Source organism: Spinacia oleracea, chromosome 5 (assembly GCF_020520425.1).
Source record: "Spinacia oleracea cultivar Varoflay chromosome 5, BTI_SOV_V1, whole genome shotgun sequence".
Taxonomy (NCBI): Eukaryota; Viridiplantae; Streptophyta; class Magnoliopsida; order Caryophyllales; family Amaranthaceae; genus Spinacia; species Spinacia oleracea.
Window position 1 is genome coordinate 7,113,922 of NC_079491.1, and position 115,217 is coordinate 7,229,138.

Sequence of the window (115,217 nt, forward strand, 5' to 3'; positions counted from 1 at the left end):
GTCCAAAGGCAATAGGGTAAAAGACATAAAGGTAAAGGGAAGTCTCAATCGAAAAAACAAATGGGGGTAGGGGACTAGGAAGGGGCCATTGGCTTTGATAAAATGATTCACTTTCGGACAGCCTAAAAAGCAATTGATACGTTAAGCATATATATCAGATTACATGGGAATGAAAGTGAAATAAAGAAACAAAGTGATGTGAAACTCATAAAAAACCCAATCTACAAATATATTTCGTTATTGCCCTCTAATTTTCTCCATTACTAGTCATATATACACGCGATATAAGCTTATATGTATACTATCCACATGCATAAACGTGGTAAATTATTTATTTTTTAAAAATATCTTGGAGTAAAATATTAAACGAACATGGATAATATAGACATTTTACATGAACATAAAAATTATCATCAAGGTATTATAGAGGTTTTGGGCGCCACTTTACCTTAAAAAAGCTCTTACCTAAGATTGAGAATTTGTGATAAAAGTGTAAACTCTACCCTAAGTGGATTTCATAGTGGGAAACTACATTTAGTGCATACACTTTTTTTCAATTGAAACGTCAATGTAGCCTATAATAATCTAGATGGCTAGACTTGATGTTTCCACGAGGTCAAGTGCCTCACGCTATTATTTTCTCCCCAAACTTTGTAGTTTAACTTCACTTTAAATTTCATCCAACCAGATATTTATTAACGTTGGAGGAGAATCCAACCACATACAAGTTTATTAGAATAATTCCAATAGTTAGCTATAAGGCGGTGTGACAAAAATTGCCGCATTAAATTTATATCTAAATTATTTTTGAAGCTACAAAGTTTTCCATTAGCTGACTACAACATTTACCCTTTTTATTTTTTCTCTTCAGCTAACCTGCTCATATGAGCTGGAGTATAATATTTTGATAGTTGCTTACGTAATTTATGTACTAACAATTTACTTACTCATATATTTTTATTTTCTGTCCTTTTTATGATAATTGAAGTTGCTCTTTAAATTCTATCATAAAATCAATTGATAATTAGAGTAGTACTGCGAAATAAACTAATAACCCACCAATCTTTATCTTATGACCTGATATTTTTTGCTCTACTTTTTTCGTTGTGGACAGTCAATTGAGTTGTACATCTGTACATGTACACTTTCAATTTACCAAAAACTAACTCCAGCTTGGTTAATTAAATGCATGTCCATTAATTCGTTTCCTGTTTGCTTCATTTGTTGGACAAATAAACCATAGAAAGTTAGCTGTCCAAAATAAGTGGAGACAGTAGACCAGTACACAATTCGAACTGAACTTGTGACCTACTCCCTCCGAACCTAAATGTTATTCCCGTTTGTCATTTTATCTGGTTATTAAGGAAAAAGAAACATTATAAGATTAACTATTATTAATATAGTTTTATGGGGAATTGTTGCTTTTTGATTCCATTTTCACAAGAAAACAAAATAATTGAACCAATAGAATTTTAGGAATAAAAATGCCAACTCGTTAATCCATCCAAACTTAAACCAACCAATGAGACTACAAGGTTTTTTATTGATAAACCAATAGAATTACAAAGTTAAAATTACAAGGAAGAGATTAAAAAGGAAATAAAAGAAATGGGAAGATTATTTTGAGACACTAAAAAAGAAAACGGGAATAACATTTAGATTCGGAGGGAGTATAATATATACACTAATACAAATACCTTTGTTTTTTATAATTAGGCCAATATGTTATTGGTATAAAACTATAAACTTAATTGGGATGTTTGTAAATCAAAGAAGGTGGTTGTACAACCCTCTTTACGGATTACGGTTAATTTATATTATAGGAGGATTTCAAGGTCAATGTTAGATTATTTTTTTAATGCATTGCTGGTCAATACGTACGCAGTTGACAATGTAACAAAACAAAACCAAGCAATTTAGGTCCAACACCACAATTCAACTTATTATTTGTAGTTTCCTTCTAGAATCCCAAGAATTCATATTACATTATACGGATATTTCATGAAATACCCCCGAGTTTTGAAGTAATTCACTAAATGCCCATCAAGTTCCAATAATTCACCAAATATTCCTGACAATTGACTTAATACCCAAAATACCCTTATTGATAACGGTCCGTTAGTCCGCCGTTAGCCTAGTTTCATAATTCACCAAATGCCCCTTTTTAAAAATTTATTTCACCAAATACCCCTATTATTAAAATTATTTCACCAAATGCCCCAAACTTAAAAATAGTTATTCTGATGTTCCAACGACTAGTTTTTTCGTTTGAAAAGTAGTCATTGCTTATAGTTATTCTGATGTTCCAAATGCTTCATTAAAAAAAACCACGTAAATCTACCGGGAAAAAAAGTTGGGTCATGGGTTTAATTGAATGGGTAGAGAAACTATACACCAAAGTTGTTCTTCATAATTGATACAACAACTTTAGTTTTGCCTAGATGATAATGGCTGTCACGTTAATTAGGAAGGTTTACATATTAAATTCACAATAATTAAGTTGTGAATTTTGTCTGATTAGGAAAAGGTTTAATGCAATGGTACCCGCCATTTCCCTAATCTTTTGTGTTTGATAGCTTCATCATTATCATCAATCATTGGGCATTCAACTCTACTCGTTATATTCTCTGGCACATGTCTAACTTTTTCATCAAAATCATCTGTCATATTATTCACATTCTTTGGAACCTAGTAGCATAAACATAATTCATCAAATCAAACATATTTTAACTTAATTTTAATTTATTAACATTATTTGACGTTGATAAATCTTCTGAGTCAAGTCGATTCTAGCGTTGGAAGAGAGTCTGATTGAACTCTTATAAGATTGGTAGAATTTTGTCCTAAAATCAATTGATGATAGGCGAAGATTGAAGTGACTCACTAATTTTATATGTTAGTCATCCTCCCTCTCTTTTCTTTAAATGTGACAATCAGTCCAATTTACATTGAGATATTTTTTTTTTATTTTTTTTTTGAGGAAAAGATATTATTTTTTAATTAACCCTTATTAATTTATCTTTGAAATCTCTATTTTCGGTTGATTCAAATCAATTTAATGGGATTTATTCTCTCAAAATCATTGGAAAAATAGTCCAAATAAATTTCTAAAGTTCTTAGCACTTATACATAATACTTCGTATAAGTTCAGTTGAGATAAATTTGAATAACTTCAAGAGATATATTTCTGTATAAAAAAAACAAGAATTCTTCTCTTATCTCTAGATTTTGGAATTTTGTAGATGCAAGTTTAATTTATCTTTTTTTTCTTTTTCATTTTTAGTGTAAATGAGCTACTTGGACAATATAAATTACAAGTGGGGACGGAGGATGGGGATACGAACCTGAAATCTAAAGTACACAGGTCCCAAATCTTATTCACTATTCCAATAGCTCATTGATTTGTCGATGCAAGTTTTATGCATACAAAAAAGTCAATAGTCATAACCATTAACCAATAGACACTATTCAAATAGTGATGGCATAATTTGAAAGAATTGGTACAAGGTGGAGCGTTTTCTTCAACTATGGAGCCATTGGGGGAAATAGTAAGCTAGGTTCAATTCACAATTGCTTAAAAAGACCATAACTTTAGCTTACAAATGAGTGTATTTGTATTACAATGATGAGGCCCCTTAAAGTGGTGGCGGAATTTTGTGACTAAAGTGAGGCAATTAAACCATCTTTACGTACACCATCAACTGCAATTTGGCCATAGGGTGATCATTTGGTCAAGATCCGTGACGATTCTTTTAATTTGGAGATACATGAACAAATATAATCTAGATGGATATCAATTGGTGCTACGCCGCCCACGCCCTACGCCTTGGAGTCGTTCGGATGCTCGAGATATTATAAGATATAGAGTATGTTTTTTCTTATAATATCTTGAATATATCTTTTGATAGCTTGTCACGTACGTAGTACTACGTACTGTATATTAAAATTTATTCTCATGGTAAGTTCCACTTACTTATGAGGAATGGTAAGTGGTAATAGTGGGAGAACCCACAATGATGTTAGAGGGGTCCTTGACCCCACTTGAAAAAAAAACTTAATTTTCTTAAACAAATATACTGCGTATAATTTTAGTTAATAATTCATTTATTTTAAAATAGTGACCCCGCTACTTATAAATTTTGGATTTAATTTGCTACTGACCGGTAAACACCTTTCTCTATCTTGTTAGAAGAAGAACTTTTTAGGAAGTATGGCTGTTCATGTTTGTGTCAGCTAAACAATACCATAAAGAGTCTTCAACCTCCATTGGTTAAAAAGTTGTAGTGTCCATGATTTTTCATGTGAGCGTGCTAAACAACACCTTAGTTAATTTCGCCGAAGAAATTAAGGATGTGAAGTTGCCAAGTTGCCCTAGTAGAAGTGTAGAACCCTACAACGGAGTACAATTATAAAATCATGATTAATTCTAAGAGTAATTATATTTACTTACCACAATAATAATAAATATAAAAAGTGTGTGGAATTGGTACATTTTCAATGGAGTGATCATCTAAAGTGTTGAAAAATTTAACAATTCAACAAAACCCTCCCCTAAAGATAAAATGTACGTAAGCAGCCGGCTATATATATATATATATATATATATATATATATATATATATATATATATATATATATATATATATATATATATATATATATATATATATATATATATATATATTTATAGTATCGAATGATAAATGCTACTTGTATATTAATTCGCATTTAGTTCATGTATTATTTACGAGAAATATATGAAACAGTCTCATAATAACTTACTGTGATGACGTGATTTACACATAAGGATAATTTTCAAATTAGCGTGTCAGCGTGAGATGATATTCCATAGTCTGTACTAGTTAGTTGGAACAACCTGTTTTTGAACTCTTGTAAGTTGTGATTTTTGTCTGGTTACAAATAAAATCAATGTGACAATGTATGAACAAGAAATACCTTTAATTGGGACAATTTCATTTAAAATAAAGCCCAGAGCTGAAAAAAATAGTTGAAAATTACTTCTCTGAGTTGAATTTTGAGTAAAACCACTTGCATATTCTTCCAAAATAAAATGCGCACGTACATTTCAATTAAACGAACTCGTGTTTACGCAAACACTATTAGCTCAACATTATTATTATTGAATTATTATTGATTCTTAATTTCTTATTGTTCATTGACATTCCATATGCTCTGAAAATTCAACGCAAATCTCACAAATTAAATGTTCTTTTTTTCCCCTTTTTTGCGCATTTTGTCTTCCAAGTAAACACATTTTTTTCCTGATGTTAAAAAACAAAACAAAAAAATACTATGAATTCACACATTCATCTATGACCATATGCCCACTTTTTAAACCAAATTTCCCCTACAATAAAGAAGAAATTGATCATAAGTTCATAACTCATTCATGGCCATTTTGTACCAAAGGATTGTTGTTACTTCACCAATTAACAAAATTTGGACAACATATGTATCGTACATAATTACTAAATTTACCCGTATTGTATAAAATATTATGTTACTCCCTCTGTCCCAGAATACTAGCATCGGTTTGAGTCGACACGCTTGCCAATGCACAATTTTGACCACCAATATTTTTAACTACATATTATAAAAACTTATGAAATATTAATATTTTGAAAATATATGTTAAGATGAAGCCAACAATATATTATATGCTAACTTTTGTTTTCATATACTAGAAATAAAATAGGGTCAAAGTGAATTATGTGAATAATGCAAAAAGTCAAACCGGTGCGTGTATTCCGTGAAGGAGGGAGTATTAAATATTAATAGTTTTTTTATTTTTTTATTTTGAACTAGCTTACGTGTCATATTGTACAAGTGTGCAAGTGTATTATTGAGGTAATTTGCAGGCTCAGAGTAATTAGCAAATTTCTTCACTATGGTTAAGACTGAATGTTAGAGACTTAGAGTAGTTGTATGCACTTGCATAATTGATAATTGTATGCACATACCTAGAAGTATAATGTCAAATATTTACCCACTTGTTTGTTGTTTGTCTTAGTACGGAGAGTAGTACTGGTTCATCGTCCATTCCACATCAAAATATTTTTACTATCAATTCAATATATTTACTATGAAAATATGTAAATAAGATAGCCGATACAAAGAAAGAAAAAAATATTTCCTATACAAATCATAAATATTTTTTGAAATAAAAATTTCCATTATTCAATTTGTAAATTAGAATATTAAGATTTTCCAACCTTTTTTGTACGGAGTAACATGTATAATAAGTTATATAAGTTAAATATTTTAAATTCTAATTTAAATCATGACACATAAGCATGACATGTCATAATTGTGATACGGCTTAAAGGCCGCAACTTAAAGGTCGCAAGTTGCGACCTTTATCATTTTCGTTTATTTTTATAGTATCGAGTACTATACTAATTCGTATTTAGTTCTTACATCATTTATGAAACAGTCTCATAATAACTTATTGTGGTGACGTGACTTCTTATTTTTTGGAGGATAATTTTCAAATTAGTGAGAGGATACTAGTTAGTAGTGACAACCTGTTTTTTGAACTCTTATAATTTGAGATTTTTGTCTGGTTTACAAATAAAATCAATGAATGAACAAGAAATACCTTTAATTGGGACAATGTCATTTAAAATACAGCCAAAGCTGAAAAAATAGTTGAAAATTACTTCCCTAAGTTGAATTTTGAGTAAAACCACTTGCATATCTTTCCAAAATAAAATGCACACGTACATTTCAATTAAACTCGTGTTTACGCAAACACTATTAGCTCAACTTTATTTTAATCGATTCTTAATTCAAAAGGTCTTGCGCGCATAAGGTGTACAATAAATTTATTGTACACCAAGATAACTTTTACCTATTTTTTTGTAACTTTAACTTAGTTTTGATTAACTTTTATAGTAGTAAAAAAAAGTTGATAGATAAACATTCAATGATTAATTTTATTACATTATTAGTGATTTTGAAAAAATAAGTTTTATTAAAATGAAAAAATTTATCACTAAAAAATAGATAACTTTTACATATATAAGCTTAACTTTTACACATTTGAGTTAACTTTTACTCCGGTGTACAATATTTATTGTACAACCCCTGTAAATAAGAATTTGTGTTCTCAATTTTCTATTGTTTATTGACATTCCATATGTTATGAAAGTTCAACGCAAATCTCACAAATTAAATATTTATTTATTTCCCTTTTTTGCGCATTTTGTCTTCCAAGTAAACACAATTTTTACTGATGTTAAAAACAAAAAATAACAAAAAAATACTACTCCATATGAATTCACACATTCATCTATGAGACTATGACCATATGCTCACTTTTCAAACAAAATTTCCCCTACATTAATTAATATTTAATAACATAATTTTTTAAAAATACGGGTAAATTTAATAATGATGTACGATACTTATGTTGTCCAAAAGATATGGATTTTGTTAATTGGTGAAGCAGTGGCGAATCTAAAAATTGTACCAAGTGGAGTTACTATTACAAAATTACTGAAAAATTAACTAAATTATGTACTTTTTAATACGAATTAGTAAAAAATTAACTAAAATCATGCAATTTTTTTGGCCAAATGGGGTCAAGTGACCCCACTCCCCATACACTGAATCCGCCACTGTAGGTGAAGTAACAACAATCCTTGTTACAAAATGACCACGAATGAGTTATGAACATATGATTGATCTCTTCTCTATTGCAAAGAGGAGAGGATCCTCGCAATTCCCTAAAGGTAATCCGTAAGAGATTTTAAGCAGTAAGTTTTTTTTTAGCTTACGTGTCATAATTGATAGAGTATAAAACTAATCTTGGGGTTTCAACCATCAGAGCCAACGTGACGCAAAGATCACGGGTTCAAATCTTATCCACCCCTCCTTTCAAAGTGGAAGTGGAATATTTTGCGCTGGGTATGAGGTGGCCTATGATGTATCCACACTTCAAGCCCAAAGGGCCTTTCATGTGAGGGGGAGTAATTAGCAAATTTCTTCACACAGGACACAAGATCGAGTTCAGGACTATCCTTATATTGTAGTACGGACTACGAAGTACTACGTACGTTACTATAGTTAAGACTAGACCTGGTTATCGGGCGGGGCGGGTCAGGGTCGGTGCGGGTCAAAAGAGGGTCGGGTATTGAAAGGGTCATTTTTAGCGGGTCGATAATGGGCGGGTCAAAAGCGGGTCGCGGGTCATTAGTGGGCGGGTCAATAAACGAGCAATGAAAAATGAAAAACAAAAGAGCCATGTGCAAGTACAAGTAAATACGAAGCTATACACGTAATTTTTTGTATCATTACTATTTTAATTTTCAAAATAATTGTAGTATAAGTTTGACCCTATCAAATAAAGGCCCTGTCCAATAAGAGCCCTGTCCAATAAAAGCCCTGTTAACTTGAGTTAAGACTAGGAAGTAATCCTAGTTGTATGCACTTGCACATACCCAGAAGTAATGTCAAATATTTACCCACTTGTTTGTTGTTTGTTGTTTGTCTTAATTAGTTAGTACTTAGTACGTAGTAGTAGTACGGAGTACTTGTTAATCGTCCATTCGTCAGGCCAGCTAAATGTTTGCCAAATTAAAGGATGCTGAGTACGACGGTAGGTAGAGTAATGTGACCTTAATTGCTACAACTACAAGATTCATGACATTGTGATAGAAACAACTTCTTTTAATTAACAACATACTTATGTCTTATTCATTTATAGTTATCGTTATCAGTTTTTATTATTTTCATTCAAGAAGAACATGAAAACCATAGAAACTAGCTTTAAGTTTATACTCCGTTATTATTATTTTCAGTATTACTAATATATAGTTCCGCAAATTTGCGTAAAGAAGAATGGAACTTGTTCTTAGATTGATGGTTTTAGTATTGAAGTTCTTGATCAAAGTGGCCACTCCGAAAATGTCAGGCTTCGATTTCGATAGTTTTGATCTATCACAGACTATAGATTTCAGGAATGAGAATATCGTTTTTTAAAGGTATTACACGGATGAGACTATTAGAATGGGTATTTTTATTTAAAAAATTACTTTAATTTCATTATATAAAGGAAAAATTGATAAGAATAATCCCAACTTTTACTCATCTTCTAAAAATAATCTCAACTTTGTGAAATATTATTTTTAGAATAATCCATACTTTTGGTTTTACCTTCTCAAAATAATTCGAAGTATTTCTTTCTTGTGATTAATAACCATTTTGGGTCTATTGTATATAGGCAAATTGATAGTTTAGATTATTTTAAGAAGATATATCCGAAAGTTTAGGATTATTACAAAATAATTCAAAGTTGAGATTATTTTGAGAAGATGAGTGAAAATTGGGATTATTTATGTCGAATTTTCCTTATATTAAAAGGGTTTATAAATCGAAGGACAAGATTAATCTACTCTTATTCAAGGGCTAAGATTTAATAAATTGTAGTAGCTACCATTTTATTATGGCTATTGTAAAATTGTCCATATAAATAATACCATAAGTTCAAAACTTTTACTAGAAAACTGCTACTCAAAAATACCTAAACACCTCCGACTTTACATACTGGAGTACGAAGTACACGTATATGGTAATTCACAAAATACTGTAAAAACCACCACTAAAATGACCAAAAGTACCCCTGAAAATCATCAGCAATGCTGCAATAATAATAAGGTATTTACTACTTAAACTGCACTTTACAGAATGTATAATCCCAGAGCCACCAGAAATGCTGCATTATTACATTCACCGTTATCCTCGATCCTCCTACTCGGAAATCACCACACTTTTCAGCCTGTTTATACAGAAATTGGCTTTTCTAAGCTAAAATTTACTCTACAAATTTCAGGCAGATCAATGTGTATCTAATCAATACAGAAAACTATGCAAAATTCTTAGATGCAAAGTATTTCATTCATGAAGTTGTTGGTAGTTTTAGACAGGGACTGGACTCAAGCCTATAGAAGGCAGCAAACTGGCAGCATAATCCCGTGCCCAGAGGTCGTAATGCACGATTTCTTCCAATGAAGGCGACACCACCAACTCGTTCCTATGTTTATCGCATGTTAGCTCCACAACTTTAAAGATATCTAAGTAGCTTATCCTGCAAACCCAGAATTATGAACATTAGTTGTTAGTTTCACAAAAGGAATGCTCAGCAACTTGAGATGCTACTATAAAACACTTGAAAAACAGTTTACATTAACGCTCCGTATGGTTTGGTGTAAAACATTCTCGATGCAAAATGATTTTCTATAGAAAATATTTTCCAAGGGAAAACACAATGCCACACTAGTTTTCCTTTGTTTGGTTCCTTGAAAGAAAATGAGAAAAGATGGGGAAGATTGAGGGAAGAAGGGAGGTAAGGAGGAAAAGTGGTTTCCCTCTCTTTCAAATGGAAAAAGTTTTTCCACCTTTGAGGGAGTTATGGAAAATTGTTTTCCATCATTTGCCAAACCAAACAACGTAAAATGAATGAAAAGGGGAAAATCATTTTCCATGAAAACATTTTACACCCTGACAAACGGAGCCTAACACGCCAGTGACGTAACCAGAAATTATACATAAGGGGGGCCAAAACTTAACATACGATTTTTATAACAATGCAAAACAAAAAAAATTGAAAAAAAACAAGTATAAAAGTAAGGGAGACAAGATTTGAACCTTGAACCTCCCAACAACCTCTAACTTTCAAGGTAAAATTACCACTTGAGCTATATTAGACATAAGTTTTATAATGCATATTTAATTTTTGAACATATCATAGGGGGGCCATGGCCCCCGCCTGCCCCCCCTTAGTTCCGCCTATGTAACACGCAACTACACAAGCGTGAAAAAGGGCAATTGAAATCATAAGGTTGGCAGCAAGTATCTCAAAAAACTTGCATTATAAGCCCACACTAAACTGCATTTTAAAGTGTTAAATTATAAGTGAAGGTGAAAAATTATAAGTGAAGGTGAAAATAACATACTTCTCATCTATAAACATCTCAACAGCTTTCTCATTAGCTGCACTAAGAACCCCTGTCATAGTGCCTCCAGCACGTCCTGCAGCATAAGCCAGATTCACAGACGGGTACTTCTCATTGTCAGGAGCTCTAAACGTCAACGACCCAAGCCTGCAATATAGCTTTCAACATTTTAATACAACTTAAAAAACAATCAATTGAGAACAGGTAACCAAGTGCTATATTACCCGGAATCGGATACCCATATCGGACACGGGTACGTGTCCAAGTGTCCTACACGGCTGTTTTTTAAAAAAGTTGCATGATTTTGGTCCAAAATGAAGTGTCATAATGTCCACACCCATGCCCTAGTGTCGAGGATCCGACACGGGTTTTGAGGTAAAATAAAGAGTCCGGGTAACATAGACCAAGTGTTTGTCGATCAACGTCATAGAAAGAATATCCAAATATATTTCTAATTTACTATTTGACCTAAAAGAACACATAAATTTAAAGCTGCAAAACATCCAGAAAGTGGCTTGATTCTCTTTACATGACATTTGAAATGCAGCAGCTCTCCTCAAACATATACCTTGCGAGTAAATTGATTTTTGCGACCAATAACTATGCACTCCCATTATGTTACAAATATATGCTGAATTGCGCTGATTACTCAAGTTTTATCAAAAGAAAGAATATACTTACTTGCAGAGATCAAGGCGAGGCCAAGTTATCTCAGAGCAGTATATTCTATCAGGCCACGATAATGTGTACAATATAGGCAATCGCATATCAGGCCAACCCAACTGTGCGAGGACTGATGAATCCTGTCATGACAGAGGTTAATGGAAGAAAATCAGAGACATTGTAGACAATTGGTATGACATCTTGTGCTTTCCATTTTATTACAAAGAATCAGAATCAAACTTGCAGTGTGCATGAGACTAGGAAACCCTGACCGCCTAAGCCAGAACATAAGTGACATTAACAATTGGGACAAACCTGTGTTTCAATCATCGAATGGATGATTGATTGTGGATGAATCACGATCTCGATGTCATCATATTCAGCACCGAATAAGTAATGGGCTTCAATAACTTCTAGTCCCTGCCAACATTGTAACGTAAGGAATTACTAAAGATACTAGTGCTTAACTTCCTGTTGTTTTCTTTTATACTTTCAAAAAGCTAATTTTCAAAAACCAAAGTATACATTAGTGCTCCATATTCCATACAATGACAACAAGAACAGACCTTATTGAACAAGGTAGCGGAGTCCACTGTAATCTTCTTCCCCATGCTCCAGTTAGGATGTTTTAATGCATCTGCTACCTTTACTTCTTTTAGTTTCTCCACAGGCCAATCCCTACAAAACAGAAAACAAAGAACAGCAAGAATAAGTAAATATGGGAAAGTAACAACCAAAATGCTGGAAATTTTCTTTGTTTATGACAAGCATGTTCTGATTCTTTGTTCCTCTGCTTAAGATATGATGAAACATCAAAGAAAATTCTAAATCAAGCTTTCTCCCAATCCCCCCCCCCCCACCCCAACCAAGACACACGCAAAAAGAGCAAGGTTTCCAATTGCATACTAGAAAGTAGAGATGATGTCCGATTGTTACACATCAAAAACTGTTAGATGCATCGGGAGACGACAAAAAACATCTTACACCGTCGTGGCTTCATTGAATATTGTTGGAATTAGTGCTTCAAATTAGCGTGTTAGTGGTCTTTAATTTTAGGAACATGAATACTATTCATGGGCAGTAATGGGCTAGTGAGTTATTCCACATTCTAGCAACGTAGTATGTTTTATGAGCCTATAAAAGGTCTTTTGATGTACTTAATTAATTGGATTGAATGAAATAGTAGTATAATGTTGCTACATTCTTTCCCTTCTCTCACCTCACTATAATATCAACAAATATAACTAGATGATTAAGATCTACAAACTTAATTTGTTCGCAGACCTGAATGCTCCACCAGACGCGGTCAATATTACACGTCTAAGAGATCCTTCTGTCAATCCTTGGATACACTGAACAAGAAAAGCTTCTTGTCAGTTTGAGTTCTTAACAGATACGCAATCACACATAGAAATCCAGAATCCATGGAAATATCATGAAACATGAAATGGTCCCCAAACAACCCATCAAAAAGCATCATTGATGACCAAAGCATCTCCATTAAATAAAGTTGTATCCACAAGACCACAAGCAACAAATAGAAACTTACCTGAAATATTGCAGAATGTTCAGAATCAGCTGGGAGAATCTTCACATTATGCTTGTGTGCAAGAGGAAGCACAAAAGGACCACCAGCAATGAGGGTCTCTTTATTAGCTAGAGCTATGTCTTTGCCTGCTTCAATAGCCGCCACTGTAGGCTAGAGAAAAGAGAACCAATAAAACCTCAGAGCTGTAAATCTGTGTAATTTGTTCAAAGGAAAATGTAGGAGAAATCTACAACCTTCAGTCCTGCACAGCCAACTATCCCTGTAACTACCGTAGCAGCATCTGGGTGGCGTGCAACCTGTTATTACAGAAGACGGTTACTAATTAATAAACTTTTACATTGGCAATAAAAAGAGTAATTGAATAATTATTACCTCAATTACGCCCTCCTCGCCTGGAATAATTTCTGGCTTGTACTCGACATCAGCTAAAGCTTCTCGGAGTTCACCAATTAAGGCCTCATTTCTAATAGCAACTAATTCGGGTTTAAATCTCTTGACCTGAGCATCATAACCAAAAGTAATGAGTAAACAGAGGTCTTCGGTTAATAAGTCACCCCAAAAAAAATAGGGGGTTGATCACCCTTGCTAATGTTTTTGTTACCAATATGCTCATATTTGATAAAGTGGATTTAGAGTCAATTCGTGTTTCAGATCTCAGAATGTTCATTATTCAACCTGCAGATAAAACTCAGGAAGCCATTTTTCACGCACTACATTTATGGATTTCCCTGACCGTCAAAATACATCGAACAACATCTTTTTTTTTTGGGTACTTGCGCTAGTTTGAACTTCAGTTTAGAAACTACTCCCTCCGTCCCAAAATTATTGTCCTGTTTTCTAAATCGGGCGTCCCAAAATTATAGTCCTGTTTCTAATTTTGTCTACTAAGGTCCTCACTTTCTCATGTACTATATTAATTAAAAATGTATTGAAAACCCCACACATGTACTATATTCTACTTTCCTATGTACTATATTCTCTTTCACATATACTTTATTCCACTTTTCCATACAACTCAATCATCATTTGTACTTTATTCCACTTTTTCATGTACTATATTCCATTTTTCTTAAAATCCGTGTTTTTGGTCAAATGGGACTATAATTATGGGACGGAGGGAGTATTAGACACATTTAAAATCTCCAAAGTTGTGGCACGGGATATTCTTCATGCGTCGAAGTTCAAATTAGCTTGAAGCAGGAGGAATTAGCAGAAAAGAAAAACGGCAACAGGCAACTATGATCCACATTATTGATAGACTGATCACCTGGTCAGCAAGAAGAGTCACATTTGAACCAGCAGCGAGTGCAACAACTCGAAACTTTTCTGGATTTTCTGCAACAATATCTAATGTCTGCAAAGATTCGAGTCTCTATTTAAAATTTAGAAGATCCATCAAAACTTCAAACAATATATAAACATATCTATTTGTCCTGAACAAAGACGATACAACATATTTCCTAAGACAAATAAAGTACATCTTAATATCTTATGGTGAGCATTATGCAAATATACCGCAGTTTATCAGAAAGTTGGCACGTAAATGAAGTTTTAGATATCAAAATGTTACAACCAAGTCCATTTACAATATTATGTTTGTTATGTTTACCTGAGTACCAATAGAACCAGTAGATCCAACAATAGATATAGGCTTCGGACCATCCCAAACCTTGCGATCAGGCTCTGCTACTGCTCGTCCGGGCCAGGCTGGGGGTGGTCCCCGAGCCGGTTGCGCTGAACAGCAGATCTTTTTGCTATGTGTTTGAATGTCCTTCCTTTTGCAAGATAAATTACCTAGAGGAAAATAGACTTCGGCTCAATTTTTCAGTTGGGAAGCAATGTTGAACTAATACATTCTGTAACAGTTCCACTCCCCCAATAACTATGTTGGGGCACTTGAAGGCTGATTAGGATAACAGTTGAAAAATAATCCTAACTTTCCAATGTCTACCAAGAATTTAATGAAACGTCATCTGTAACATTAGTTTGGTATTAACCAAGTCAACTAACTAAGAACTCTACCCAATACTTACTGATGCCTTCTTTGCAAGAATACCAAATATCTGTTTGAAGAGTGTCTTGAAAAACTTGATAGAGCACAAGAAACTAAAAGAAGATGGGTGCAAGGTGCAATCATCCCAGATGGCTGTTAACATCACAAATTGCATGACAAGTTTGAATTATCTTACCTAGATAAATAACCTTAACTTGACTGTATCAAGTGAAAGAAGAACTGAAACCAAAGGGCTATGAGGTTAGAAGGCGAGAGTAAATGTTGAGTTGGTAGAGAGCAGGATAACCAAAAAAAATGGCGGTTGAAATAGAGCAACTGAAAGAAGGTATTCAGTTAAGTTAAGACACGGAAATGGAGATGTAAAGAAGATATTGCTTGCTACATAGAACAGTAAATCAGGATATTCCCTTTGACTTATTGGAAGTGCTTGATGCCGTAAAGATTTTCACACTAAACCAATACTAGTTTGGTATTTAACCAAGTCAGCTAACTAAGAACACTACCCAATACTATGTAAAGAATGCAGTACTACAACTATACGAGGCGTCTCACCTTCTTTCTTCCTCCCAAGTCCTCTTAACATAATTCTAAAAAGGCATATGCAAGTCCGCAGAACAAACTTGATATTCCCTTGTCAAGCAAACACATAACATAAAAAAATTCCATAACAAAGTTCAAAGCACCAGCAACTTCAGAAATACACTCACTAATTCCATCAGATCAAAGTGCCAATTTAACAGCCTTTGCTACTAATTCTAAAGTAATGGCAAATTCTCAATGTCTTAACAGCTACCTAAATTTAGTAGACGGGGATAACACTCGTCACTATCAAACAGTTAAAATCCAACTAAATTCCTACAGTTGGATGCTGTACAATATCCTATTGTCCGTAAAAAACATGCTGATGAAGCTCTATTAGCAATCCCAGATTCTCAGAATGTCCATAACACACCCGGAGAAACCATGCACATTATACACTCATACACCAACACTCAATTTTTGCTTATTTGATCATTATAGACTATAGTTTTCCCAAACAAGCAAAGCAAATGTACAAACGATACTCTTCGGTGTACACCTGTATGGCATACCCTGGTTTATGATGAAATTGCATAGTAATTCACTAATTCCCAAATGGATTTGGAACTACACAAGGTTCCATAAAACATTTAAAAACCAACATAAGTTGACTCTCCAAAAGGGGATTGTTGACCACTATCTCAGAATAATCCAGGCTTAAAGAACACAAGTATAGTCAAATCAAATCATTCAAATCAAAATCTTAGGTTACTGACTAAAAAAAGCGTTGCCATAAAATATTCCCAACAGATTAAGCATAATAAACAACATTTACTTCCAATATTTTACACAAAACCCCAGACAACTAGATAAGCAATCAAGAATTACTGCCAAAAAGTAACTAAAAAAGTCAGAAATTCTTCATACCCAGATCACCAAAACAGTAGCAGAATCAATAAATTCCATTTAAACAGAAATTCAAAGCAAAATTCCACAATTTATTACAATTTTAATTGAAACTGAGAGAGAGAGAAAGTTTATACCTTTAAGTTTAAGATGCTGAGTTGAAGAATTAGAGGAATCTAAAAAGGAAATAGCTCTTATCTCTGCTGTTGACAAGAAATTTAGAGCCATTTTAGCTCTGCTTCAAATTCTATACCCAGAAAATTGAACTAAAAAAAATTGAGTTTCTTTTTACCAATTTTTTGATGGTATAATGCAATTCAGCAAAAGAAAATGTATTTGGGAAATGCCCCTATTTAATTGAATTTATTGGGGGTGATTTATTGACAAAAAAGGGAAGAAATTTGAGAGAGAAATTAATGGGGCGGTGTTTCAAGTAGAAAAATATATTTGGCATAGGATAAGAGAGCAGCTATAGCACAACACTGAGTTCAGTGGCCCATCTTAAAACGCAAGTAAAACACAAACCAAAAAAAAAGTGGGATTAGTGGACGTGATTACTTAAACAAACAATAGATCATTTCTTTTTCTAATTTTTTTTCTGATTTTGTAAGTTTTTAGTACCATTGAGTGATTGAACCTCTTCAGTTGTACGAAAGAACGAAACGAATTAATACTCATATGCGACTATAGTATTTTTTTTTTTTAACAGAAAAGGAAAATGTTATATAGTTGCAAAAACTTAAAAACATTTATAAAAAAAAATGTAAAATCATTAGAGTTATATATTCCGTAATAAAATAGAAAATAATGTGTATTTTGTCATAAATTTTTTCTCTCATGTATTTGGATAATGCTTGTTCATATCCGTTGAAATAAGTATTGTTTTTTAAAAAAAAACTAATTACACTCTCAATTGACATGATAATGATTTGATCCTAAATGAAATTATACTTTTCGTACGTTTATGTTATTTCTTTATTTATGAGTATTAATTTAAATAAGAAATTGTCCTTCAATTACTAAACTATACACCCGAGACTCCGAGAGTACCGTCCAAATGATACTCCCGGGGCAAAACGCAACGAATACAAAACAAAACGACATAAAAACGTTGGTAACATAAAATAACATGTGAAACGACAAAAGTAACACACAAAATTATAGTAACATACGAAATGAAAAAGTAATGTTGTATAACTGCCAAAATTATAAGTATAAATAGCCTTAAAATGAAGAAAAATTACAGTAACGCTTCATTCCCATTTCGAAGCTTCCTCTTTCCTTTCCACTTTCTCACTCCACAACGATCACAAAACGCAATTTTTAAAGATTTGTAAGTTTTCTCTCTCCTCTCCATTTACATTTCTTGAAACTCGATCTCCTCTCCACTTACATTTCTTCTCGCAATTTTTGAAAATTCTAAAGTAAAATGGAAGAATAGCAGTCTGAAAAACATTAAGAAAACAAGGAATTCAAAAGTACAAGGTGAGTAACACTAATGCATTGGATTATCTTCACCACCATGCATTTTTTTTTATTTGGGTAAGAACCACCATGCATTGTGGAGCTTCAATTGTTCATTGTGACCTCAATCCTAGCAATGTTCTTGTGAGAAATATTTGCCGTGCTTTCTCATTAATTTTCTCAGAATATATACATAGCTAAATTAGGGTTAAGCTAAGGCTATTCTAGTAATTATAAAATAATTAATTTACATTAATTACATATTACGTATTCTATTTTCTTAATGATGAAATAGTTGCACTTTTTTTTTGGGTGCAAATGAGCAACAGGGGCTATAAATTACAAATGGGGGCGGGGAATTCGAATTTGAGACTTATGGTACACAGACTTTCAATCTTAACCACTAGGCCAAGACATCATTGGTTGCACATGCTAATGACTTTGGGCTAGCCAAGTTTCTCCTAAAAGACATCACGATTATCAACTCTCATGCTAATCAATTCAATTCTCACAGCATGCATGATAATTGATTAATTGATATTAGAGGCTTTGATTTCCATAGTTGAAATCGCCCTTTCTTGCTCAACTGAGACCCTCGAGAGAGGCTGGACATGAGTGATGTGAATTTACTACTTCATCCTCCATATTTTGATAAATCAAAAGTGCAGGATCGATTTTAAATAGATTTTATTAAAAACAAAATGTTAAAATGTAGTTAAATTAATTTCATTGCATGTTTTCACAATACGGAGTATTAACATAATAAAAAATTTAGAACTGATAATCTAAATCTAAGTATATACAAAAGGTCTTGCATGCATAAGGTGTACAATAAATTTATTGTACACCAACATATCTTTTACCAGTTTTCTCTAACTTTTATCCAGTTTAATTTCTCCAACTTTTATATTATTAAAAAAAAAAGTTATTAGATAAACATTTTAAAAGGTTCAATGATTAATTTATACATTATTAGTAATTTTGAAGAAATATTTTTTATTAAATTGAAAAATTTTATCATTAAAAAATAGATAACTTTTACATATATAAGGGTAACTTTTAAGCTTTTTGCGCTAACTTTAACTTCGGTGTACAATATTTATCGTACACCCCATGTGAATAAGAATTTGTGAAGTCTATATATTAAAGAGGAACTTTTATACAACATAATATATTTTATAGTTTTATTATAATACGATAAATAAAAGATACGGAGTATTAATATAGAATCATAATCCACTACTCTCTCCGTATTTATTTAAGGGATACACTTGGCCGGGCACGAGTATTAAAGAGAAAAAATGAATGACATAAAATAGTAAAGCAAGTGGGGTTAGGTAGATATTTTAATAAGTAAACAGGTGGACCATGTCATTTTGGGAGTGGGAGGTGGGATGAGTTTATGAAATTATTTGTTTAATAGGATGGTGGGTCATAGGGTAAATTAGATGTATTATTCAATTAGATGGTGGGGTTGATAAGTTACTAAAAATGTCAAGTGTATCTCTTAAATAAATACAGCCGGAAAAGGCAAGTGTATCCCTTAAATAAATACAGAGATAGTACAATTCTAATTTGCTATGGTTATCAGAGTAATTGTCTACATATATATAAAAATAATAATTTTTTATCCAAAATAATAATATAAAGTATAAGGAAAAAAAAAAGTACAAGAACATAGAGAGCATAAGAAAAATATGTTATTATGACTAACCGCTACTCTTATACGTACATTCATTTTTTTTTTTTTTTTTTAATTTTTTACTTTGCAATATTAATAACAAATGGGATTGGGGATCGAAGATTTAAAGTCTGACAGTCATCTTATACCTACTGTCAGTCTTAAGTTCTTAACCATTAGGCCAAATTCTCATTAATGGGTATTATCTTCATAGATTATATTAACGAGGAAATTATTTTCCAATTTTACAAGTACTCCGTATTACTAAAGATAAAAGAGAAACCTAACCCAACTGAAATTCATCTATACGACTAATAAGCTACGAAGTACAATATATCTTAAGAAAATTAATTTGATTAATATTGCAACATTTTCCTGAACCTGATTAAAAAAGGATTACATAATTCTATGTCGATTGTAATTCGGAAATAATTCCTTTAAATACAAATTGAAATTAACCTTTCCCTTCAACCCAAACCTTCATTGAACTTTCTTGATTGATAATTCCCTAAAACCAGAGAAAAAAGATGAATAACTTTCCAATCAAAAAGAAAACCAACGAAAAAGAATCTGGTATTAACCCAGAAACCCCTCCAATAAACGATAATAAGTGTTGCAAACCCTCTAAAAACAGGGGAGACTCTGTTAAGGATGATGAACCTCTTGATTTATCGCTTTCACTTTGTTGTGGAAGTTTGAAAGGGAAAGAGAAAGTAATCAAGAAAGTGATGAAGAAAAAAGAAGAAGAATATTATGATGGTAATCTATGTCTTGCTCTTTCTCTTTCACCTTCTCCGTATTTCTATTATGGAACTTCTTCTTCTTCTTCAAACAATCAAATTCCAGAACAATTAGCCGTTGTTAATGTGAATGAACCCAAGTGGACATTCAAAAAACTCCTGACAGCAACTGACTGTAAAACTGATCAAGGCCGACTTTTGATCAACAACAAGAATTGGGTGGAGAGTCACATCATTGAGAATGAAGAACAGAAACTTGAAACCAAGAAAACAGAAGGTATTCCGTTTAATTTCTTCGATTGGGATGAAAATCGTCAATTTAAATCAAATTTGAGAACTTGGGGAACAAATAGTTATGTGGTTTATAAAAATTGGAAGATCGAAGTTCTTGACCAACGAAAGCTACAAGAAGGAGATGAAATTGGACTTAATTGGGATAAAATTAACAAGATTCTGTATTTTAGAGTCTTGAAAAGAAATCCAAGTCCAGTCAGTTCGAAGAGAAAGAGGGTTTCCAAGGAGGAGATGAACAAATAATCGGGCTTTTTTTCCTATGCTTCCCGCTAAAAACTGTAAACCCTAGTAAAAGTTCGTTTTGTTAGTTACACGGTTCAGTTATACGTTAGTCTAAACTTTTTATTCTTTTTATTTTTAAAGATAAGTAGAAGTGCTTCAGGTCGGAACCCCGTTCGGATTAGCCGGATAGACACTTTTGAGAGTGGGTGGTTGTGGTGGTAAGGGAAACCCTAGTGGGGGTTGAACTAACCCAGGTGAAAATCTTTTCCACTAGGTCGAGGCTAGCTGGTTAGTATGACAGGTTTACATTAAGTAATTCTTGTAATTGAGTGAGTTAGATTTCTCTAACACTCAATTACTTTATGTTTATGTTAATGAATGTAGTAGTATTTGTTAAATTCTGATTTCTTATGTAGATGTCGTATAACTTTTTTTTTTTTTTAATGACTTGATTTTATTAATGATTGAATTTGTAATTTTTTAAGTTAGTTGAATTTGAAAATTATGCATTCTCATGATTCCAGATTTTGGCCCCTATCAAATTTTTTTTTTTGTTTTGTACGAATTGGACTTGTGAAAGGTTAGGTTGGACTTAGATTAAAAATAAGACTTGGGAACATGAAATCCAATCTATCCGATTAATTAACACCCCTAGGTGTAACTTTAGGTGTCCTGAACTGCTGATGTTCCAAGATAAAAACAAATCAAGTTTAACTTTATTTTTGTTTATTTATATAAAAATGGTAAGTTGTTCAACACGTTTTAATTTTTTCTCATTTTAATTTTTCAGTATCTAGTAATAAATAATTAAAATAGATTTATCGTTGAAGTTAATATTTGGTCGTGTTAATGACAAATCGGGTTATCAACAGGGCGGGTAAATCGGGTTATCACAGGGCGGGTCAATAACAGGTTTCATCGAGTTACAATCGGTTTCGGGTTGACATCTTGTCGGGTATCGAATCGGGTTTGGGTCATTGTTCGGTCGGGACAGTTCGGTTATCGGTCATTTTCGGGTCGGATGTCGGGTTCGGGTGTTACAACATCGGGTTAAAATCGGTTATCGGTTTTTTCGGGTCGGGTTTCGGGTTAACTGTTTTACCATATTTTCGGGTCATGGTCGGTCACAGGTTCGGACGGTTCAGGTCGGGTTTTCGGGTCGGATCAGTTTTTGACAGCTCTAGTCCTGAACTGCTGATGTTCCAAGATCACAAATTCTTATTTATAATGGGTGTACAATAAATATTATACACGGGAGTAAAAGTTGACTCAAAATGCTTAAAAGTTATATTTATATATGTAAAAGTTATCTATTTTTTAATGATAAATTTTTTCATTTGAATAAAAATTATTTCTTCGAAATCACTAATAATGTATAAATTAATCATTTAACCCTTTAAAATGTTTATCTATCAACTTTTTAATTTTATAATATAAAAGTTACAGAAAAATAGGTTAAAGTTACAAAATAATGCATAAAAGTTATCTTGGTGTATAATAAATTTATTGTACACCTTGTGCGCGCAAGACATTCTGTTAGTCCTCACTTCATGTTGTACTTGTACATAATATCATGAAACATATCATAGACAACACAACTGAATAATGAACCTAGTAAAGAATTAAAATAAATGAATAAATGACATAACATTTCCTCAGAAAATCTAGCCCGACTTGAATTTTCTCAGAATCATCCTATGTACTTGACGATGATTCACCCATTCAGGCTTTTGTATACATAAATAAAACTATCACACTCTTTCATCTTCTGTGAAATCTTGTCCATGCTTTTGTATACATAAATAAAACTAACCATCTCAATCTACTTTTGACATAGAATTCCTCCTCTATTAACCTTATTTAATTTCCACTTATTGTAAGAAAAATAATTCCAGATAAATTTGGTAAGATAAGCTCGAGAAATATAATTAAGGGTTATTAAAGTATAATTTGTAATTAAAATAAGCGCAAATTTTTTGTTGTACCCGTGTACGGCCAGAGCTGGTTGTACCCTCATCCAAAACAACGTCGTTTTGTGTTGTATAAGTTGAACATTAATATACTGGTATGGAAATGAACATTTACTAGTTTGGAAATAAACTTAATTTATTTATTTGGCAATGAACATTTATTTATTTATTTGGCAATGGACATTTACTATTTCGGAAATGCACATTTATTTATTAATTTATTTGGAAATGAATATTTACTATTTTGGAAATGAACATTTATCTACTCTTTCGAAGATGAACGTTTATCTAATTATTTGGGAATCCTCATTTATTCAACCAATTTAGAAATGAACATTTATCTACTGATTGTGAAATGAGTATTTACTATTTTAAAAATGAACAAAGTATTGTATTACTATGTTACTACATTGAACATATATTTACATATATTGTGCAATTAAAACATGTCAGATAACATTTTTTACCAAAAAAATTGAATATTTTAGGCATCGCCTATGTAAAATTGTACTTAAATTACAAGATATTGGTACAAATCATCCACTTATATATTTCTCTATATCTTAAATCTTAAATCTTGCTTGTGATGTAGTCTCGAGTTTTGATACTTTTGAATGTGTGCATGAAGTGTGATTTGAACACAATATTTGACTTTAACGGTTTCAATTTCCTCATTGTTGTAGGCTGAAAATGAAAATAGTAAATAATTTGATAGGATGATCACAACTAATTTAAAAATTAACATTTACTGATTTGAAAATGGTGAGCATGCAAAATGTTTAATGATAATATACAAGAATAATCAATGTGAATTATAAAAAACGAATAATAAATGTGCTTATACTTGAACATTCAACCTTTTATAAATGTACATGCTCAAAATGAATTTTTAACATGTTTTTGAATTGTTATCATATAAATCAAGCACTATTAACATAATAAATCATTTTATAAATGAACACAATACTTATTCAAAATGAATATACACAATTTATGTGTTATTTACTAAATGAATATGAAAATGTTTTTGAAAATAAAAAGAGAACTTATAAAAAGTTGAACTTAAATAGTTAAACTCCGTACATACTACACATTCACATTATGAACATCATACCTCTTATTTTTTCCAGAATTTGAACATAAAAAATTATAAAAATGAACATTTCATTATCAGAAAATGGATATTCTTAATTTCTACAGCTTAATCAAGTTAACCATAATAAGTTTAATCTTTATAATAGTAGACGTGAACATCATTTTCTGATACTACATGCAATAAAAAGAACATTTTATTCTTAGAATATAAACATCAACGTACAAGTTCCAGAACTTAATAAACAAATTACATGTATTTAATTTTAATAATAAATAGATATGAACATCAGAGTCTCAAAAAATGAACATAACCATATACAAATATGAACATTTTGAAAAATCCAAATCTGAACATAAAATACTATCTAGATCCGAAATTTACAAAAATATAAATACAAAAATATTTGCAAGACAAATGACAATATTATACACAACAGAAGTGAACATTTTATTCTCCATAAATGAACATTATTAAGTTCCAGAACCTAATCAACAAGCTTAAATTTAATTTTCATATTGAATAGATATGAACATCAAAGTGTCAAAAAATTAAACAAACATAATCATCATATGAATATGAACCTCGAAAAAACCTAGATCTGAACCATAAACAAAATTCTAGATCTTAAGCTTTTGAAAATAAGGCCCTGTTTATTTCACCTTATTTTAGGACCTTATTACTTATTTCAGATTTAATCAGATCATACCATATTATTATTATTATTATTATTATTATTATTATTATTATTATTATTATTATTATTATTATTATATATTTATATCATTGTTATTATATTTAATATTTTATTACTATTATTGCTTTAATAAAAAAAGAATGGTGTTGTCGGTGCAATTAAAATCTATTACTTAATGCATAAAAAACATTAATAAAACATTCAAATTCATCATGTCCAAATTAAAACCATTAAGTCCAAACATAAACGATATGGTCAGGTCATTTCCATATCAAAACTGATTTTTATAGACCAGAACCATTATATATCTAGACCATAACTGATAGGATCAGATAATACCCAGATCATAACTGATTTGTACAGATCATGTCCAGATCATGTTCAAATCTGCAAAGATCTTGTCTACATCAGAACCGATCCTTATAACCAATGTGTTCAAATCAAAACAATTTGTACAGATCATGTCCAGATCAGAATCGATATGTCCAGATTATAACTGGTCTAGATATCGACTCTGCACAGATTATGTCGATCAGGAATGATCTGTATAGATCATGTACAGAGCATAACTGATCTGTCAATCAGAACTGATCTCTACCGATCATGTCCAGATCAGAACTGATCTACACATATCATGTCTAGATCAGAACTGAACTGTACAGATCATGTCAAGAGAAGAACTGGTCATATGTAATACCTCGTATTTTTTTCGTAATTTATAAATATATTTTATTGTATTTATAAAGATTTTTATGAATTTAATTGCATTTAATGTGATTTAAATGTATTTTATTTTTAAATAAGTTAATTATTAATTATTTATGAAAACCGGATTTTTATTAAATAAAGTAAACAAATTTATTTATTTGGGAATTATTGGGTCGTATTTCAAAAACTATTTTAATTCTAATCCAAGCCCAATCCAATTCCGTTGGCAAACCCAACAAGGCTTGCAAGAAACTAATTTTAATTAAACCCCTTAACAAGCACAACTCAAAACCTTAAAACCTATCCCATTAGGGAAGAAAAAACTATAAATACAACCCTTCCTCACATTAATCCCCACATTAAAATTCTGAAATCTCCTCTCTTCTCTGTCTCTTTTCTTTCGACTCTCTCTCTCTCTCTCCTCTTGCCGTTTCCTTCGGCCGCAAGCAAGCACAGTCGTGCCCTGCTCGTTGCTCGCCCAGCCCGCACATACCTCGTGCACCTTCGTTCCCTTGCCCCACGTAGCCCCGCACACTCTGTGCGCTGTTGTCCTGCCTCTTGCGCCTCACGCGCACCACTCACCCCTCACCTCTCGCTCCCGCTCGCTCCCGCTCACCCTCGCACACTCACGGCACATTGCTGTGCTCTGCTGTTGTTGTTGTGCCGAGCGGAGCCCAGCGCCCGCGCCCTCGCCCCTGCTCGCCCATCGCTGCCCGCGTGTGCCTTGCGCACTACTGCTGCTGCGTGGTCGAGTGCCCCGTGCCTTGTCTGCTGCTCGCGCTCGCTGCCCACACGCAACACGAGGTTGTGTTGTGGTTGTTGCTTTTCCAAAACTCCGTATACTTTTGACTCTTGTCTAAATTCCGTTTTAAATTATTAAATTATTATTATTGTTTTGGATTATTTAAACTGCTGGGAACGGTTATGAACACCGTATTTTAATATTTTCGTATTTGAATTGATGAGATTGGTTTTAATTATATGAACTATTATTTTCAGATTTAATAATTAATTAAAGTGTCAATTTTTATTGTCAAAACATGGTTTTTATGATAACCTATTGTTAGGATTTTAATTCCAACTATTTAGGCAATTGATTTACATTAATGATGATTTAAATTACGGAAATCAAACTTAATTTTCAGATTTAATATAAAACCGCAAATTGTTGTTTTTTAATGATTTTAAAGGCCAAAAGTCAATGTTTTTGTACTAGGACTTTAATTGACCAATTGAGACTATTAAATTGTTAAAGAACGATTAATTCTAACTAAAATGAAGGTTTTAGAATCTTAAATAGTTGCTGGAAATTTAGTAAACATGGATAATAATTACGTTTCTCCATTGTGTTTATAGGATGTGATTTCTAGCTTTGAGTCGTGATTCGCACAGTGGCCCCAGTACTTAGGTATTCCAGGTACGTATATGACTAGGGTGACCACCTATTCCATGAGGATTATATAATGTGTATTGATTGTGAATCATGTGAACTTAAAGTGTTGAGAATTCATGTTTGATGTGTGAACAAGCATGTTGTGAATTAATATAGAATCTATGAATTCTATGGGAACAATCATGTTATGGACTTTTATAATCGTTTAATTATGTCAAACATGTTGTTTGAATTGATATGCATGTATGAGCGTTTCGCATGCAATTTATTATGATTATTCTATTGTACGGGATGTCTAGCATACTTTGAGCCTAGTGGATTTGCCTCAGTGCATCGTTTATTCTACTGCCGAGTAGAATACATTTAAGAAGTTTATGTGAATTGAACTAAGGACTATTCGTGCTATGAGCACACCCCGCTTGTTAATTGAAAATGTCGGGTTATCTCAACAGTGTTTTGAGAAGGAACAACGGGAGTAATTTCAATTGAGTCCTTTGTTTGATCACAAGTCCTAAAGGGATTAAAATAAAGTGTCCTATGTTTGATCACAAGCCCTAAAGGGATTAAAATAAAGTGTCATTGTTTAATTTTTCGCATGTTATGCTTTGTGTTGAGTCTTGAGTCGTCTTGAACATAACATACTAATTAACGTAAAGTTTAACCCGAATGAGCTTCAAAACTCTTGGAACATATATACCTTGAGTATGAACAATGGGGGGAGTCGTGAAGGAGAAACTCGAACTCCTTGAATGATACAAGACATTGTTTCATTCTTTTGGTTATCGCTTGTATGCGCAGGAATTCCGTCGGTATGGTCCGACTGTCGGTAGAAAGCCCGACCTTATTTATTTGGTGCTTGGTTGGCTCCCAACACCCTTATATTTCCCTCAGTGGTTTTGTTATTATATTTTACCCGTTCGAATCTAATTCTTATAAATCTGTGAGTTAAGAGTCGTGTCAAGTATCGAGTCTGTCTCCATGACTACTTGTTTATTAAATGGCTTTTGCATGTGGACTATTGTTATTAATTCAAGTGAAGCATGTTAGGATAGATTGTTATTCTAGCTTGTTCGTACTCAGCTTTTGCTGACTTCGTGCTTCATGTCTTTCGGTTATGGCCTTCGCCTTAATGACCCTATGATGATCCATCATAGTTTGTTCCTGTTTGTCTATTCGGGACGGGGCAGGCAGCCCACATTGCACTTGCGTTGTTGGGGAGTAGTTTTCAATAAGCAGGTTCGTATAGATAACTTGCGGGAGAAGTTATCATGGGAATTGTATTGAGAGACTATTTAATCTTCCGTATTTATAAACTCTACTTTCATTTTAGTCACGACTACTATAAATATTTAAACTATCGTTAATGGGTTTTAAACTACTTAATGCTTTGGTTTTGGGCCTTAATGGTTCCAGTTTGTTAAGAGACCATTAACTATTTAATGTGTTTCGAAAGTTAGTTATTTTCGCTGCATAATTCTGGTAAAAGCCTTAGCCGTTATCACTGTGGCGGTAATACCTTGATAATTCTTTTATTTAGTCGGAAAAAGAGAATTATAAATTATAAGGAATTATCAGGGTGTTACATCATGTCCAGAACAGAACAGATATGAACAAATCATGTCCAGATCATAATTGATCTTTAGAGATAATATCCAGATCAGAACTTATATGTTTAGGTCTATCTAATATAAAGAATAGTTAAATCATGAGCAATTGTCAAATAAATATTAACAATATTATAAATTTGTGTAACATTTATTTTACACGTAAGTCATTTAATATAGATTTTTGTTTAAACTTAATTATGAAGAATCAGATCAGATTAGATCAAAAAAATAAGTTAAGGTCAGATCAGATCAGAAAAACTAAGTTCAGGTCAGATCAGATCAGATTAGACCAGACCAGATCAGATCATGAGAAATAAGGTGAACTAAATAGGGCCTAAGCAAGAGAATGGAGATATGAACCAATTCAATCTTTTTAAAATCATCACTTACACAAAAGAATGACAATATTACATGCACTAAAAAGAACATTTATTATTAGATATGACATCAATGTACAAGTTCCAAAACTTAATAAACAAATTACATGTATTTTATTTTCATAATAAGTAGATATGAACATTAGTGTCTCACAAAATGAACATTACCATATACAAATATGAGCATTTTGAAATATCCAGATTTGGATATTAAATATCTAGATTCGATTTTTTTTTGAAGAAATTTGGCAAAATTATGGAAAGACAAAATGGAGATTCAACCAGGAAATTTCTAAATTAGTTAAATATTAAAAAAATGGACAAAATATGAATACATAGTATTCCACTCACCTTTTCCTTTTGTGTTTTTCATTCAAAATATGATTTTTCTTTTGAATGTCAATTGTTTCTTTCTCAAATTTGCTTGAAATCTGAAAAATAAAATCATCGTGCTTGTTCTTTTTTCAAATCTGTTGCATTATTCGTCGAATTTTAATGTTTTGTGAGTGATTATTACAACAAAATGGAGAAAGAAAATGACATATTTCTATTTTTATTCAATTTATATTCATAATTTATATTTATATTTTATTTCCGGAAAAAAATATATGCAATTTTTAAATTCACTTCATTAGAGGGGGGTACACCCATAAATAACTATACTCTGGTACAACCATTAGGAATATTAAAATAAGTTATAATTAGCTCATTTGAGTTTAGATAAGATAAAACACAGAAAAGAAAATAAGTGAAAAGTAAATAATACGCACCATAAATTAAAAATCCAAGCACTAAACGAAGCTCGTAGCCGTAGACTCGTAGTTCTAAATTGATTGTTAAGCGTTATGTACACAACTGAAATTCATCTACACGATTATAAACTTTAAGAAAATTAAACTCTCATATTACAAGACTTTGATTTGATTAATAATACAACATTTTCCTGAATCTAATTTAAAAAAGGATTACATAATTCTATTTCGATTGTAATTCGGAAATAATTCCTTTAAATACAACTTGAAATTAACCTTTCCCTTCAACCCAAACCTCCACTGAAATTTAATTTCTGAATTGATATTCCCAAAACCAGAGAAAAATGATGAATAACTTTCCAATCAAAAAGAAAACCAACGAAAAAGAATCTGAAAACCCACCTAAAAAAAGTTCGAGTGATGTCGTTCGAATCCCCCATGAGTCAAACAAGAAGCTAAAGGTTAATACATGGATGAAGGATGATAATAAGTGTTACAAACCCTCTGAAAACAGGGGAGACTCTGTTAATGTTAAGGTTGATAAACCTCTTGATTTATCGCTTTCGCTTTGTTGTGGAAGTTTGAAAGGGAAAGAGAAAGTAATCCAGAAAGTAATTATCAAGAAACAAGAAGAAGAAGAATATTATGATGATGGTGATTTATGTCTTGCTCTTTCTCTTTCACCTTCTCCGTATTTCTATTATGGAACTACTTCTTCGTCTTCTCCAAACAATCAAATTCCAGAGCAATTAGCCGTTGTGAATGTGAATGAACCCAAGTGGACATTCAAAAAACTCTTGACAGCATCTGACTGTGATAAAGGTCAAGGCCGATTTTTGATTAACAACAGGAATTGGGTGGAGGAAAACATCATTGAGAACGAAGATCAGAAAATTGAAACCAAGAACAAAGAAGGTATTCAGTTTAATTTCTTCGATTGGGATGAAAAACGTCAATTTAAATCAAATTTGAGAACTTGGGAAGCAAATAGTTATGTGGTCTATAAAAATTGGAAGATCCAAGTTCTTGACAGACGAATGCTACAAAAAGGAGATGAAATTGGACTTTATTGGGATAGAATTAACAAGATGCTGTATTTTACAGTCTTGGAAAGAAATCATGGTGATCAAATTAATCCAAGTCCAGCCAGTTCGAAGAGAAGGAGAGTTTCCAAGGAGGAGATGAAGAAATAATCAGGTTTTTTTTCCTATGATTCCCGCCAAAAAGTGTAAACCCTAGTGGAAGTTCGTTTTGTTAGTTACACGGTTCAGTTTTTTTTTTTTCCTTTTTTTGAAAGGTAGTATGACAGATTTAGATTAAGTAATTCTTGTAATTGAGTGAGTTAGATTTCTCTAACACTCAATTACTTTATGTTTATGTTAATGAACGTAGTAATATTTGTTTGATTTTGATTTCTTTTGTAGATGTTTATTTTATTAATGACTTGATTTTATTAATGATTGAATTTGTAATTCTTAAATTTAGTTGGATTTGAGAATTATACATACTCAGAATTGCAGGATTTAGCCCCTATAAAAACAAAATCAAGCTTACCAATTAGACCATAATAGTTTGATGTTTAACCACCTTGTATCCTTAATGGAAAGGTTGAGCTGTTAATTTGGTACAGTCTGACAAGTTTATTAGAATGTTGTCTTCTTTTTCTCTAGCTTTTCAAATATGGAATCATATCCATGTTTTGCAAGATTGAAATTGTGTCTACATATTCCTGCATTAAGCTGATTATAAATTTAATCTTCTGAGTTCTGACCAAAGCTATAACCTGTTAAAAAGTTTAAGTTAAAAAGTTTTCATTCACATTTGATAAGCTGGGTCCTCTATTTTTCACACAAACATAACATCACCCCAATGCTTCTAATAGACAGCACAACAGTCAACAACTGAACTAATGAATTAAAGAATTAAAATAAATGAATTAAATGACAACATTTCCTCAGAAAATCTAGCCCGACTTGAATTTTCTCGAATCATCCTATGTACTAACTATCAGACTCTTTCATCTTCTGGGAAATCTTGTCCATGCCTTTGTTTGGACGTTGGAAGGCTCCGACGCTCTTTTCCACCGGGCTTTGACGAGGCATTTCCGTACCAAATCATCCCTAGAACAGCTATCATCATGCCCACTACCACCTGTATGTTCAGACCTTCTTTCCCAAAAAAGATGAACCCTAGAATTAGAACAAGGATTGTCTTCATATGGCCAAGTACTTGGAAAGACACAGCTGTGAATCGACCGATGCAGATAAATTGGCTCAGGTTTGTCCCAATTGCAATCATGCATGACAGAATAATCAACACCTGCAGGAACCAAAACATAGGTGAAATATTCAAGAAAATGCAGATTGGCTACAGAAAAACTGAAATATGTTACTAGTTATTATAGATCTGTTATAATTGCACTATTTTACTCCAAGAATCGAATCAAGTTCATACTCATATAAAGTGTCAGCAAACAATAATGTGAGATCCTAGTTTTCCAGCAGTGTGCACTTGATGCATTAAAGTATTGCAGTACAGTTATACAGGTGCAGGCGGTGCAGCAGGATAAGTAGAAGAGACGGAAAAATTAGAGGGTATAGAATGTACGAAGTATTAGATTTTAAAATGCAGTGTAATGCTTGCACGTCAGTACCTCATTAACGCCTGTCAGATTCCAGAAAGAAAAAAGAATAGATATACACTACAGAAATGCAAGAAAAAATGCACAAGATCAGCAGAAAAATTTACCCAAGAAAGTTTCCGGATAAATAGAGCCACATAAGACATACTGAACATTGCACAGGGGATTATAATTGTCCAGATTCAAGAAGTACAACGGACTATTCCAACTAAACTATCAATCATAACTTTGCATAGATGGAATCAGATACAAGTAAACTCTTGCCCACTTCCATTTGGGGCATACTGCTTTAGGCAACCCTTAGAGGTGGATAGTCAGACTAGTGCAATCAATATCCCCCACCAGGCCACCGACAATGGAAAAAAAGCCACCTCCTCCACAAAAGATAAAATGTTTTGACAACAGATTGAAAGTCTACTTACAACAGATGGTGTAGTATAGTTGAATGCATCAATCCGCATATTTGTCAGCCAGTAATCCAGGAACGGACCCAGTAAAAGCAGGGTTCCAGCTTGTGCTGGTGCAGTGTGGCCCAAGAGGTTGAATGAACTGAGTGAATACTTCTTTTGGAGAAAATGCACATACTGCATTTGCAACACAAAAAAAAGTTTACTCATATACAAAAGAAATAAGGTATGACAGGGTAGCAAGCATATATATATAAAGTGTAACATATATAAAGTACAAATAAGTAATTGACAAGAAGGCTTATCAATTGTCAATTTGGTGCACACAAATGAGTCTGCTTAACAGTGGAAAACTTCCTATAAGATCCAAAATTTACTTGCTTCTGCAGAAGGAATCCCATAATTTAAAACTAATATCAGAAAACGGGGAAAAATCACACACTACACTTGTACTACATCTCCACAAGCCCTCATAAACCATGCCTTGGAGGAAGCAGAAATTCCTCATAAAGACCATGAAATCTGCAAAGTCATCCATTATAAAATTCTTACTGAAAGCTACAGACTACAGCTGGTCAAAGTATCCAATTAATATTCTAAAAGCACCTGATCAATAAAAACAAGCCCTTTGAAACCTTCTAATCACCAACATACAAGATCATCAATATCAGTACATAACCTAATGTCTCAAGAATGAAAAATCAACACTTCGTCATCATCCACTTTCCGATAAATACAATATTTCAGCACTTTGGTATCCAAATAGAACACAATACTCGGAGAGGGTTGTTCCCTAATCAGCGAGAATACTGCGTTTTCTGATCCTTACAACTTACTTGTAACTTCAATCTGGTAACTACAATCATATACCCCATTCAGAATTTAAAAAAAAAATCACCTACAAGGCTAGGTTGCAGCCAGTGAAAACTCTATAATAATCAAGTACGGAGTACCAATGAACAGTAGTGAGGCAATTATGCCAGGAATTCACAGAGCAAGGTTTTTAGTTACTTGTGTACAAGCACCATTCATAAGAATAAATATCAAGGCATCAAACCAGTGGTATACGGAGTATATTTTTAGCCCTGCAGGCTGCTGCCACATAAGTAGGCTGTAATGAATCTAGTGTAAGGGAAGGGCATAATAGGTAGTTAGTAATATTAGGTAGAAGACAAATTAGGTAGGTGTAGTAGACTAGTTATAAATAAGTGCACATTAGGTTATGAGGGACATGTTGAGAATTTGGTAGCTTAGGCTTTGGAGAGTGGTGACCTCATGTCACTGAACCTAGAGATTGGTGGCCTCAAGTCACTACCTTTTGTAACCCATTTTGTGTTCATCATCTTTCTACCAAATTAATATAATTTCTAACATTAATTTTCTGCTCAAAATAGTCAGTTCATCTCATTGGCATTGTCTTTAATTGTTGACGGAGACACGTCAATAAAAGTAAATTTAAACTTACATATTGTTGCAGAGCAGTACTCCATACTGCAATTGACGCTGCTATAAAACCTTTCATATTTACGCTCACGTCAGTAACAGTACATACACCAACACCTATCAGAACGAGTCCAATGCTGAGCTTGGTGTCTCTAGAATATCGAATGCTATCAAACACGATCTCAAACAGGCACAGTACAGGAATCATGCTCAACTTTGCTATCTGAGAATTAACAGCTTAAATTTATTGCAGGAATAATAAGAGTATGGAGAATGAAAGACAAAACCAAACAGATCTCTCACCTGATAAAACCCCACTGAGTTCCACATTAGACTAACATTCATGCCAACAATTGAAAAATTTGCAAACAAGACAAATTTCAGCAGCTCCAGCAAAGGTAAATGAGAAGGTTGAATAAATCCAAGCCAGCGAAGAACAACCGTCATCAATGTAGTGGCAACAAAGTGTAATCCAGTCAAAGTCGTCGCTGCAAAATGTTACTAATAAAGTCGGTAAAAATGTAAAGGAAATATTGACAGTAATATTGCATATAACATACTTGCAAAATCATAAAGATATAGGCAACCAAATATGTACCATTGAATCTATTTAATTAAGGGGAAAAGGGAAACGATCACCAGAAGCTGCATATTCTATAACCCAACCAAAACATCTAGGGAACATGGAAGATCTTTCACAATGACAATAAACCAATGGACAAATACAGAAAAGGAAAATGGTTTTTCCAAAGAGTGATGTGGGATGTGGAATGAAATGCTTGGGTAATCTACTCCAGAAATAACTCTCTCTGAAAGCTCAAATTATTTATCCCTGGTCATTATTATCATCGTTAAACAATATCTTCACGAAACCACATAAATATTGGCACTGCTCCTTCAAAAAAATTGTTTTAAATACGCTACATTTTTACCAAAAATGGACAGCTGTCATAGCTCAACCCTGACAAGTCCCTAAACGCATCCATATTGATGCCAGTGAACTTCACTTCAATCTCGCAGTCCTACCAAATGTTTTTTATTTCTATCTACGAATTAATGCTCATCTTCTCTCACTAGTGTGCCTGCAAGAGAGAGCTTGTTTATGCTGAATGTATGCATATGAGAAGTACAAAAAAAATTGCCAAACAAGAGACTAAGAACAGCTAATAATCTCAGAAATAAAATCTAATTGATGTCCAGATACATATGTAACATGATACAGAGCACGTATGAATCAAATTTCTCATATCTAAGCAATTAGTTGTTACTCTGTAGATATTGACTAATCATGAAGTAGCATGGCTTTGCTTCATTGCATTTATCACTCACAATTTTCTTTTTTATCTGAATATGTCCAACACTAATATTCAGGCAGATCATATCCGCACAAAGACAAGTCACATTATTGTCAAATCAAACTGCAAAAGAAGAAGCTAATTCACTTTATCTTCATGTGAATATGCTTCTTCATTGCAAGATAGCAACCTCATTTCTCCAGAAGAGGGATATAATTTATAGGTTTTGCGGTAGTGTGGGTGGAGAAGTGACAGCACAGAACATCAAAAAACTTTATTGCAAGAAACTAACCAAAACTAAAGCCATAGGTAGCCATCAAAAACTTGTTAACAATAATAATTCCAACCGAAGTGACAGCATTGAACATCCAAGCAGCCGCATCAACAGCAGCTTTCGTCTCTGCCTTACTCGCTAGAGCCATCTCTCTAAATCCAAATTTCAAGCTACAAAACACCTCAGCCCACAGCTTTGTTAATCACTTGGCAAAATTCCATGTGCAGAAACAAACTTTTTTCCCATACAAAACTATTCTGCAAAAATGGCAAGCAACATTATAAGAATATCATCAATCAAATCTGAAAAAGCTTACATTATTAATCAATTCAATACTAAAATAGCATAATTGATCTTGTAGGATCAAAATTCACTATTCTATGATTCTATCTTCCCTTCTTCGTATCAATTAAACAACACAGCGTAAAATAACCGACAAGTAATAGTGCATTGATATTTAAACGAACTCATCGGAATCTCACCAAAATCATCAATCAAATATAAAAAAACTTACTATATTAATCAATTCAGCACTAAAATAGCATAATTACGCTTGTAGGATCAAAATGCACTATTCTATGATTCTATCTTCCTTTCTTCGTATCAATTAAACAAACACACGGCACAATAACCGACAAGTAATAGTACATTAATGTTTTAAATGGCGCGTAATATAAATCTTAAACATTACTCCGTAGATTTTTTTTAGTTCCCGGTGTTACTCAGAATTCATCGTTGAACTTATAATTTAGGAAACTTTCATTCAAAATTTTACCACCCAAAGTTTCCCCAATTTCACCCTAACACGACATTATACTTCGCCTTCATCGGGAAAACCCTAGAATTTTTATTGCATTTCTACAATGAAGGATCACGGAATCCCATGAATTTCAAGCAATCATGATGTAACAAACTTAAAGCATTAAATTTTGCGAACGAAAAAAACCTAGAAAACATTCAGAAGATTAGGAATTGAAAGGAAAATAGGATATGAGAGAGAAAATTACCTTAAGAGGAATTGATCGCAATGGTGGTAACCAATGATGAAGAACTGATGAAGTTTCTAGAAGGAAGGAGGGGAGGAGGAGAGTGATGGGAGAGGGAATGTTGTCAGTTGTACTGAAACTAGGAGCGAATCTATTTTTTGATGTCAGTAAATTTTTTCACTGCCTCCCTCAAAAGAAGTTAAGGACCAATTCGCTGCATTCTTCAATTTTTATTACGTAATTCCTCCTTCTCTGAAAGACCCGTGAAAAAATTCATGAAATCATAACTTAAATAAGATACGCAGGTAACTAAATACAGTACAAAAAATGCTAAATGTAGAATTATTTAATAACATGAAAACAATTAAAAGACAAAAAAACCTCCCATAAGATAGGAAGTATAAGGCAATCTTTCAGGGACGGAGTACTCCGCACTTCGTTTAAGGCCCTGCGGTTAGCGGTTGAGTAGCGGGTAGCGTTAGAGTAGCGAGTAGCGGTGAATAGTAGCGGGTAACGGTTAGCTGTCAAAGTAGCGGGTAACTAGTATGAGTGTTCGGTAAAAATAGCGGTTGATATTATAAAATAAAAATAAAAGCTAGAATATTATTTAAAACTTTATTTTAAATTTATCAAACGCTACCTGCTACCTTAAACGCTACTAATTGTAACGTTTGACAAAAGCTACCCGACCGCTACCTTAACCACTAACCGCTACCTAAATCGCTAATTTACCAAACACTTACAAATTTTACAAGTAGCGTCTTGACTAGGTCAAAACGCTACCTGCTACCTCAAACGCTACCGCCGAACACGCCCTAAGTCAAAGGGTAGCGTGTATCTAAAATGAGCGCAAGTAGCTCTTATCAGTATTTTACTATTTTTGATATCGGTACTGATACAAATAAGTATCAGTACGAATCATTTACGTTGTTGGTACCGACATGCGATTGCTGAGATGAGTTAATTAAAAACTCTAGAGGATCTTTACCCTTACAACGAGTTTCTTTACCCTTACAACCTTGCATAAGCCTTTGTAATCATTTAACCTAGCATAAGCCTTTGTAATCATTTAAAATTTCAAGTTATTAACGCGATTTTAACATTAAAAATTGGTGAGCTTGTGGTTGATGATGACATGCTTATTGTACAAGTAAAGAAACCCTGGACAGTCTGCAGAAGTCAATGGTAGACTCTAAGAGCCTTTTTGATGAAAAAGCTACTAAAATACAGTATATGATCTCATTTTGACAAAGTAGAGTGACTAAAATGAAGACCCAGTGAAACTCTCTGATTGATGTAACAAAAATTGCATAATCTGTTCATAGATCATAATAATTTCCAGGTACAGGCACCAATCTGTTATTATTCATACTATATAAGATATATCACGCACTTACGGCGTACTATGAATTACTCACACCTCTGTAACTTGCTCTTCTTGAATCTCACCGGAGTATATTTCTGAGCTACCACCACCACCACCACCACCGTTTATTTCTTGTTGACCGCCAGATTCAGATATCTGCGTAACTCTCTGCAACTCATCAAGTCCATCCACAGGCTGTGGTGCTTCTTCAGCCTTCGAGGAGTTGAAGTCCTTTGGCATTGATTTAGCCTGTCGAATGGCTGCAGCTGCTTCTGGCATCGAAACAGGGGGAGGTTGAGGTGGGACCCATCTGCGTTGTGTTGGAACAACATTTACAGTGGTACCGTTGGATCCAAAGCCTGACTTCTGACTATCTCCATTCTCATATTCGGTAACTTTAGCATTCTTTTGCTGCCACCATGGTGTTGAATTCTCGTTATTGAACTGATAGCTGACTCCGTTATCTTGTGCAGTATAAACTTGAGATTGAGGAGCAAAGCTTGAACTGCTAACAGACTGACCAGCTTCCCAAGGCTATGTCATGCAGCAACAAGTAATAAAAAGAGGGGGTAAATAACAGTAAGATTCCAACAAATCCAAATACAGGAACTCATTCAGCCTTAGGCTCCGTTTGGTTTGGTGCAAAATTGGAAAACATTTTCAAGGGAAAACACAATTCCAAACTAGTTTTCCTTTGTTTGGTTCCTTAAAAGAAAATGGGAGAACATGATGAAGATTGAGGGGAAGAAAGGAGAGGGAGGAAAGGAGGAAAAGTGATTTCCCTCCCTTTCAAATGGAAAAGGTTTTTCCACCTCTGAAGGAGTTTTGGAAAATTGTTTCCTTGCCAAACAAACAACGTAAAATAGTTGAAAAGGGAAAAATCGTTTCCATGAAAAAGTTTTACGCCCTACCAAACGGAGCCTTAGTCGCATTCCTCACAAAAGAACACACAGAAGCAATCTACGTTTTGACCATCGAGATAAAAACCATTCTTAAAACTTGAACTTATATTCACTGTAGTCCTTTCACGGTTTTTAAATAGGATGATTTTAAGTGACTTGGAGATTGACAGGAAGCAAAGTGGATGAATATCAAAGTTTATTACCTTAGATCGTGGAACCAAACTTGGGTTTGAAATGGGTTGATTAGGATTTGGAGGGCTATCATCAATATCCTGAAGATTTTACAAAAGACGGAAACACAAGCCAACAAATGAGAGACCAAAATCAAAAATCAATGTTAAAATGTAGTGAAATGGAATTCACTTACTCTGACATTAGGTGGTCTTTCCCCTCTCTGCACCATAGCCATGATCTGCAACAATTATCAAGAATCAGTAACCTGAAGTTGGCAAATAGAGAATGGTTGATAAAACACACTATTCTGAAGCAATTCGAGCAAAGATGAAGAAGTAAAAAAAAGCTAACCTCTGCATAGGATTTTGGATGAGGAGGTTCAGCAGATGCAGGTGGTGAGACAGGCCTCACTGCAAATTAGAAGCTACGCGACATTAGTGGAAAGCACATTGAACAGTTAAGCAAGCAACACGTGAAGCGTGAAAAAATGACATCACCTGATCGCATGTCATATTCAGGCTTGCTGTTCACTGGTTGCTGAATATGTAAAGAAGAAAACAAAGGGTTAACAGATAATTCTTCAAGCACATTAAACCCAGAGATCAAAAAATTCAGGGCAAGTTTCAACTCACCACTGAACGTGCTATAGAACCATCTAGATACTCTTCCCTGACATGGTTTCTACCAGCACTGTATGATTGCCCTGTTATTGACAGGCCAAAGGGAAATGAATATGAACAGAAATATATACTATGGCAGAAGAAGACCACATTGTAATCCTTAAGAATCGATAGGTAGACCTATAAGTTTCTGTGAGATTGAAATAAGACAATACAACCTAATACTATGAGATTAGGATAACATAGTGACAACGATACTTTTATTTATTCACTTTAACATGTAATTAACCTAAAAGTTATTTTGCACCAAGATAAAGCATAGGCTCTTTCTATTATAATGATCAGCAGCTATTCTGAGGATGTCAAACTTAACGAAGAAAACTTAGACGGTCAGAGTAAGTTAAAGAGAATAAGACTAAATAGAAGGAATGATGAAGTGAAAGTAAACATCTCAAGTTGATTGACACAAATTAATGCATGGAGACTTTTTGATCCAACAACAAATTCAAACTGTGATCACTGATCACTACAATCCTTGTTATTTGTTCAGAAGAAAGCAAAACACTAAAATTGCTGGTATTAATATCTTAATAGACTCAGGTCAAAAGCCACCTACAGGAGATCAATGAAGTACAGAAATAAGTAGCGAACGCAAAAGGAGTGTAAATTCTTTATTAAACAAAAATTGCAGTGCACTAAAATTATAAATCTCAGAACACACAAATAGACAGATGAAATGAAATAGTTTCCAACACTTGCACAACAAGTGAAGAGTAATCATCTGACCAAAGAATCTTGAAGCCTGAACAGATAACAGTCATAACACCACACTATAAAATGCAAAAGCTAACCTCAAGTACCTCCCTATCTGAACCCGAGTAGTGAAAGGGAAAGTCATTTAGTGGTTTTAATGACAGAATCCAGAGAGCAGAAAGAGTGCTAAAAATTATAAAGAATATGAAAAAAGCTCCTACATGCCTGTCTACCTAATCATATAATTAAGTGCAATCAGAACCCCATTAATTATTCTCAGTCAACTTCTTTTCAATTTACCTCCTATTCTTCCCAACTCATGTAAAAAAATATGCCTTTTCAGTTCCCATTGAATCCGTGATAAATATGATTAAGACAGAATTCTCATGTTAACAATTGTGAAAAAAAGGTGTTTGCATATACATAAAAGATGCTATTCACAACCAATTATGATCACATAATAAACTCTAGGAAATCCAAAGTTCACCTTCTAATTTTGTTATTGCGCTTCTCATTGTCCTGATCTCCTGAAGTTGCACCTCCAACAAGCTCATGAAATCCGCAAAGCGTTTATTTTCTGGAATAAGTGGAAGAGATATCATTAAAAGAGTTCAAACGCAGGAAATGAAAAATTATACACAAGACAAAGAATTAAGTAAGACACCTTCATTCTTTGAGATCACCATTTCTTGACTGGCCCTTGCAACATCAGCCGCTGCAGCAGCAGCTGCTTTCGCAGCTGCCGCAGCTTCTTCAGCCACACTCGGTCTTCGAGCCGTCTCCTCTTCAAGGGAATCTTCTTCATCTACAACCCTGCGGATCCAAGACTTAAGCCTAGGAACGACTGAATTCTGCAGATGAGACAAATCTCATATCATTAACACAATACTGGGGGGAACAGAAAGCACATTCAAGAAAAAATTGATAACCGTTTAAGCAAAGAAAATTATACTACCAAGTTCAGTAAAGGGAAAAAGGAAATGGGTGAAAAAACAGATAGAAAAGTAAGACACTCAAAAATCTTTTAGAATAGCTACAATAATCATACTTTAAATATTATTGCTGTTCCAGCACCAGATACTGCCAAAAATCCAATAGCAAGCACTGCATGCGACCAGTGAAATTTTCTAGCCATTGTCGACATGATACCAGCTTGAACGGGTGTCACAGGAGGTTTCATGTCCTGCATAGAGACTTGAGCTTGAATATTCTTTGCAGGGGTTGCCTGTGCAACTGTAGCCATATGATAGAGAAAACATGTAAATTCACAAGGCAGGATATTTCCTTACAACCTCTTAGCTTATATATAATGAGGCTGTTTCAGGGTATCTAACCTCAAATGCTTCAATGAATATTACCTTGTTTTGTGCTACTTTGACCGCTGGAAACATCAGGAGACGGGTCCTGCAATTTTTGTTCAGAATGTCAAGCAAGAAAGAGCCAAAAAAAAGAAAAAAAAGACAAACCACACACGTGCGTGCACGTGGGACTATAAGTTTTCTAACGCCTCCATCAAATTTCAGATTTTTCCCTCTCCCAATAAGATTTCAGTACATACTGTAGTCACTTACTGGTACACGGCGGAATGCTTCATCAATTTCTTCTTTTGTGAGACCTTTCTTTTCAAGAAAATTTCTTCTGTGCATGACAGGGGATCCCCTAACTCTTGGATGAGAGAGGAACTTGATAGCATTCTGCACCTGATCCTCTCGAATAGGCTCAGAATTTACAAATACAGAATTTGATGAAATTTCTTGAGGTGGCTCAGGTGTTATTTGGGGCTCGTTCACTACTGCTTGTGCAGGCTCTGAAGCTGTAAATGTGAGCAGAAGAAAAATGAATAAAATGCGACTGTAGTAAATGCACAACATCCACTCATCAAACTTAATAAAATCACTAAAAGTTGGTCAGGAAATGGAAAAGGTCCCTATGGCCCTATGTCTGTTTAATTTAGCAGGTTAATTGATTCAATGCCAAAACCCTGATATTCAGATGAAGCACATATAATTCCAACAGAACAACCTTTGAACTTTTGTAGAGCACAAGATCATAACAGTACAGATTATTAGTTCGGACACATTAGTCTAGTCCGCAAAACAAGTTTACACAAAGATGCCCAAGATTTCAACCACCCAAGGAACTAATGCAATAACTTGCACCATCACCATCTTTTCTGTGGATTCACGCTGAATATAGCACACAGAATTATAGCTAATGCAAGCATTAATATATAATTGAACAAATTAGCAGGAATTAGTTTTATGCTAAAACTAAAATTTCCAAGCACGAATCTTTCCAGGCCCCAATTAAGCTTATTCTTGTTCGTTTACTAGCCCATTATACCTAATAATGATTAATGATTATATGCACCGAGTACCTTATCATAATAGAACTCGCTTCTTCCGAATTTAAACATCTAGCTTTTCAATTATGAAACTGCAGACGCAAAATAACTAAATCAAATACAATAGACACTACAACCAAAAAAATATATACGAAGTATACAAAACACAAACATATAACCTTTTTCTGCTAAGTACTAAATTGCATAAACTTTCCAGACCCAAAAAGTTGATCAATTTCATCTCAATATCAAGCAATTGGGATCCTTCAAATTCAACTAAAAAGTTACCCTAAATCACAGAAATTGGAGCATGCAAATTTGAAATAGGAGTGCTTAAATTGATTGCAAATCAGCAGTGCAAGTGAAGTGTACACAATTCCAATAATTCTCCTACTTAATCAAATTGAAATTGTTCAGCAACCCAGAAACTAAAAACAAAAAGGGGCGGAACTAATCAAATTGACAAATTTATATAAGTCGATAATCAATACTCCGCAATAAGTAGGGAAGAGAGAGAATGACCTGGAATAGGGAGGTCATTATCGGCGGGATCAGGTGGAGGCGCCATCGCTCACTGACCTTAAAGCATCAAATCAGACTGTAATAGCAGAGAGAGAGAGGGGTTACTGGAGAAAGAAAATGATGAAGACGATGAAACAAGTTCAGAAATTTGAGGTGGTCTTCGAGTTCATTGAGGTCACCAATTTCATCATTCAATCAGTACACGCCAAAATTCAATCCCTAGTCTTTTAATTAAGGATTTAAGGTATGATTCGACTTCAATTACGGAGTACTTTACATTTTTGCCCTTAACTAATTAGGGTGAGTTTATACCCAAACTCACCTCCCATCTTCAAACTCTGCCACATCAGCTTTTCACTAATTTTTTTCATTATCCAAACTCACACAAAACTCACCCTATTTTTACACATTATCCACAGACTCACCTCAAACTTACCTAACTCTTAAAATAATATTTTATGTATATATTTTTTTTTTGGTACATTTTCTAAATAATATTGAAACTATTTTTTCTTATATACAAACAAAGTAGACCTGATCAAAGACGGGATGAGCCGAGTTCGGGTCGGGACGAGGACATAAAAAATTGTCCATTATGTCGGGGCGGGCCATGCCAATTTTGTATCCCAAAACCCGCTATTTCGAGCAAAAAATAGCAGGCATTTCGGGCCAAATTCGGGCCGGGCCAAATTTATAACTAAAATTGTTGTTTTGCGTTGTCCAAACCCCGTAATTTTTTTAAAAAATAGGGCCAGGCCGGGCCTTCTGCCCAAAACCCGGTGATTTTCGGACCAGGTCAGGTCGGGCCAGTGGGCTGAGCCCATGTTGACCAGCGCTAAGACAAAGTAATTTATAATTCGAGAAAAAAAAAAGAAAAAAAAAAGAAAATGTTAATTTCGAAATTGACATATATTCGGTACAAATTAGAAACAATAATACAACATATTAAATTCAAAAGATCTAGAACATAAATTTAAAGGCAATTGAAACAAAATAATACATAAACCATCAATAATTTAGTTGGGTGAAATAAGATAAATTAAGTTTGATGATATGGCATGATTTGATTGGAGGAATAAAAAAGTGGAGTATTAAGTGAGTCTTGGATTTTCAAACTCACCCTTATGGTGAGTTTATCCCCAGACTCACCTTCAATCTTTAGACTCTGCCACATCAGCTTTCCACTAACTTTTTTATTATCCAGACTCACACAAAACTCACCCTATTTTTACACATTATCCTCAGACTCACCTAACTCTTAAAATATGTATATATTTTTTTTTTGGTACATTATTGAAACTATGTTTTCTTATATATAAACAAAGTAGACCCGACAAAAGGCGGGTCGGGTCGAGGACATAAATATTTGTCCATTATGTCAGGGTCGGGCCGGGCCAAGCTTCGGGCCAATTTTGTATGCCCAAAACCCGCTATTTCTGGCTAAAAATAGCGGGCTTTCAGGCCAATTTCAAGTCGGACCAAATTTATAACTAAAATTGTTGTTTTGCGTAGTCCAAAGGCCATAAATTTTTAAAAAAATCAGGCTGGGTCGTGCCTTCTGCCCAACGCCCCGTAATTTTCGGATCGAGTCAGGCCGGGGCCAGGCCCATGTTGATCAGCTCTAAAACAAAGTAATTTATAATTCGAGAAAAAAATGGAAAAAATAAACAGAAAATGTTAATTTCGAAATTGACCTATATTCCGTACAAATTATAAATAATAATACAACATATTCAATTCAAAAGATCTAGAAACATAAATTCAAAGGCAAATGAAACAAAATAATACATAAACCATCAATAATTTAGTTGGGTGAAATAAGATAAATTAAGTTTGATGATGTGCCATGATTTGATTGGAAGAATAAAAAAAAGTGGAGTTTTAAGTGAGTCTTGGATTTTCAAACTCACTTCAAGACTTAATGTAGTCTTTTACCACATTATCCTAATATTTAAGTTTGAGACTTACCGTCAAAAAAAAAAAAGTTTGAGACTTACCACAAAACTCCCTTCAAGACTAGGGATAAATTCACCCTTAGGGGGGTCATTTTGACCATCTCGATTTCAAGGTTCAATAATATTCGAAATAGTGTTTTTGGGTCATATTTACTTGCGTTTAACGTGGTACGTGACCAATTTGCATACGAAAAATTCTCGTGTTTTGATACTCCTAACTCTCGAATGAAGTACATCATTTTTAATCGAGCAGAGTTACCTTCACTTTAACGATTTGATTTCAAGGAATTGCCTAATTTATGAATTACATACTATGATTCGAGCACTCATAGTATGTAATTAAAGTCTCACTTGAGGGCTTTGGTACAGTATTGAGTGAAAACAAAGGAACAGTAACATCATCTGTTTGCTTTAGCAATGAATCTTTGCTGAGTTTTGAGTCGTAGTAGTCAACATCTAGAGATTCAATACTTTTATAGAGTTCTCCAAGGCAACCCACCATGCCTAATTTCTCATTATTCAGCAGTTTTGACACAGTCGAAAGGGGTAACTCCATCAGGGTGAAGATGAAATCTACAAAATCCTTACCAGCTTCTGCAAACACCACCTTGTTTGTCTTTACATCTACTTGGAGTTTCAAACTTATCTTCATCTTTGCCATATTGATATTAACTTTAGTAGAAAGGAATTGAATTGAATTGAATTGATGTTTGTGAAAAGGATTGTTACTTAGTTTATTTATAGGGGAATTATAGCGTTCGAATTTCCAAATTTACAAACCAACCGCACAAGTTTTGAAGGAGTAATTAATGGACGATCAAGCTGCCATTCAAGCTCTGAAAAGCACCGCGACCTATGGAGGATTGGAGGGGACTACATTCACATTGTTCACACGAAACAAGATCAGAAATAATACATTGGAGGTCTCTTTCTTCCATGTTTATAGAAAATGAAATAGGGCGGCCAGTGTAGGATCCAATAACCCGGTTTAATCTATCTATCTATATATATTATTAAATCTCCAAAGCAATCCATGACATTTCTCCACGTATCACGAATTTACGATGACATGACAAGTGACATGGCATTGTAGCGACACGTCACACGCACACATGATTGTTTATTGTGTCCTCACATAATAAAAAAAAAATGTTGATACTCATCCTTGAACCCGTGACTTCTTATATGCTAATGCTAAGTTTTATACATCACCCCAACAATACAACCTGTGACTCTAAAACAACTAAAAATGAGAAAAGTCGTATAAAAATTTAATGCCCCAATTTATGTATTTGAGTAACAATTAATGATAATAATTTTTTTTCTTAATTTCTATTCTTTTACCAATAAAAACATATATCTTTTCTAGAAATTTATTTAGATCAAACATAAAACCATGACATTAATAGAGAAAACAATAGGATAAAAATTATGTTGCACTGTCTTTTAGCCAAGCAAATGTGTTTTTTTTCTCTAAAATGTATTTCGACTTTGTAACTTAATATACAATTGTAATTTGATTTTTTTATAAGTTGTAATTAAATTATTACAAAAAATAAAGTTTTATACAAATGAAAAATTACTCAAAAATTTAGTTCAACAATAGTTGGTTAACCAATTTTATTCTTAAACCGCATGAAATTCATATTATTCTCAAATTGCATATATAAAGAAATTTATAAGTAAATTTGAAATAAATAAAAAAAATCAAACTATATGCAATACTCTGGGGCATCGCCCGGGACACTAACTAGTTAAAAGTAGACCTGGCAAATGGGTCGTCTGGATCGGGTTCGGATCGGGTTTGTTCGGATCGGGTAATTTTGGGTCACTTTGACTTCGGATCGGGTTCGGGTATGGTTCGGGTCCATTCGGGTTTCGGGTTTAATTCGGTTTTTTGATGGTCGGATCGGTTCGGATTTGGGTCAAAATTTCGGGTCAATATCGGATCGGGTCATTATCGGTTCGGTTCATTTCAGATCGGATCATATCAGATCGGTTTTTTCCGGTTTAATTCGGATATTTTCGGGTTAGATCGGACTTTTCTTGTTTAATTTCAAGTTTGGCAATTTCGCTTTAGATTTGGTCATTATTCATAAATATTCAATTATTTTTAATATTATTTATAACAATATCTCTTACGAAGTAATTAAGGGATAAGCGTATATAGTTCGAGATTACTGGTTTACTGTATGGGAATTTTAGTAAACAATAAGGGTTACATTTACCTTTTCACATTGTTACAAGTGATAATTTAGGCGACTCTAGTCTTACTTCTACTAATGTATGGTCTAGACGACGAAACATGAAATATTGACGAATATAACAATATATATTGGTAATTAAAAAAACATTATCATGATTTAGTAAAGTAACTAGTATTTGAGACCAAACTCTCGAATTATTTCATAGATAATATGTGGTTAATAATAATAATAATAATAATAATAATAACAACAATAACAATAATATAATAATAACAATAATAATACTAATAATAATAATAATAATAATAATAATAAAAGTTAGAAAACTTGTGTTATTTAGTTTGAACTATTGATAAATTTGAGTTTTTCTTCGGTTCGGATCGGTTTCGGATCTTCGGGTCGGATCGGTTTCGGTTTGATTCAAAATTTCCAGTTATTTTCGGTTCGGGTTACTTCGGTTTCGGATGAAACTCGGTCGGGTTAATTCGGTTCGGGCCGATTCAGTTATCAGATCATTTCGGGTTAAAATCAATTTCGGATCGGTTTCAGTTTCGGTTCGGATAAATTTGGGTTTCGGGTTGATTTTGGGTCGTCATTTCGGGTCAAAATCGGGTAATGGATCGGGTCATTCGGATCGGATCATTCGGATCGGGTCAATTTTGCCAGGTCTAGTTAAAAGGATAAAAGCTTAAATTAGATGGGTGAAAAATGGGTTGGATGTCGGTGATGTTTTTCCATCCATCATCCGTTTATCACTAGATCCGTCACCCATTTATTTTGTATATATTATTTTATTTTTATTTTAAACACAAAACATATTGGTAAATCCATTATTTATGAAAGTTAGTATTTGTTTAACTTTTTTTTTTTTGTTATAGATTATGTGTCATGAGAAGTAATTATATGTTTATAAAGTAAATGTATGTGTATAAGTTTCTTTTTTTTAATTAGTTATTAGGCGGTGATTTTTTGTGCTACTAGCTTAACAAATCAAATCTGCTGGTTATTCAAAATTGGAAGATAATAATACTTCTATTAACGTTAATGGGGAGATAGATTACAGCTCCCAGCTTAACGATCCTTTGCTGCTCCACCTGATCTGTTTCCCTTCTCTTACAAAAATCCTCTTTTTACAGGTCCAGCTAAAATGTAGACTGCGTCATGTAATTCTGGTTCCTATGAAAAGACGTACATAACCTGTCTAACCAAAGTATCTGTTCTAAAAGATCGAAAAAGAAATACTAAAAACCCCCCCTTACCAGAAGCAAAACCTGAAACTAAGCTTTACAGGGTTGAAGCAAGAAGAAATTGTGACGTTTCAACTTAACAGTGGAGATTCAGACCGTTCAGAATTTCGGAAATAAAAGGGAATGGTAATGTGTCAAATACTCTTTATCTTTATCAAAACTGCGGATCATTGTACTCTCTGAAGCAGTTTATCCACTGTAATCTTTTGTTGTGCGGCACTTAGAGACTCTGATTTCATGATAGCGTTACTAACCAGGATCACTGTTGATGGAGATTCGGCATTCACCTGGAGTAGAAAGGATATATGGCACACATAATTAGATCACCCTCTTGAAATTAAAAAGAAATCCAAGAATTTGAGTTAGCAAAAATGATACTAACAAATAAAAAACATAAAGATTGCGAAAGGCAATAGCCAAACTGAGCATGCTCTGTATAAAAGAGAATTTTTTTCAAGAATAATACCCAAACTCGGCCGTTCAAACCAACAGCAATCTCGAAAGACAGCTTCTTTCCAAGACCCTCAAGAATTGGACACGTGGGGGAGCTCAGAAGCCTACACATACCAAGAGAATATCATTAACGAAGCTGAAGAAAAATAACCTTCTCAAACTTTAAAATAGCTTATGATAATCTCTGTCATCTTAGACCATGTTTAGTACAACTTAGGAAAGGAAATGGAAAGGAAATGAATAAGAAGGGGAAAGGGTAGTGTTAGCTATTACCAATATTAGTTGTTTGGTATACCTTAGGAAATGAATCACTTGTAACAAATTGGGGATTGAGGAGGGTAACAATGTTCCTACCACAGAGTTGAGAGAGGTAACAAATGGTGGTAATGGTTACCCTTAGGAAATGGATTGTGTAACCACTCCTCTTACACCAAACTTAGGTAATGGAAATAGTTAATTAATTCCATTTCGATCACTTAAAAAGACTATACAAAACATGCTCTTAGTATTTAAAAAATGTGTGCTGCTTGATAGAAAGAAGTTTTGTCTGTATCACTATATTTGTTTCAACTAGTTCACCAGCAACCAAGCCTTCCCGATCACCTTTAATACTTTCAGCTAGCATCTGTTTATTTCCACTATTAACTTCACTATTTAAGCTAATTTAGCCCAAGTCTTAAAGAGCCAATTTGACTGACCACTAAATCATCCCACCCTTGATCTACACTAATAAGAACGGGAAACTACATTTCTCACATAATTGGAACTTTAGTGAGCTCTATGTTTGGCAACTAATTGCCTTTACTTACTAAGAGAAATATTCCTGCTGCAAGAGAAAGGACATGTTACCAAAATACTCTGTATCAAACACCATAATTGGCTGAGGAGGAAAAGGTTCTTACATTCGTGAAAGCCCAGTTGATGTTTCGAATACGAAACCTTCCTTAAGTAGACCAAATTCTCCTGCTTTACCGTTCGCTGTATAAAGAAAAAATAACAGAAATAGATAAAATTATCACTTTGACTCAACTACGACATGCAAACTTAGAATTGTCCACAACCCACCATCTGTGCACGATAGCTCCGGGTTCATGCCAGCATTTGTCTTAACAACACGAGCATAAAGCAAGGCTCCAATCTGCAATAGAAGCAGAATTATGGTCTAAATCCTAAATCATAAGGCAGGTTCATATGGTCTAACACATTCAGCATCAAAATTACCATTTAAACTTTATTTCTTCATTTCACTTCTCAATGAAGATAAGAAACGAAGAGACACGCCAAAGGGGAAAAACAATATCTTCACAGATTACTAGTTAAATTTGGAGACAAATCATACTTACATCCCTAAAAACAGATTCACCTCCATTTCAGATTACACTATACCCAGAGCACTTCATATCAGAATCCAACTTTTTATTTAAGCATAATTCAAGCAATGCACTAAAGAAGAGTATTCACAGCATCCGATGTTTGACGATCACATATCTGAGTATATTGTACAGTGAGATCCTGAAATTTAAGTTACAAAATATTTGAAGAAACTGGATAGTCCTCAACGAGTCTTCATATACTCCATATAAAGGATGAAATTATGCCATCATCATCGGGAATTTGTCAAGGAACATAGGGCCCCTCCAACAAACTATAACTTCAAATACACAGCTCACTGCAGCAACAGATCCATAACCACTCAACTATAAATCAACTCAAATTCCATTTATGAACTGAACTACAAATACAGAGTAATAAATAAAATTTATAGCTTGACTAAAACAAACTTCAAGTTTCACAAATCAGAAGCAGCTTGCAATAACCAAAAGTATATATAACCACATCCGGTCCAGGTTATTTTCACGTTTAGAGCAGCAGAGTGGAACCCTAGAAAAATCGTGAAATGCTTCGAAGAAGCCAATCAAGCACAGTCCAAAGTTCAAAATTAAAGTGAGAACTCTGATTAATGAGAGAGTGTTTGAGTAGTACTTTCAATTTATGCAATTCCAAAGAGTATTCAGCACTCATACCTCAAACCTTGGAATGTTACGCCTAATTACTCCTTCAAAAGACATCACAGGCAAAACTGCCAACGTCGGTCCCTTGATGTCCACAAGGAAGTTCTGCACATCACAGGAAAAAAAAAAAAGACAACAAAGTTTAAATAGTTTACTAAGGAATAAACTTCCAGGGAAAGATAGGAGCTAAGTTCTCATGAACGTAAAAAACTAGCAACTACCTTTCTCATTCGAGGTATATCGGGGGGAATGCATAAGCTATTATGCTAGAACTACATTTAGATGCATTTGCAAGAACTGGTTTCAAAAAAATGATATCACCACCTGTCCAATAATAGATTGAATATTCAAGCAACTTTTCCATCCATATTTGGTCCTTTCCAATACAGTCACTGAATAAATAGCAAACCCATGCTAAATATGACACCTAAAGTTCAAAACAGTTAAAGCATAATTGACTCCTCCGGCATATTTAAACATTAATACTCCTTCCTTTTATAAGATAGAGCAAAGATGTGAAAAGTATTATGATTCGTTCTCCTGGCTGGAATTAAAATAAAATGCATTTTCAGAAAATGATCTCAACACCCAGATTTTTACTACCTCCATCTACACTTAGTTGTCACATTGCTTGTTCAACTTCCACTATCAATGCAACAACGGAGGGAGTATTCGTAAACAAACAAACAAAAAGAACCTAAATTCAACAATGCCACAACCTATAACAGGACATCATATAAATTCGTAACTTGTAATGAAAAAATGTGATGAAGCTAAAAAATTAGTGATACAGATGTAGATCCTTACATCAGCTCTGCATTCCACCACTATGCCAAGGACATGATCCTCCACACAAGGTACATACTGCACAAAAGAAACAGACGAGAAGTCGAGAACTTAGTATGACAAGTCCTTTATCTAATAAAACCATTTGCAAATATCAAATACATAAGCAGTCAAACTAAGTATAGGCATATAACTGAGTGCTGTGTAATATTTCAAAACAGATCACACAAGTTAAAGATTGCAATCCTTCATTTAATGAAGTAATAAAAGATTCAAAGCTCAATTAGCTACTCGGACCCTTAAATTAAAAAGTTAGAATAAATGCACAACATCACACATCAGAGTATCAGACTACAAGCTTAGATAAATGACAATTAGCTAATCAAACTCCAGTCTTCGTTGCTATTGGGTTAAACTAAAGAAGATTGAGCATTATAACACCTCACAGTCCTTCCCCTTTTTATTTAAGCTTTCAACTGCCGTCCACATTTTTCTTTCTAGGCCCTTAGTTGGGATATTAACCACAGTCCATGTACTGATGTACAGAGAATAAAAGAAAAAGGCCATATCCTTACCCTTTTATGTGAGCCTTCAACCCAGTATTTGTTTGGCTTTGTGAATCTCAATTTACCGGCTTTTGTGACAGATATTACATCACCATCCTGAAAACATTCAAACACAAAATTATCAGAACCAGAACCTCTCTACGAAATAGGCCAAATAGCCAATGCCACTCAATTTCATCCATTTACAGTGTTGAATTTGTGAAATTTAAAACTTTCGCATGATAGTCGACTTGCTCCTTGACAAACTACAAACTATTGCGTGATAAAGTCTTTTAGCCGGTGCATAATCTTACCGGCGCATAGTAGCAAACTTGGTAGCCGGTGCATGATTTCAATGTTTTCTCTATTTTTACGTGACCCTTAACTAGTTAATTGCTATTTGAACTATGAATTTGAAAGTCATATTATCTGCCATCCAAATTGTTATTTAGTTGCTTTGAGGAGTCATTTTGGTTTGCTGTCGTAAGTTGCTATCAGCTAGTCTCAACTTGCTGCCAGCCAGCCTTATACCGTTTGAAAGTGCCACCGGCTAGTTTATTGTCGGTCATTTCGGTTTGCTACCGGCAAGTTTGGTGAAGTTATTCTTATGTTAGTTTCTACCGGCATTTTAAGCTCCCCGTGTTGTTAGGTGATGTTTGGCAACACTCATAAGCCTCTAATAGTCATAATTCCTAATTGCATGTCCGAGTTATGGGTAGTGATTTTCTGTCTACCTAAAATCAAGTTACCAGCACTTCGTGGCTGCCCCAATACCTTGTCAATAGCGATGGAAGCATAATACTAAGGTTGTTTAATAAATAACTAATATTGTTATAGACCTTGTGTCAGTTAAGATCGTTTTTCTAATAGGCTGCATACGACTATTTTATTTGGTATCGGCCTATACCTTTACTATTTTAAGATGTTTTATAAGACTTAAAAACTGAAAAACTGAACTATTTTTAGTTTTTTTACAGTACTCAGAGAAAAACTGAACTATTTTCTTTACTATACTCCGTATTATGCTACCCGTAGTTATTTTCGGTCTGTCAGAAACATGAATTTTTTACCGGCCTAATCCTTGCCGGGCTCGGGTATACGAGTCACATTGCAAACTTTATGACAAGTCATACTCTTTACCACTGAAGTTGCATTTTTGAAAAATGATTGAAAGGCAAGGCATACTCAGACCAACTATGAAGTTAGGCTGGCCAACAACAATTTACTTGTTTATAGAAGATCTGAAGTCTTGTCTCTGCTTGTGTGAAATAAAAGGTTGTCTTAAATCTAGACTAAATAATCACCCATGGGTACATGGTCACCTCTGACCCTCTGTTACTGTCTGCTACAGTCCAAACTGATGTCAGTGTAATTTAATGAATCTTCCTTGCTAACGTCCTGATTTCAAAAATTATACCCTTTGCTACAGGCCTAATTATATGAGTCTTATGTATTACATAAATACTAAGCTTCCTACCAGCATATACCCTCTTGGCCAGCAGCCGATTCCAACCAAAATCATATTTTGCTTACCGGTCAAAATTTTCTACCAGTCTACAATGTCATGACATGCTATCTATTAATGTCTATTTTACGCTTGGTTTTAAGTGCTACCGGCCTGAACTAGAGTCATGCCCCATAAACCCATGCCATATAATTTACCGCCTGCTCACTATCGGCAACTTACTAAAAGTTTATTCGGAAACAAGTTTCTACTCTTTGTCGGTATGCATCATCTGATCACCCGTTACCGGCGCATATTTTTCGCAATTAGCTATTTAATCAATGATTGCACTATGAATTGAAGAGTCATACTTACTACAGTTTTAGTTCGCAAATGGTCTAATCTGCTACCATCTATGGTCTAATTTGTCGCAATCAGCTTTTTAATTCGTGATGAGCATGCTGACTATGATTTTCACTTCCTCATGGACGTTCATATTGAGTCAAAATTGTGATTTTGTGACTCTTTATGAAAATGCTCAAAGAGATCAAGCAACAAGTATATCCTAAGTCCAAAAAAACAGTAATCAAGCACCAAAAGAGATCACCCAATTACCCAAATTGAAATGGGAATTTAGCAAATTACTCAATTTTTACACCTCAAACGTAAACCCCAGAAAAACCACAAATGATTAGGTACACCCGGTTGTATGTAGCTCTACATGCAACCGGATCGTTTTGTATTTTCTAATCCCTCAAAAAAAGCACATTTTTCAGTTTAAAAGCACATTTTCAGTTTAAAAGCACATTTTTCAGTTTAAAATCACATTTTTACAATTTAATTGCACATTTGTTTTTCAAATATTATGATATTGAATATCTTCTTCCAATTGGAAAAAAACCTAAACTTAAAAGGTGAGCAACCAACATCACTTTACATATCCTCTCAAATTCTTCGCGCTCGTATGTTCTTTTGTACTAACAATGTGTTATTTTGAAATGTATCTGCTTTTAAGCTATAAAAAATGTACTTTAACCTGTAAAAATGTGCTTTAAACTATAAAATTGTGCTTTTTGAGGGTTAAGAATCATAACTAACCGGTTGCATGTAGAGCTACATACAACCGGGTGTACCATTTACCAATTTCAGAAAAACCTAGCAAAAGAAAAAAGTACCAAATAAACCCTAAAAAGAGAATAAATAGACCTGACGAAGACCGCCGCCGAGTTTGATGGTTAGTTCCGCCATTTTTGAGAGATCCAAGACGACATCACCAGGAACCTGAAGAGAGAAAATGGAAAAGAGAGATTAAGAAAAAATATTGAATTGAAGGGAGAGAAAAATAATAGAGGAAGAAAAAGTTAAGAGAAAGGGGGGGGGGACTTACAACGGGTTGATTGATGAAGGTTTTAGGTTGTGTAGATGCTTCCTCTTCCATTTTCTCTGTTCTATGGAATATGCAATTGGACCTGCAACTTCGTTTTTTGGCGCGGAAATGTTTGGGGAAGGAAGGTGGCGGAAGTGGAGGGGAGGCTGTGTGAGAGTGTGATTCGAGCTTGAAGGTTTGCGGAGAGGGGGAGGCACAAATTAGAAGTGCATCCGTTGTATGCAGTTCGTTTTTTATGGCTTAAAATTACATTCTAACGATTTAAAAGCACATTAACGATTTAAAAGCAGGTGATCATGGTAATCATGTACCCATGGGTGATTATTTAGTCTAGACTTAAGATTTAAGATTTTATTTAGTCTATCATCCATGTGCAACATTTAAAACGTAAATGCAGTACAAAAAATCCTAAATGCAGAATTATTTAATGATTTTAAAAACAAAAGAAAGACAAAAATATCCTTTAAAATTTTAATAGCCTCCAAAACAAATATAGGAAATCCTTCATCAATACGATGCTAGTCCGCTAGTCGCCTCTTATTACTGCTCAATTCTCATTCATCTCCTTCCTTGGTTTTTCACCTTCTAGACTCCATTGATGCTTCCTTGAAGGTATATCATATCTTCCTAAACTAATGGGCAAGGTTTCCGGCAGCTAAATTTGGGTGCCGCATTTGTTATCTGGCGGTCTAGTTAGGGTGCCGGAAAATACTTCCTGCGCTGTGTTTACGCTGCCAAATATTTTTTCCGGTGGTCTAGTTCGGGTGCCGAAAAATACTTCCGGGGCTGCGTTTATGGTGCGGGTTTTTTTTTTCCGGAGGTCTAGTTAGGGTGCCGGAAAATACTTCCGGTGCTGCGTTTATGGTGCTTGATATTTTTCCGGCGGTCTAGTTAGGGTGCCGGAAAATACTTCCGGCGCTGCGTTTATGGTGCCCGATATTTTTTCCGGCGGTCTAGTTAGGATGCCGGAAAATATTTTCGGCGCTGCGTTTATGGTGCCGGCTATTTTTTCCACCGATCTTGTTCGGGTGTCGCATCTAACATCCGACGGTCTCGTTCGGGTTCGTTTTATATTTAGTCGTTCTACGGTACGATTTTTTGACGAAAATAAATCCGATCACATACCGTAAAATAGTCGTCTTTGCGTAATTCATCATTTCCATGGATTTGTAGCACAAGTTGAGAGTTAAAGATTTTTAGAGTTATTATTTTACAAGTTATTGAATACATATATAGTATTAAAGCGATTATATTGCTTTTAGATGAGAAAAAGTATAGATTAGAACAAGGACAGTATAGGAATAATAATGTTTAAAAAATATTAAGTTATTCTATTTAGCACTCCCCATTTTACTCCGTAATGGAATTTTACTATTTATGTAATTTACGAGCCTTTCTTTATTTTTCTTAGGCGATTTACTAAACTAAATGGTAAATTAAATCAATTTTCGACAAAGCAGTGATACTTTGTAGATACAAACTCGTACATATATTTTCCTCAAAAAAAAAAAGGAACTCGTACATGCATATATTCCGAATTATACATGTATCCGACCTGCATAACCAATTAATTAGCAACTACTCATTAACTTCTTTTTTTTACTAGTTTTATATGCACGTTACGCATGCATTAGTTAGAAATAATAGTGCATAAGCATTGTGTAAATTAAATAGCAAATAAATTATTCACACAGTACTATCTATTACTCCCTCTGTATTTTTTTAAGGGATACAACTGCCTTTTCCGGCCGTATTTATTTAAGAGATACACTTGCTATTTTTAGTAACTTATCAACCCCACCATCTAATTAAATAATACATCTAATATACCTTATTATCCACCATCCTATTAAACAAATATTTTCATAAACCCACCCCACCCTCCACCCACCAAAATGACATGGTCCCCACATATTTAATTATTAAAATATCTATCCAACCCCACTTGCTTTATTATTTTATTTCATTCAATTATTCTTCTTAATACCCGTGCCCGGTCAAGTGTATCTCTTAAAAAAATACGGAGGGAGTACTATATATTAAAAGAGACACCAGGAATGACACGTGTCAATTCCTGGTGCAATTTTTTCCCGCCAAAAACCACTTTCCCAATAAAAGTGTATCTTTTTTATTTTATATTTATTCTCTACCTTTTTTTATAAATTATTAATGTATGGAAACAAAATTTAGTTTATAAATTATGCCAATAATAGATAAGGCGTAATAATAATTATTCTAAATTGGTAATATTTTAGTCAAATCGATATATTAATAATGAAAAATATATCACTCAATATTTTGGTCAAATTACCATATTAGCATTTAAAAAATGTATATTAGATGAATAAATTTAAACGAGTATGTTAAAATGTTATAACTATGCAGTAGTGTTGGAGATATTCAGTTAAATATTTCGTAAAAAAAATGATCAAAATCCGTGCATGCACGGGATCTAATCTAGTATTTGATGTAAATTGAACAATTTAATTGCATGAGAACTACTGCATACTACATACGGAGTATATTTATTCAGAATCTTTTCTGTCAGACCGCCTGACGGCCACGCGCCTGTCAGACGGCCTCTTTACCCACGCGCGCGTGATATCACGCGCATAATAAAAAGCATTTTCATTTCTCTCTCCTGCTCATTTCTCCTCTCTCTCCCCTCTCCTCGTCTCTCCCCTCTCTCCTGCTGGTGCACTCCTCTCTCCTCTACTCGCTCCTTTAGTCCTCTCTCTCACCGGAGACAACCATCACCATGTAGGCAGGTTCCGTTCCTCTGCTAAAATTCCAAAGAAAATAGACGATGGAGGTGCGATGCTGGTATGGCTGCTACATCGATCTCATCGCCGACATCCCTCCCTTATCAAATTCGTCGGCGATCTTTCTTCCTCCTCAAGCTCAAGCTCAGCGACGATCTCCACCATCTAATTATCGGACATTATTATGGTAGAGTTTTTTAATTTTGATTTTGATTTAGGTTTTTTTCATATTCAATTTCACACTCAAATCGCAGATATAGGGTTTCGTTCCTTCGCATATATCTTAGGTCTCTTAATTACGCTGATTTAGTTGATATTATTCATTCGAATATGCATGAAATTATTGATTAAATTTATAGTTTAGTTATCTCTTGTTAATTTTAGTCTGACTTGTGATACTTTAGTATGTGGCATGCTTAGTTATGAATTAAATTAGTTAATGATTTCTTATATTTAGTTATTTATTTGGTGTGTTTAGTTTTCAGATATGAATTAAATTAGTTGATTAATGGTCATATTTAGTTAAGAATCTGCTTTGTTTAGTTAAGATTTGGGGGAGCTGTGGTTAGACTTTAGTCTAGTTATAAGGATAAAATTCTACTGTATTTGGTGGATCGATATGATTGTTTATCAGCGAAAGCTGAAGAAGAAAATTAAGCTAAATCAGTGGCTTAAGGATTTAATTCTTTGGGCTTACTTTCTGAATTATTGGTTTGCTTAAACATAATTACTCTATATTATACTTGAGTATTTATTTTCATTATATGTTATTAGGACGCAGGTCTAATTTACACAATGCTGCTGGTTTGATTCCAGTTGGTGTAATAGGCAAGAGGTACATTTTTATTCATAGGGAGAAATTGTGCCTTCTTCCGTATGGGTTCACCTAAAAACCTTACGGTTCTTACCCTTTGCTTCTTATATCCTATGTTTCTTTAGGATCTTGCAGTGGACATGGTGCTTACTTTAGGATTAGTGACTTGAGAGTTCTGATATCTGTTGGCTTAAGAGTTCTAATATCTGTTGAAAATACCAACCTCTGATAAACATGTTCGATGTCATTAGCTACCAATTCTATCACAAGATTAGTGTTAATAGTTTCTGAAATCCCAAAGGAAAATGAATTAGGCCCTGCACCCTGTATGCATTTTCAGTTAATGAGAGACTGTGGCAATAGTTTTGCAGATAAATATGAAATGCAGAATCTGTCAGCTCAACGTAACTGAAACTGTAACTACATCAGCCATCTTACGGAGATTAGCTTGGAGTCCTTTTGACTATTGCAGCTTATGCTTGATTCTGGTTGCAATTGATTGTGCTTATATTCATTTGTCTTTTAGAGGTATTGTAAAATAAACATGGTAGTTATGATAAAGTTTGTTTTAGTTAGGATTAAGTTTGTACATTGAGTTTCCATTCAGCTCTGGTGGGAAGTTACACACTCTGTGTATAAGAAAGAAGCGTTGGTGAAGCCAATTGCAGACAATTGTCAGAGCTCTTGTACAAAGAGACTGTCAAAAACTACTGGAAGACAATTGCAGAGCTCATTCCTAACGAAGTTCCTGCTTTAGTTCAGAAAAGAGGGAAGAAAGAACAGGAAAAGAAGCCTTATACTGCTGTGATCCAAAAGACCAAAGCCTGGGAGGTCGACTGGTCTTGCAAGGATGAGACAGATACTAATTAAGCTTAAACACACTACTCCCAAGCACCTAGTACTGGTTGACTAATGTACATTTGTTGATCTCATTAAATATATGCCCTTTTAGTTAAGAATTGTACGGAGTATTATTTTAGTCATACTTTTGTTATATTTAGTTAAGAAATAAAATGATATAGTTACATTTAAGTCAATTATTGTATTAGTTATACTTTTGTTATATTTAGTTAAGAAATAAAATGATTTAGTTGAATTTTTCTCCATTTTAGTTTTATTGTCTTATTTATAATTAAATTAGTTTTAGTTAAGATTAATATGTTTTAGTTAAGATTAATATGTTTGCCTTTGGGCTGCTTTTGGTCTTTTGAATTGTAAAAAACTTTGTTGGTTAATGTAATATAATGCTAGGATTAATCAATTTAATCTTAACTAAAACACGATAATTCTTAACTAAATCTAAGAAAATCTTAACTAAAACGTATAAAATCTTAACTAAACTTAGAAACACGTAACTAAAACTTCTGAAATCATAACTAAAACCCCGAAGATCTTAACTAAAACTTCTGAAATCATAACTAAAACTCCAAAATCTTAAATAAAACTTCTAAAATCATAACTGAAACTCAAAAATCTTAACTAATAAGTTACAATGCTTAACTAATCGTACTTATTACTTAACTAATCGTATTTATTACTTAACTAATTGGTTTTAATAAGCAACTAATCGATTTCATTGCTTAACTAATTGTTTCGATTGCTTAACTAATTGGTTTTATTGTTTAACTAATTAATTCCAGTGTTTAACTAATTGGTTCAGTTGCGTAACTAATTGGTTCAATTGTTTAACTAATTGAATTCCAAACTTAACAAATACTCCCTTGCTTCACTAACTAGTTCCACTGTTTAACTGATTGGTTTCAGTGCTTAACTAATTGGTTCAATTGCTTAACTAATAGATTACATTGCTTAACTAATTAGTTACATTGCATAACTAATTGGTTTATTTGCTTAACTAATTAATTTAAGGCTTAACTAATTTATTCATTTGCTTAACTAATTGAATTTTATGCTTAATAAATACTTTTTTTTACTGAACTAATTGGTTCAGTTGCGTAACTAATTGGTTCAATTGTTTAACTAATTGAATTCCAGACTTAACAAATACTCCCTTGCTTCACTAATTAGTTCCACTGTTTAACTGATTGGTTTCAGTGCTTAACTATTTGGTTCAATTGCTTAACTAATTAGTTACATTGTATACCTAATTGGTTAATTGGTTTATTTGCTTAACTAATTAATTTAAGGCTTAACTAATTTATTCATTTGCTTAACTAATTGAATTTTATGCTTAATAAATACTTTCTTTTTTTACTGAACTAATTGGTTCAGTTGCTTAACTAATTGGTTCAATTGTTTAACTAATTAATTCAAATGCTTAACTAATTAGTTCGATTGATTAACTAATTAATTCCAGTGCTTAACTAATTGGTTTCATTGCTTAATTAACTAATTGGTTCAAATGCTTAACTAATTAGTTCGATTGATTAACTAATTGGTTCTATTACTTAACTAATTGGTTACATTGCATAACTAAGGTTTTTTTGCTTAACTAATTAATTTAAGGCTTAACTAACTTATTCATTTGCTTAACTAATTGAATTTTATGCTTAATAAATACTTTTTTTTACTGAACTAATTGGTTCAGTTGCGTAACTAATTGGTTCAAATCCTTAACTAATTAGTTCGATTGATTAACTAATTAATTCTAGTGCTTAACTAATTGGTTTCATTGCTTAACTAATTGGTTCAAATGCTTAACTAATTAGTTCGATTGATTAACTAATTGGTTCTATTACTTAACTAATTGGTTGCAGTGCTTAACAAATTGGTTCTGTTGCTTAACTAATCGGTTTCGTTGCTTAACTAATTGAACTTCAAACTTAACTAATTGGTTCCATTTCTTAACTAATTGGTTCTATTACTTAACTAATTGGTTCTGTTGCTTAACTAATTGGTTCCGTTGCTTAACTAATTGGTTCCGTTGCTCAACTAATTGAATTTCAGGCTTAATTAATTGGTTCTATTGCTTAACTAATTGGTTATATTACTTAACTAATTGGTTCTATTACTTAACTAATTGGTTCCAGTGCTTAACTAATTGGTTTTGTTGCTTAACTAATTGGTTTCATTGCTTAACTAATTGGTTTCATTGCTTAACTAATTGGTTCAAATGCTTAACTAATTGGTTCCATTGCTTAACTAATTGGTTCTATTACTTAACTAATTGGTTCTGTTGCTTAACTAATTGGTTCTGTTGCTTAACTAATTGGTTATGTTGCTTAACTAATTGAATTTCAAGCTTAACTAATTGGTTTCATTGCATAACTAATTGGTTCTATTACTTAACTAATTGGTTGTAGTGCTTAAAAAATTGGTTATGTTGCTTAACTAATAGGTTCCGTTGCTTAGCTAATTGAATTTCAGCCTTAACTAATTGGTTCCATTGCTTAACTAATTGGTGCTATTACTTACCTAATTGGTTCCAGTGCTTAACTAATTGGTTATGTTGCTTAACTAACTGGTTTCATTGCTTAACTAATTGGTTCAAATGCTTAACTAATTGGTTCTATTACTTAACTATTTGGTTCCATTGCTTAACTAATTGGTTCTATTATTTAACTAATTGGTTCCATTGCTTAACTAATTGGTTCTATTACTTAACTAATTTGTTCCAGTGCTTAACTAATTGGTTCCAGTACTTAACTAATTGGTTCCAGTGCTTAACTAATTGGTTTCATTACTTAACTATCTGAATTCAGTGCTTGCCTAATTGATTCCATTGATTAACTAAACGATTTCATTGATTAACTAATTGGTTCTATTGCTTAACTAATTGGTTCTATTGCTTAACTAATCGGTTCTAATGTTTAACTAATTAGTTACAATGCTTAACTAATTGATTCTATTGATTAACTATTTGGTTTCTATGTTTAACTAATTGGCTGCATTGCTTAACTAATTGGTTTCATTGCTTAACTAATTAGTTTTAATGGCTTAACTAATTAGTTTCAATGCTTTACTAATTAATTTCAATGTTTAACCATTTGGATCCAGTGCTTAACTAATATGTTCTAATGTTTAACTAATTATTTCCATTGCTTAACTAATCAGTTACATTGCTTAACTAATTAGTTACATATTTAACTAATTGATTCTATTGCTTAACTAATTGGCAGCATTGCTTAACTAATTAGATTTAATTGCTTAACTAATTGGATTTCATTGATCAACTAATTAGTTTCAATGCTTAACTAATTGGTTTCATTACTTAACTATTTGGATTCAGTGCTTACCTAATTGATTCCATTGATTAACTAAACGGTTTCATTGATTAACTAATTGGTTCTATTGCTTAACTAATTGGTTCTATTGATTAACTAATTAATTAGTTAAATATTAGTACTATTTAGTTGGGCAATGAAACCAATTAGATAATCAACGGAATTAATTAGTTAAGTACTAAAACCAATTAGTTTAGCACCAAAATAAATTAGTTAAGCAATGGAAATAATAAGTTAACCGATATAAGTAGAGTATTTTTTGTTAGTTAAGCCAACTAAAACATCGATATTCTCAACTAAAACAAAATAACCTTAACTAAAACAAAAATAGTCGTAACTAAAACAGAATTTTTTTTAACTAAAACGTCATTATTCTCAACTAAAACAACTTTACCTCTAACAAAAGGAATTTCTTCTTAACTAAAAGTAAATTATTCTTAACTAAAATAGAGTATTTCTTAACTAAAATGAAATTATCAAAACTAAAACAAACATATTCTCAACTGAAACAAAATCAATAACGTAACTAAAACAAAATTGTTCTGACCTAAATCTAATTAAAATAACAACAACAACAATGTTCGTCCGCGGCCACCAGCAGGGACTAGCGCAGCGACCGCGAGACTGTTCATTCGCGATTGAAGTCACCGATTGCTTCTGCATCAATTCGCGACATTGAATCTGGTAACTTTGATGTCCGCCAGCTATTTCTTTCGCTTCTTTTCGAGCAACATCAAACTCGTGGCTCGCCTCTACTACCACCGCAATCGACTTTTGTTATTTGACCCAGTCGCACCACCACAGTCGCCCTATCATTCCGTTGAAACTTCGCCTTCCCTAGCCGCACCTCCATAATCGCCCTATCATTTCACCACTGCGAGATTGAGCCTCATTGACGGTAATTTGACTACCGTGGAAATCACCTAGACCACATCAAAAATCAATCAAATCAAAATCACAAAAAATGAAAAAACAAAAACCTAATCTAATTCATTCTAATCGTATAAAAAACTAAATGAAATCAAAAACAAAAATTAAAATTAAAATCAAATTAAAAAAACTCAAAATAAAAATCCTAAAACTATTCACCATCAAGAATAACAACATCAACCAAAGCAGTAGAGTAGAGGAACAACAATAACGACCAAACAACCAATAAATCTCAAGAAGAATTGAGGAATAGAAGATTTACCTCATTTATTGACACAACACGAGGAAGTGGACAACGGGAAAGAAGAGGAACTGGACAGCGGCGGCGACGAGGAAGTGGACATCGGCGGCGATGAGGTCTGGACGGGCGGCGGCGATTAGAGTAGGGGAGAGACAGAGAGTTTGAGGAGAGAGAGGGGCAGAGGGTTGCGAAGAGAGAGGAAATGAATTACCGATTTGAAAATGGAAAAATGACCTGCAAAAACAGAATTTATACGCGACCCGGTAAAACTACCCACGACCCGCGAACTGACCCGCGACACACCCATGGGTGGGTGGTCTGACCGGTCAGACGGTCGTTTTAAAAAATTTGTAATATTTATTGGATCACATACTTACAAACTAAAGATTGCAAACTATTCCCTCCATATTTTAAAAAGAGATATATCTTTTTTTTTTATGCGAATGAGCCACAAGGGCAATATAAATTACAAATGGGGGCGGGGGATTCAAACCTGAGACCTATTGTACACATGCCCTCCGTCTTAACCACTAGGCCAAGACATCATTGATGTACACTTTTTTAAATGGTCGTATTTTAAAAAGAGATACACTTTTTTTTTGATATGTTTTGGTCCCCACTTCCATTTATATTAATATTTCTCCTTTTCTTGTGGTCTTCATACTTACTTACATTATCTTTTTACTATTATAAATAATTGACCCACTAACCCTTTTCATCTTATATTTTAATAAATTCAACTCATTCTCCTAAAATTACGCGCCGGTCAAAGTGCATCTCTTTTTAAAATACGGAGGGGGTATTCTATTTTATACAACTATCTATACTAATATATTAAAAGGCGTTTATGAAAACGTATATGTGTCACATATGCCTCCTCCTTATTACTCCACGTCATCACTAATATGCATCGTGACATGTTATTGACAACCAAAAAAAATCACGTAGCAAGGATCGAACATCAAACCTCATGGATTAAAGTTTCACTTCCCACCATCTTAACTAACTACAATTTATTTTTTATTTTCCCATATAAATGTAAAATACAATCTTTAAAAATGGGCACACAAAAAGTAAACCCCACTAAAAGTAAAACCCGGAGCAACGCCCGAGCCACACACTAGTATACATGATATGTGTGAGATATGTAGATATATCAAGATTGTACGTAGTATCAAGTCAATATCAAGTTTTGGTTATGGTTTTCCAAGAAAAATATTTTCCATCTTACAAAATAAATTAAGGGGAAGATACAAAGGGTATTTCACAATTTTCCCATCTTTTGGTTACTTTGTATAAGGATAACCAATTAATTAGCAAATGTTCATAAACCCTTTTTGTATTTTGAGTAATGTTCTCGAGTACTACATAAGAAATTAATTAGTTGTTCGTTATTATTTTTTGTTTTCAGCTTTCAAAACAAAGTTATTATTATGAGTATGAGTAGTTTTAAGTTTATAATTCCAGCTAATTATAATACGACAAGGGTTGTAAAAATTATTTATTCGAATCTTAGAATCTTACAATTCTATGATCTTAATATGTGCGACTGACTTGATTCCAAGTAGAATCTTACAATTGTACTATAATCTTGCAATGCTACCAACATTAAAATAAAGTAAAATAAAATAAAAATATAATGTCTAGATTTTCCCTGTACAATGGAAATTTTATAAATTAACTCAGTAGCTTATCAAATGACTAGTGAGAAGTTTAGAACCTACACTGTCACTGTGCCCCAAGAAGGCAAGGAGAATATGCTCCCAATTATGAAAGTCAATAACACATCACACATGGTCAAAGAAGTATGCTACGATTTGGCTCTCTTATCCCTATCCCCATCTCATACCAAACGACCCGTCAAGCGCCAATAAAATCCGAACTTGTAGGGGGAAGAATAACTAGTACTCCGTACTAGTAAAGAATTTGCTGATAAAAAGGGCTGTATATTGTCATAATGGTGGAGAACTACAACAGTCAACAGGTGTATGAACTGCTACTGTAACCTTTGACAGGATACCCCATTCCACAGTAAAAATTTGGCATCATTTCAAAATCAAATCCATAAAACCAATAACAATTGCTTTAGAGTACAACAACAAACCTTGCAGATTTGCAAGAATATGCTGTATGGACAAGTTTGCCAATCACTTAAACACTGGATAAAGAGTTGGCATTAAGTGAAGGCAACTGTCTGATAGCACCACTTTGTCCAACTCTCAATTTAATGGCTAACAGACCACCAGTAGGCCCTAATTAGTAATGACAATGAAACTATTACTACCAATCTCATGTAGTTTATATTATCACGCGTGTTCGACTGTTCACCAGCTTATCGAGTTCTGTTCTGTTCTGTTTTGTTCTGTTCGGCTTGACTTGATCAATTTCAGACCCAACCTCCATGTAGACTAGTTTGTTCAACTGAGCTCGAATAAAAAAAAAATATAAAAAAAATAAAAAGAACTGAGCTCGAATACCTCAGGAGCAAATGAGCTATCAAGAGTTCTTGACCCATGAATCCATGATCACCCAACACATAGCTATCATTCCTATCTTGCATAACAACCACATCATAAATGCAGCTGGATTTCACACTTCAATTCTTCAAACCAAATATCAGCATTGTCCTGTTTCTTTTTGTTCAGATTTATTTTTTCTTTTCTGATAATCTCAACTAGTCAACTTGCTAGATAAGCTCAGGTATCAACAAAAAGCTCGTAAAACAGAAATGTAATTTCAGTTCAAGAGATGTACTAGATAAGCTCAGGTATCAACAAAAAGCTCATAAAACAGAAATATAATTTCAGTTCCAAGAGATGTGCTCATGAAGAAGGAAAGTATTCACATTAATCCGAATCGTTACAATCTGAGATGGAGATTTCAAGATCATACATACAAATTGCTTGTGTAGTACTTCTTTAAGCAAGAAAAGATTCAGTGTTACACAAAAGGACCGACATTTTATACAAAGTATAACAACAGGATCTAATAGAAGATAAAACAACTTTAGACAAATAAGAATGATATTAGAATCAATATCACAACAGGACCCTTCTAAACATTTTATTTTAAACCACCCCCACAATAATAAGAATCTAATCATTTCAAATTTTTAATTTCACCTTTTTCTTTACTCTTTTGCTTTTTTTATAAATAAATCCTATAATTTTCTTCATACCTTAATACCATTATCATTTCTTTGTTGAGGGTTTGAATCAAGAAGAGTTTCCAGAGATCTAGCTTTTCTGTTGCGAACTTTGCCAGCTTCTTTTAGCAGCTCGGCCAACCTTCTTTTTTCGTCATCCACATCAGGATTTGCTGTTCCCAACTTCTCCTCTCTCATTCCAACCACATATTCTAATATTTCTATGGCCTCATCCAACCTGTAACATGGGGCAGAAATTTGGCAATTAATTATCAGATTTTCTATTTGGTGCCATGAGCACACCATAATAATAATCAAAGTTAATTAAATGTCATATCAATGAAGAAACTAATATAAATAAGAAAAGAATCTTTCCATATCTACGGCATCTGAATTAGATCGTATATTTACAGGTTTTTCTTATAATCCTGTGGCGAAGCCGCCAAGAAAAGAAAAAGATTAATTTAAAACTAAAACTATTAATAGTACTCCCTACATGTGTGTTGCATCAATACTAACATGATAGCTGCTGAACAAATACAGTACCTAAAAACTTTCAGAGACTTCAAAAAAAAACATAATTTGGCAACAGCTTAGCAAAATGGGAGTCTAAAATTTTCATGTAATTAAAGCACATTGTATAAGATACACAGGGGGAAAAGATATCATACCTGCCAATTGCATCATAAGTTCCAGCAAGATTACTATATACACCAAGAGTATCAGGGTGATATGGACCACATTCTTGCTCCAGAACACTCCGGGCTTCTTCGAATAATTCTGCTGCCTCGTTGATAGCATAACGTTGAACACAAGTGAGCCCCATTTGATTAAGAGCTATTCCAAAGAAGGCAGACTTCTTCTCTCCACTGGCACGGAGTTTAGTAACAGCGCTCTTGAAAGAATTGTAAGATTCTGAATATTTCCCAAGCATGTAGTACATGACTCCCATCTGTGCTTCAATTCCTGCAACCGTGTTTTGTTGTCCAGGGGCATCACCGTAAATTTTTAGAGCCTTTTGTAGCAGCTTAATTGCCTGATCAAGATCATTCATGGATTCATAAATGGCAGAAACGTCGGTGAACCCACTTGCAATTTCCTCTTGAGGGATTCCGGGTATAGGCTTGCTATAGATACGAAGAGCGTTTTCACAGTATGACTTGGATTCTCTAAGTTTACCGGTCTTATTATACAAATCTGCAAGTCGAACAAATACTGAAGCAATAGCTGGATGATTCTCTCCTTTAGTTGCCTTGAAACTTGTTAAGGCTTTCTCATAGGCAAAAATGGCTTCATCATATCGAGAAAGAGACAAGTATGTATCTCCAATGCTGCAATCAACAGAGGCCACCTCTTTTTCTTGACCATTAGCTACCATTGCCATACTAGCTAACACTAAGTGCTCCAAAGCTTTTTCATGATCACCCTTTGTTTCACAGATCAGACCCATTAGCCTCCTATCTGCTGCTTCTTCAAGGGAAGCTGGTGAACCGCACTCTCTATGAATATCAAGTGCCATTTGACAAAGCTTATCAGCCTCATCAAATTCCATTGCTTGAACATGGGCTTCAGCCAAATACCTACATGTTTCACCAACTCGAGGATCGTTTTGACCTAACACTTGTTTCTGTATTTCTAGACCGTTTGTATAGCATGATATTGAGTTCTCGAGTTGTCCAAGCATTGCATAAGTATCACCAAGTTGCATATTCCCTGCAAATTTAGCAAGTGCATGATTTTCGCCATCCTCAATAGAGGGTAACTCAATGGAACGCTGAAGAACTGGAATTGCCTCATTGTACTGTCCAAGGCTACAGTTTACTGCTGCTACAACATGTAAAGACATGACCAGTTCTAAACTGGGTTTCCCATCAGCACATATTTCAAATGATTTTGAGGCTCGAGTTGCGAAATCAAGAGCCTTATGGAGATTATCCCCTGAGGAAATCAAATCCCTAGCTTGCTTTAGTAAAAAGGGTCCAAGATCTGGGTTATCCAAGGCAGAATCGGATCCTGCAAGTGGGAAATTCCTCTGTTTTTTAGGAGCAATCGACTTTTTCTTCACCGTTTTACCATTCTGTTTCTCAATCTTCTTCTCAGAACTTGATTTTGTGCATTCATCAGGTTCCACCTGCAAACTAGAAGCCTTCTTGGAATTCCTTGATCCTGAAGATGCAGACTTTGTACTCGAAGATCGAGTCTTTTCCACCAAACCCGAAATCTCACCACCAGAATCATCTTCTCCTTTATCCGACTCACCATGAATTTCCTCCTCTGCAACTTCCTCTTCCATGATCTCCACTTCCCTCATTCCTCCACCGACAAGATGCCTCAACTCAGAATCAATTCGAGACTCGTTATCATCCTCAGTCATAAAACTCCGCCTCGAAGGCGACTGATCTGAACTCTGCATATCACATACATTATCATAGAGTTGCTCAATTGAGGTGTCAACAGCCCCATCCAAATCACCTTCTTCCTCTTCAACACTCCTAGGACTTTGTGGACTCAATGTACTCTTTGGAGACCTCATATTCTGAACAGAAGTTTCCTTATTGGGTGTCACATTTACTTCTAACCCATCTTCATTTATTCCCTCCACAACAACTCCAGGCATCTTTACAATCTTAAATGTACAAATATAACTGGAAAATCACTTCAATTATAAATCTGTACAATCTGCAATTCCAATAAATAAATCACAAATCACCCAACATTCAACACATCAACTACTACTACTAACAATCAGTTTCATGTCAAGTATGTATGAGAACAGTTACAAACGGATCCAGGTAAAAAAAAAAAAATTGATTCAGGCATTTACACAAACACCTTATATGCTAAGTTCCTAACAACATTACAACAACCCCACTTGAAAAAAACACAGTTCCCCAGTTCAATTAATCACATGACAGATCTATAATCATATGCAAAACAATCCAAAACGGGAAAAAAAAAAAAGACCCAATCTTGTTCAGACATTAAAATAAACACGTACCTTAGTTAAAATTTGAGCATTGGAGGGAAATGTGAGTGGTAAATGTAGAGTTTCAAAGAAGAATACAGAGTAGTTGGAAGAAAAAGTGGGGAGAGAGAGGAGACAATTATATAGTGGGGTGAGGAGAGAGAAGGAGAAGAAGTTGGGAAAACAGAAGAAAAAAACTGTAAATTTTATAGGATAAAAGCAGAAGAAGACAGAGGGAGAGGATGTAGGAAGAAAGGAGGAGGGGTAAAATGGGGAAAATGGATAGAGAGAAGGTGGAATGTCAGAGGTAAGAGAAGGGGACTTCTCCCCTAACCCCACTCACTCCATTGAGTCATTGTGTTGCCGCTCTTTTATCTTAAACCGCCGTTCTGTTTACTGTTTGTTTCTGCCTCTGTACGTGGGTTTATTGGTAAATCTAATTATGCATTGTCCGTAACCTTATCCGTAATCAATTAATCATACACTTTGTAACGAAGTGATAAATTGAAATGAATAAACTACTCTCTCCGTTTCTTTTTGTTTATTACGTTTAGATTTTTGCACGTCTATTAACGTATAATAAAAATTCTTTTTTTTTATTAAAAAAACAAACTCAAGTAAAACCTCAATCCACTGATCATTACAGTAACCAATAAGATTGTTTTATTTATCAAAATGAACCAATAATGGAAAAGCACAAAGATTGCTAATTTAATCTACTTGAGAAATTGTAAATAAATTTAATGAGTTGAAAAAATTGGACCAATTAAAATTAAAAGATGGCACAAAAAATGATAGCATAATAAATTTATAAAAGAAAAAATTCTCCCACGTAACAAACATTGTGAAACACCCTAAAAGGAATACGTAACAAACAAAAAGAAACGGAGGGAGTAATATGTAAATGGAATTAATGTGAATATGGATTTTAATTCTTTTAGGGAGAGTGAAATAAATATAGAATTAAGTTCCGAGTTTAGATAAGTTTTTATAAGTTCAATTACATTCAGATAAGATAATCTTAGAAAAAAAATTAAGTGAAAATCAGGTGAATAGAACGCAGCCTAGGTGGGAGAAAGGAAAAAAAAAATTACAAGTATTTAGAAATAACCGAAAGAAGCAAGTGTTGTAACTTGTGAGTACTCATAAACGGAAAAGTTAAAAGTAAAAAAAAATATAAAAAACACTATAGGAAATATTTTTTTAAAAATATAAAAAAATAGGAATAGTATCTCGTCTATATTCTGTATTTACTTGACGGAATAAGGAAACATTATATTCTTGTAAAAGTGCAATGTTAAGAGCAACTCCAATGGTTGGAAAATGGACCTGCTCACGAAAAAAAAGAATATATGAGCAGGTAGCTCACCATTGTTGCAATAATGACATCAGCAGCTACTAAAACATTGTAGCTATTTTGGGCAGGTAGCTCAAAAAATAAAAGGGGAAATATATGAATTAAATATTATAGGGAGCTACAAGGTATTGTAGCCCACCAATGTGAAAGTTTGTAGCTTAAAATAATTGTAGCTAGAAATATGATGTGGTAAACTTAGCTACATCACCTTGTAGCCCACCATTGGAGTTGCTCTAATGATGCAAAAATTGTAGAAAAGGGTTCGTTTATTACAAAAGGAAAATATTAGTTAATCTAATTATGAGAAACAAACTAGATTATTTGAAAAGTGTAGTTAAGAGTAAAAATGATTTACCTTTGATGATAACAAAAAGAAGGATGGAAGTACTTTGTATAGTATATAATTTATAATCAGTAAACATCACTTTGTTTCTAATTAATCCACCCTTTGAGAATAATAGTTTACCTAAAGGGGAAATCTAAGTTTATTTCTAATTTTGGAAAATAATTGGATTTTGAGTTGATCTTACTTACTTACTTTAATTGAGTTTAGACTAAGGGTCGCACTCGAAGAAAGCTCACTTTCATCATCCTAATTCTTAATTTCTAAGCCATTGGTGTCAATAGACGCATAATCATAAAGCATAAGTTTTACCATACCACTATGAAAAAAGGGGCCACATTGAATTTTACAAGAGAATAATTATTGTCTATATTTTATTTTATTTTGAGGGGAAACTATTGTCTATATAAATATGCAAAAATATTACGGTAATAATCTTAGTTTTAAAGGTCATGACTTGTGAGTAATAAAGCTGTTAAAAAAAAATGAGTAATAAGTTTGTAGCATTCGGTATAAACTAATTACAAAATATAGGAGTATGTGATGTTACTTTACATTATGAGTATTTCATACATTTGAAAAAGTTAAATTGTTTTAGCACATTAGAGACTCGTCTGTTGAAATACATGTCATAAATTTATATTGTGTGTTTATTTTTCAAATAAAATACAATAATTTTTGGTAGACTATAACGATATAATATATTTTAGAAGACAAAATCATCACATATATAATATACTTAATAATTTTAGTCTTTTACTTTAACTACATTACTGATTTACAGAGACATATTTTATAGTTAAATTACTAACCACGTAATAGCATAGGGCTTGAGTCACAAACTTCTTGCGAACGTAGCTACAAATAATAAATTTGTCATTTGATTTTGAAATGTCATGCATATATATCATGATCACGATATATGCATCGATCAATTCATACAATTTTTATTGTTTGTGCAAGGAATGTAATTGTATTATTAATTTATTATCGATGTGTACGTTATAATGGCAATATATAGGGGATGCATTGATTGTTTTATTGGACCATAATTGCTTGCACATGAAGCAATAATAAGTCGTGTACAAGTTCCACATTGTCTTTAGCTCATATATTTCCCCTCCCCTTTTTTTCGGGTTTGAAATTAATTAATCCTTCTTATATTAAGAGACTGCTAATGTATCCAACATTTAATTTGTAATCGCGTCACGAGACATTTGTTATCGTGATTGCATGACATTGAAATGATCGTCAAAGCTAAGATATTAAATTCAAACGAAAACGAGAATCTTCCAACCTTAAAATTAAGGAAGTTTAATTCTACTAGGAGCACTTCAGATGAGGATCTCTTATATTTTACTACGTAGTAATTTACCCTTGATCCCTCATAATCTTAAAGTGTCAACCCGTTGGTATTAATTAATGGGATCGAGTTGATCCAAGAGAGATTCCAATACAATAAACCCTTCATCGATCTTACCTACCTAATTTTCTTTTTAATAATACTTCATAGTATACTTTAACTCTTTAAGGTATAAGATATTGGCATGGTCGTATAGTACTACATACGTAGAGTAGGTAACTAGTAAACAAAATTAAGCATTAAACTACCATGCATGGATTGCATACACCGTGCATGGCTCCACCTTTTTTTTTTATATAAACAAATTAATTCATTGATAAAAAGTCATTCGACATCTACATAAAGATTTAAATCTAACAAATACATAACAATTGAATCAAATAAAAACTTTCTTTCACCATAGCTATGATCGTAGTATATCAAACATTATGTATACCCTCTTTTATATCCACCTACATTTTCTTTAATTACGGTGTGAAAAATAAAATAAAATAAATAATCTAAGATAATTACTCCGTAATAGAGAAGAATTAGCAAAAAAAAAAATCAAAAAAAATAAATAAATAAATGGTTATTATGTTATGGGTCTCACACTTTCACATTATTAATACGAAAATCAAGTAGGCATGGTCGCATGGGACAATATATGTTGGACCATAAATATGCTTAATGACTTTAATCAGTCTTATTATACTCATATATGGAGTACTGGCAATTATCTGGCAAAAGCTATAGTTGAGTAGCTTAAGTTGTCATTATTCAACAACCTTTGATTAATTTAATTTTTTGGTGTGAATTAATCACAAGGGCACATAGTACACATTATTACAATTTACAAATGGAGAAGGGAGATTTGAGTTGTGGTTTATATTACTTATACCCTCGGTCTTAACTCTTAACTATTAGTTATGCGAATGTATATGCCAATAATATACCTCATTGATTAATGGTAGGATAATATAGGTTAATCAGTTAACGTTGTTGGATTGATCGAATGTGATTCTATAAAGCATGGTAATCCCATTTTAAAAGGCAGGATTCGTACCTTCCAATGCCAATCAACATATGTAAGCCAGCTAGTATTTGTACTCCCTCCGTCCCGGAATACTCGACCCGGTTTGACCGGCACAGAGTTTAAGGGACTTGAATTGACTTATTTAATTTAATAGGTAGTAGTTGATAGTGGGGTATTATTTTAATGTAGTTAGTGGGAAATGTGTGAAGGGGTGGGGTTGGGGGAGAGTAGGGGTTGAATTTTTAATTATTTTTTGTATGGAGTAGGGGGTAGGTGGGTTAATAGGGGTGGAGTGAGAAATAATATAATATTGTTAGAATATTTCCATTTTTAGAAACAGGTCAAGTATTAAGAGACGACCCGATAAGGAAAACAGGTCAAGTATTCCGGGACGGCGGGAGTATTAACTTTACTCATTTAGCATATACTACGTAATACTAAGTACGATAACTTTTGTGTTAAACCGTCTTATCGGAAAAATTACTTTCATTACTTAACTAATTAGTTTTATTGTTTAACTAGTATTTTGTGTAAGATCGACCACCTTATATAAAAAGTGTGTATACTAGTATATGTATATACTCCGTATATTTTTTTTTAAAAGGGTAAGAACAAGAACCCTAATTGAACCAGCACCTAACACAGGTTAGTCAGCTCAGCTACACATGTCTTCGATCGCTTGAGCTACTCCCAAGCATTTCGCAGCTGATGGGACTCGATCCTGTGACCTCCAATTAAGTCGCAAGGTGAGTTCTCCACCAACTCCACTAACTTAATTATGTTGGTTATATACGAAGTATATGTAATACTGTACGATCCTAGCTATGAACTTTAACAAGGTACGGAGTACCGTCGTAAGAACCATATACTTCCTCTATTTCTTGTTACCTGCAATGCTTTACCTTTCACGCTTGTGAAGTGTGTGATTTTAGAATGTCCGGATAAAATTAATGTTTTAATTAGAAGGGATTTGTATGTAATTCAGTAATTCCATAATCCATATACGTACTTAACTACTCCGTACTTGTGCTATCGATCATTAGCCAAATACAGTGGTCAATTTATTGGATCTATAAATCGGTTAGGGTGAATTATAAGTAAAGTAGCATAAAACTAATCGAGTGTCGGCTGACAAGTGACAAATAGAAGTATTGAACCGTTTTATTGTTGTTACAAAATTTGATTTTGGAAAATAATAAAGCAACTCGAATTAATATGAGTATATGTCTATAAGACTATTAAATCTCTATAGAGTACGTGATTGAAGTCTTTGTGTCTTATTCGCATATAAAAAATAAAAAATAAAAAGAAATCTATGAGTTGGATCGAAGCATAGAGCATATTAGATGTATCAGGGTGCACGGTGCACCCTCTCACATATTTTGTTACATGTAAGGAGAAAATATGGTAAGAAAAGATGAGGAACATTATTTATTCGTTTTCAAGAACATGCATGCTTGCATTAACTTTAAGAAAGTCTACAGGGTTCCATTTGTTTTTGTCCCGCCCCTAAACATAATTTTTAGAAATTGTAGAGAATCCTATTTGTCTTTGCCCCGTCCTTAAACATAATTTTAAGAAACTATACAGAATCCTATTTGTCTTTGCCTCGCCCTTAAACATAATTTTAAGAACATATACAAAATCCTATGTGTCTTTACCCGCCCATAATAGTAATCCATATTATAATAGGAGTAATACTATGTTAGAGTCTTGATTGATGAATGAAGCTAAAGATAATTATAGGAACAACTATTACGGATTACAAATCTAGAAATAGACAGTAAATTAGTGTAATGATTTGTAAACTGTCTATGTTTTAGCCGACAAAAATGTAATCAATACCAAACTCTTTATTCGTTGTGCTACTAAACTAGGCAGTCAATTTCATCATTTGCTTGACTACATTGGATGGTTGGGGCTTTCTTAGGTTAATCATTTGGTCAAGTCCAAATGTTCACATAACCCACAAGAACCACACTATCTTGGATCAACTAAAGCCAGGTGAAACAAATTGCTTACACAGTTACACTATCTAATACTTAAATCCTAAGTGGCGTCCGGATCTTAATTAAACACGTTAATTAGTGGTTAAGTATCGTTGTATATCACGGAATAGTATGAACTTTGTAAAATTACGTTAATTAGTGGTTAATTAGTGATTGAGGATCTTTTATATCACGGAATAGTATGAACTTTTTCTAATTTTTGGCGGGAATGGGGGTGGATATTGTGTCGGCGAACATAAAAGTCAAATATCGTAACTAAACATAGAAAGTAAAATGCAGTTCAAAAAATAAGTCCTAGTTGGACCTTTGTCCGTATGGGCTAATGGGGGAATTGAGGTAAGAAATAGGCCCAAGAGAAAGGTGAAATAAAATGCCAAACGACGAGAGAAAAGGGAAAAAATGACAGCTGTGGGATTTGAACCCACGCCCTTTCGGACCAGAGCCTAAATCTGGCGCCTTAGACCACTCGGCCAAACTGTCTTATGTTGTTATGAAATTGATTTTGATATGCTATTTACAGTTTAGTTTTTCTCCTAAAGCCAAATATTCATGTAGTACTGTTTTTTTGTTGTTGTTGCCGGAGTGGTAATTTTTACTCCGTATTATACAATCAGTTGTCCACTATATCAAATACATGTATATTTTTATAGAAAAATAAATTCAGCTAAATCAACTCATAAGTTGAAATGAACAACAGATAAGCGATGAGTAGTACGAAGTATTTTTTTTCTATTTTTATCTAACTTGTACATACAAAATAACAAAACTATCTAAAAAGTAAAATAACTGCATAATATGACTAAACGGGTCGTGTTCTGGTTGGTTTCAATTCGTGTTGTGTCAACATCGTGTTTTCTCTCAGTAACTTCATGTTCGTGTCGTGCCGATTTCGGTCGTGCTGTCATGTCGTGTCAGAGACTGCCAACTCTACAATACGGTATCACCAAAGCTATTTTAACACACGTGTATTCACAAGATCCAAGCACACAAGCAAATAAATACTCACGATTTTAATTTGGTTTTATCAAAAACTAGCATAGAAAATTGCCGTCAAATTACTTTTGCATGGGGGATCAAGGGGGCTACAATTTGAGTGAAACAAATTTGTGAGCTAATTAAATGTGGTAAAATTTTGGAATTGAGCCATTTTGGCCCTTAATAGTTACGATTACAAAACAACTTCATGCAACATGAATCATCTGGGATGATTTGCTAGAACATTATACAATTAGACATCCATATATTATGTATATTCACGATTTCAAAAGAGCTTATATACTAATACTACCCTTAATCATCGACAAAACAGGCTTACGACTGTTGCTGCGAGCATTAATACACTTAGGTAAGCAACGCAATAATTTCCGATCATTGGGTTTAAAGTATAAAAAGAATTCAGGATCGCGATTATAGGACTCCCAATAACCCTCCAAAATCGCAACAATCTCCTCAAAATGTGGCCGTTTATCCGGGTTGTTAGACCAGCATCGCTTGATAAGCCGACTGAATGCTGCCGGGCACTCGGTGGGCATTTGAGGTCTTGCATTCTGCAGATTTCACCAAGAAAATGTCACACAGAGTTTAAGTTAAAACATATAGTTACATCACTACATGCCAAACAGTTATACAAAGGTCTCTGAGATTAAACTAGCCCTAATCAACAGGCGGGTCAAGGTTCGGGCAGGCCCACGACCGAAAAAACTGCATATCATGTCGGGTCTAAAAACGGGCCTAAGCTGCCAACAACTCATTATTTTAGGCTCAAGATGATCAAGTCAAGCGCAATTGAGTTATCTCCGAGATATGACACAAGCCACACAACAGTCCAGGTCCCACTGAAAGAATGGCTGAAACTCTGAGGTGGGAAATCCTCCAATAATTATCAACACATGTGAAGTTTGGACAAGTTTTTTATTTTAGCATTCATGCAGAATGCAAAAATAGACAGCATTTGTTCACATACAAATTACAAAACCAGATTTCTGCCTAAAAAGCAAACGTCTAACCCCACTGCCTTAATGAACCTAAACTTCTAGTACCAAAAATCTAACATGTTATCTTCAGTGACAACGCACAGATCGAAAACAACACAGGTCACTCGAGTTTGGTAAGGGTCGATGACAAGCAAGCATCAATGTTACTCGAATTCTTCATTTCACCTCAAATATCCATGTCAGACTCTCGCCACATGGATAACGTCGTATGGATACTTGACACATCATTTTAGACCAAAAAATTCGAAAATTTTAATTCAACAGGTGAGTTTGACAAGAATGAATAGTCCGAGTAGTTGATGTGAGTTACGCCTAGTTGAATACTTGAATTATTAATCCGTACATGATTATTGATTAATAAAAGGGCCCTCCTACCATTCAGCAGTGGAACATTACTTGGGACCATGAACCATAGTCGATGTTTAGTTTGCCAACAGAGGGGCTTACTTACTGAAATCTTCACCCCACCAATTCCACTCTAAAGAAGTCCATGTGAAAAGGAACATAACTCTTTCAACAATGTGGTAATCTAACCCCACCAAAATCTAGCCATTTATATTACACAGGATTCACTGTCTTAGATTCCATTACTGTGGAAGGTGTATTCTCAGCTAGGTGAAAGCAATCTAACATCAAAACTTTATAACTGCAAAACTATGTGGCTGCACGGGTCACTGCATCAGCAAACATAAATTTTAGACTCTTAGGAGTTAGGACAGCATTACCGAAATATCACAGACCATATAGACCCTGTCAAATGGGTCCTCAGGTCGGCTTTCTGATAAGGCATTTTGGTTGAGCTCGTCTAAGACAGTAATCAGTAGTGTCTACAAAGACAATAATTAATCACAATAAAATAATGCTTTTTGCAATTGTTGCATTTTCATTTGGTACCAAACAACATAGTTTGGTGCTCACTAGTCAACGTGGTTGCATTTTCATTTGGTATCAAACGACACAGTTTGGTAATCCCAAGTCAAAGGTAAATGTTGTTATTGGTGGGGCAAAATCATTAAATGAGATGAAGTTACCATTTTAGCTTTATTATTGATTTTGTAGACACTACTTATTATAGTCTAAGATTTTCTCATTTTGGTTAGGGAATTCGGGTCATGATGTTGTGTCTAGAACCCCAAAATTGTCAAGGGCTAGGGTTGATTTTAGTCAGTTGTTCTTTTGTAACTCTCAAAACAATTCATGTGGCAAAAATTTAGATTAGAGAGATAGCTGGATAATCATATAGCAAGAGTGAAATAGTTGCAGTAAGTATATATATAGTTGATCAATGTAGTTAAATTACCTTCTGGCAGACAGCAAAAGCAGCTTGTTCAGGAGTCATATCATCGAAGGGAACTAATGCAGTCAAGATCTCCCACAACACGATGCCAAAACTGTAAACGTCGACTTTCTTCGTATGGTGCTTTTCTCTAATCATCTCCGGAGCCATCCATCGGTAGGTACCGGTGAATCCTTTCGCACTGCCAATTTGAGTCTCCAAGCAAGAGATCCCGAAATCAGCTACTTTCACACACATTTCATTATCGAGAAGAAGATTTTCAGACTTCAAATCACGGTGAAGTATCCCCTGAGAATGAAGAAATTGCATTCCCCGAGCAATGTCTAGAGCCAACTTCAGAACTAGATCGTGAGGGACTGAATGTGGCTCCTGTTGATGGAGATATTTTCTCAGTGATCCTCCGGCCATGTACTCCGTGATGATACAGAATACAGGTGGTTTCTTACATGCAGCAAAAAACTGCAGGAAGTAGAATAAATAGCATTGATCAAATACTTGCAATTTATACAACTTGATAAGAAAAACATGCTTCACTTCTTAAAACTCAGCCTTACTAATTCAAAAAACAGTCACGTTGTACATGTTTCAGATCGGAAACACTCACATTTAATGGACCAAACAGAGAAGTAGTGGAACATTTTATAAGTTAAATTTGTAAATATTCTTGAAAATGAAATTCAGTAGTATATAGTGCATTAGTGGTACGGGGTATCTTTTAAGGATGTGTAAACTCAAAACCCATGCTTCAAAAACCAGTATTTCTGGTAGGGTAATAAAGAAGATAGATAATCAGTACTTTATATGAACATGAGCATTCGTCAATACACAGTCCTGTCCTTACAAGTCGAAGCCTGGATGTATACAACACCTGGTGAAGGCATTTTGTGGTGCAAGTATGTAGCAGTTAGATGTTGGAGAAGCATGTACACTGAAAACTAAGATTCTTCCTCATGGATTCAACAGTCCTTTACTATTAATAAGTCATTATTAATATTCATGTTGTTCGAGAAATCAATAAATGTGGATGTCAGAGATATGAAGTCTTAATCAATTTGCATGAAAGAAGTTCAAGAACAATAGAAACAAGTGTTTAAGAAACTGAATCGTTAAACCGGGCTCAAAGTTCAAGCTTACTCGTAAAGTCGTAGCATAAAATTAGCTGGAAATAATACCGAAAAAAAGGAGAGAAGCAGAACTCATAAATGCTAAAAAGAAGAGACAAATGGAGCATGTTACAAATGGTATCAGATAGACAAAGAGAAGCATCCAGATCAATTATCACCCAGACAAAGTGGTACCATTATATTAAAACTCAATTGGACAAGTGTGCGGCAATAATAACTCACTTAAAACTGAAGCTATACAGACAAAGGAAGAATCATGAGGACACAAGTCACACAACCGCGAATTTAATAGTTAATGTATTTTAATATAGTTGCTGGTTCCTTGATTCTGGAAGAACCAGGAATCAGCAACCATGCACCATCCATCTTTCGTAGGGAACCTTAACGAACTTTTAGTAATGAAAAGGAGGAGAATAGTCGAAATGTATGAACGTACATAAAAGTACTAGAATCTTGCATTCTCAAATTGGTTAGTAATTCAATAATGTAGAACCATTTATGGGTCTACTTTTGATTCATTTGGTAACGAGATCCCCGCGTAATGCGCGTCTCTTTAGCATTGCAAGACAAAGAAAACACTGCTAGAATCTATATTTTCCATGATCCATCATTCACTTTCCAACAGGATGACTAAAAGAAAAATGATTATTGGCCCTACTCCCTAATCATATATTGCTAGTTTTGGTTTGGGTGAAGAAAAATCCTATTCTTTTCACCTTTTACACTATATTTTCTTCTCCCACAACCGCAAAATCAAACAAAAAATCTTGACAATAGCGACTTCTCAACTCCAAATCCTAGCTATTTCAGCCGTTTAAACCCGAACCATGCAAGCCATTATTCACTTGATGGGGTCAGTGACATATTTCTTTGCTATCCTTGTACCAAATTAGAATCTAATACAACTAGAGACGGAAAATCACATCATCTCTATGCTAAATGTCGGCTAATTGATGCGGTCGTGAATCCTTTCCTAAAACAACCATGTTTTGCGAGCAGCCTATAGATAGATAGAGATACTAATTTCCATCTCTTCTTCTCACTTGCACATAGTATCCTTAGACAAGAAAAGGTACTAGGAAGCATGTGAAATCGATATCAACAGACTATAGCACGGTTAGTCATTCTAATGAACACTTAAGACTTTCTTCACATGCCATGTCGGCATTCTACTAATTTAATAAATAAATGGTTGTTAAGACTTTTTAAGATTCAATCAAATTTAAATTTGTAAATGTATGTAACATATTATTTTAAGACTTGTAATTTATGTACCATAACACACTAGAGTCTACACATACGAAGTACATGAAAGTACAGCCCAAGACCACTAATATGTGATCGGCATTATTATAAATTTGTAATAGTGTAATCTGAACTAGAAGCGTGACAACTAATTTCCAACTATAACAAAATTATGAAAGTATTCAGTGCTCAACTGCTCATTACTCATTAGTCATTATACATTACACACTAACAATGTTTCCCAAAAAGGGCAAAACAAAATAGCCAACTTATTGGGGCAAGAAGGGAGTGTAAAACAAGTTGTCACCCATATCAAAAAAAATAAAGGTACTGCCTACCGTACTCAATCCAGATCCTCTATCTCGCTTTATGTCTGATGAACACTATAAAAATAATCAATCATTTTATTCCATCACACTTTTGGTGCACACACCAATGTTAAGCATTAGCACAGTGTTTAAAATGGAGAGTCTGTGTATGATATGATAGGTTACAGGTATAAATCTCCGCCCCCATTTATAATTTATGACGGAAACGAGATTTAATCAAGATTTTCTTTACCAATGTATATTAAAGAACTAAATTAATTGACATCCACCCACGAATTAACAGTCGAACGTAAATAAATAGATAAAATTAAATTAAATATCAAAAAAAGAAAAAGTAAAGGAGAAAGAGAAAGAGAAACTTACAGTGATAATATTAGGATGAGTCAATCCAAACAAAAGAGCAACTTCAGAAGCAAATTCATGTTCAATCTTAGTAGCCAAATCAAGGTCTTCTTCAGGTTGACTAACAAGTTTAATAGCAACATCAGTTTGTTTATAAATCCCTCTGTAAATCCTACTATGTCTTCCTGATGCAAATTTATTCCCAATAAATAACTGTGACATATCTGCACTCCATTTCTCTTCTCCTTCTCCTTTAATTTCTGCTCCTGATGATACCAAATACTTTGACCATGACACTGCTCTTTTGTACTCTCCTAATGATATCTTCCTCTTCAACTTCCTCCTCCTTTTCCCGTCCACTGACGACGGCGTTTCGTCTCCTTTCCCGTTTCCGTTTCCGGTTTCGGTAGTGCCGGTTGAAAATTGCTTCAACCACCTCAAATTCTTCATTGATTTTTTAAAAATAAATAAATTATTTTTGTCCTACTTGCTGTGTGTTTATAAATGAAATGAATAAATGAAACTAAATCAAGTTTTTTCGGAAATAAATCAGGATCCTACATTTTAAAAATGATTTTGTTCATGAAAAATCAATATTTCCAAATTGAGAAAAATCGGAAAACGGCGTCGTAAAAGAGGTGTTGGTAATGGCGGGAGGAGTGAGAAAACGGAGGTTTAAGGAAGTTGAAATTAGGGTTTTGGAGAGAGAAAAGGTGGGCGGGGGGAGGTGGTGACTGGTGGAGAAGAGGTGTGGGGGGAGGAGTTAATGGCGGTTTGAAGTAAGAGAGAGTATAAATTTAGTGTTTAAAATTGGGAAGGTGTTATGTTAAGTTAAGAGGGGAGATGACTGGTAATCATAACGTGCGAAGATCCTGGCATGAGGGGACAAACTGGGTACTCTCCCTATTTTCATTTACACTTTCTCTCTCCTCTTTTTTTTTCCTTAATTGCCCTTTTATGAAATCTAAAAGTTCCATTATGCCACTTTAGACTTCTTTTAGTACTTCCTCCATTTTTTTTTTTATTATTGCACCGTTTTTCTTTTTCGGAAGTTGCATATTAATTGCACCATTTCCCTTTTTAGTAAGTTTACCTATATAAAATGACATTCTTATCCTTGTATGGGTGGTGGGGACCAAACCCCACTTGTTCTTTACCTACAATTACATGGGTATTTTTGTCAATCTCTCACCTTTTACCACCTTTCTTAATTCTTGTGCCCAATGTAAATGGTGCAATAATAAAAAAAATGGAGGAAGTATTGATCAAGGAGTACTCTGTACTTGCTATCGAATATTCATTCACATGGTAAATTGGTTATCTTATGTTACGCACATAGTCATGCTATGTTGTATGTAACTGTATACAATATCGTTACTTGTGGAATAATTAGAAGAATAAATCACATAACAAAAAACGATCCAAAAGTTATTTTAGGCAAACACGCTTGACTATGAAAAATCTTAAATTATGAACCTATAAAGTTAAGTAAGATGCACTTTGTTGATATGGCTAGTACCAAACTACAATCAAATCTTTTCCAAGCTGAATCCTGGGTAGTACCTTAGTTATTTACGCATCGGAGTAGTTGTTGTTTTTAATTCAGAAGCCTTTAAAGTAGTAAGTTTTGTTGTGTTGTCTTGATTAATCACATGCCAACTCGTCAAACAATTCCCTCCTATTAACCCTCTTTTCAAGTAAATTATCACGTAAAATGCTCAAATACATTTAATGACAACGATGAATATCTCTATTCTAAAGTGAAAAAACAATACAACAACTCAATACATTATCCGACCGAATCTTTAATTCGAATACACGTTGCGCTCCCATTGTACTTAAAACTGTCAAGAGGCCTGGTAGATAGGATAGGAACACACTCAGATTAACACTTAACGCATATGAATTACGAAGTACTCCGTACTCTATAGTCCGTACCATATTCAAGATCCAATATGACGATGGAACACAAGAGGGATAAAAATAGAGTGGAGTGCCAAGTTAAGGGTGATAAGGAGATTTCACATGGGTAAGAGAAAAGTTAGATGGAGGATTGGAAAAGTGGGGCCGTGAAAGCAACAACAAAAAAAAGGTATCCGTGAGGTTGTCGGACAGAGCCGTATAGTCATTCCGTATACGGTCTTGTGCTCATCAGTCATAAGTCTCATAACACTATTTTTATTTTCTTTTTTGATAAAACTTTTACTTCTATTTTTATCATTACAATTGTAAAAAAGAAAAAGAAAAAGAAAAAAGAAAACTAAACTAAAAGAAGGCTGTAAAGTCCTTGTACTTTTGACCAGTCGTCAACTCCTATTCACCATGTCAACGCGTGACCTCACGCTCCCTTAATGTATCCTGTATTTCTATTGCCTACCGATGAGGTTCTTAGCTACGTAATTTACAGTGTCTCTTTGACTCATTTTCGTCAGGAGTATATGATTTTTTTTTGTTCTACTATGAGGAGTTCCTATCGCCTTCCACGAGTGACTAATCTCCTGCGGAAGTTTGTATGGGTACCTCGATGGGCAGCATTCCTCCCAATTGAGATTTTTTCCATTCCCAAGGCTCGAACCCGAGACTCTAGTTAAGGAGCAAGAGGCCCTTAACCACTCTTGTCAACCTCAATTGGTAGGAGTATATGATTTTAGGTACGTAATTTATAGTGTCTTTATGAATCATAGTTAATTAAGAGCCGAAACTTCAAGTCTAAAGATTTTCAACCTCAAATAGAATTTTTTTCGAGTATATTGAGTTGAGCTTAACTCAGCTCATGACCGGCTAACTCAATTAGTCAATTAATCTTGAACTCTATACATATAAATAATATCGGAGTAGCGGGAGTACCAAAATTTTAAAATCGAGAAAGAAAGATGGAAAAATTATTCAAATAACATATCTGCTGAAAAATTAGGGAAAACAAAAGAAAAAGTGTTGCGAGAGTTAAAGAGTACTATATTCAATTATAACAAACACATAGTGCAAGTGGCTAAATATCCCTCTATATAACTGTTAAAGTTCATGATCTTGCATGAACTAATTACTGAAACATCAGTAAGAACAAAAGAGAATATGAACATAGAGAGAAAGAGAGGGAATTCTTATTATTGAATTGAATTCTTGAATGATTACAGCAACAACTAGAACTATAAATACAAGCTGATTGGTGAGGTGTCTCAACCAATTAGAGTGAAGCAAAAGTACAGCTCAGCATCTACAATGATCTATTACATGTAACTGAATGCTAACTAACTCCCTGAATTCTAGGGATGGTGGTTAGAGCTGATGTCATCTGTATGATGTCATGCACTTCTAGAAGCCTCGTGCATCTTTGCTGAGTTGCTGCTCTTGTTGTGATGAAGTGTGCTGTGGTCAGAAGAACAATGCACACCAACACCCCCCTTCAAACTTGGTATGGGTAAGGGATTGACCATGCCAAGTTTGGATGATAATGTTTTGTGTTGACAGCCAGGAAGTATCTTGGTGAAAATGTCAGCAAGTTGGTGTGTAGTAGGAAGATAGCTTAATTGTAAGAGACCTTCAAGAACCTTATATCTAGTGAAGTGACAATCCACTTCAATGTGTTTTGTCCTTTCATGAAAAATGGGATTTTTAGCTATATGAAGGGCAGATTGGTTGTCACAATGAAGCTGAACAGGTTGTAGATTATGGATGCCTAATTCCTCCAAAAGTCTAACTATCCAAGAAACCTCACTAGCAGCCTGTGACATGGCTCTGTATTCTGCTTCAGAAGAACTTTTAGACACAGTAGATTGCTTCTTAGATTTCCAGCTGATAGGAGAGTTACCTAGAAGAAGTATGTAACCTGTGACTGATCTTCTGGTAGAAGAACAAGCTGCCCAATCAGAGTCAGAAAAGGCTTGAAGAGTGAGATGATTTTCATCTTTGAGTAGAATGCCCTGGCCTGTTGTATGGTTAACATATCTTAGAGTATGAGTAAGGGCATCAATGTGAGAAAGTGTAGGAGAATGCATAAACTGACTTAGAGACTGTACAGCAAATGCAAGGTCTGGCCTAGTATGAGTTAGGAAATTGAGCTTCCCAACATAACATCTGTATAGATCAGCATTGGGATAAGGTTCACCTTCTGTAGAGAGTTTGAGATGTAGGGGAAAAGGGGTGACAGCATGTTTAGAAATGTCAAGTTCACACTCAGATAACAACTCTTTAGTGTACTTTCTTTGAATGAGAATATAACCATCTGGAGTATGTGTAACTTCAATTCCAAGGAAGTAGTTTAGAAGTCCTAGATCCTTAATGCTGAAGGTGTTGTGAAGGTGAGATTTGAGAGAAGAGATTTCTGTCTCATCAGACCCTGTGATGATGATATCATCTACATACACAGCAACAATTGTAATGTGTGATGATTGATGTTTGATAAAAAGAGAGTAATCATTTTTTGATTGTCTGTAACCTTGAGACTTGAGTTCATCAAGGAGATGAGCAAACCATTGTCTGGAGGCTTGTTTCAAGCCATAGAGTGACTTGGAAAGTTTACAGACATGACCAGGAGGGGCAGCGAGTCCTTCAGGAACCTTCATGTAAACCTCTTCATCCAATTTGCCATGGAGAAATGCATTATTGATATCTAACTGGAACAATTTCCAGTTTCTGCTGGCTGCAAGTGAAATCACGCATCTTACAGTGGACATCTTCACAACTGGAGAGAATGTTTCATGGTAATCAATACCATATTTTTGAGTGAAACCCTTAGCAACCAATCTGGCCTTGTATCTTTCTATAGTGCCATCTGCATGCTTTTTTATTATGTACACCCACTTGCATCCAATGGCCTTCTTTCCCTTTGGAAGAAGAACAAAATCCCAAGTATGATTATTGTTTAAAGCAGTGATTTCCTTTTCCATTGCTTCCAACCAGTTAGTATCTGAAGCAGCTTCTCTGTAAGATGTTGGCTCAATATGGTGCAAAGAAGCAGCAATTAGAACCTTTTGCTGATCAGGAAGACTGTCATAAGCAATAAGATTGCACCAGTGTTTGACAGGTTTAGAACAAACAAAATCCTGTAAATGAGCTGGAGGTTTAGAAGTTCTTGTTGATCTTCTGTGAGGCTGATCAGTAGGTGCAGACTGATTAGGAAGAGATGTAGAAGAAGTAATAGATACTGTGGGAGAAGATGAATGAGTTGATATAGGTGCTGGAGAAGCGATGGGAGTTGAAGAAGGAGTATGTGAGTGTGGGTTAGAAATATCAGATAGAGGTGTATCTGAATTGGGATTAATGTGTTCTGAAAAGGATGTGACAACAGGAAGGAAGAATTGATTATCATAGGCTGATTTAGGAGTGGAAGAATAATGAAAGGGAAAATGATGTTCATAGAATGTAACATCTCTAGAAGTGAGAATCTTGTTAGTTGTGAGATTGAGAACTTTATAGGCCTTTTGAGTGGAAGGATAACCAATAAAAACACAAGGATCAGCTCTTGGATCAAATTTTGATCTCTGAACTTTAGAAGTTGTAATGTAACACAAGCATCCAAATACCTTCAAGTGGGACAGATTAGGTTTGGTTTTGAACAACTGTTCATAGGGAGTGGAGAAATTGATGCTTTTCAGTGGCATTCTGTTGATTAAATATGTTGCTGCAAGAACACAACTACTCCAGTATTTGTCAGGTAGCTTGGACTGAAAAGACAATGCTCTAGCTGTCTCAAGTAGGTGCTTATGTTTTCTTTCAACAACACCATTTTGCTGAGGTGTGTGACTGCAACTTGTTTGTCCCAAAATGCCTTTTCTGAGAAATATATCTTTCATGCCACCCTCAGTTAGATCAGGTGCATTGTCTGATCTTACATATTTGACAGAAGTTCCAAAATGATTCTCAACATATGACAAAAACTGAGACATGATTTGAACTGAATCTGTTTTATTTCTCATGAGGTGTGTCCAAGTCATCCTAGTATAGTCATCAACAATAGTGAGAAACTGATTACACTTAGATGAATCAAGAACAGAATAGGGCCCCCATACATCAATATGCAACAATTCAAAAGGCTTATTAGTCTTGATGAAACTACTTGGAAAAGGTAATCTGGTCTGTTTGGCCATAGGACATATTTGACAAAAAGTTTCAGCTAAGCAACCATGTACATCAACCCCTGTTAGTCCCTTTAATTTACCAAAAGACATATGCCCTAGTCTAAGGTGCCAGAGTTTGGCCTCTTGTACTGCAGTAGACTTGGTAGTAGACAATGCAAAAGGTTTTGAAGCTGTATTATTCTCTGATGTCAACAGATCTTCACTCAAGCTGTACAGACCCTTCTCCAACTTACCAAGCAGAATACGCTTGTTCTTGGAAAGGTCCTGAATGTAACATTCACCATTTGTAAATGAGACTGAACAATTTTCATCACAGCACAGTTTAGAGATAGATATCAGATTAAACTGGAACTCTGGAACATGCAAAACATTTCTGAGAATGATTCCTCCACCTAAGTTCACTGAACCCTTGTTCTTTACTTGTAATTCAGTTCCATTAGGTATAGTGATTGTATGCTGTCCATCATGCATAGGTTCAAATAATGTAAAGAGAGACAAGTCTGAACACATGTGGTCACTGGCACCACTATCTAATATCCACTTTAATCTGAAATTAGATAGGAGACAGAATGTACCTTGAGGTTGATAACTGGTTGCCATTCCAAGTGAGTGAGTACTTGAATTATCAACTTGATTAGCATTTTGTTGGCTATGTAGACACTTCATTAATTGAATGTATTGCTCTTCAGTGAAAGAAGCATGGACTATACCAGATTCTGAATTTTCTTGAATGTCTTGAGAAACATCCAAGTTGGCTGCTGCTGCAACTCTCTTTCCTTTTCCTTTAAAATCCTTTGGATAACCATGAAGCTTCCAGCACTTGTCAATAGTATGATTTTTCATTTTGCAGTGTTCACAGAATAGGCTATTTCTAGTGTTATGATCACTAGAATTTCTGATATGATATCCAGTTCCTGCATACTGAGAATTAGAACCAGAATTAAACTGATTCCTGTAAGATTTGTTCTCAAATCTCCTAGCACTGAATGCACTAGATTCTGAATGTATCTGAACTCTATGATTATTCACTTCCTTTTGTTGTTCCTCCTGAAGTAATAATCCATAGGCTTTTGAGATAGTAGGTAACGGATTCATCATAAGTATAGTACTCTTAGGAAGTTCATATTTCTGATTCAATTTCATAAGAAATTGAATTAGCCTTTGATTCTGTTGAGTTTTGAGTAACTGCTGTGTGAGTGTGCAACTACAGCCAGTGCATACACAGACAGGCAATGGTTCTAAGCCATCCAGCTGGTCCCATAACATTTTAATTTTAGTGAAAAAACTGGCAATCAATTCATCATCACCTTGAGTTAGCTCACTGAGTTGTTGTTGCACAGAAAAGAGTTGAGGTCCTGATTCTCTGCAAAATCTGTCCTCTAACTCAAGCCATATTGCTCTTGCTGTTTTGAGATATAACACACTCCTTGCTATTTTAGGTTCCAAGGAAGCAAGCATCCAAGAAATCACTAAGTCATTGCACTTGATCCAAACTCTATAGTTTGCAGAATTTGCTGCTGGTTGATTTAGGCTGCCATCAACAAAGCATAACTTGTTTCTAGCTGACAATGCTATCATCATTGATCTCCTCCAATCATTGAAATTTTTACCTTCTCCTTCAAATTCAAAACTGACTAACTTTGTAGCATTTAGATCACTATTACTCAAATAGTAAGCAGAATTAGGATTTAGTGTTTGATCTTGCTGTTCTGTAGGCATTTTGATGATGCAAAACTACAGATTATTGTGACTTGTCTGTGAAAGATTTGAAAAAGAGAAAGAAAAGATGCAGAATCAAACGATCATCTGCTCTGATACCATGTTAAAGTTCATGATCTTGCATGAACTAATTACTGAAACATCAGTAAGAACAAAAGAGAATATGAACATAGAGAGAAAGAGAGGGAATTCTTATTATTGAATTGAATTCTTGAATGATTACAGCAACAACTAGAACTATAAATACAAGCTGATTGGTGAGGTGTCTCAACCAATTAGAGTGAAGCAAAAGTACAACTCAGCATCTACAATGATCTATTACATGTAACTGAATGCTAACTAACTCCCTGAATTCTAGGGATGGTGGTTAGAGCTGATGTCATTTGTATGATGTCATGCACTTCTAGAAGCCTCGTGCATCTTTGCTGAGTTGCTGCTCTTGTTGTGATGAAGTGTGTTGTGGTCAGAAGAACAATGCACACGAACAATAACTACTCTGTATTATTTCCACAATACATACTCCTTATGACTGTATTACTTATTAAGTAGTTCAATGAAAGATGTGAAATTAATTGAAGTGATTTGTCTTTATAAGCTTCTAAATTTATCCACAACATTATATACTGGGTGCAGTGGCGGTGCCAGAAAATCTGTATTAAGGGTTCGAAAAATTTAAAAACATGTCATATTTTGGTGCAAAACGTACATTAGCAAATTTTACTGATTTTTTGTGTACAAATAACAGGTTTTATACGTACTGTAGTACTCCGTACATAAGATAAATAATTTTTTTAAAAAAAAATCAAAGAAAATGAATAAAACAAAAGCCATTTATAATTTTCAAAGTTTGAAAGAAGTATAGTAATAGGAATTTATAAAAATATGTATTTGTAAAAGTTTAAAACTATTGCTAAAGGGGTGAGAAACAAAGTAAACAAGAAAGGAAGAAAAATAAATAAAATAAATCAAAAAGTCCATCTCGCTGGAATCAAACCCGCGTCCATTCTCCGTGAGTTTGCTGCTCTAACCAGTGATTCAGAATTAATTCTTTGAGTAATACTAGCGCTAAAATATAGATAACATATTTCCTAGTTTCAGAAACTAGTTAATATTTTTTTTTTCCAGTATGGGTTCAGTTGAACCCACTGAACCCATACTGGAGCCGCCACTGACTGGGTGTATGATGCATTTGATTCTAAAATCAACTCATTTAATAAAGGGTACCGATGTGCACATCCTTTATAAAGATGGAGTAATATTTTCTAAGTTAAAATGAAACTAGAAATGCATGACAAAATTATGTGTCGAACAGTAAAATTAATGTGTAAAATAGTTTCACTTCTGGCTCCATCTTTACGTTTAACAGGTGAATACTTGGTGGAAGGAACGTGTACGCATTTCTCACACATTTTGAGATAACATAGAATTTGTATTAAAAAAAAAACACTTGGGGGGAAGGAACTTGAGGAGGTTGAGATTTTGAGAAGAAACTATTGATTGTTGTGCAAGCACATCGGGAGAGCGTAACATTGGAAAAAAAAACTAATCTACAAAATTAAATTTTTATTTAAATTTTGGGGGTACGAAATTAATAACGTAGAAATAAAAGTTCCGTACTGTAAAGTACGTTGTCCTTAATCACTTTGGCTTTAATAATGAAATGAATAAAATAAAATAAAAATGAATATTGTACGTAGCACTGTTAATAGTAATAGTGCCAAATGTATGGAAACAAAAGAGTACCCTACTTCTCCCCTATAATCCAAATTTAATTAATCTTGTTTAATGTTATTAATCTTCTAAGATTTGGATTATATTTGGTTGTACGGTCACAAAGCTATATGTGATATCTGGCATGCAGTTGTTAATTAACCTCTTTTAATCATTAATCTTTTGTTAATTATATGGAGCATGTGAACTTGATCACTCATCATGATTCTTATACATGGTATAATATCATTGTTTATGCCAAAATTCGTATGGGGGCGACTTTCGGCTAGGGTCGACACTAACTAAGCAAAGAATCAACGACACAAATAAAGAGGCACGACACAGAGGAGTGTTGACGCGGAAAACCCAGGAACAAGGTAAAAAACCGCGGATAGCTATGAGGCTATCAATCCACTAAGTATTCTATATGATTGTTTATGCTTTTTCTTCTGAGAATCGATAACTAAAATCTCCAGTACAATAATGAATGATGAAACAGTTTATAACTTAAGAGTTTCGGTGCTTCAGTGAACGTCTCTTGCTTATCATTATCTTCGTCCTTTTATAGGGTATTCTCAACGGTCTAATCGGTTGAGAAAATCCCACAAAGATAGGAGTATCTTCATCGCACGTCTCTTCAGCCTTCAACTGCTTCCGCGCTTCTCGCGTGAGTCTTGGACTCGTTCTTGCTAGCTTGACGGCGCTGCCTATCATGGGCTTTAGGTCAACTTATCAGCCCGTTTCTCGAGGACGCGTCTCAGTTGCTTGTACTTTGTCGCCTGTCCTTCGTCGGCTGTACCTCGTTGTATGATGCTACGTCGGACGTATCTCCCTGGAGCTGTGTTTACCTGCGACACGATATGACCTGGCTGACACGACATGACCAAACGTTAGAACGGTTATGTCGTTAGTCCAAAAAGTGGGATAACAGTTTGCCCCCAATTGTGAATTTGCGGAGTCACACAAAGCAAAAGAAACAATTCAAATTAAAAAACCGTCTTCAACTGCCTAGTTCGTGGGATAAAACCGTTCAAAATTCTAGAGTAATAAATACCAATTCACGACATGCAATAAAGTTCTTCACACCAAGTTTTTCGAAAAATTTCTAGATCCGAAAGCAGGAGAGAGAAGAGGGAGAAAGCGAAGTCGATTTTCGCACTGAGTTTGTTCGATTTTCAGGTAAAATTCGCTTTCTTTTTCGATTTCCTTGTAGATTTTTGTAAGTGAGATGGGTAGATCTAAGTCGGTTGTAGCGAGAGGAAAGGGGGAGTCGGGTTCCACTCGGGTTAAGTCCCTTAACCCGATATATTCTACTGTGGTGGATCCGGCGGCTTTTGTTGAACTTGCTGGTTTGCCGCCGTCGGCGGAAGTGAAGATTCCCGGCTCGGATGAGGAAGCCTTTGACTGTCCAGAGGGGTATGTGGTTATGTATGAGTATCCGTTCACAATTGGCTTCAAATTTCCTTTCACTCCTCTAGTTAGGTCCTTTATCGAGGTTTTCCATTTGAGTCCGGGTCAGTTGATGCCCCAGATATGGCGGGTTTTCACGGTGGTGCATGGAGTTACTGCGAACTGGCGTACGCCGTTTGACCTGTCTGATTTGATGTACTCTTACGACCTAGCACTGCAGAAGTGTTGTAGGTATACCTTGGTTACGAAGAAGGGGAAGACGAACTTAGGTGTTGGTTTAGGTGTGAACGACAGGGGTTGGCAGAGTCGTTTTGTCTTTGTAGGCAAAGATTCTCTGGGAGATAAAGGGCGGTTTCTGGTCGAGGGATGGACGATGGAAGGTAAATGTGTCGTTTTATCTTTGTTTCTCGTCGTTTTACTGAACGTCGCCTTACTTGGTTTTGTTTTGCAGTTGTCAAGGGGTCGTCGTTGACTGAGTTGAACGCTGATTCTGAGGATAAGTATCGGAAGTTCTTGGGTTATTCTGTCGAGGATAGGTCTTTCAGTCGCGACGGAGAGTTTTTAGACGAGCAGGAGGTGGACCGGTCAGGCGACGTCGCCGAGGAGGAGGAGATAGACGAGGGATCAGGTCAACTGACTCGTCGTCGGAAAAGGTTGGATTTGCTTGAGGAGGTAGTGGCAAACTCGTCGTCCGCCGAAGGTGAAGTAGGTGATATGGCTGACAACTCAGGTATTTGTCGTTTGTTTATTTCGGGGTTTGTATATATTTTTGTTTTTGTTTTGGATAATGTTTGACCTTTATTTTTTGTATTGGGTGTAGAGCATACTCTTTCGTCTCGGCCTGTGTCGAGGATGTCTCAGAGCGAGATTCAGGAGCGTGCAAGGAAGCGACTTAGGTCGTCCTCGACTTCTGGTGGACGGGGTATGACGGTTGTACCTCGGTTTTCTGCGATAGGTTCATCGGCCGAGACGCCTGTCGTCATAGGAGCCGAAGGCTTTCATCCGATTGCTTCGTCGTCGCCTCCACAGCCGTTCAAGGCGTCGTCTGCTGCTGTCGACGTTAGTAAAGTGTCTACTTCGTCGGCCAAGAAGCGACCTGTCGAGACGGATCCTGTCGAGGATACGATTATCACTTTGCCCCCAAGCTTCTTGGGTGATGAAGAGGCGTCGGTTATATGGCCTTTCGCTGATCGCTTGATCTTGCCTACGACGTATCGACGATACCACGAGGTGGATCCTCTTCCTGTCGCGTCGGACGCTGCTGAGCTTAGTCTGCGGGTGAGTTTTATTTAGTTTTTTTTTTTTTTTTCTTCTTTTTTGTTTGTGAAAGATGTATGTTGTGTAAATCTGTTTTGGCATTGATTTTGCGCAGGCGTCGCAGGCTGCCTTGGCTGTACGTAGGCAGTGTTCGTTGCTGTGCGACGAGGTGACGAATGCAAGGCAGCTGACGGCGACGGCGAAGAAGGCGGCCGCATCGTGGGAAGCGAAGTGGAAAGCTGCTGAGAAGAAGGTTGTGGATCTTGCTGCGGTGATTAAGGCCAAGGGTGATCAATTGAAAGGTAAGGATAAGCAGTTAGCCGACGTGGCTAAAGATCTGGAGAAAGTGAAGGAGGAGTTGACCTCGACGACAGAGGAATTGGATGGATTGAGGAGCTTGTATGACGCCCTGCAGGAGGAGGCGAAGGACGTCGAGGCTCTTGCTATATGGAGGACGCGGGCGCAGATGATGTATTCCTGCCTGATTGGGGAGACTAGCCTTTGGCCGTGTCAAAAGGAGGTGGATGACTATCTGGCTAATGGCGGTACCATGGCTGACCTGTCGGTGCCCGTGGTGGATTCGGAGGAGTTGGCGAAGACGGCTGACACTGCTAGTACTGAGGCGACGGAGGTGGATGCGGCTTTGTTGGTGGTGAGTGCGCCTGTTCCGGACCAAGAGGGGGAGGTTTTAGCTGTTGGGTGCGAAGAGGAGGCCCTTGCCGTCGTTTCTCAAGACGAGACGGTGGACGTGGCGTCGGTGGAGGTGCCAGTCGTGCCCCCAGAGCAAGAGCCGGAGCAGGAAGTCGTGGTCTCTACTCAGGAAGAAGGGATGTATTAGTTTGTAGTTTTCGAATTTTTTGTTGGTTTTTGTGTTTTGTTGGTGAACTTCTTTACTCGTCGTCGATGGCGGCGACGAGGTGGTTTGGATGACTTGTGTTTTTATTCGTCGTCGGTAGTGGCGACGCTGTGTGTGGATAATGTTTAGTGTTTGAAATTTCGGAAGTCGTGGCCTTAGGGGTCGCGCGTCGTGTGTGTTAAGTTTGTTTTTCTTTATGGTTATCCCGTTGCGTTTTGATGTCTTAGTTTCGTGTAGCAGATGCTTTGCAAGTAATAAGTATTGAACCGACTGATGTGTAAAATCATACCTGCGTTGTTACTTCGTTGTCTCTTGCGGTCTCGCTCTGAGTCGTACGTTGTTGCTTGTGGATGTCATCCGTCGTGCGTCTTGCATTCTGCAAAAGAAAACAGGGGTCGCTAGGAGGATTGGCCGTTGGGGATGCCAACGGCCCTCCGATGCCTAAGTCAGTAATGGTTTTTAAAATAAAACGATAAAGAAAAGTAAAGACGACGATGCGGCGACTGATAAAATTGGTTACGACGAGGTTTCAAAAATGGTAGAGTTTAAGATGTGTTGCGTTCCAGCTTCGGGGGACCGACTTGCCATCTTTGGTAATGAGTCTGTATGCCCCCTTTCCGACGATTTTGTCGATCAAGTACGGTCCTTCCCAAGCTGGTGCTAACTTACCCGCGTTCAAATCTTTCGTGTTTTGAAATACTCTGCGCAGTACCCAATCTCCTTCTTTGAACATTTTCACTTTGACATTTTTGTTGAAGCACTTTGCCACGATTTGTTGCTGTGACGCCATCCTTATCAATGCTGCTTCCCTGAGATCTTCTGTGTTGTCGAGGTTTTCGCTGAGTTCTACGTCGTTTTGCTCTGGCGTCATGAGTCCATATCGTGCACTGGGCAGCGTCACTTCAGGGGGAAGTACCGCTTCGCACCCGTAAACGAGTGAGAAGGGAGTCTGTCCCGTCGCCGTCCTAGGCGTCGTCCTGTTGGCCCATAGGATGGATGGCAATTCTTCTGCCCATCGCCCCTTCTTGTCGTCCAACCGCTTTTTTAGCGACGCGATGATCGTTTTGTTGCTGGATTCCGCCTGTCCGTTTGCTTGGGGGTATCTGGGCGTCGACGTCTTTAGCTCGATGTTCCATGTTTTGCAGAAAGCTCTTGTCTTGTCGCTGATGAATTGTGATCCGTTGTCGCAGATGATTTCTGACGGTATTCCGAACCTGCATATTATGTTAGTCCATATGAACGAGCATACCTCTTTGTCCCTTACTTGTTGGAACGCACCTGCTTCTATCCACTTGGAAAAATAATCTGTTAGGGCTAACATGAAGACCTTTTGTCCTGGGGCGACGGGCAATTTGCCAACGATGTCCATCCCCCATTTCATGAAAGGCCACGGAGTTAGGGTTGGATGCAAGAATTCGGATGGTTTATGTGTCATACCTGCGTGTCGTTGGCACTTGTCGCATTTGGATACGTACCTCATGGCGTCCTTAAGCATTGTTGGCCAATAGTATCCATTTCTTTTGATTCTGGTTGATAAGCTTCGTCCTCCTTCGTGTCCTCCGCATTCTCCTTCGTGGTATTGTTTCAATAGCGTTTCCCACTCGATTTCTTCGGCACATCGCATCAACAGTCCGTTTGCTGATCGCTTAAATAGTACGTCCTGCAAAATAACATATCGTGAAGCTTTGAAAAGTATCTTTCTGGCGTCTAGCTTGTCGTCGGGTAGAGTTTCGTGCTTTAGGTAATCGAAGATGGGTTTGGTCCAACTGTCTGTGTTTAAGGTTGATAGGACGAGGCTGGCGTCTTGTGGTATGTCTTTTTCGACGGCGGGCGATAGTAGGTGTACTAGAGGTATGGTCGAGAATGGTGATTTTCTGAGTGCGGATCCTAGGTTGGCAAGGGCGTCGGCTTGCGTGTTTAGGTCTCTTGGGATTTGTTTGATGGAGAAGGGTTTGAATTTGGAAGTTAACTCTTTTGCTTTCTCGAGATACAAGGTCATTTTTAGGTCTTTAGCTTCGTAGTCGCCGTTAATCTGGTTGACGATTAGTTGTGAGTCACTGAAGATGTTGAGTCCGCTTGCCCCTAATTCCATAGCTAATGTCATTCCGGCGATTAGCGCCTCGTATTCTGCTTCGTTGTTAGTTGCCTTGAAGTCGCAGCAGATTGCCTGTGCTATCATGTCCCCTTGTGGTGACTTCAGTACGACGCCTAAACCTGCACCACGAAAGTTAGATGAGCCGTCGACGAAGAGTATCCATATTTCTTCTATGTTGTTGATGAGTTTGACTTCGTCGTCTGCTATTCTCTCTAAGTCGGGGCTGAAGTCTGCCACAAAATCTGCTAGAGCCTGCGACTTTACAGCCGTCCTTGGTTGATACTTGATGTCGAACCTTCCTAGTGCCATTGTCCACTTCTCCATTCGACCTGTCAGTTCTGGCCTACGCATCACAGACTTGATTGGATAGTTAGTCATCACCACTATTTGGTGAGTTTCAAAATAATGCCTTAGTTTCTTAGCTGCAGTAACGAGTGCTAAGACGAGTTTTTCGAGGGAGGAATACCTGGTCTCTGCTTCCAGTAGTGACTTACTGATGTAATAAATGGGTAGTTGTTGTGCTTCGTCTTCTCGAGCTAGGACCGCGCTTACTGCCGTCGAGCTAACGGCTAAATAGAGTTGTAAGACTTCTCCTTCTTTTGGCTTGGATAGGAGGGGCGGCGACATCATGTATTTTTTGAGGTTCTGCAGGGCTGCTTCGTGGTCGTCGGACCAGTTAAACCCCTTGTTTTTGCGTAGGACGTCGTAAAATAATCGGCACTTGTCCGACGACCGTGATATAAAACGGTTTAGTGCCGCCACTCTCCCTGTCAAGCGTTGTACCTCTTTTATGTTCCGCGGGGATTGAATGTTGATGATCGCGCGCACTTGGTCGGGGCTGGCCTCGATTCCTCGTTGGGTGACGATGTAACCTAAGAATTTTCCTGCGGACACTCCGAAAGAACATTTAGTCGGGTTAAGTTTCATACCGTACTTTTTTAGTATGTCGAAGGATTGTCGTAGGTGTTCCACGTGATCGTCAGCCTTCCTCGATTTCACCAGCATGTCGTCAATGTATACCTCCATTGTGTCTCCGAGTTGGTCTTTAAACATCTTGTTGACTAATCTTTGGTACGTCGCACCTGCATTTTTAAGACCAAAAGGCATGACTTTATAACAATAAATTCCTCTATCCGTTACAAAAGATGTTTTTTCCTGGTCGTCTGGGTGCATAAGGATTTGGTTGTATCCTGAGTAGGCGTCCATGAATGTGAGTAGCTCGTGTCCGGTTGTGGCGTCGACCAGGGCGTCGAGGTGCGGCAGAGGGAATGGGTCCTTGGGGCAAGCTTTGTTGATATCTGTGAAGTCGATGCAGACTCTCCATTTTTCGTTCTTTTTGCTGACGACGACGACGTTTGCTAACCAGTCTGGATATTTGACCTCTCTGATCTTCCCTGAATCTATCAGGTTTTGTACTTCTTCGTCTATGATTTTATTCCTTTCGGGTGCGAACTTACGTCGTTTCTGTTTTACCGGTTTGAAGCTGGGGTCGACGTTGAGCTTGTGGGTAATCACGTCTGGGCTAATTCCTGTCATGTCCTCGTGTGACCAAGCGAAACAGTCCGAGTTTTCTCTTAGAAACGACACTATCTGACTTTTGATGTTGTCAGGCAGTGAGGCTCCGATCCTTATGACTTGGTCTGGCTTTGTCTGGTCTAGTACTATCTCGTCGATTTGTTGGTCGTCGGGGTCGTCCGACGTCGACCCTGGCTGTAATTGCTAGATGGGTGACTTGGATGGTTTCAGTGCTGTCTCGTAACATTTCTTCGCATCCCTTTGCTGCCCTTTGATTTCCATGACCCCCCACTTGGTTGGAAATTTGATTGATTGGTGATATGTTGATGGCACTGCCTTCATTTTGTGGATCCATGGTCGTCCTAGGATGACGTTGTACGCTGATGGACAATCGACGACGTTGAACTTGGTCATCATGTTGACGCCTTCTGCGTATGTGGGCAGCGATATCTCTCCTACCGTCCGTAGTGCTTCTCCACTGAACCCTACCAGGACTGTTGATCTCCTTACTATGTTTTTTTCTTCTAATCCCATTTCTTGTAGTGCTTCCAAGAACAGTACGTTGGCTGAGCTTCCGTTGTCGACCAGTATCCTTTTGATCAATGCGTTTCCTATTGGGAGCGATATTACCAACCCGTCGTGGTGCTCCCGCTGTGTATCTACAGAATCTGAATCGTCGAAAGTAATAGCCATTGCGGTCAGGGACCTGTGTAGTGCGACCTCGTCTTCGGTTTGTCCCTCTTCTACGGTCTCAGATTCTCCCCTGTTAATTTTTTTAGCTGCAGAAGAGGTTAGTCCACAAATATCTGAACCACCGGAAATAACATTTACCACTTTATTGAACGATGGTGGGTCTGGTCGCTCGCTGCTTGTCGCTGGGCCGGGCAGGGTGGTTTGCTCTTTGGAAAATGTTTCTTTTCCCTTGTCGCTCAACAGTTCCTTTAGATGCCCCCGTTTCAGGAGGTATGCGACTTCCTTTCGGAGGGAGATGCACTCCTCGGTTGTGTGTCCGTTGTCGCGGTGGAAGTCGCACCATTTGCTCATGTCCTTCATGGAGTCCGGTCTGTCGTTCTTCCGGGGCCATCTGACTGTTCCACCTACATTTTGAAGGGCGTTCACCACACCTCCAATGTCGACGTTGAAGCCGTAGTCGGAGATGTTGGGGTGTTCGACCCGCTCGTTCCTGTAAACATTGTTAGTATCATAATACTGATTGACACTTTGTACCTGGTTTTGCCGAACATACGGTTGGTGTCGCCAATTGTTGTTCCTCGGGGTGTACGATCTTCTGTCGCTGCTGCCCCCCGTCGATCGTTGAGATGCTGTTCGGATAACCTCGTCGTCTTCGATTCGCATCTGGGCGGTGGCCCTTGATCGCACCTCTTCGAAAGTTGCACAGGGGTATTTGGTTATTTCCCGGTATAGCTCTGAATTGGGGATGAGGCCTCTCTTGAACGCCTCAATAGCAGTCCTGACATCACAATTTTTTATACCAATTTTTTCACAATTAAAACGGTTAAAATAATCGCGTACCGACTCGGTTGGCCCTTGAACCAACCGATAGAGATCACTGGTTTGTTTTTCTAACTGGCGACTGCTGGCGAATTGTTGATAGAAGGCGTTGATGAGGTCGGACAGACAGGAGATGGATCTGGGAGGGACGTTCGTGAGCCATTCCAAAGCTGCTCCATCAAGGGTGCCGCCGAATGATTTGCACATAACAGGTTCCACTAGGTCGTGCGGAATCCCGATCTGCCACATGCGCTGCTTGTAGAAGTTGACGTGCCTATAGGGGTCGGATGTCCCGTCGTACAGGGTGGTCCAGGTTGGGAGCCGGAGTGTGTGCGGGACCGTCACTCTAGCGATCGCTTCGCAGAACGGTGACGCGGCATATCCGTCGGTCGGCTCGGTCTCCACTGGTGTAGGTGCCCCGGGGAACCTGGTCATCAACTTCATCAGGCGGGAATAGTGCTTTGTCATGCGTGCATCCATCTTGTTCAGGCGTTGGGTCACCGGATCGGGAGCTTCTTTGTCTTCTTCCTCACGGGTTTCCTCCTCATCGTCGGTCACGTCTTCGAAGTCATCGGGCATCTCGAACGTTAGCTTTTTTGGCTTCCCACCTTTGTAGCGGGACTGGTGCTTGTTGCTCTTTACAGATTCGAGCTCTTTCTGGAGGGTTTCATTGGATGCCCTCTCTTGGGCTAGTTCGGCTTGGGCTTTCTCGTAAGCCGCCTTCATCTCTGCGATCGTCATCTCTCCAGTATTCATGGTGAGAGGGGTGCTTTTGTGTAAAACCTAGTTAATGTCCCCACAGACGGCGCCAAACTGTTTATGCCAAAATTCGTATGGGGGCGACTTTCGGCTAGGGTCGACACTAACTAAGCAAAGAATCAACGACACAAATAAAGAGGCACGACACAGAGGAGTGTTGACGCGGAAAACCCAGGAACAAGGTAAAAAACCGCGGATAGCTATGAGGCTATCAATCCACTAAGTATTCTATATGATTGTTTATGCTTTTTCTTCTGAGAATCGATAACTAAAATCTCCAGTACAATAATGAATGATGAAACAGTTTATAACTTAAGAGTTTCGGTGCTTCAGTGAACGTCTCTTGCTTATCATTATCTTCGTCCTTTTATAGGGTATTCTCAACGGTCTAATCGGTTGAGAAAATCCCACAAAGATAGGAGTATCTTCATCGCACGTCTCTTCAGCCTTCAACTGCTTCCGCGCTTCTCGCGTGAGTCTTGGACTCGTTCTTGCTAGCTTGACGGCGCTGCCTATCATGGGCTTTAGGTCAACTTATCAGCCCGTTTCTCGAGGACGCGTCTCAGTTGCTTGTACTTTGTCGCCTGTCCTTCGTCGGCTGTACCTCGTTGTATGATGCTACGTCGGACGTATCTCCCTGGAGCTGTGTTTACCTGCGACACGATATGACCTGGCTGACACGACATGACCAAACGTTAGAACGGTTATGTCGTTAGTCCAAAAAGTGGGATAACAATCATATAGATGTGATTTTGGATATGGTGGGTACTAATTAGATGATGTTCTCCAATACATTACGAAGTTAATTATGTTGTGGTTGTATATAAATCAATTAACTGATCGAGTTTGTAGGTAATACTATACGTGTGTATAAAAAGTTGGTGTAAGTAAAAAATGATCTACTAAACACTTATGGTAGCTGTTGAGTTACGGTTGATATTGGCGCAAATGTGTGGGGTACTTCTTGGTTAATTAAGCACTGTGAAAAATCGAAAATGAATTTTGAAATGAAATTTCATTTGAGTTTGAGATCGCTAAGGTAATTGGAAAACCAGTTCGTGTTGATTATGCAACTGATAAAGTGTCACGGGGAAAATATGCAAGAGTATGTGTGGAAATTGATCTTAGGAAACCAATTATCACCAAGGTGTGGGTTGGTGGATTTTGGCAGCCAGTAGTTTACGAAAATATCACGGCTCTTTGTTTTAAATGTGGTAAAATTGGCCACGTATTGGAGAGATGCGATCAGATAGATGGGAATGTGTTGGTAAATGGTCAACCCATTAATAAGCCCAAGTTGAGTAAACAAGATGAAGCCCAAATGGAAGAGGATGTAAATGACGTCACTACAGGTACGGAAGATAGTAGAGTTGGACAAATACAGTCTGATATTTATGGGCCTTGGACATTGGTCCAAAATAAGAGAAGTCCAAGAAATAATTATGGGAAACAACGACAGACTAATGCCCGGATTAATGAGTATAAGAGGGGTTATTCATCAAAAGTTGCGACAACAACATCATTAAATGGGGCTAACATGAGAATGGCAAGGGATAAGCAGATTCACCAATCAGAAGGAGAAGTTAATGAGCCAATGTTAACTGCCCCAACGCACACTTTACTGGAGATTAGTGCTACGCCGGAGATAATTGAATATGAGGGTGATAAAACCGTACACTTGGCGAACTCGTTCATCCACTTGGCAAAGGAGGTTGATTCACCTTCTGCCTTTTATAATTCGGATCCTTCTTTTCACTGTGTGGTAAACCAAGTGCACACTTCTTCTCTCTCACCAACCAATCCCCTTTCTTCACATTCTGAAATTCTTCCTCAAGAAGCTTTCACTTCTCCCTGTTCAAATGGAAAACAAGAAAACCACAAACACTACATGCATGCAGACAAATTTCAACCCAAATCAAACACAGTGGAGAAACAGCAGGACTTGGATTCAAAGAGGACCCAGACATTACCGCAATCAAGTCAATCACCAGACGATGGAAGAAATTCAGCAAGTTCATTGCCCAATCAGACAACCATCGACGCTGCAATTGTTTCCAGAGCAATCGGAGATGAGTGCATGCAGGAGTCAGAGATTGCCGAAGTCAGGGGAAATGGAGTTCAAGAATGTGGGTATGTTAGCAATGGAATTGAGAAGGAAAGAAGGAATGGAGCGGATAGGACCACGACCGAGAACACGGTGGGATGTACCCCCTCCTCAGGAGATGAATCACTTGAAATTGATAGGAAGAGAACCGGATTTCAACCCGATAAATATGCGTCCCCATATTCCGGTTCGGGTGCAAAAAGAGGTTCCAGTTCATCCTTTGCAATTCGAAACTCAAAGTCAAGAAATGGGGCATGCGGATCGCCTTATGGCATTGTACGTCACTCAGAGAGAGGTGGTGGGAGTACAAATTCAAATCAGCGCATTTCAAAAGATGTTAGATCCCAGGAAAGTGTTTACGTATGTGACTCCAATTCGAATGGAGGATCTAAATATGATGGGAGTCATGCAGTATTGGAGGGATTGGGAGGAGTACTTTCTTCCACCCAATGCGGAGGAGATGGAGCATCCTAGATTAGCGGTCCAAAAACCAATCCCGAATTTACAAATGAAAATTTGTTTGTGGAACGTCCGTGGGGCAGCAAGAGATGATTTTGTTCCAAGGGCTTGGAACATAATTCAAGAGCAACATCCGTCCATTTTTATTCTTTTGGAGACGAAGAGCGATGATCATCGAGCAAAGGAGGTAATGTTTCAATTGAAATTCCATGATTTTCGCGTGGTCCAACCGACTAACAGGAGAGGGGGGATATGGCTGTTTTGGAAAAACACCGTTGATCTTACTCTGTTTTCGGAAGAAACAAATTTGTTTCATGTTCTGTTTCACTTCAAAAACATCAAACCAGAGGTGTTAGTCACCGGGATACATGCACCTAGTGTTCCAGGTCCTCGCCATCAGTTATGGAGGGATTTGCAGCAAAACCTGCCACCTGAGGATACTCCATGGTTGGTGGTGGGGGACTTGAATGAGGTGACCTCACAAGCAGAGAAAAGTGGAGGGCGTCCTTTTAAAACTGGGCAGTGTAGGGATCTCAACAACTTCGTGGATGCGGCGGGGTTAGTTGATTTGGGTTACAGTGGATGCCCATTCACTTGGACCAATGCACGAGATGGGGTGGACATGATAAAAGAGAGGCTAGACAGAGCAATGGCAAATGCGAAGATGCTGGACAACTTTCCAAACATGCAGGTATTACATCTACCTCGTACACATTCTGATCACGCTCCTATTATTGTTTCTTTATATAATGATTATTGTACAGGGCCGTTTCCTTTTAGATGTAAGGAAGTTTGTATTGAACATCCAAAATTTAAAGAATTTTTTGCAAAAAGTTGGACTAATGATAACAATGACTTCATTAAGGGTAGGAAAGATTTTCTAGCTGGTATTAAAACTTGGAATACTAATGTTTTTGGCAATTTAACTAATATTAAGAAGCGTCTTTTAGCCCGTATTAATGGGATCCAGGTTGCCTTAGCTAAACATCATTCACATTTTTTGGTCAGTCTGGAAAAAACTTTGCTAAAAGATCTTAATGACATATTTAGAAAGGAACGTCTGATTTGGGCTCAGAAAGCGAGAATGAATTGGAGAAAATATGGGGATTTTAACACAAGGTACTTTCACTTAATGGCAAAAATAAGGAAAACTAGGGGGAAAATTTTAGCTTTGAAGGGCGTGGATGATTAATGGGTTACTGATTCTCAATCTTTAAAATTAATGGCCACTAACTATTTTAGGATGATGTTCCAAACAACCCATACCCAGAGTAGAAGGTTAGTTAATTTGGGTAGCAAAAACAGAATTTCAGAACAAGATAGTATGGCTCTGCTTAGGCCTATTTCTGATGTGGAGGTAAAGCTTAACCTTTTCCAAATGGATCCAATTAAAAGCCCAGGGCCGGATGGAATACAACCAGTTTTCTTTCAAACCTTTTGGGCTGAAGTTGGGCCAAGTATAGTTAAGTTTTGTTCCGAATGTTTTAATTCAGCTATTATCCCAGAAGATGTAAATGATTCCTACATTACGCTTATACCAAAGTCAGACCAACCGGAAAGTATGTCGGATTTTAGACCAATAGGTTTGTGTAACACTATTTACAAGTTGTTCACTAAAATTATTACGAGTAGATTAAGGCCTATCTTGAATAAATTAATTAGCCCCCTCCAATCAAGTTTTATCAAAGGCCGGGGAATAGAAGATAATGTAATAGTTGTAAAAGAAATAGCGCATCATTTTCATAAAGCAAGAAAAAGGAAAAATATAATGGCCTTGAAATTAGATTTAACAAAAGCCTACGATAGTTTAGAATGGAGTTTCATTAGAGACACTTTGGTCAGTTATGAATTCCCTATTAAATTTATTGATGTGATCATGTGTTGCATTACTACCCCCAATATTTCTGTGTTATGGAATGGTGAGATTACAGAGCAGTTTAAACCGTCTAGAGGAATAAGGCAGGGTGATCCATTGTCGTCGTACATTTTTGTGTTATGCCTAGATAGACTATCACTGATGATTGAAGAGAAAGTAAATACAAGAACTTGGGATCCTCTAAAGTTAACAAAAACTATTTCCATTTCCCATGTTTTTTATGCCGATGATGTTTTTTTATTTGGATCTGCTACTCAAAAGAACATGGAGGTAATTATGCACACAATCTCTGAATTTGGGGCTATGTCAGGTTTACAAGTTAATATGAGAAAGTCCTCCATTATATTTCCAGTCAAAATGAATCATTTAATCAGGAATACCATAGCAGGTTCTTATGGATTACGAATTTCTACTTGTTTTGGGAAGTATCTAGGGGTGGATATTAGACCAAATAAATTAAAAATTAGCAACTATTTTGGTCTTTTAGAAAAAACTATGGAAAGAATAAAGGGATGGCAAGCTAAGTTGTTAAACATGGCAGGGAGATGTACTCTTATTAAGTCCGTTTTAAACACGTATCCCCTATATAATATGCAGACAAATATCATTCCGAGTGGTGTAATAGATAGAATTGAGAAATCCTGTCGAAAATTTTTATGGAATAAGGTTGATAGAACTAGATATTTGGCTCGTATTTCTTGGAATAAAATCACAATTCCAATGGGATTGGGGGGTCTGGGAATAAAGAAGTTAAAGGAATGGAATATTGCCTTTATGGCAAAATTGGGCTGGAAATTGCTAACCTCACCGGAAAAACTATGGGTACGCATTTTTAAAGATAAATATTTAAAAAATGGGTCCTTTTTCGATTTCATTGCCAAACCTTCTAACTCCCCAGTTTGGAGGGACATTTTAAAAGGACGGGACCTTTTGGGAAAAGGGATAAAGATAGGAATCGGAAATGGGGAGTCCACTTCGCTATGGTATCATCATTGGGTCGGTGATAAACCATTGTATAAGTTAATTAAAAAGGATATTCCGGAGTCGGTGGGTCATTTGTTTGTTAGGGATATAATAAAACAAGGACAGTGGAATTTCCAGAGAGTGGCTCACATTATACCAGAGTCTATTCAATCTGATATTTTAGCAACTCCATTGGCCAAAGTGTCTCACTGCAACGATTTCTTTACTTGGTCCAAGTCAGATGATGGTAATTTTTCTATAAAATCTGCTTATTCTCTTATCTGCAATTCCTTTTTTGAAGTTTCTGGGAATTACAACTTCGTTTCATGGAAAGCCCTTTGGAAAATCACGGCCCCTTTTAAATATAGAATGTTATTATGGAATTGTGTTCATGAAATTTTGCCAGTTGCAGATACTTTATCGATGTACATGGAGTCAATTTCTAGATATTGTAGTCGTTGCTCCTATATTCCTGAAACTCATCTACACTTATTTCGTGATTGTGGTGATTCAAGCATTCTTTGGAATTTCATTTTCCAACGTATTACAGTAGCCAAAGAAGTTTGCTTGAATTCTTTCTTTAATTTGAATTGGCAACAATGGATGGCTTATAATCTTAGTTTAAGCAGGAGTTGGAGAATGGTTTTCATTGTGGCTGTGTGGCATATTTGGAAGGCACGAAATAGAGCAGTGTTTGAGTTGAAAATGATCAAACCTTTTTCTGTCTATAATGCTTTTTATGTAGATTATAGGGAAAATATTTTAATGATGCAGGGAAAGGGAGCAGGAAACTGGTTGCAGAAGGCTCCAGCGTGGAAACCACCAGCACCAGGCTTTTTAAAATTGAACATAGATGGTAGCTGGAAAGAGAAAGATGAAGCAGGTGGTGGTGGTGTGTTTCGAAGCGAGACAGGAAATTGGTATATTGGTTTTGCGAGTAAATACAATGCTATTACACCACTTGCAGCAGAACTTTATGCGTTGAGGGAAGGCCTTCAAATGGCAGTCGAGTATGGAGTGCAAAAACTTGAAGTGGAAACGGATGCGGAGCTGTTGATAAAATTGTTGACATCAATGGAAGATTATTATCATCATGAATTGGCACCGGTTATCAAAGACGTAGCTTGCCTGATGACAAGATTCAGTTCTTTCTCGATCACCCATCTTCCAAGATTATTCAACAAGCTAGCTCATTGTATGGGGCAGTATGCAATTTCAATGGCATTGGGACATAAAGTGTTCCTTGATCCACCACCATTCACGGATGTAGTGTATCAGACTCAGCTTAAGCAGGCCAAGGATAGTTTAAAGCAGATGGGGGAGTCTTCTTCAGCATCTCAACGATGGGAACAAGTAATCAACTTGGAGATTCCACCCCCACCAGAAGAACAGCCCTCCACAACGGTCACAACAGAAATTATGTTTGGAACTATACCTACCAAAGTGACTACTCATTTGGTGAGTGCAAAGACAGCTTCAGATGCAAAGAAAGGTCAACTCTCAAGCGACAAAGAGTAGTTTCGGTAATTTAAGTATCCCCTTTCCTTATCTAGATGAATATAATATTGGGCTTAGTGTATTTAGGGGGGGATCAGTTTTTGGGTTAAGGAATAGATGTTACAGTAGCTTTTGGTTTAATCTGTACGAGCTGCAAGTTTTTGTGGTCTTGCTCGTACCTTTTGTAAAGTTTGGATTACTATCTTATGTTTTAGCTTAATATAATTTTTCCTTCGTTGCGTTAAAAAAAAAGAGTTTGCTCATGAATGTGAGGTTCGTTTCAAATCCAATGTGACATAAGTTTCTATAGGAGTATTAATTTTTCAACGCGTGATTGTAATATATCTTTATTTTCTGCTAAATTACATACCTATCCCCTTATCTATTACTTCTATTACTATATACTAAAAGAGACACCAGGAATGACACGTGTCATTTCCTGGTGCGATTTTTTCCCACCAAAATATTTTTTATTTTTATTTTAAAATAATAAATTACATTACGTTTAGGAAACTAAGATAAAAATATATTTTAATTACCATAAATGTGTACTGCATAATATATTATTGGAGCTAGGAAAACTAAATCAATATTATTTTTTCCTTTATGATATGATTTTATTTATGTATTTATTATAACTTTTTAATCTGATAAGAAATATAAAAAATATTGATAAATGAACTTCTAATGTTAGTCTACGTACTATTAATAATATAATACGGAGTACATGGTAACTGGTAAGTAAGAATGTTAATTAAAATAATAATACATGGTAAGTAGACTAACATATAAGTTTATTTATCAAGATTTTACTCAATTCAAAATATGTTGTATTTGACTAACTCGGTTATGCTCGGGTCTTTTCAAAAATTAGTCTTGAGTCATTCTGGTTTGGTTAACGTTGTTAGATCGATCTACATACAAGTAAACGACTATAATTTTTAACTTTGTATAGTAATACGCAAATTTAGTTCATATGAATAATTTTTTTACACAACTTTTAATTTATACTTTTTCATATATCCTTTTTACTTTCATGTTTTTCTAATATCACAAATCTTTTAATTATTATTAAAATAATAAATTTTTTAGTAGTAGCCGTGTGTTGCACGGACCCTAAACTAGTTTGGTAATATAACACAATCAATCAATCATATCACATATTCACATGCTTAACTTATTACTTGGTAATACTGTGGGATCGACAAGAGATTAATCTGTATAATAGATATGTGACTGACTCTTCGACTTTTAGGCTAGAGGTCGAATCTCACCAACTTCAATGTAGGTAAATCCTTCATATAAGTTATAAATATGTAGCCTTATAAGAAAATAGATTAGTTTTTATAAGAAAATAGGGAGTTAAAAAGAGTAGGGACGAAAAGCAGGTGGCACAGGAATGAAAGAGATCGAAGAAGAGTAGGGTCTTGAATTCTTGATCATATAAGTATATTGATACTATACAGTATTAACTACTCCCTCCGTCCCGGAATACTTGACATGTTTTCCTTATCGGGCCGTCCCTTAATACTTGACCTGTTTCTAAAAATGGAAATATTCTAAGAATATTATATTATTTCTCACTCCACCCCTATTAACCCACCTACTCCCTACTCCATACAAAAAATAATTAAAAATTCAACCCCTACTCTCCCCCAACCCCACCTCTTAACCCACGTCCCACTAACTACATTAAAATAATACCCCACCATCAACTACTACCTATTAAATTAAATAAGTCAATTCAAGTTCCTTAAACTATGTGCCGGTCAAACCGGGTCGAGTATTCCGGGACGGAGGGAGTATTAAGAGCACAAGAACACAGATTTCAGTACAGCACGGACTTACGTTACAACGTACTATTTCCTCCTATAAAGCCAGCTAGCTTTCATTTGTTTTTCACTTGCAATTATTTGCCGTCAGACTTTGATGCATGTTACCAATTTTTTAATTTTATCATCTTTACATATTCCGTACAAATGCTTAACCTAGTAAAGTTGTCATCTCCATTATCTAGTCCTATTCTTTGATTTGGTATTTTGGTTCATTGTCATTTTTCAACCAAAATAGTAATCCGTATGAGTTGGTGGACGTCAACTAGCTCTCAATCTATCTTAAATTCTTAATTAATTAAAGTCGTTATTGGGAAAAGGATAATAATCAACAGTGTGACTGATACTTGTTAATGTATTTCTAATTTGACCGTAAATATATGCAATTATACAATTATACATTACGGAGTAATAAAAATTATAAAAGAAAATTGATATATAAAAAATATACATTTTTTTCTTTTTATAAAGGTAAGGAAAAAGAACTTAGGTTCCCCTTCGCACAAGGGTGAAACCTAAGCAATCACTTTTTACAATATCTTCTAATTTGGGGCTAGAGTTCGGGGTAATACACATGGGCTCAATAATAAGATGTCCTAAATTAGCTATCCAATCTGCTGCTCTATTTGCTTCCCGGAAAATATGCTTGATATGGGTAGAGTCAAAGTGCTGGAGGAGAGCCTTGTTGTCTTGAATAATGTTTTGAAGTTTCCAAGGGGATTCCAAGTACCTTTCAGAGAGTTGATCACAAATAAGTTGTCACCTTCTATGTGGATGTCTTTAATGCCAAGGCTGATAGCCTCTTGGATACATGAAAAATATACATTAATTAAGACTATTCTAATAACAACATACTTACACAATAATATTTGATATTTTATACTTCGTATATATTAATAAGAAAATGTGATCAAACACTACAAGAAATTGTACCATTAACGATGGAAAATTCCGTCGCTAAAGGTCAATAATCGTTGATTTACAACAGGATTTACTGTGGCGAACCGGTCACAAAAGGGGGTCGTCATTAATGGAAAATTTCGTCGTTAGCCCGTCGTAAAAGACATTTGCGACGGTTGTTCCCGTCTTTGTTTGGTTGTTATCCCCGTCGCAAAAGGCTTTTGCGACAGGATTTTGACCCGTCGTTATTAGGTTGTCATTAAAGATAATTTCGTGTAGTAAAAGTTAATGTATAGTGTTAGACTAGTATAGCACCCCGTGCGATGCACAGTTTACTAATTAAATACGAAGTACTTGTACTAAATTTTAAAAAATAAAAATTTAATTTAATTTAATTAGAAGTAGTAGACACGGTACGTTAATAGATTAATCATTTATCTGCTATAGATTATATATTGTTGGTTACGGAAAACAAACTATCTAAAGGATTTATTTGTTACTCCGTAGAAGTTAACTCTTGAGAAAAATTGCGTCTAGTCCGTCCACCTAAAATATCCTTCTTTTTTTTTGAGGAGAAAATGTCCTTACTTTTATTATTACTGTTTTCAATTTAACATTTTCATGCAAGTCGAAGTATATTATAAATTATTTTACAGGTTATTGAATTTTGAAACACGCATACCTTACATTTAAGTACAGTGTCTATTACATCAAACATGGTTCTAGACAGTATTTTACGTCGTTTGCTTTCTTCAATTTTACCCCTTTATATTGAATAGGATGTTAAGCTACCCATTAAGAGAATAAAAATCAACATAATCGCCTTAATTTTATATGTTAGGATGGTTATCTAATAAACTCTAAGGAACTTGCAATTTATCCAAGAATTACTCTTGGTCGACTCCATTTTGTGTTTTTATTATCTCAGTCCAAAATGTATTACAATTTCGCATTCTTTGAGCTCTTAAGATAACTTTGAGCCATATTTTCTTGTCAAACGCCTGATAAATTATCAAGATGAATTAATAAGTATTTTTTTATGTTCAACATTGTGTCTTTTAAATCTACAATTTGATATTCCTTTTAAGTAAACTAAAATGTTAATAAATCGTGAAAGTAAAGTAAAAATATGTAATCTCATCTCGCCATTTATCCATGTGCGTGTATAAATACAAAATTGTTACCGACTCACCACCCACTTAGATATTTATACTCCGATCTGAAAAAATGGAACTCAAATAACCACTAAATTTCCGCCTTACCCGTCCCACCGCCCATCTTAACCACAATTTAAATTTCAATTAATTATCTATTTCATGTTTACCTTTTAATTTATCCTTCCAATTCAGAATAAAATAATACTTTTTTGGTAAAATTAAGAAGATCGAAAAAATAAAAATGGACTATAAGTCATAGTATTGGGTGAGGCAAAAAAATTATAACCTCGACACCAAAATTTGCATATCACCATGAAATACATAATTTGACACGAATATGATAAAATTACATTTTGAAAGTACTTATAATATTTTTTCGAGATTGTCGTTAATTATGTTTATTGGCACTTATTTTTATATATCACTGATAATAACTTATTTTAGAGAACGTCCATTCTTACTCCTTAAGTTCTATACCACCCTCTTTGCCATAATTTGTATAATTTTATCCCTAGCTATATAATCACTCCACCCATCACCAATAATTCACCATACATATCTCAGTATTATTATGCCAATTGCCAAGTCTCCCTCCTACCAGACTCAATTCAAACCATCGGATGATGATAAAGGTCGCAATGTTGTCGCAATTTTATGTGGCAGAATTTAATCTGTACATACAGGCGCCACGTAGGCTATGAGTCATCATAATATTTTTACTATCAATGCAATATTTTTACTATAAAAATATATAAATAAGGTAGTCGACATAAAGAAGGAAACAAATTAGAATATTAAGATTTTTCTACCTTTTTTTGAAACATGTATAATAGTATATATAAGTCAAAAAATTTAGTTTCCAATTTAAATCATGACACATAAGCATGCCATGTCATCATTGTGATACGGCTTAAAGGTTGCATGTTGCGACCTTTATCATTTTCGCAAACCATTATTCAACAGTTTCATGCATCCCCGGACAACTAATGCACATCAAATCTCTTAGATAAATTCTTACAAGATTAGTTAGATAAAGCCAAACGCATATAATACATCCGTTCCTGAAAGTTCTTTATGCTTTTTGTTTTAGACTATTTATGAAAATATTTATACTCTACTTGATTCTAGTTTTGACATATTAATTTTAAATTTGTACTCTCATTTATCCCACCACAACATGCAACTTGCAATATTTTAGCATGAGATTCCATTCGACCTTACTCACTCACAATACCTTAATAATAATGCATTCACTTACATATATTTCTAACATTTTATAGCCTCTAATTTCTCCACTTGTTACCCCCACCATCACATGCTGACATGCTCATCAAAATTACTTTATTATGCAAATAGTAAGAGTAAACATCTTTCCGCAACGGAGGTAGTACGATGTTTCATTCATGTATTTCTTTTATAACCCCGTGCTTACCTACTTTAAGAAAAAATCGAGTTACTAACCTTAATAGCGGGGTAAGTTGATTTAGCAATATATGTATATTAGAAGATAAATTTTATCAGTCTTGCATCAATTTGCTTGTGTTATACTCCGTACTACCTTCCTTTTAAATGATATTTACATTTTTCTTTTTAGTCCATTTCATAATTTTATTTATACTTCCTCCATTTTTTTATTATTGCACCATCTACCTTGGGCACAAGAATTAAGAAAGGGGGTAAAATGTGAGAGATTGACAAAAATACCCATGTGATTAAGTACAAGTTTTTATGTAAAGAACAAGTGGGGTTTGGTCCCCACCACCCATATAAGGATACAAATGTCATTTCATGTAGGTAAACTTGCTAAAAAAGGAAATGGTGCAATTAATATGCAACTTCCATAAAAGAAAAATGGTGCAATAATAAAAAAATGGAGGAAGTATTGTTTTAAAATAATATTAAAAAATACGGAGTATTTATTTTAAAAAAATATTTTAATATTAGGTAGTCCCTTTTAAATGTTATTTATATATATATTTTTTAACTATTTTTGGGCATGCACGCTTACTACCTTACCCCTCTTACCCCAAAACATTTACAATTTTCCACTCACTTGCTCATTTTTTTTTTCTTCGCTCATACACCCTTTTATATCTCTCTCTTATTTTATCCATATTTTATTACATGCACCCACATTTTCTTATACTCTACATTATTTTTAAAATATTTATGCAAAATGTAATTGAAAATATCATTATGAAATGAAGGTAGTAGTAAATAGATGGATAATTACATAAAATATTTGTCCTTCTCTTTAATTAAATATGCATAATTATGTTCTTTAATTTAAATAGTTGAAGATAGAATTATTTATTTAATACTCCGTATAAGATATTAGATATGAGATTATGTTACATTAGTATGGTAAAGTTGCGTTAATAATATTGTTGCTAAAAACCTAGTGATGTTCTAAGATTGCTAAATATCTTTATTATGCATTATATTAATAAGGTAAAATAGTATTGTATATTGCCATACTTCGTATTATTTAAATAGTAATACAACTTGCTGACAAAATAAGGTACATTAGAATTCAAATTTTCCTTTCCATAATATTGTTATTAAACGTTCCATGATCGGTAAATATTCTAATTAGGCGTTAGATTAGTATGGTTAATTTTATAAATTATATTATTTATTTTATATGAAAAGAAGGCGAATGATAGAGTGAA

At 35.3% G+C, this 115,217-nt stretch overlaps 11 protein-coding genes and 1 non-coding gene across 13 annotated transcripts; 3 read left to right on the plus strand and 9 right to left on the minus strand.

The window, feature by feature from the left end:
- Nucleotides 1–9,650: 9,650 nt before the first annotated feature.
- Nucleotides 9,651–17,146, minus strand: LOC110789453 (1-deoxy-D-xylulose 5-phosphate reductoisomerase, chloroplastic). The gene is made up of 12 exons (XM_056828663.1): nucleotides 16,765–17,146; nucleotides 14,798–14,982; nucleotides 14,456–14,542; nucleotides 13,561–13,686; nucleotides 13,422–13,484; nucleotides 13,189–13,338; nucleotides 12,924–12,991; nucleotides 12,206–12,317; nucleotides 11,955–12,059; nucleotides 11,658–11,779; nucleotides 10,977–11,123; nucleotides 9,651–10,108 (listed from the first exon to the last, which is right to left on the minus strand). The coding sequence occupies exons 1-12, from the start codon at nucleotides 16,853–16,855 to the stop codon at nucleotides 9,940–9,942; spliced, it is 1,425 nt and encodes a 474-aa protein (XP_056684641.1). The 5' UTR covers nucleotides 16,856–17,146; the 3' UTR covers nucleotides 9,651–9,939.
- Nucleotides 17,147–20,130: 2,984 nt separating this feature from the next.
- Nucleotides 20,131–21,502, plus strand: LOC110779979 (uncharacterized). Its single transcript, XM_021984420.2, has one exon. It carries the CDS (start codon nucleotides 20,300–20,302, stop codon nucleotides 21,047–21,049), a length of 750 nt encoding a protein of 249 aa, XP_021840112.1. The 5' UTR covers nucleotides 20,131–20,299; the 3' UTR covers nucleotides 21,050–21,502.
- Nucleotides 21,503–29,846: 8,344 nt separating this feature from the next.
- On the plus strand, nucleotides 29,847–31,037 carry LOC130461113 (uncharacterized). Its single transcript, XM_056829048.1, has one exon. The coding sequence runs from the start codon at nucleotides 29,970–29,972 to the stop codon at nucleotides 30,816–30,818; it is 849 nt and encodes a 282-aa protein (XP_056685026.1). The 5' UTR covers nucleotides 29,847–29,969; the 3' UTR covers nucleotides 30,819–31,037.
- Nucleotides 31,038–31,411: 374 nt separating this feature from the next.
- On the minus strand, nucleotides 31,412–36,920 carry LOC110789452 (UDP-rhamnose/UDP-galactose transporter 6). Of its 2 annotated transcripts, none has more exons than XM_021994116.2 (6): nucleotides 36,693–36,920; nucleotides 35,704–35,937; nucleotides 34,420–34,604; nucleotides 34,139–34,339; nucleotides 32,689–32,850; nucleotides 31,412–31,944 (listed from the first exon to the last, which is right to left on the minus strand). In XM_021994116.2, the coding sequence occupies exons 2-6, from the start codon at nucleotides 35,831–35,833 to the stop codon at nucleotides 31,633–31,635; spliced, it is 990 nt and encodes a 329-aa protein (XP_021849808.2). In that variant the 5' UTR covers nucleotides 35,834–35,937; nucleotides 36,693–36,920; the 3' UTR covers nucleotides 31,412–31,632. The 2 variants fall into 2 exon arrangements, with proteins under 2 accessions (XP_021849808.2, XP_021849807.2); XM_021994115.2 differs by having other exon boundaries at nucleotides 35,704–35,942; nucleotides 36,693–36,919.
- A 1,009-nt stretch (nucleotides 36,921–37,929) lies between these two features.
- LOC110789451 (peroxisomal membrane protein PEX14) lies at nucleotides 37,930–43,561 on the minus strand. The gene is made up of 12 exons (XM_021994114.1): nucleotides 43,353–43,561; nucleotides 42,058–42,299; nucleotides 41,845–41,890; nucleotides 41,535–41,719; nucleotides 41,151–41,337; nucleotides 40,974–41,063; nucleotides 39,746–39,816; nucleotides 39,611–39,650; nucleotides 39,465–39,523; nucleotides 39,307–39,351; nucleotides 39,143–39,211; nucleotides 37,930–38,571 (listed from the first exon to the last, which is right to left on the minus strand). The coding sequence occupies exons 1-12, from the start codon at nucleotides 43,396–43,398 to the stop codon at nucleotides 38,086–38,088; spliced, it is 1,566 nt and encodes a 521-aa protein (XP_021849806.1). The 5' UTR covers nucleotides 43,399–43,561; the 3' UTR covers nucleotides 37,930–38,085.
- Nucleotides 43,562–45,611: 2,050 nt separating this feature from the next.
- On the minus strand, nucleotides 45,612–45,968 carry LOC110789439 (uncharacterized). The gene has a single exon (XM_021994102.1). It carries the CDS (start codon nucleotides 45,966–45,968, stop codon nucleotides 45,612–45,614), a length of 357 nt encoding a protein of 118 aa, XP_021849794.1.
- A 2,528-nt stretch (nucleotides 45,969–48,496) lies between these two features.
- Nucleotides 48,497–55,615, minus strand: LOC110789450 (uncharacterized). Its single transcript, XM_021994113.2, has 9 exons — nucleotides 55,389–55,615; nucleotides 55,208–55,282; nucleotides 52,588–52,674; nucleotides 52,034–52,090; nucleotides 51,239–51,331; nucleotides 50,280–50,352; nucleotides 50,117–50,192; nucleotides 49,228–49,318; nucleotides 48,497–49,048 (listed from the first exon to the last, which is right to left on the minus strand). Exons 1-9 carry the CDS (start codon nucleotides 55,437–55,439, stop codon nucleotides 48,929–48,931), a joined length of 723 nt encoding a protein of 240 aa, XP_021849805.1. The 5' UTR covers nucleotides 55,440–55,615; the 3' UTR covers nucleotides 48,497–48,928.
- Nucleotides 55,616–67,144: 11,529 nt separating this feature from the next.
- LOC110789448 (protein KINESIN LIGHT CHAIN-RELATED 3) lies at nucleotides 67,145–70,773 on the minus strand. Its single transcript, XM_021994112.2, has 3 exons — nucleotides 70,463–70,773; nucleotides 68,136–70,143; nucleotides 67,145–67,702 (listed from the first exon to the last, which is right to left on the minus strand). Exons 2-3 carry the CDS (start codon nucleotides 70,079–70,081, stop codon nucleotides 67,492–67,494), a joined length of 2,157 nt encoding a protein of 718 aa, XP_021849804.1. The 5' UTR covers nucleotides 70,082–70,143; nucleotides 70,463–70,773; the 3' UTR covers nucleotides 67,145–67,491.
- Nucleotides 70,774–76,916: 6,143 nt separating this feature from the next.
- TRNAL-UAG (transfer RNA leucine (anticodon UAG)) lies at nucleotides 76,917–76,996 on the minus strand. Its single transcript has one exon. It is a non-coding gene; the product is annotated as a tRNA-Leu (tRNA).
- A 614-nt stretch (nucleotides 76,997–77,610) lies between these two features.
- On the minus strand, nucleotides 77,611–83,719 carry LOC110789447 (serine/threonine/tyrosine-protein kinase HT1). Its single transcript, XM_021994111.2, has 3 exons — nucleotides 82,869–83,719; nucleotides 79,811–80,266; nucleotides 77,611–78,063 (listed from the first exon to the last, which is right to left on the minus strand). Exons 1-3 carry the CDS (start codon nucleotides 83,295–83,297, stop codon nucleotides 77,788–77,790), a joined length of 1,161 nt encoding a protein of 386 aa, XP_021849803.1. The 5' UTR covers nucleotides 83,298–83,719; the 3' UTR covers nucleotides 77,611–77,787.
- A 9,268-nt stretch (nucleotides 83,720–92,987) lies between these two features.
- LOC110776287 (uncharacterized) lies at nucleotides 92,988–95,858 on the plus strand. Its single transcript, XM_056829318.1, has 4 exons — nucleotides 92,988–94,143; nucleotides 94,215–94,493; nucleotides 94,584–95,041; nucleotides 95,136–95,858. The coding sequence occupies exons 1-4, from the start codon at nucleotides 93,582–93,584 to the stop codon at nucleotides 95,856–95,858; spliced, it is 2,022 nt and encodes a 673-aa protein (XP_056685296.1). The 5' UTR covers nucleotides 92,988–93,581.
- A 3,832-nt stretch (nucleotides 95,859–99,690) lies between these two features.
- LOC130461295 (uncharacterized) lies at nucleotides 99,691–101,739 on the minus strand. Its single transcript, XM_056829319.1, has 2 exons — nucleotides 101,045–101,739; nucleotides 99,691–100,957 (listed from the first exon to the last, which is right to left on the minus strand). Exons 1-2 carry the CDS (start codon nucleotides 101,737–101,739, stop codon nucleotides 99,691–99,693), a joined length of 1,962 nt encoding a protein of 653 aa, XP_056685297.1.
- Nucleotides 101,740–115,217: the final 13,478 nt, after the last annotated feature.

Bases quoted from the DNA above. Each gene is read 5' to 3' on its own strand.
- LOC110789453 (XM_056828663.1), bottom strand. From the start codon at position 16,855: ATGGCTCTAAATTTCTTGTCAACAGCAGAGATAAGAGCTATTTCCTTT. The intron at 12,060-12,205 runs GTCTGTTCTTGT...CAATGTTGGCAG, and splicing joins CCGCTACCTTGTTCAATAAG to GGACTAGAAGTTATTGAAGC. The intron at 11,780-11,954 runs GTTTGTCCCAAT...CTGTCATGACAG, and splicing joins ATTCGATGATTGAAACACAG to GATTCATCAGTCCTCGCACA.
- LOC110779979 (XM_021984420.2), top strand. From the start codon at position 20,300: ATGAATAACTTTCCAATCAAAAAGAAAACCAACGAAAAAGAATCTGGT.
- LOC130461113 (XM_056829048.1), top strand. From the start codon at position 29,970: ATGATGAATAACTTTCCAATCAAAAAGAAAACCAACGAAAAAGAATCT.
- LOC110789452 (XM_021994116.2), bottom strand. From the start codon at position 35,833: ATGGCTCTAGCGAGTAAGGCAGAGACGAAAGCTGCTGTTGATGCGGCT. The intron at 34,605-35,703 runs GTTAGTTTCTTG...AACATTTTGCAG, and splicing joins TACCTATGGCTTTAGTTTTG to CGACGACTTTGACTGGATTA. The intron at 31,945-32,688 runs GTAAGTAGACTT...TGGTTCCTGCAG, and splicing joins ACTATACTACACCATCTGTT to GTGTTGATTATTCTGTCATG.
- LOC110789451 (XM_021994114.1), bottom strand. From the start codon at position 43,398: ATGGCGCCTCCACCTGATCCCGCCGATAATGACCTCCCTATTCCAG. The intron at 41,891-42,057 runs GTAAGTGACTAC...CAAAAATTGCAG, and splicing joins AAGCATTCCGCCGTGTACCA to GACCCGTCTCCTGATGTTTC. The intron at 41,064-41,150 runs GTGTCTTACTTA...CACTTATTCCAG, and splicing joins GGTGATCTCAAAGAATGAAG to AAAATAAACGCTTTGCGGAT.
- LOC110789439 (XM_021994102.1), bottom strand. From the start codon at position 45,968: ATGGCAAAGATGAAGATAAGTTTGAAACTCCAAGTAGATGTAAAGACA.
- LOC110789450 (XM_021994113.2), bottom strand. From the start codon at position 55,439: ATGGAAGAGGAAGCATCTACACAACCTAAAACCTTCATCAATCAACCC. The intron at 55,283-55,388 runs GTAAGTCCCCCC...TTCTCTCTTCAG, and splicing joins CCTTCATCAATCAACCCGTT to GTTCCTGGTGATGTCGTCTT. The intron at 52,091-52,587 runs GTAAGGATATGG...TCTTTTGTGCAG, and splicing joins TTGAAGGCTCACATAAAAGG to TATGTACCTTGTGTGGAGGA.
- LOC110789448 (XM_021994112.2), bottom strand. From the start codon at position 70,081: ATGCCTGGAGTTGTTGTGGAGGGAATAAATGAAGATGGGTTAGAAGTA. The intron at 67,703-68,135 runs GTATGATATCTT...CCCATGTTACAG, and splicing joins ACTTATGATGCAATTGGCAG to GTTGGATGAGGCCATAGAAA.
- LOC110789447 (XM_021994111.2), bottom strand. From the start codon at position 83,297: ATGAAGAATTTGAGGTGGTTGAAGCAATTTTCAACCGGCACTACCGAA. The intron at 80,267-82,868 runs GTAAGTTTCTCT...TACTTCCTGCAG, and splicing joins CTCATCCTAATATTATCACT to TTTTTTGCTGCATGTAAGAA. The intron at 78,064-79,810 runs GTAATTTAACTA...TGAAATCTGCAG, and splicing joins CTTTTGCTGTCTGCCAGAAG to AATGCAAGACCTCAAATGCC.
- LOC110776287 (XM_056829318.1), top strand. From the start codon at position 93,582: ATGGGTAGATCTAAGTCGGTTGTAGCGAGAGGAAAGGGGGAGTCGGGT. The intron at 94,494-94,583 runs GTATTTGTCGTT...TATTGGGTGTAG, and splicing joins TGATATGGCTGACAACTCAG to AGCATACTCTTTCGTCTCGG. The intron at 95,042-95,135 runs GTGAGTTTTATT...GATTTTGCGCAG, and splicing joins CTGCTGAGCTTAGTCTGCGG to GCGTCGCAGGCTGCCTTGGC.
- LOC130461295 (XM_056829319.1), bottom strand. From the start codon at position 101,739: ATGACGATCGCAGAGATGAAGGCGGCTTACGAGAAAGCCCAAGCCGAA. The intron at 100,958-101,044 runs GTTGGTTCAAGG...TTGTGATGTCAG, and splicing joins CAAACCAGTGATCTCTATCG to GACTGCTATTGAGGCGTTCA.